Source organism: Lytechinus variegatus, chromosome 1, assembly GCF_018143015.1.
Source record: "Lytechinus variegatus isolate NC3 chromosome 1, Lvar_3.0, whole genome shotgun sequence".
NCBI lineage: Eukaryota > Metazoa > Echinodermata > Echinoidea > Temnopleuroida > Toxopneustidae > Lytechinus > Lytechinus variegatus.
Genome location: NC_054740.1, coordinates 58,758,194 through 58,876,856, shown reverse-complemented (window position 1 = coordinate 58,876,856; position 118,663 = coordinate 58,758,194). Strand labels below are relative to the sequence as shown.

Sequence of the window (118,663 nt, the reverse complement as noted above, 5' to 3'; positions counted from 1 at the left end):
CACAAAACAGTTGTATGCACACCCTGGTCGGTGTGCAAACTGGCAGACTGATGACGTCACCCACTCACTATTTCTTTTGTATTTTATTAAATGAAATATGAAATATTCTAATTTTCTCCTTGTCAAGTGAAACAAAGTTTTATTTCTCCCTGAACATGTCGAATTACCATTTTATGGTTTAATTAAATTGATCCTCATTGTCAAATCTGTAAAAATTGAAATATTGTATTACTCAAACAATAAAAAACAAAAGAAATAGTGAGTGATGGACATCATCGAATCTCTCATTTGCATATCGCTGAGTTGTGCATTGAACTGTTTTGTGAAAAATAAGCGAAACTTAAAAATGTCATTACTTTCTAATTTTACATCCAATTTCGATGAAATTTGCATCGTTAGTTTTGTTTGTTTTTCCGCTATCGATTCAAATCAACAATTTTGGGGGGTGGACTTGGCCTTTAAAAAGCGGGCCCCCATGTTCTATACAGTAGAAATATACTTTTCTTTCCTTGGGACATGGCAAACTTTTTCATAGACAATGACATCCAGTTTGCTTTACGTCCACAAGGTGTCACAGGCCTAATTCATTCCCCATAGACTCATGTGTTAAATTGGCACTTTAAAAAATTCATAAAAAATAAGGATGAAATTCGGGGGTCGAATGTTTACTACCAGTGGATAGGATTTATATCTGGCAATCCATATCTGACCAGAAAAGGGTCCCTCGACCGGCTCATTTCAAAAATAAATTGGCGTGTTTGAAGACACCGTCGGGGGGAGCAGATTCATCAACTCAAACAGCAAAATGGCCCTAATCCTTCCGCCAGTCAAAATATAGTCCAAAATTGGTGATATTTCTTCCCAATTAGGGAAAAGGAAGTTCAGTAATTACCAAAAATAGAATCAGTGTTAGATGTACAATCATCTGCATACATTTTGTCAATCAGCCATATCAAAATAAAAAAAAATAGCAATGGGTTGGCTCGAATGAATATCTATGGCCTACCACTAGTAATTAGGCCCGTGAGACCACAATATCCGCGTGTCCGTGGATTCTGTGTGTGGGGGGGGGGGGGTTAGGGTAGGTATGTTCGCGTGTGTGTTTTTGTGTGTGAGAGAAAGCGTGAAAAGGAAAGAGATGGATGGAAAAGAGCGATTCGTTTAGAGTAGGATGGAAGGGGAGGAAAGGTAGTAAAATAAATCAGTTGAAGTGATTAGATGAAAAGATCAGCAGGATGCAACGAACGTTTACATTGTTCATATTTCACTATTTGGATCGGAAAACAGGACATGATTAGAATAGGGCGAAAAACTCATATCGCTATACTCTCGGCTGATTTTTGAGAAAATATAGAATAAACTGACAAACAAAACCATAAAAATTTCCATCGAAATTGGACAAGGAATAACCAAGTTATGGCATTTAAATGTTTCAAATTATTTCAGTGAAACAGTTGGATGCATGTCTCAAAGAAGATATGGCTCATCCATGTTGGGCTCATCCGACCGTTATCATAGTAACGAAGATTCTATCTATAAATCACTTAAAGTCAGGCAAAGTTGTCAGATTTGACAACTTGTCGTACCAAATATATTGATGAAACGCTCCCCGGATTTAATAAGATAATAATTGCTGCAACTTATTTTGTTACAAGGGAGACATATCATACACAAATATATGAAAATATGATAGAAATATGATTTTACATGTATGTAATAACATGGAAGCGGAGACATGACATCAACAGGCAACAGCCCACCTATGTTCGAGATGGCATGCATACATGTAATGTAATTGTTTATTAAAAAAAAATATTGCCAAACTTTGAAATCAATTAACTTTGTTATTCGTTGTCAGATTTTGATATTTTCAGCTTCTTGTTTGATGAATGTTAGCCTTTTAGCCTAATTAGTTGTCATCATTAGTACCCCTTTAATGTGAAAACGAAGGTCTGGTTCCTAAATATATAATGTATAGTGTACACAAACACACACCCTCACACACACATATATAGTTATATACATACATATATATATATATATATATATATATATATATATGTGTGTGTGTGTGTGTGTGTGAGGGTGTGTGTGTGTGTGAGGGTGTGTGTGCAGTACTGAAAATGCAAACCTGACAGTTGACCTCGTGTCAGGACACTTCAAGTCACCTGGGGACCGTTTCATCAACATGTATTACAAGTTGTCAGGTCTGACATCTTTCCTTGATTATGATTGGCTGGGAAACACTTTTACTATGGTAACTGTCGGATAAAACGTCCGACAATAGGCACCTTTCGCAAACCTCTACAACGCGAGATTAGAGTCGGGTAACTCAAAAGTTAACGATTAATCATAGAGTCGATTTTCTAGATTGATTGTACATTACAGTCAATACAATCAAACGTAGAAAACTGTTCTACAATCATTACTAAGCTTTGTGTTACAGGCCCTATAGATCTTGCTTTTCGTGTGCAAAGCTCTTTCATACGATACGAGCATGCCATGCCATGCCATGCAAGTTTCCTGCCTGAGCTAGCGCTTGCGGCGGGACTGTACCTGTACCATGGCTATAACTCCAGCTGGCTGGAGACATGCGAAATGTAGGTTATGACATGGATAAGAAAGTGGTTTTTTTAAACAAATCGAGTACATATTGAGTAAGGAAAAACTTACCGAATTAGAGCTTAGATATAGATCATTACAGCCCATCGAATCGATATTGCATTTAATGTGCATTATTGGTGGATCACTGGCGATTGATTTCATGGGTCAGATCACCTCTCAGGCCGAACCATTTCGCATGCATTGACATGTACACAGCATGCAACAGGCCATAAACCGTCTTGCGTTTTTTCCCCCTTCTAGACAAACGATTTGCCTCTAGCACACAATGTATTGGGCAGTATGTTTTACTTTCCGCAGAAATGGGGGATTTCCCGGGGGGTACACTTCCATTGATGAGTGGATACCAGGCGCGAACATGGGGTTTCGAAAAGCACCCTAAACAAGGGAGGTAAGTCTTTTCCAGATTTTTAAAATGCATCTCTTTACAAGTACTAGGGTTGTGACACCCTACAAGTATTGGAAATGTATCCCTTTTTCAGTATTTTAATCATTGTTTCTTCAGAGCCTTATAACGCTACGTAGGCCTATACGTAACGTACTTACCCACTCTTTCCCTTTTTACGTGTGGTTGCGCCTGGTATCCACCATTCAATGGAAGTGCCCCCCCCCCCCCCGGGCAGCCTTTCGAGCTCTGGGAGGAAGCAAATTTGGATTTGGAAAGTCGTCCTAAATCGGATATATCGCTGCTAGCCTGCTACCATAGTAGCAACCAGAATTTTGCACACGAAACGCATATTGAATGTTTCTGCTCCAGATGCGAAACGAAAAAAAAATCTCATGTCACACAATCTGCATTGCAGGACAGAGTTTTACGACCATGACGACGGGCCCAAAAGTCTCTTCCAAAATCAACTACCGTCGCAAATAAGCGTGCGCGTCCTCAAACGAAAGGTCGGGATTTCCTTTCATGAAACGCACCCCAGATCTGGAGTCATGTTCGTAAACTTTTTTTTTTCGATCTCGGAGAGTACTATATACCTTTTTCAAGCCTTTGTGCTTATGACTGTCCCCTCCCATGCAATTATTGTTTGTTATTTTACCGTGAAATATTGTCAATATATTTCATGCTGTATAATTATTTTTTGCATGGAAATAAAGAATCAATAAATTATCGTCCAAAGCGATAAATCGCGTATTAAAAAATTCCACATCGTACTTTCTATACGAATTGTCAATGCAGGCAGTAGCAGAGCTTTTAATACTGTGGTCTTATGCAAGGTCCAAATAAATAATTAAAATAATGATATAAAAGTTTTTTGTGTTGTTTTTGCTATTGTTGCATGTTCAAATTTTCATGAATGTGATAATGGTTCCAGGCCCTTTCCCCTAAGATTTGTCAATTCAGACATCCAATTAAATGAGAGAGTAAAAAGTGGCCTAAGCTTTCGATCCTAGCAGAATCTTCGTCGGAGGCAAAATCTAATTAAATGCCCAGACAGACCTACTACTGGTGGTCCTTGGGAGTGACGTCCCTCTCCTCCAGGCGCGAATCCATGATTACGTAGGGAGGGCCGGGCCCAAATTTGACCTGATTTTGGCGCCCCTGTGTACTTTTCGATAAATGGCTCCCCCTCCCTCCCCGCCAGGCAAACCTAAGTGGCTTTAAATGCATGTTGAATGATATCATTTTATAGTCGTATGAAAAAAGGCATGAAGACCATTTTTTAATGATGCGTTCATAAAGAAAAAAATCATGAATACATGTAATATCATATTTTTTTTAAATAAGTGCAAGCAATTTTCTGCTTTCTATTTGTTTAAGAATTTGGGGGATTCAGTTTCGTTAAACTTGTTATCAGAGAGTAGACCCAATAAGAATTGTGTGAGCGGGAAATTACTTTACTAGCCGTTTTAGAATGACTCTCAATAATATCATTAATGTAACTTCTTGGAAATAATGCAATCTCGAAGGCAATCGAATCAATCTTCTCATCAGTGGCGTAGCTGGAATTTATTTAGCAGGGGCGCACGGGGGGAGGGGGTGCTTGATAGGGGGCACCAAGATAGTTTTTTGGGGGGTACAGACAGAAGTTAAAGAAAATCATAGATTTATTATTTTTAAAAATGAGGTATCTCAGAAGGCCTAAATAAATAATGCTAACGCGATGTTCGATCTGATTTCTTATACATGTATTTCGCTTTTTATCCTGAAAGTTTAAGTAGTGGCTTTGAAGAACACGATGCAAATTTTATTAGTCCAGTCAATATAGGGTTAGAACCACCACTAATTGCAACAGGATATTCCACTGCAATTTTTTTACAGGAAGGTCCCCTAACCAACATTCTAAAAGTCCCCCAAAATCCAAGCAATGGAAATTTATGAAAAATTAATGTTCATATTATGCAAATTAGCCATAAAAGTTAAAGTAACAAGGGTCGGACATAACTTCAGCTCCTGGGTCAATTCGGCCCCCGGTTCGAACATCAATTTGAAGATCGATTCGGTGCTCCAATGTCAAACTTCAATTCACCCCCCCCCCCGGGTCGAACATAAAGTCGGCAACCCAATGTCGAACATCAATTCGTCGCTCCCCTCGTTCTAACATCAATCCGGCGCCACCCTGGTTCGAACATCAATTTTACGCTCCCCTAGTTCTAACATCAATTCGGCGCCCCCTAGTTTCTCACGAAAAAAATTACATTATGATTACACATACAGATTATCAATGAGAACAATTTTACAGAGGAATAAAAGAACACATAATGAAGTGAAGCTTCAGAGGAAAAGACAATATAGAAAGTTATTATATCAAAATGAACAAATGGGGATAATTAGTCGAGATTTGTTCAATGAAAATTTATTTTTTCACTGGTTACAGTTGACATGAGAACTGACAAAGAGGGGATCATGATCATCGGGAATACAATAAGGGTGTCCAATGAAATGTATTATATGAATTAAAATACATCAAAGGCCACAATATAAACTTCCAAAAACGAGGAAGGTTGTGTTATACACACAACCTTGTGCTGTACCACTTAAAACGCTTGATTCTTTACTTGAGATGTATATAGATCTAAATCTTTCTTAATGATGATTTTCTCTCTTGCGTATAGATGAGTGGGTGGGCGGCATGGGGGCCATGTCTCCCCCCCCAAAAAAAAAAAATAATAATAATAATCCATGACCATGAAAAAAAACCCACTTTATTTTGTGAAATCAATGTAGACATAAATCACAAATGTAGCTCTTCATATCAAAAGAAAAAGATATGACATTTTAAAATTATACTCAATTTTATGAAAAATACAAACATTCACATTGCTGTCAAAATGCGAAAGTGCGAATCGATTATGTTTATCGATTATTATTGTATAAAAGAAAGTTTGATTCCTCCCTGAATATGCTAAAATGCCTTTCTTGTAATATTGCGATTTAATGAATTTTAAAATCTGGAAAAAGTGAAAATTTAGTAATTCATTCAACAAAACACGAACGAAAAGATTAGATAGTGGCATTATCGACTTTCATTTTTCATTTTTTGGATATCACTCTTTTCTTAAACTTTTTATTTAACTTTTTTATCGGGTCGACTTTACATTTAGCCAGCCAATTAATTATGATAAACCGAGTTAATCTACTTCACCGTCGCGTGATGATCACACTCTGTGAAGCACTCTTGGTGATTTATGCTGGATGTTTTTGCTTTCTAATTGGCGATCATTGTTCTCTCGAAACATCTCTTAGAACACCAAAGTAAGCCAACAAGGTATACCATTACCTGTGACGTTGGGTCAGATGCAAAAAGTTTGCTAGTCCACGCGCATGCGTGCTCTTATTTCGAAGACGAAAGTCATTAGTATTCATATAGGGATCTGGAACTACTGTGGGAAAAACCATTTCGCTTCCGGGTTGGGTTTTTTAAAGCTGTATACATGTATTGACCCGCCCAACAGAGGTGTAGGCGAGACTTAGGATCCAAATGTCGTCAGTCGTCCGTCCGGTCACAAATCTAATGACACAACTCCACAACCGTAAGTCGCTTTTCAACCAAACTTGGCTGGTAGATGGACTTGGGGGACCTGCATCTTATGCTGCAGTCGGAGGTCACATGGTAAGGTCAAAGGTCATTTTCAGGTCAACGTTAAAGTTTACATGCAAGACGCTCTCATGACACCTAACTCCGCAACCGTAAGTCACTTCAACCAAACTTGGATGGTAGATGGACTTGGGGGACGTGCATCTTATGCTGCAGTCGGAGGTCACATGGTAAGGTCCAAGGTCATCTTCAGGTCAAATTAAAGTTTACGTGCAAGGCTTTTATAATAAGTGTTATTTCATCCCAGTCATTTCACAATGAAGTTTCGATACAATTCTGTTGCATGCCCTCGCAAATCACGATACTTCTGGTTATTTTTATAAATGGGCGAGACAATAGACAGCTTCTAAACCACAGGAGTTATCATGCATTGAATTGACATTGTCAGTGCTGGATAAATGGTCCTAGTACATGGGTACTTAAATAACAATTTCGTAGTCAAATCATGTGCACTTTTGACCTATTTTGGCCTATTCCATTTTTACACCGAAACGATATAAAGAGGGGGGGGGGTAGACTTGCATTTAGCTAGCCAATTAATTATGGTTAATCTAGTCCACAATCGCGTGATCACCTCAAACTTGCTTCCGATATGTCTGTGAAACACTCTTGGCGATTTTTGCTGGAGGTATTCGCTTCCTAAAGGAGGATCGATATCCTCTCGAAAGCGTCTTTATGAATATCAAAGCAGGTCGACAAGGTTGCCACTACCAGTGACATTACCATAGTTAAGCAAAGACAGCCGAAAGAAAATCATCTTAGTTTTATCTATCCTAAACAGATTTATTTTTTTGGAAAAGGTCAACAATTTTGGTCGCTTGCTTCAATCTCTCGCAAGTGTAAAGAAAAGTTTGTTCCATACATGTATGTCTGATTTTCGTTATTGTATGCATCATAATATGATTGATTGATTGGCCGATATGGCTTTTTATTTGCATCCAAGATAAAATCATACATTTAACATGATAAAACAATATTTAAAAATATGATATGCATGCATTATACAATGAAATCAAGTCAGATAAGCTTGCAAACTGATGTTTAAAGAAAATTGTGTCCCCATGCCTTGTGCTGTACCACTTAAAACGCTTGGTTCTTTGCTTGAGATGTATATAGATCTAAATCTTTCTTAATGATGATTTTTCTCTCTTGCGTATAGATGAGGGGGTGGGCGGCATGGGGGTCATGTCTCCCCCCCCAAAAAAAAAAAAATGTTCCACGACCATGAAAACAAACCCACTTTATTTTCTGAAATCAATATCACATCACAGATGTGACATCATATTCAATTTTATGAAAAATACAAACATTCACATCCCTGTCAGAATGCAAAGTGGGATTTGATTATGTTTTATCATATGAAATTAAGATTGTATCCTCATTATAGATAGAATGAAACAAAATTTTGATTCCTCCCTGAATATGCTAAAATGCCATTGTTATTATCTGGAAAAAGTGAAACATTGAATAACGAACGAAAAGGTTAGGTAGTATTATTGACTTTCATTTTTGGATATCACTCTTAAAACAAAGGGAAAATAGTTTTGTTTGACTTTTCACTATTTATTCAACTTTTTAAAAACTTTTTTTATCGGGTCGACTTACATTCAGCCTGCCAATTAATTATGATAAACCTAGTTAATCTACTTGACCATACGTGATGATCACACTCTGTGAAGCACTCTTGGTGATTTTTGCTGGATGTTTTTGCTTTCTAAATGGTGATCATTGTTCTCTCGAAACATCTCTTAGAACACCAAAGTAAGCCAACAAGGTATACCATTACCAGTGACGTTTGATCAGATGCAAAATTGTTGCTAGTCCACCCGCATGCGTACTCTTATTCCGAAGACGAATGTCATTAAATGTCATTATTGGGGTCAGGAACTACTGTGGGGAAAATAATTTCGCTTCCGGGTTGTTGTTTTTTTAAAGCTGTATATTAACCCTTCTACACTGGAAATGGAACCAGTCACTGGCGTAAATCCGTGTTGATGGGTGGGGGATGACTTAATTGCAATCATGTTCTTAGATATGCAAGGAATTTTCATTGATTTGTCCACAATGGCGTACCGTGGGCCACGACATGGGGGGGGGCACCAGCAATTTTTTTTTTAATCACTGAGTGAGCGCTCAGTTGCCAGTTATACTGACCTATTTTAGAGACATTTAAGGACAATGTCACCAAACGGATATGTATCTCACCGATCAAATAATGCGAGCGGGAAGCGCGAGCTGAAATTCTTTTATATTAACACCTAAAAAGGGAAATTATAATCAAATTTGTGTAATCACGATAGGTACCTGTCTCGGTAAACAATGCGAGCGCGAAGCGCGAGCTCAATTTTTCGCATATTTTGATCCCAAACAACGAGATTTTAATATATTTTAGGAATCCTTTAAGGGTATGCATATCTCACCATAGTCATCTAATGCGATCTGAAAACATGAAACACTTTTTTTAGTCATTGCAATCATTATTATCATACGCATCTCACTAATCAAATATTGCGAGCGCGAAGCGCGAGCTGAAAATTTAGATAATTCATATCGACCTGAAGTGGCGGCCGGGGCATTCTAAGGTTTCTTTGTAGGAATTAACTAGAACCATATGTATTTCATTAACCAAATGATACGAGCGCGAAGCGCGATCTGAAATTTTTTGATATTCAGATCAGAAGCCAAGGGATATGTCAAGGACTGATTTTAGGAATTTATGAAGAGCAGACATATCTCACCAATCCACTAATGCGAACGTAATCACGGACAGGAAATGCTTCATATATGCGAAGACCTCAACATGGGGCGATCACTTTTTGAGTCATGTAAAAGAAGCATATGTCACTACATAAAACAATGATAACTCAAGTGCTAGGAAATATATTTGGTTTATTTTGACTTGAAAACGGGATGTTTTAGTACAACGGGATTATATATCTCGTTAAACAGACAATGCGAGCACCAGGAACAATGAAGACGTAGGCCCTGGGCAAATTATGTTTCATAAAGTTATGATAAAAATGTTTCTTATGTAATGTAACATAACATAATTATAATATAACATTATAATGAATAATATTTTCTTCTTTCCAACTACGTTTCTCTTCCTTTCTCCCTCTTTTCTCCTTTTCCCCTTTTGCCCGTTTTTTGGGGTCAGCCGATGGGGGGATGTGCCCCCATGCCCTCCCCCGTAGTTACGCCACTGTGTGTCCATATGGCAAATACCCTCCAATATTATTATCTTTTTCACCCCATGATGGTTTAATGAGAGATTAGATTTTAAAAAATTTGACATTCCATCTTAAACCATTCCCAAAGACCCCAACAATGATGAATTGGAAAAAACTGGGGTTTCTCTTCAATGTTATAATAAGGACATAAGTATTTCGTTCGGAAATGGTGAACTTGCTCTTTATTTGCATTTTATGATTCAATAATATTGTTTTATTTGTTAAGCGGTATTTTAGGAAGAATTTTTACCAATAAAACAATTATCTCTTGTGATTTTTTTTCATTTCTTTCGTAAAAAGTGGGGGGATGTTTGCACAGGCCATCCCTCCTCCTCGAAAAGTGGGGTGGGGAGATAAATCTTATATCCCCCATCCCCCTGGATTTACGCCAGTGGAACCAGTAGCCTTCTTTTATTTATTAATGTTGATATCATCTAAACCGCTAGACCGTGGACTTATCATGCATTGAATTGACATTGTCAGTGCTGGATAAATGGTCCTGATACATGGGTAGTTAAATAACCATTTCGTAGTCAAATCATGTGAGTAAAAAAGTTAAATTTTCTTAAAAAAGAACGACGCTGCAGGCCCTGGCTTACCTTGAAGATAATCAATTCAAGTGCTTTACAACTCCTAGAGACGCACTGTCGTCCTCGAAACATGATTTTGTTTCACTTCTGCCATTTCCGCACGCGACAGCACAAGCATGCTGGTAGCTCTTGATCTTGATCGCAAAAGGCAAATGTTTTGACAGTGCCTGGATTTTACGATTTTCTGAAAGACCCGCCAAGAAGATAAAATGACGCGTTCGGCTCATGAGGTTGTCATTGTTGGCATCCATCGAGAGAGGTTCGGCGGAGCACTACTGGGCCTACGAATAAGCTACTGTCAACTTATTCTCTTCTCTTTAGTCTCTACATGTGGTGTCATCTCAACATCAAAATGAAGTTTGCAGCTTATCTAGTCCTGTGCTTTTTGGCAACATCAGCCAGAGCCCAGACTGAAGGTGCAAATGGTAAGTAAATTAATGTTTCATCAATGTGTATTTGATGACGAGGCCTCCATCATCATCAAGCCTAACCGCTCACGATGGCGGTCTTCTGCATTCATTTGAATAATCTTGTTTTGAAAAAAATGTATAACACATCTTGTTGATATTTATGTACAATATTTATACTATACGACTATTATTATTTTGCTATATGTATTTCCTTTTTATATTGTATTTATGTATTTTGTAATTCTGATACTGATGTGAATGCAGAAATAAATCAAATCAAATGAACACTCGATCTCCATCTGGATCGAGGCACGCGATGGGAGGGAGGGTAGATTCATCTTTGGAAACTGATAATTGAAGGGGAAGCTCCTGGCGCAGAAGTTGGTTTTATCATTGCAAAATAATAATAATGTTGGTTAAATTTATAGCAATAAGTCCATCAAACATTAGAACAGTCCCCACTTAAAATACATTTCTTTTTGTTTACAGACGTTTGATGATGGTTTTAATTTGAGAGTTCATCGTTTCATCTGACACATCGTTCATGACCGTTTGTGTAAGAGATAATATTACAAAACATTACAATGATGGGTCCCTTTTTATTGAAACTACTGCTCTGATATGACATCACAAATTCGAATCTTCAAGATTCAAGCTCTCTTAAATTTGAATTATGTTAATCCTTCACCAATATCCCACTTTTTTATTCTTTAATCAAATATGGTTATGGCTGAACTTTGACATACAGGATCTCAATTTTGTAATCTTCAATGCTCATCACCACTGTTACTGTCAATTAGCTCAGAACTCTGAGTTTGATTTATTTACTAATAAAAATTATTTGCCTTTTGAATTTCGTTAAGTTTTTTTGTGTGAACTCAACAATACACAATAAAAAAGAATGCAAGTTGCTTGAGCTTGTCAAGATGTTAAAAATTTTGAACAAGTTGTTTAACAACTCATTTGATATATTTCAATCAATATTTAATTGAGTAACGGGCTTAAATGACGTGCTTGAACATTTAAACAGCATTTTTACAGTGTAAGAGCCGTCACTATACGGGGATAGGAGAATGAAAAGGTTTTTTCATCACGTGTGGCCGAGTCGAATTCCTTGAACTGTGAACTGATTAAAAAATGAAATTGAAAACGAGTACCAACGATCCAATTTTAAAAGCTTTCAAATGATGGTTACATATTCCTATTCAGCTTCGTTCCAATTTGTTCAATAACATTTTGTCCAATTGCCAGTTAGTCTAAGAGCCACGTCGTCCAAAAGCCACTTCGTCTGAGAGCCATTTCATCCACTAGCCACTTCGTCTAAGAGTCACTATGTTATAATGCCACTTCGTCCAAAAGCCACTTTGTCTTTTGAATCAAATTAGATATTTAAGTAGCATTACTTTGCCCAATTTCTTTGGTTTTCAATTCAATATCAGTCATAAAATACATCCCTAGCAAAAGATACCAAATGAGGCAAAATAAATAATAAAATTTCTATATTTTGATTACATTCAGCGGATAACTCTAAAAAGCATAAAACGTAAAATAGGGGGAGAAATCAAAGACTGTTTTGTTGTTGTTCTCAAAACTAACAACTGTTAATCCACGGGTAAACAGATATCACTTGAATTTAAGTGTCAAATTTGCAAAAGCATGAGGCTTGCATGGTTTCATATTACATGACGGCAGTAGCGTACGCAGTATGTTTAAGAGGGGGGGGGGGTCAGTTGAAAGAAATGTTGATAACCAATAAAAAAAACCTTCAAAAATTTAGGTTGGGGCTGGATTTGAATTCTTAGGAGGTGGGTATCAAATTCAAGGGGGTTTTAACCACTGTAGACAAATTGAACATGATTTAAACTGCATCACTAAAAGTGATTGAGTTTGAGAAAACTGGCAATAAACTGAATAGTCACAGAGACGGTTATAAATAATTGCTGTTCATCCTGTATGGTTTATATTTAAACCACCGTTATTTTACCAGGGGTGTGCCATCCTATTCGCTATTCACCCCTTGGTCCGCGCCTGCCCTCAGTAACGGTTATTAGACCAAGTGGGAATCGGACGAACCCTCAATTTGACCACGTGGGTGTTGGACTTACTATCAATTGGACCAATTTGTATGTATTGGATCAAAATGTCAATTGAGCCATTTCGCAATGACGAATTGACTACTAGTATTGGACGAAATGGCTATTGAAAGAAGGTATATTAAACGAAGGTGCATTTAGACGAATTGTATCTTAGAGGAAGTGGATATTGGACGAAATTGCTCTTTGTGGCTTTGCGCTGAGAGGCTCTTAGACGAAGTGGCTATTAGACGAGACGGAGTGGCTTTTAGACTAACTTAGCTATTGGACGAAATGATGTTGGACCGAACGGCATTAGATGGCATGGTCATTGGACGAAATGGCATTTGACGGAGAGGCAAATCGCCCACACACACACGAACCCTGACCTTTTTCTTACCCGATACCACAACTATCAATCTTTACTCTATCATAGCCGTCAAATCTGCTTTTTAAGCTGTTGCCAAAAATGTGCATATTGTCCAAAATGTGAAGGAGCAACATAACTGCACATTTTGGTAACTTGACATCCTGTCAAGTGTAGGTGCTACCAGCAAATTTTGGTAACAAATTACTTTTACCAAAATGTGCAGTTACCAAAATGTCTAATTAAAGGCGTGGTCACACCGCCCCACAGTGGGCCGGGGCGAAACAAAAGTGCGCCAAAAGTCATTTTGGGCAATTTCAGATTTTTAATTTTTGTCATGCCCAGCTGAAAGACAATACTTTGAAGAATATTTCAGCAAAATATTTCATTCCGGAATTTGCATAAAGGTTGTTAATTTCCTACCTCAAATCGTAAAATGTGACATTTTGCGAAATGTGGCGTATATGACATCCTAGTTGAAAAACAGGCCATTTCACAGGAAGTTTTTCATGTAGGAATCTGAAATCGCTCCCACATAATCCTGATATATTTTCTTTTCGTGTGAAAGGGTTCAAAGTAGATAAAAGACAAATTTTAAGAGGTTTATAGGATGATTTTTCCTCGAAATAGGCTGAAAAATCCATGTTTTTTGCATTTACAATAGAATAGTTTAGATTTCCGTGGATTTCCGTCTAAAATCTATAAACATCATTTTTCCCAATGTCTAAGCTTTAAGTCGATACCAAATTTAGCTGCCCGTATTTGCCCGTTTTTATATTAGAGCCGATTTAACTTGACACAACACCCCCCAAAAACCTGATCAAAAACGGTCATTTTTATGCCGCGCAGTCATCTTTAGCGCACCGCATGGGGGTACATTGCCGTTCGTTTTTTGAGGACGATTCCCCTTCCATTCCATGAAAGTGACATGAATTCCGGGCTTAATTTAAACAAAATAAATGTTGCTAAAGCAAATAAGGCCTATATCCGCAACTCTTCCAGGGAAAAAACTTACTTGTAGAATAATTTCATCCCAGAACTCTCGTAATAGTGATACATTCGTAGTGTTATATACTCTGCGTTTTACACATAGCTTGATAAAGCACGGTTAATATCTTTCAGATTTTAAAGGTTTTTTTGTTTATAAATGTAATTAATAATCATTTTGATGCAGTAAAATTTTTTTCGGCATCTCTTAAAACACTTTTTAGGCATAAACTAACATTCACTCTGGCCAACTTAAAAGTAGCAGTGCACATAACACAAAGTTTATATACTACACTATGTAATTTGTGTTTTCACAGATATTTCAAGTAGCCAATCAAAATTTGGTATCAAGGTGACGTCATATCGGCTTTAAATTATGTTCAGTCGATTCTACGCCCAAAATTACCCATAATCAACATGTTAAAGTAAAAATCTAACACGGAATATAATTTTGACGCACTTTCAACCCATTCTGGCCCACTGTGCGCCCGAGCGTTGTTGGAGCGGTCGTGGATCGGTAGGGAGGGAGGGTCGAATTTCGCTCACAAAATTGGGGAAAAAATCGAAAAAAAAAATCGAAATCGAAAATGGTGAACGGTAGCGAGCGGTGATGATTTTTTTTCTCTCTCCGCTCCACGACCGCTCCAACAACGCTCGGGCGGTGTGACCAGGCCTTTACCAAAATGTGCCGTGACAGATGTTTCCATAAATACCCCTTTACTTACTTAATCACGAATGTGTGTTATCGAAACTTTTGGTGGGGTAGTTAAATAGATAATGAATAATAATAAGGAAAATAAAACCCCTACTAGATATCGCAAATTTCACACAACCCCCAAATAAAAATTATGACTTTTTATTTTAAATGGTCATTAATAAAACTACAAATAAATAAACAAAATAATAAAATTTATTTTGATCTCCGATCACGAATGCATGCCACAACCGACTAATCTCGTTTTTTTTTCAATAACGCCCAAAGTGAAATTAGAGATTTTTTTATCACTTACCTTATGACAATTGACCGACGAAACCTTTTGAAAGTTAAACACTTACATTCAGTGATCCTCAGAAAATATGGCGAAAACAATGTTTGAGGCTCACTCAAACTTTAAATGTGCACTTGGTTCAGTCTCTATGGAACTCCCTAGCCGTCCTAAAAAAACAGTGTAAAAATATCTTAAATTCTAAATAATCACGCGATTTCAAATTTTGACAGTATCCCCCTCCGTACCCACTCCCCTCCCCTGGTGACGGCCACGATAATGCAAAGCGCGACAAAAAAGAAAGTCCGGATGTATTTGTCAGTCAATAGATCAAACTAAATACAAGGCATCTATTGTTATGGCCTATTAGTTTGAGTCACGTACGTGTCCCCTTGCCCCCAGTGTGACGCATTGTTAAAAATCTATCACTAATTTAATCAATAGACGAAAAAGACGTTTTTATCAAAAGAGAAAGTGGCATTGTATTCGCACCACTAAAGGAAGAAAAAAATAATAATTAGAGGAATACTTCCAAGGTGGATGATAACTGAGCCCCTAATATGGTATCTATTTCATCTAGTATGGAGCGTCCTGGCCCAGTGGATTATTCTCCCGACTATGAAACAGAGGGTCGTGGGTTCAAATCCCAGCCATGCCGTAGTTTCCTTCAGCAAGAAATTAATCCATATTGTGCTGCACTCATCCCAGGTGAGATGAATGGGTACCTGGCAGGAATTTATTCCTTGAAATGCCGATCGCGTAAAAGCTGCTTGAGCTACAGCCCTGGGTAATAGTATGCAAGTCCTTTGGAAGCGCATAGAGACGTTATTCATAATGTGTTATGCGCTATACAAGAACTGACTATTATTTTTATCATTATTATTAGTGCGACTGGTTGATGGAAGTGCTTCAAACGAAGGAAGGGTTGAGGTTTACGCCAACGAAAGATGGGGTACTGTGTGTGATGATTCGTGGGATGATACAGATGCTACAGTTGTTTGTCAAAGTCTCGGCTTTGAGTCTGGAACAGCAAACACAAACGCTCACTTCGGAGAAGGTTCAGGTGATATCCTGCTAGATGATGTATCATGTACAGGAGCTGAATCTTCTCTTCTGGAATGTTCTAACTCTGGAATCGGCTCTCATAACTGTGGACACTATGAGGATGCGGGAGTCACATGTTTAGCAGGTATTTCCAGAATTGTTTCCCCATACTTTGATAAGAATAAGCTGATGATTTAATTGACTAGGTATTATGATGTATCTAAAATCATTCCCCATTTTATGTTTTGATTTTTCGGTACTAAAGGAAAGCATAATATTTAGTACTGTTTACGCAATCATTAATTTCAATAAAAATGGAAAGATATTTCATAACTGTGGACACCATGAGGATGCGGGAGTCACATGTACACGAGCAGGTATTTCTAGAATTGTTAACCATTGCGTCAGTATGAAGATGAGCTTATTTCCATCCAAATATAACCCCCCCCAAAAAAAAAATATAGATACATGTACTTTGGTATCAATGAAAATATATATTAAGTATGGTCAGTTCCCCCATGTCTGCGCGGTCTCCCAAGTCTGCGCACCCGCCTATCTGCGCGATTCTCACTCAAGCGGAAATATTTTTTTTTACAGTTTTATCGTCATTTATACCTGTACCAATGTGGAAAAATCTTCAGGATATTACAAATCTATAATTTTATCGGATTTTTTCTAAGTGTAAACTTTTCTTTGACACGCACTGCCATAAGCCTCACCCCCTCTCTCTCCTCTTACAGTTACGTTCTTTCACGCTATTTAGTTTTATTGACGACCGTTTTATTTATTTTATTAACATTGCAAGCATCATTAATTTATCAATGATTTTTTTATAAAGTCTGGGATATTTGGTAGCCGCTTAGATTTTTTTTTCATTTCTATTACAACAAATGAAGTTGGTATTTTTTATCCAAATTTATCAAAGATAAATTTTTTGTGTTTTATTTCATATATAACATAAAGAGTATAAATGAAAATACATCTGAAATCTGATAATCTGACCGCGAAAAGCTGGTAATTCTTATAAATGGAAAATGTCGAAAACTGTTTCTTGTAATCAATCGTGAGGATACGTATCTCACTAGTCACATTGGGCGAGTGCGAAGCGCGTACTGATTTTTGTTGTTATTCAGAGCGAAAAATGAAACACTTTCACCAATTTGGGGTATCATAAACAGGTTGTACATGTCGCTAAAATAATAGATAATTCAAGCGAGAAGTGCGAACTGTCATTTCTCGTACTGCATGACCCGAAAAGGCGATTTGTAAGTAAAAAAATATCACGCGGATGTGTTTGCCAGTAAATATATCTACATCTATTTTAAGGCGACGTGTCCCCTTGCCCCTTCACCGTCTTCCGTGTGACGCCCTAATTATCAAAAAGATATCACTAATTTCATCAATAAATGAAAATGACGTTCATGTTGAAAGAGAAAATGGCAGATGTATTCGCACAAAAAAATGGATACTTATACGTTGGATGATAGCTGAGTCCCAGACTAGTGTTGATGCACTCTGCGTGCTTTATTTGGTGTCTATGCCATTTAGTGCGACTTGTTGATGGAAGTGCCCCAAACGAAGGAAGGGTTGAGGTCTACGCCGACGGAGGATGGGGTACTGTGTGTGATGATTCGTGGGATGATACAGATGCTACAGTTGTTTGTCAAAGTCTCGGCTTTGAGTCTGGAACAGCAAACACCAACGCTCACTTCGGAGAAGGTTCAGGTGATATCCTGCTCGATGATGTATCTTGTGATGGAGGTGAAACTTCTCTTCTGGAATGTTCTAATCCTGGAATCGGCACTCATAACTGTGGACACCATGAGGATGCGGGAGTCACTTGTTTACCAACAGGTATTTCCAGAATTGTTTCACATACTTTGAAGTTGAAAAAAAATGACCTGCTGATAGTTCATGACATTGATTCACTAGCTATTATGATGTATCCAAAATAATCCCCAATGTTCTATGATATAAATTAGTTTGCATTTTCATAGAATGTATATATATATATATATATATATATAGATATATGTTTATATTAAACGCCATTGGCGTCACTTGATCCGAACTTGAGCTTTGTGAAACACAATACATTGTTGTGATACCTCAGTATTGCTTTGAAGAAAAAATATCACTAATTCATGAATAGATGAAAATTACTTTTTTATTTAAAGAAAAAGTGGCAATGTATTCTTAAAAAAACACTTTGGGGATACTTAGAAGATGGAGTATAAATGTGCTCCCGAATCCTCGATGCAATACCGTTCTGTATTTGGTGCCTCTTTCATTTAGAATTAGTGCGACTGGTTGATGGAAGTGCTTCAAACGAAGGAAGGGTTGAGGTTTACGCCAACGGAGGATGGGGTACTGTGTGTGATGATTTCTGGGATGATACAGATGCTACAGTTGTTTGTCAAAGTCTCGGCTTTGGGTCTGGAACAGCAAACACCAACGCTCACTTCGGAGAAGGTTCAGGTGAAATTCTGCTCGATGATGTATCTTGTGATGGAGGTGAAACTTCTCTTCTGGAATGTTCTAATCCTGGAATCGGCACTCACAACTGTGTACACCAAGAGGATGCGGGAGTCACTTGTTTACCAACAGGTATTTCCAGAATTGTTTCACATACTTTGAAGTTGAAAAAAAATGACCTGCTGATAGTTCATGACATTGATTCACTAGCTATTATGATGTATCCAAAATAATCCCCAATGTTCTATGATATAAATTAGTTTGCATTTTCATAGAATGTATATATATATATATATATATATATATATATATGTTTATATTAAACGCCATTGGCGTCACTTGATCCGAACTTGAGCTTTGTGAAACACAATACATTGTTGTGATACCTCAGTATTGCTTTGAAAAAAAATATCACTAATTCATAAATAGATGGAAATGACGTTTGTATTAAAAGAGATAGGTGGAATGTATTAGCATAAAAAAAAAACATTGGGGGAATAATTCGAAGGTGGATGGATGCTGAGCAACTGACTTTTTGATGCACTCCGCGTGCTTTTTGGGGGGTGTCTTTTTCATTTAGTGCGACGAAGGCAGTCATATTTGGTAAGAATTTCCAAAGAGGATATCTCACAAATCAAACAATGCAAGTGCAGCGCGAGCTGAACATTTTGATACACATTAACAATTTGTGTAATCAAACAAAATAATGAAAGCCAGATGTGCGAGCTAAAACATTGTGTGCAAATTGATATCAGAACTGGATATATTGTACCTATATTGTAAATTACACATCATAGGTAAAATATCTCTGTTTTACTTTTCTTTCTGTTTTTCGTAGTTTCTATCAAGGTAAAGAGTACACTTTTTTCTGCAAGTTGTCAAAAAATAGGGGGGCCGGCTCGGCCCCCTCCTGGATCCGCGCCTGGATATAACTGAATGAATAACAATCTTTGAGAGGGAATTCATGAATACGTTTTATCAGCTTTGGTGAGGCCTCTGGCTTGATAACATACGCGCATTGTACGTGCGCATGAGTTTTGGTTAAGGACCGCCCACCCGTAAATAGCTTTTGAACTATTTACGTCTGACGTCACGGCTCGGGTAATATTCCCGGGTAGTACGTGACGTCAGCGGGATTCATGGCATTTTTGCCAATTTCGTGACATTGGTTTAGGACGGGCACCATGCGCTAGGGACGTTCCACAGTTATGTTTGTGCGCATCATGATCTGCGCATATTTTACACTCTGCAAGGAAATGGTAAAAATATAACAATTTGGCACCCCGGATTATCACGGACTGAGATCATTGATGATCCGTTTTGCACCCTTGAAGGTGTAAAGGGGGCTTTAAAGGCATTGACCAACAGTGGAGTAGCTAGGATTTTTTCCCGGGGGGCACTGGGGGGGGGGTACTTGTTTTTCAGGGGGGGGGGGCACTGGCCATTTTTTGTCTCACCTGCGAAGCAGAGTGAGACTATAGGCGCCGCTTTTCCGACGGCGGCGGCGGCGTCAACATCAAATCTTAACCTGAGGTTAAGTTTTTGAAATGACATCATAACTTAGAAAGTATATGAACCTAGTTCATGAAACTTGGCCATAAGGTTAATCAAGTATTACTGAACATCCTATTAGAGTTTCATGTCACATGACCAAGGTCAAAGGTCATTTAGGGTCAATGAACTTAGACCATGTTGGAGGAATCAACATCGAAATCTTAACCTGAGGTTAAGTTTTTGAAATGTCATCATAACTTAGAAAATATATAGACCTAGTTCATGAAACTTGGTCATAAGGTTAATCAAGTATCACTGAACATCCTGCATGAGTTTCACGTCACATGACCAAGGTCAAAGGTCATTTAGGGTCAATGAACTTTGGCCGAATTGGGGATATCTGTTGAATTCCCATCATAACTTTGAAAGTTTATGGATCTGATTCATGAAACTTGGACATAATAGTAATCAAGCATCACTGAATATTTTGTGCAAATTTCAGGTCACATGACCAAGGTCAAAGGTCAATGAACTTTGGCCGAATTGGGTGTATCTGTTGAATTACCATCATAACTTTGAAAGTTTATGGATCTGATTCATGAAACTTGTACATAAGAGTAATCAAGTATCACTGAACATCCTGTGCGAGTTTCAGGTCACATGATCAAGGTCAAAGGTCATGTAAGGTCAATGAACTTTGGCTATGTTGGGTTTTTTTGTTGAATAACCATCATATCTCTGTAAGTTTATTGGTCTCGTTCATAAAAAGTGGACATAAGAGTAACCATGTATCACTGAACATCTTGTGTGAGTTAGAGTAGTATTCAAAGTCAGCACCGCTGCTATATTGAACCGCGTGATGCAGGTGAGACGGCCAGAGGCATTCCACTTGTTTCCGATGTGTGTGTATGTGTCACAAGGGCGGATCCGACTTTCGCCAATAGGGGACGGGGCCCGAAATTATCTTCACCTATATTTTCCCCGATCAGTCACTTCTTAGTTTTATTCTTATAAAACAACATAAACATGAAATAATCTCATAAGCCTTATAAAATTATAAAAAAATTGCGAGCGCGAAGCGCGAGCGTTTATTTTTTTATATTTTTTTTTACTTTCATGTACTTTGTCCCGAAAATTTTATATTCTGGGCAATATGCGTGATCCTGAACAAGATTCGTATGTAACTAGATTGTTACTGCGAACAGCTAGAGCAGAAATTTTTATTAACTGTTCTAGCATTATCTAAAAGGGACCTGTGCTTACAGTTACCCATGAAGACGGTATATATTTCAATAATGCGAGCGCGAAGCGCGAGCAAATTTTTTTTGACATTCCGACTTAAAAAATTGTCATTCTAAGCCCAATTTGTATTAATAAATCGGATAGGTATGTAACTAAACAATTGATGTGAGCACGAAGCGCGAGAGGAAGAAAATTTAGATTTTAGACCTAAAAGCAGGACACTCTATTCATATTTTGTAAATCATTAATAGGATATGAGTATCATTAATAATGCGATCGTGAAGCGTGAGCGGACAATTATTGATATTTTGATGTGAAACTTGATAATTTAAGTACATTTTGAATCAACAACATGCAGGCTATCACGCATTTTTTAGATTTAGACCTAGAATCTGGGCTTTCTGGATACATTTGTTTAATAGAACATTATGGAATACTCGTAGACAACATGAACTTGGCAAATCAAACAATGTGACAACGCAGCGTGAACTTAAAATGCTGATATGTAGACCATAAAACAGACATTTTACAGAGCGCTTAAATTTGTAAATGAAAAAAAAATTGAAAGCTCGATATCCGTGCTAAAATGTGTTTAATATATTGACTTCAAAACTTGCTCCATTTTAGCCTATTGAGCAAGATGTGAATCTCATCGAACAGGCAATTCTGGCGCGAAGCGCAAGCAAAAATTTTATATAGTAACATGAAAGATTTTTTTTGCGAGTCTTCCCCTCACATTATTTCATTCACTCGTCTTCCTCCTCTTATTTTTCTCTTCTTTTTTTTTCTCTACTGTCTTTCTTCTTCTTTTCCTTTTTTCTTTTCTTCTTTCTCCCTTTTTTTCTCTGCCAATTTTTTTCTGGGGGGCACACCAATTCTCAGGGGAGGGGGCACGTGCCCCCCGCCCCCCCCCCCGTAGCTACGCCACTGTTGACCAAGATTGAAGTTTCTTTCCTTGCTGCAATGTCTGAAGAGCGTACACACACACATGGCCATGAACACGGAATATTGTTCATGTACGCCGAGTTTGGAGTTTCGTTTTAAGCCGGCAAGTGCCTTAAATAAAATGTACTGGACAACTGTTTTAACAATAACAAACAAGGAAATCAGCCATGGCACTCAACTAACTTAGAATAAATAAGAACTTCTACTGTGTCTTATACGAGGACTCCGAGTCGGAACTTGCCACATCGATATTACATGTATTACATCGATATGTATCATATCCATCGACATGCCTGCACGCCTGGCCCCATAAACCCGGCCGTGCTCAGGCACGATCGACATGCATCGGTATAGCATGGAGCAAGCTAAAGTTAGTCGAGCCGAGGTAGATCCGGGGTAGATCCAACGTTACCGTGCTGGCTGCTTCACCCATGAATCAATTCGACAGCGAGAGCATAAACAATGCAATGTAAAACATGAATAACAAATAATATCAAGGAATTTTTATTCCCCTTCACTCTCTGAAACCACGTCTTCTGTTTGCTGTACGTTACCAATCCGAGTTTAATCTAGACTAGTTTTCAGTACAGTATGATAATTTTCATTTTCGACGCGCAAATTTTTTATTTCTCTGGAGGAAGAGTGAGGACGATAATAAGACCTGTATTAAGACTGCAAACGAAAGGGATTCATATATAATATACGACTTATGATATACTGGAATATTGGTTTGACAATTCTGTCTGATTCGTATTTTTTTCGCATGCGAATCATACCCCGTAGAATACTGTAGACCTTAAAAGTTCATGTGTTTGTGAGCAATATCTTCATTTCAGTACCTCACGAGAGAGAAGTACATGTTGGAGTAAGTGGGACATAACGATATGGGATGTAAAAATAATAATTGGCATTTTATATAGCGCTTTATCAATCTACGACTGTTCCAAGCGCTTCACAATCATTATTACCCGGTCACAGGATTCAAAGCATTCCAAGCAGCCTGTTAGGCGCAAACTTGCTAAACCAACCACAATGACGATTGTTTCCTACCGGTACCCAATAAGCACCCGGGTGAGAGTGGCAAAGTGTGGATTGACGCCTTGCCAAAGGGCGCTAGACCATGGTGGGAGTCGAACACAAGGCCCTCTGATTACAATGCGAGACTCAGAACCGCTCCACCACGGCTCTTCCATACAAAATTAAACAGAAATCAGGTCAAATATGTGGAATTTGATTATGTTAAAATAGTAGTCGAAATTCGCTCTTGTTTGTTATGTTAAACAGTAGTCCAGTACATTTTATATAAGGCACGCCAGCTTAAAACGAAACTCGAATTTCAATTTCATTTTATTTTCCCAGCGTGTTTGTCCCATTGAAGACACTGTTAGAAAAAAAATCGCATCGAAATCCAAAAAATCCCCAAAATCCAAAACCCGAGTGATTTCGCACGCGCACGCGGCCCGACTGATTAGTATAAGTCGTATTTACACAGTATTTCGGACTGTGCACGGATGATCCCGGATTGACAATCTGGGACGATCCATGTTGCATTCGTGAAGGTGAAAAGAGGGTTTTAGCAGTAAAAATGCACAAAACTCTCATTGCTTTTTATATATTTTGACTTTCGATTGGTATATGATTTAAATTTCATGTTTGGGTGTGACCTAAAGACGCTACGATGCTTTCTACTCTAAATTGCACGGAGCCTTAAAAGGGGAAGTCGTGACCCTGACAAAAAGTTTATTGTAAAAATAGCAGAAAAAATAATAAAAAAGATTGCCGAAGGTTTGAGAAAAATTCATCAAATAATCAATAAGTTATTAGAATTTCAATGATTTGATTTGTGACGTCATATGCGAGCAGCATTCCTACATTGCGAATGGTAAAAAATCAAAGAAATGTCATTTTCTCAGAAAATTGAAAATAGTTTTCACTGTACCTTTTGTATATCAATAGACAAATCATTTCACACCCGATCATGAATAGAAAACAAAATTAAGTTATCAGGAACCATACAAAATTTGAAATTCATGCATTTTATATTACATAACACATGAGGCAGCTGCTCGTTTATGACGTCACAAATCCAAAACTTTGAACTCAAATAACTTTCTTACTCTTTAACGGATTTTCCTGCTATTTTTAAAACAAAGTTTTCTTCAGGGTGAACTTACCCTTTAAAGTGCCATCGATTTGACGACTTGGCGAGATACTTAGGTTTGACGATGTGTTTTTCTTTCAATGTAATATAAAGTCTGTTGATTTGCATATCAACTTTGACAATGTAATTTTGGAAAGACGTTCTTGACGCTCTTGATGCATGGACTTTTTATAAATACTACAACCCTGTAAAATTTAAAGAAATTATCTCTCAAACTCTTTGGCTTAACTCACATATCAAAGTTGATAAAAAAATAATTTTATACAGAAAATGGTTCCAAGCTTATATGCGATATGTCAAAGATGTTGTAGACGGTTCATTTTTGTCCTATGAAGATATATGTTATAAATTTGGAAATGAATCGTTTTATGCTTTTTTTCTCTTTTACATGCGATACCATTAGAATGGAAAAAGTTAATAAAAATGTCCATGACATCAATCACGATGATCACATGGTAGATGAAAGATTAGGTCATTTTATGAAAAGTAAAAGGGTTACAAAATTGTGTTATGATACTTTTTTAGAAAGGAACATGTCCCTTTCGATGACGAACCAAGAAATCAAATGGCAAGATGATTTGAGTGATAATTTGTCAGACTCTCATATTTGGAACTCTCGCTTCCCTCTTTTATATCAGTCATCAATTGATAATAAACTTCGAAACTTCCAATTTAAATTCATTTACAGAAGAATTTCAACACAAGATTTTTTATTTAAAATTGGAGTAAAAGATTCTCCTTTATGTAATTTCTGTGAAAACCACGTTCAAACAATTGCCCATCTATTTCTAAGATGTGAACATGTAATTTCATTTTGGAACGAAGTTCACGAGTGGTTGAAGGCCGAGCATATTAGAAGTACACAATTCAGTGACATTGAGATTTGTTTTGGAGTTATAACCCTCAATAATTTTCATCTTAGCAATATTATTGTGTTGTTTGCAAAATATTTCATTTATTCATGTTGATACAGAAATATCAAACCCACTCTTGCTCATTTTATGCTTGGTTTGGAAAAAAAATGAAACAACGGAGAGAATTATTGCTTTTAAACGTAATTTGATGAACGTGCATCGAAAAAAATGGAATATTTTCTATACAAAATGAACCATTTATTTGAATTGTTTGAAATGTATGCCTATTTTTTTAATTATGATGTATCTGTGCATGTGATACTTATGTATGGAATGAGTTGAGAAAAAAAAAATCTTGACAAAGAAACGAAATTTGATGGCACTTTAAAGGCTCCGTAAAATTGTTATTTACGCATCAAGTTCTTTAATTACTCATGCATTATTACTTCCTTTTATCTACATCTCCCCACTCTATCCGCCTCCTTTCATTTCGATTGGGCACTCAACAGAGTGGATTTTGCGCATTATAAATCATATCTATGATGATAATTATCATTATTTATATAATTATCTTTATTATTATTATTGTCATCGTCATTTTAGTTGTCATTTCGTCATCAACACCATCGCCATCATTATCGTTTAATTTATTTTGTTAATGCATAATTTCATAATCCTCGCAGTACGTCTGGTTGACGGTTCCTGTGCCGGCGAGGGTAGAGTCGAGGTTTACTATGACGGGGCCTGGGGGACTGTTTGTGACGACCTGTGGGATGATACTGATGCGACCGTTGTCTGTCAAAGTCTTGGGTACACATCCGGAATAGCGGTAGGAAATGCAGGATTCGGAGAAGGGACTGGGGAGATACTTCTTGATAATGTAGAATGTGCATCCACTGATACCGACATCTTTGACTGCCAAAGCAATGCTATCGGAGATGATAATTGTTTCCATTCTGAAGATGCGGGAGTGACGTGTTCTTAAAGAAGGTAAATTCCAGTGACGTGGCAGTGGCTCATTCTATTACAATGAGCCAGAAAAATTGAAGGGTACAAACAAGGCATGTGCATGATACTCTATTTCTAAAAAAAAAAAACCACAATCACAAAATTGACCGTTATGACCTAAATGAGCCAGAAAAATTGAAGGGTACAAACATGGCATGTGCATGATACTCTATTTCTAAAAAAAAAAAACCACAATCACAAAATTGACCGTTGTGACCTAAAAATCTTATTTTGGCATAATACTCGAAGAATAATATATATGTATATATATATAATCTTTCACACCTCCTTCCCCTTTGCTTTTTATTTCTCCTCTTTTGTTCGTGAAAACATTGGGGTCCACGCCCCCAATACCCCCCTTTGTATATACGCCAGTGGCGAATGATACATAATTTTTGTACTAGGGATTACTAAAAACTTAACAATAAAATGTTTGAAAGAAATGCTGGCGTTTCGAGAGTTTGAAATGTATATACATGTGCATCAATAAGGATTTTTTTCTTTAAAATGTTTTGGATTATCATGATTTTAATGAACACGGATAAAAGCTGTTTTCTTTGTTTCGTTGGCATATGTTTCACATTGTACGCGATTTTATTCATAGGCGGTGGAAGCGGGGGAGGGGGTCCTGCCCCCTACATTTGAGAGGGGGGACGACCCCCCCACTATTTTTTTTTGGTGGTCCCCTTGCAATTTCGGTTGATACCTGTGTCCATCCCAAAATTTCAGGTGGCCCCCTTATTTTTTTTTTCGCTTCCGCCGCCAATGATTTTATTATTTGATATAATATCCGGGGGGCATTTCCATTGACGATTGAATACCAGCGCGACCAAAGATACGCGTAAAAGGGATCTCTATTTTCAAGATTGGTCACGTTACGTTACGTACTACCGGCGTACGTAACTTATAGGTTGTCAAAAACACAAGAATATTGAAAAGGGGTCATATATACATGTATTTCACTGGGAAAGCTACGTGTTTACGATTAAATTTGCGTAGGTATAAGGAAGACTAAAGTGCTTTGTAAAGGATGAACTTTTTGCCCCAACACTACGACAAAATCAGTTTTTTTGTTGTTTTAGAAATGGTTAGTCCTAACTAAATTTAAATTCTTTGAACCAATATAAAGTGTTTCATTCGGTCTAAATATAAATTACCAGCATGCGAGCGCGAAGCTTAATTTTTGTATACTGTATACATAGTTAGATCTAAAAAAAAATCGCAGCTTTTCATGAACTAGCTGCGTATCTAAATAATAATATACTGGCCTACAAAGAATACCTGTTGAAGAGTGTTCGTAGTGACCCATGAATAGAAAACATATCTCACCAATCCAAAAAAGGCGAGCGCGACCTGATAACTCGATTGTACCTATGAAGAGCGTGGACATATTACCTAAACAATAGTAATGTGAGCGCGAAGCGCTAGCTGATTTTTTTTCCAACCAGAAAACTGGACTCTAAGCACTTTTTGTATGAATAATATGCGAATATCTATAAGCAATCCATGCAAGTGCGAGCTGGAACTTTAAACTAATCTGAAAAGGATGTTTTTGACTCATGAATAGAATACATTATCACTAATCAAATAGAGCGAGCGCGAAGCGCTATCTGAAAACTTTGAGATTTTCGACCTGTAAACTGGGCCGAATAAGCACGTCATAAGTACAGAACAGAGTAAACAAGCGCGACTACCGAGCTAAACTTTTCTTCAGAATTTTAACTAAAGACAACACATTCGAATTTCAAGCTATATAGCCAGAAGATGGTGGGAATAGAACTAATGTTTTGTTGCTAGCGCGAAGCGTGAGCAGATTTTTTAATTATACAACCTGAAAATTGGAAATTCTAAACACTTATTGCAATCTTGATCACGATGGGAATATGATTTAACAAGTAATACGAGCGCGAATCTAAAGCTTTTTTGATAGATTTAGAATTAACAATTGACATTCTATGCAGTTTTTGTATCCATGAAAACAGAAGGTTTCAATAACTGATATGAGCGCGAAGCGCGAGCATATTTTTTCTTATTCGCAACCTAAAAATGGACATTCTAAACACTTTTTGGGAATCATTACCACGATGGGTATCTAATCAAACAAGCTGTGTATCTAAATGAACATAGAGCAGAGCGCGAGCTTAAAATTTTAATTTACTCACCCGAAAGGTTTTACTTTAAACACTATTCATAATAATTGAGAATTGTTGAGATGATATGGATTTCACTAAACACGTGATGCAAGCGAAGCTCGAGATGAAATTTTATTTCGGAGATTTAGACCTTAAACCAGAACATACTTTCACTGTCGGTACAGAAATGCGAGCTGACTACATTGGATATTTTACTTGAAAATTTACCTTTTTGACACGTTTTTATATCAAGAACAATCTCAGAATCCGCATATGTAATAAACAAACTCTGTGTTTCAATAAAAACAAAATGAGAGCACGAAAAGCGAGTTTAAATGCTTGACCCGAAAGGAAACATTTTAAGCTCTGGTTAACATGAAGGAAAATTTTGGAGAGGGCATGGATGCGAGCGCTAAGCGCGAGCTGAGATTTTTTGACATTTTCGGGGGACATTCTAACCACTTGATACAGAGAGCTCCCCACATTTGCATTGCAAACAAATCACAAGTTCATGACAAAAGCATGCAATTCGACGGCCCTGGCGGTATGTTTCCAACACTTGTCGAGGGTAGCGTTATGTTTCCAACACTTGTCAAGGGTAGGGTTTCACTCGCCAGTACTTGCTAAGGGGTGCATTTTCAGAATGTGGAAAATACTTGTTTAATATACTTTTCGAAATCCCATGGTCGCGCCTGGTATCCACTCGTCAATGGGAGTGGCCCCCTGGGCTAATATTCTTCGTATAATTACTCAAAGTGTCTGAAACGTCAACGTTCTTGATTTTTTTTCTTTCTTGATATTGCAGATGATTGATTCTGGAAGATCTTATGTCCACTGAGCTCCAACCAAAATTGTTCGGACTCTTCCAATTTGGTGCTTCGATTATCAATTTCAAAATTTTCTCTCCTTTTCCTTTCTCTTCCGCATGTACTGGGGTATACAGTAAAAGATTATCTTGATATTTACATTTGGTTTTAATTGTTGGTACAAGGTTTGCTTTAGATTTATAGTTATGCTTACTTGAATTTATTGCATCTTGTATAGGCCTCTACTACCAAACCCTAAGCTGGCAATGTATACATTTTGATCCATGAACATTTTACCTTATCATTTTACCTTTTACCTTACCTTACCTTACCTTTACCGAATTTCATGGAATAATAATCAAGCACGGTAAATCCTCGTGATGTAAAACTATGGAAGATCCAGGATTCTCCAGGGGGGCACATTTTCCCGAGAAAAAATGTGACGAGCAAAAAAGTATGTAAACAAAAAAGTAAAATTTTCAACCAAAATTAAAAACAATTTGCTTAAGAAAACAATTGACAATTAAAGAAAAAAAATGCCTTCACTTTTGACCTGGATCCGCCAGGGGGAGGATGTCATTGTATGACACCCAAAGTAAGTAAGACAATGATTTGATAACACTCACGATGAATTAGATTTACATTTATGAACGAGTACTTTACTTTTCCATAATCGTCACAGTGACCCAAATGATAAAATAAAAAAATTCTGCTTTATTAGGTGTAAAGATTTATCCATTACATAATCTCTATCGTTCCGTATACAAATAAACAAAATCATTAATGTAATATCCAAGGAGCTATATTGACGGTAAACGTGTATAAAAACAATTAATCACGGAGCAAAATATTACTTAAATGAAATAACTAACGAATTAAAAAATCAACAAAATAATGTTGAATCTTTTGAAGTCAAGGTCGACCTGGTCCTCGTAACAAAAGGTTAGTAATTAATCGCTAATTTGAAAGAAAATGTTTGATTTATAGTCGTCATTCAGTCATGCAACGGTAATCTTGATGGGCCATTTAATTTAAATAGCTATAAAAGTAATTTCTTATTCAGTTCGGATGGTTAGAAACAACATTCATTGCCATTAATGGAGATGTCCAATTATGACGCCCAAATTGTAGGCATGTCTCTTCTTTTTTTTTGGGGGGGGGGGTTCTGATTTCGATTCATTGATCAGTTAATGTCATCGTAAAATCCTGAGTTCTTGACTAAATAATTCGCAAAAATGATTGTTCAATTATTAAGATTTATATCTTTTTCTTCTGTAAATTCCATTAAACTCTTTCTTTTCCGCGAGTGTTTGTGTGGTAACTTATAGTTGCATAATAAAATATTTGCTAAGTGTAGTATATCTTATGAACGAGAACAAATTTTTATATGATCTTTTGGTAACTTTGGGAATAAAGTCTGTCTGCATTACATATTTTGTTGTTTATATATTTTGTTTATTTATAATCGTTTATGTCGTCATTGTCTCATCTCTTTTTTGTCTGATGGATATTAAAAGAAATTGTGCTCGTTGAAGTCTGTCAAAAAATCAACTAAACCAAGTAACCCCCCCCCCCGGCCCCCCACTATCAACAATGGCGTGTGTGTGTGTTTGAGTTTTGCCAGACGTGTATCAATCAGAAATGATTATTTAGCTCTGGGACCGAGCTTTAACGTCACCATCCGAAGGACGTGACCAGGGCTCCAACCTCTGCATCAATTTGTAACTTCCCCAAAGCTTGCTATTACAGGCGCACGCCACAACGTTCCAAGTTCCTGTCACCCCCGGGTCCTGTCATAAGCTGGTGAAATCCTGTCATTTGATTAGCTGAAAGGAAATTGATCATTATAAACATGTAAAACAAAAACAAATCTGCTATTAAAAAGCGGGGCCCCGTTTTCTATACTAGAAATATTCCTTTCTTTTCTTGCATGTGAGTTGGCAAACCTTACATAGACGATTAATGGCATCCAGAAGCGTGTCCATGCCTATTTTGTGTAGTGTGTGTGTGCGTGGGGAAGGTTTGTGTGTGGTGTTTGTTATGGTGTGTGTAAGAGAGAGGAGGGAGATGTGAATCTGGTATGTGGTTTGTGTGGGGGGGGGGGGAGGGAAAGATTATGAAAGGGGAAAAAGGGATTCGTTCAGAGGAGGATGGATGGGGTGGTGAGGTCCGGGGGCGTTTCATAAAGTTGTTCATAAGTTAAGAGCGACTTACTGGTGATCCTTTCTTGTGGTAAATTATATATTCATTGGCGATTGTTAAGCGCGTAACAAAGGATCACCAGTCGTTCTTTAAGTCGCTCTTCTTTACGAACAGCTTTATGAAACGGCCCCGGGGTAGTAAAATAAATCTGTTAGCAATGATTAGATGAAAAGTTCTGCTGGATTCGACTGTTGATTCGACTGTTGATTTGTTTATATATCTATAAACAGGACATGATTAAGAATTGGGCGAAAATATCACACGTAATATGAGTACTCCCGGCTCAAAAATTGCACAATAGGGAATAATTATTGTGGCATTTAACAGTTTTATTTCAGTGAAACAGCTATTATGGATGTCTTCATGAATATGAAGCCCAATCAAAATCAAGGATAATTAATTGTCCCGATCTACAACTTCTCGTACAAAAATGTTGATCAAAGTCTCCCTAGATAATTATAATCATAGCTATATAGGGGTACATATAATATCATACCAAAGTATTGTGGGAATATAATGTGAAACGAAACTGGACTAACATGTAAGGAAAAGTGGGGATAAGCATTAGCCAATCACAGAAGTCGAAATTACACGTAAATCGCGCTCTGTTGGACCTACGGTAAATCATCAATATTCATGAGCTGTGTGACAGTCCGGGGTTAACGTGGTTAAGGCGTATACCCTGGCTCAGCAAATAGTATGGGGTTAAGAAAGACAGTGTGAATCCAAAAAAGAAGATAATATAGTATGGGGTTAAGGAAATGGTACCGGTAATTGGGTATAATCTTACAATGCGAGTGAATATTTTTTCAATATTCTGACCTGAAAAGGAATAATTTAACCACGTTTCAAATAAAGAATATAATATAATATATAATGTTTTATTGTCCAACTTAATGGAAATTCATTTTGTTTACATGCAAACATACAAATTACAAATATACATAATCAAGGAGAGACAAAAACCAATACAAAATACTGGCATGCACGTAATACATTCGTTCTTATACATAAGACGATTAAAAGAGTATAACGAGATCATTGCTGAAATACGAACAACAAGAAGGCATATTCGGTGTAATTATCATTACCATCATTCTAAAACTGTTAGATAAGTAAAAGTATCGGGTCATTTTATTTTATTTATTTATTTATTACTTGAAGCATAATTCACATATAAAAAATCCACAACTCTACATTGACCATGATGTCGATACTATTATTGTAATCATTATAGTTGCAGTTATTATTATTATTATTATTATTATCATTACTATTATTACTATTAGTACTACTATCATTACTCTTTACATTTGTGGCAGTTTTGTATTGTATTAAAGATGAGACATAGATGGCAATATTGAAGGGTAAGAGTAATTCTGCAATAAGGTGACTTGTTTTCTATTTAATGGTTGAGAAGACGAATTGAGAAAGGAATAAGAATTTCCGTAACGGCTCGTTCTGGCCTTAACTGATTCCCACCTTCTTCCACTACGAAGTAGTTTGTATTTCTTATTTAATGGATGGGAGTGATCACTGACTATTGCTTGGGCTTTGTCAACTACCTTTCCTTGACATATCCTATCCAAATCTACAACACACTTCGTAATCCTACTAGCCCGTTTCACGACTCTATACAATTTATCCTTATCCTTCTGTCTGGCACTGTGATACCAGGCAACACAGTCATGGGTGATGATACTCTGAATAACTGATGTATAAAACAAATACAATATTTTCTCGTTTACATGAAATTGTTTCATCTTCCGAAGAAAAAACAATCTGTGGTTGCACTTGAGTGTGGTAGCTTTAGTCTGCTCGGACCAATCAAGTTCGTCATCAACAATAGTGCCTGCATAACTCAATAAACATGTGTGCGAATGTTATTAATTTAGACCTATAGAACCTGGGCATTCTATAAATATTTTTATCTTGAAAAACATAATGCAAGCGCGAGCGTAAACCTTTTTACATTCCGATCTGAAAAAGGGTCATTGTTTCATGTGTAGGAGAATTATGATTTGAATATGGATCGCTCTTTGTATAGTTTGTGATGCGAGCGCGAGCTGATATTATATTATCATTATTCTGACCCAATTTAGACCAGGACATTCTAAGGACATTTGTCATAATATCAAAATGACGGATACCTTCATATTCCTCTCGCTATTAAGCGAGAAGAGAAATTTGTTGATATTCTATCAGAAAAAGGGACAATTTGATTATTAGGAATTCATGAAAATGTTATTCGTTTATTTATTAATTTGATAATGAGCCTAATGAGAGTGCGAAATTTGCTGATATTGATAAAGGGATGGTCCGGGCTAAAATATTTATATTTAAATAAATAGAAAAAAGTTCACAAAGCAAATTACTGAAAAGTTCATCAAAATTGGATAACAAATAACGAAGTTATTGAATTTTAAAGTCTATCAATATTTTGTGAAAACAGTTATAAGCACATCGTGATGATTATTGATTAGGTGGACTTTTGATGTCACATCCGCACTTTCTTTTTCTTATGTTATTACATGAAATAATGAATTTTCATTTTTTCATACACGTGTAAATGATGTGTCTCAATTATGATGAAATAGGTTGCGGCAATAAATAACTAATCCACTTGATTTTGATCAAATTTTCAGCATTCTGCTCTGTGAATTTTACTTATTGAGATATATCTTCACCCTTGACCATTATTTTAATGCCTGAAGACTGGAAATTTTATTTTAAGCACCTTAATAGGATGCATAATTTTCGCTATAAATGCGAATGCAAATCGCGAGCCGATTTTTTTTTTCGTTTTATAATTGTCATGAAAAGTGGATTTCAAGTGTATAGAGGTATATCTAACTCACCAATCAAAATTCGAGCGCGCAGCGCTTGCTGATACATTTTGACAATCAGAGCTGGGCTCCGTAACACAAAAAATAGCGATCAATCGCTAAAATGAACTGACCAATCAAGATCAATGTTACACGCGCAGTTGGTTTAAAATACTGACCAGGGACAAATCAGTGCGGTTCTTTCATATTTGCAATCAATCGCAAACCTTTGTGTTACGGAGCCCTGAAAGGGATATTTCGAGGAATTTATGGAATAGGCCTACACGTAGCGATCAGTGAGGGCTACTTCGATCGAATAATCGAAAAATCTGAAATCTGCCATGAATCTGTCTGAATTGAAAAGCGCAAAACGAGCAAAAAAGTTTGCAAATCTGAGTTTAGCCATTGATTTCTCTCAACTTCAAATTTTACACAATGGATGTTTGATATCATTCAGAAGATCACTTAATTCTCTTTAAGAAATGACACCATGCTTGTTATGATCATGCCATCACGGAAATAGCAGGATTCAAAGGTGTTGGATGAGATCTGAATTGAGACATCTGCAAAACGAGCAGAAATAGTCATTAAGGGTCTATAGAGAACATGATTCTTTTATCTGTGTCAACAGAGATGAAAATCCATTCAAATCAAGCTTCTGCTTCTGTAGTGATGGTTCTGTGAGATAACATGGTTTGAAATACCAATGCATGTTTATTTGTTATGTGATTTTTTTAAAAATCTGATTGCTAAGAAAGCATAAATGCTTGTAAGTAAGCAACCAGAGGACCGACGTCTTATACCCTTTTTAGACAGGCTAAAATTTCCTTAACCCCGTACTATTGGTGGGGCTAAATGGCAATTTAGCCCCACCTATAGTACGGGGTTAAGCTTAGCCCACTTTCGTTTTACACAGCGTTTTTGCAAAGTGGGCTAACCTCACCTATAGTACGGGATTATTTGGCCCTGCAAAAAAGCAGGGTTATCCCACCAATTGCGGTACTAAGAGCAATAGTACGGGGTTAAGATCGCATGTGTAAAACGAAAGTGGGCTAAGCTTAACCCCCTACTATTTGGCCCCACCTATAGTACGGGGTTAAGGAAATTGTAGCGTGTGTAAAAAGTGTACAAGTGAAGTACTTGTACTACGAATGATCGACAAAAACCACTTGTCCGGGGTTAGCGAGTTTCGTGTGTGAAAAGCAAGCATTCCTTATCCGGGGTTAGCAATAACAATTTGGCATGTGTGAAAAGGAAAAAAAAATAGTACGGGGTTAAGGATAGTACGGGGTTAGCGATAGTCCGGGGTTAAGAAAATCCTGTGTAAAAAGGGCATTAAAGTCCTCTCCGAGGGACCTGGTACAGAGGATTAATGCCTTAAAGGGCACTAGCGCACCAAGTGGGAATCGAACCCGGGTTCACCGGAATATGAATCCTCCGCTCTACTGACTGAGCTATCGGCGCCTCCTCGTGTGTTTGATTGTGCAGAGGTCTGTTTTATTCCATGTTAATGCTGATGTTAAGGTGCAAATAAATAATTTAAAGAAACAGCTGAGAATCTCACCCATCACTACTGAAAAAGGAACAATGACTTGCAGTGGCGTAACTACGGGGGGCATGGGGGGGCACGTGCCCCCCCCCATCGGCTGGCCCCCCCAAAAAAAAACGCGGAAAAGGAGAAAAAGAGGGAAAAAGGAAAAGAAACGCAGTGGGGGAAAGAAGAAATTGTTGTTTATCATAGTGTTATATTATGTTATATAACATAAGAAGCATTTTCACAACTTTATGAAACATTATTTGCTTAATTGTGTCTTCATTGTTCCTGGTGCTCGCATAGACTTTTTAACGAGACATATAAAACTGCTGTACTAAAGCCTCCCGTTTTCAAATCAATATACAACAAAATAATATATTTCCTCGCAATTAGAGTTATTATTGTTTTAAGTAGTGATATATTCTTTTTCATGACTACTGAAAGTTATTGCCCTATTTTAAGGTCTTATGTTATATATAAGAATAATTGTAAAAGAATTTTAAAAGCAATTACATTCATCTATTAGTTATTTCCCTTTAAGGATAGCCAAGAATTGTAAAGAACATTCAGGAATGTCTTTTTATTATGCAGGCCTTGCCTATTTAAAAGGCCAAGGAGTTGTATTGTTATTTCTGAATAGAGATTAGGAACAATAGGCTTAGCTATGTTATTGACACACTGTTGATTTCAATGAGGTCATTCAAGAGTCTTCTGGATTTTGACTGCTCCTGAAAGAAGAAAGTTTTTTTAAAGAAAATGCTAGAACCTTCCTTAATAGTGAGTTCTAGAAGAATAGCTGCAAACTATATAAAGCTGGTGGATTCTTCAAGATTATCATCACATCATATTAGATCACACCATCACATCATATGAGACCAGGATATCACATCACATCATATGAGATCACTTCACCAGATCAGATCAGAGCAGTTTATGTATCAATGAACTGTTTGCAGTTATTTTGAGAAATTATCAGTTCTCATCGAGATCATCAACATCATCAACCTGTTCAATGAACACGCTTCAACCCATGGATTGCTGAAATTGACTGTTAATTCATCAACATCGTCTTCACGGACATTTCAACTCGTTGCAGTGACTCTTATTATTCATCGGACTTCAACATCAGTTTCATCATCGCCATCATTGTGAATTTTCGCCAGTCAACTGGGATTTTTATCATTTGGAATTATTACTTGGATATAGTATCATCACTTCGGGATTTTACATCGGACACTTCAAGAGATTTATGTAAGATCATTATTTGTTTTATTTATGTATAATTAGGTAGGTCAGTGGTGATCCTTAGGGATACAGGGGCTGCACAGTCCCTGATGGTGCCAGGTGATTCGGCTCTTCCTCTGGAGAGTTCAGAGAATGCCAACGTCTTAGTTCAAGGTATTGGCCCAAATTTCATGTCGGTTCCTTTGCATAAGGTCGACTTAAAGTGTGACCTAGTTAGTGGTCCTGTGACTGTTGGTGTCGTTCCAGAATTACCCATGAAAGGTGTTGATTTCTTGTTAGGTAACGACTTGGCTGGAGATAAAGTTGTTGCATCTCCAGTGGTTTCGGAAAAGCCCGTTGAGGTAGCTGAAACTGAATTGTTGCAGGAAGATTTTCCTGGGATTTTCCCGGATTGTGTTGTTACTAGGTCTCAGACTCGTAGAGCTGAAAAGGATGATGCGGAATCTGCTGATGTAGAGGAGAGTACTGATGTCTGGTTAGCTGAAACCTTTTTCAAGGATTTGAATGGGGATAGTGTTGAAGGCTCTGTTGCTAACAATGGTAGTTTGTTTAGTAAATCCTCCCTTGTACAGGCACAACAGGCAGACCCAGAATTAAAAAGCTTGTCACAAAAAGCATGTTCTGAGGCTGAGGCTGATAAGGTTCCTGAGTGCTTTTATGTCAAAGATGACATTTTGATGAGGAAATGGAGACCTCCCCGGAGACCAGCTGATGCAGATTGGTGTATAATTCACCAGGTTGTAGTTCCTCCTTGTTACCGCACAGATATTCTGAAAATGGCTCATGAGTTACCTATGGCAGGTCATGTCGGTATTCGGAAGACAGAAGATAGAATTATGAGGCATTTCTATTGGCCTAAGATGCACAAAGATGTTGTGCATTTCTGTAAGACATGTCACACATGTCAGATTATTGGTAAGGCACAGCCTTCTATCAAGCCTGCTCCATTGATACCCATTCCTGCATTTGATGAACCTTTTACTAGGGTTCTTGTTGATTGTGTCGGACCCTTACCCCGAACGAGGTCGGGTCACAGATTTCTCCTGACGATTATGGACTTGTCTACACGGTTTCCAGAGGCGATACCTTTGAGGGGTATCACTGCGAAGACAGTGGTGCAGGCGTTAGTGCAGTTTTTCACTAGGTACGGGCTGCCGAAGGAAATTCAATCTGATCAAGGGTCCAATTTCATGTCAGGAATATTTCAGCAAGTTATGAAGGAGTTGGGAATAAAGCAGATCAAGTCCTCTGCTTATCACCCACAGTCCCAAGGAGCGTTAGAACGCTATCATCAGACTTTGAAGACCATGATTAGGGCTTATTGTGAAGACTATCCCGATGACTGGGATAAAGGGATCTCATTCCTACTGTTTACAACTAGGGATTCCCCGAATGAGTCCACGGGTTTCAGTCCATTTGAATTGGTCTATGGTCATGAGGTTAGGGGTCCTCTAAAGCTTATCAAAGAGAGGTTTATGGTTCAGGATGATGATGTAAACCTTCTAGACTATGTGTCAAAGTTTAGAGAAAGGCTCTCAAAAGCTTGTGATGTGGCCAAGGAACACTTGAAAGAGTCGCAGGGAAAAATGAAAGCTCATGCTGACAAAAATGCAAAAGAGCGAAGTTTCAAGCCTGGAGACAAAGTATTAGTGTTGTTGCCTTTGCAAGGTGAGCCCTTGAAAGCTAGGTTTAGTGGTCCCTACATAGTCAAAAAGAAATTGACTGATGTCAACTATGTGATCAGTACCCCTGATCGAAGAAAGTCTCAAAGAGTTTGTCATGTAAACATGTTAAAAGAATACTTTGAGCGAGAGGCTAGTCAGCCAATAGGTACAACACAGGTCAAAGAAGAAGAAAAACATGTAAATGTAAATGAAGAAGAATGTTATGGAAAGACAGATAATGAATTGTCTTATACAGATGTATCTAAGAACGAACCCTGTGGTGTAAAGTTGTCTAACTCAGAGATGTTAGGAAACATGGATGAGGCATTAAAACACCTGCCTGAAGATCAGAGAAATGATATATCTGGCCTGTTAAGAAAATATGAAAATGTGTGTAAAGACAAACCAGGTCGTACACCTTTAACTGTACATGATGTAGACGTAGGTGATGTAAGACCTATCAAACAGAATCCTTATAGGCTCAATCCAAGCAAGTTGGAAATGGTGAATAAGGAATTACAGTTTATGTTAGATAATGACATAATCGAACCGAGTCAGAGTAGTTGGAGTTCTCCCATTGTAATGGTTCCAAAGCCAGACGGCTCTCAGAGATTTTGCATTGATTACCGGAAGGTAAATGCAGTAACTAAGACTGACTCGTATCCAATTCCTAGGTTAGAAGATTGTATTGATAGGGTTGGAAATTCTGCCTATATCACAAAGATAGACTTGCTTAAAGGATATTGGCAAGTGCCACTGACTGACCGAGCCAAAGAGATATCAGCCTTTGTCACACCTGAAGGCTTGTTTCAATGCAAAGTCATGCCTTTTGGAATGAAAAATGCACCAGCAACCTTCCAAAGGTTGACAAATCAAGTGATTGCCGGACTTGACAATTGTGTCGTATACATTGACGACATCCTAGTATACAGTGATACTTGGAATGATCATCTGAATCATTTGAGAGCACTGTTTGACAGGCTGGACAAAGCCAATCTAGTAGTGAATCTGATGAAGAGTGAATTTGCCAAGGCAAAGGTCACATATCTTGGTCATGTGGTTTGTCAAGGGCAAGTGCTACCAAGAGAAGCCAAGATACAAGCTATCTTAGACTTCCCAATTCCTACAACTAAGAAAGAATTGCTCAGATTCTTAGGTATGAGTGGCTTCTACAGGAAATTTGTTCCAAATTTCAGTACAGTGGTTAGTCCTCTGACGAACCTGCTGAAGGCAAAAGTGAAGTATGTTTGGTCTGACGAATGTCAAAGATCATTTGAGAAATTAAAGGCCATTTTGGTGAATGAGCCTATTTTGGCAGCTCCAAACTTCACAAAGCCATTCAAAGTAGCAATTGATGCATGTGATGTTGGAGTAGGAGCAGTATTGCTCCAAGAAGATGAAAAAGGCATCGAAAAACCAGTGTGCTACTTCTCTAAGAAACTCAATCGATTTCAAAAGAAGTATTCAACTATTGAAAAAGAGGCCCTAAGTCTCGTACTAGCCCTTCAGCAGTTTGAGGTGTATCTAACCAATGGAGAGATTACAGTCTATACAGATCACAATCCTCTTGTGTTTTTGGAGAAATTCAAAACAAAGAATCAAAGACTGTACAGATGGAGCCTAATGCTCCAACCATTCCCTTTGAAAATTGTACACATAAAGGGAAAGAATATTGTAATTGCTGATGCTCTATCAAGAGTATAAAAAGTGAAATTATTCATGATTTTGACCAAGTGTGTCATTTGAAGAAAACATCTTTGATGTTCATTTATTTTAACATGTTCGTTAAGTACTATATCTTTGTACACGATAAATGTAAATGATTTATCAAGATGACTTTGAACAGTTAAAAGAAAAATTAATCTTAAAGAAACCTTTACTACGGTAAAGCTTTCTTTTCCCCGGTGGGGGAGGTGTTACATATAAGAATAATTGTAAAAGAATTTTAAAAGCAATTACATTCATCTATTAGTTATTTCCCTTTAAGGATAGCCAAGAATTGTAAAGAACATTCAAGAATGTCTTTTTATTATGCAGGCCTTGCCTATTTAAAAGGCCAAGGAGTTGTATTGTTATTTCTGAATAGAGATTAGGAACAATAGGCTTAACTATGTTATTGACACACTGTTGATTTCAATGAGGTCATTCAAGAGTCTTCTGGATTTTGACTGCTCCTGAAAGGAGAAAGTTCTTTTGGAAGAAGGTGCTAGAACCTTCTATGGTGGTGACATTTTTTAGAAGCTTCTAGATTAGTTGAAATTTAATATATAAAGCTGCAGTTTCTTTAAGGATATCATCACACCATCACATCATATGAGAGCAGGAGATCACATCACATCATATGAGATCACTTCACCAGATCAGATCAGAGCAGTTTATGCATCAATGAACTGTTTGCAGTTTTTTTGAGAGAGAAATTATCAGTTCTCATCGAGATCATCAACATCATCAACCTGTTCAATGAACATGCTTCAACCCATGGATTACTGAAATTGACTGTTAATCATCATCAACATCGTCTTCACGGACATTTCAACTCGTTACAGTGACTTTTATTATTCATCGGACTTCAACATCAGTTTCATCATCGCCAGTCAACTAGGATTTTATCATTTGGATTATTACTTGGATATAGTATCATCACTTCGGGATTTTACATCGGACACTTCAAGAGATTTATGTAAGATCATTATTTGTTTTATTTATGTATAATTATTTCCTGTAATAAAAAAAAGAGGAAATTAAAAATCAATTTACTTGTTATTTGTTGCAGTATCGTAACAAATAATTTATAATTATGATAATTATAATAATTATTATAATTATTATTATAATTAAAATTATAATTTAATAAATATAAAACATTTCCTGTCCGTGCTAACGTTCGCATTAGTGGATTGGTGAGATTTCTGCTCTTCATGAAATCCTAAAATCAGTCCTTAAAATGTCAATTTTTCTGGTCTGAATATCAAAAATTTTTAGCTCGCGCTTCGCGCTCGCATCATTTGGTTAGTGAAATACGTGGGGTCTTAGTGAATTCCTACAAACAAGCCTTGGAATGCCCCTCTTCATGTCTGAATTTCCTAGATTTTCAGCTCCCGCTTCGCGCTCGCAGTATTTCATTAGTGAGATGCGTATGATAATCATGATGACAATGACTTCAAAAAGTGCTCCACGTGTTTAGATGTAATTCTAACAAAATCAGCAAGCACTTGGCACTCGCATTAGATGACTATGGTGAGATATGTATACACTGACTTAATGGATTCGTATAACTATAGTCCTTAAAATATCCATGTTTTGGGGTCAATATATACAAAAATTTCAGCTCGAGCTTCGCGCTCGCATCATTTGGTTAGTCAAATACGTAGGGTCTTATAGAGAATTCCTACAAACAACTCTTAGAATGCTCCTCTTCATGTCTATATTTCCTAAATGTTCAGCTCGCGCTTTTGCGCTTGTATTATTTGATTAGTTAGATACGTATGATAATCATGATTACATTACTACAAATGGTGCTTCATGACTGTGTTTAGATGTAATTCTAACAAAATCAGCAAAGGATGGCACTAGCATTAGATGACTATGGTGAGATATTTATACTCTTAATGGATTCTAAAATATAATCCTTAAAATGTCCTTGTTTAAGGTCAGTATATACAAAAATTTTAGCTCGCGCTTCGCGCTCGCATTGTTTGTTTAACGAGACAGTTAAGTATCATGATTACAAAACAATTTGCTTATAATGTCAATTTTTAGCCCTCAATATCAAAAATTTTCAGCTCGCGCTTCGCGCTCGCATTATTTAATCAGTGAGATACATATTCGTTTGATGGCACTGCATGTCCCTAAAATATCTTTATTAGGTCAGTATACCTGACAACTGAGCGCGCTTCGCGCGCTCCCTAAGTGACCCGAAATTTTTGCTGGTGCCCCCCCAATGCCGTGACCCACGGTACGCCACTGGTGACTTGTGTCATTTTGCAACTTTTGAATGTTGACCTTATCCCACCGTTCTAGGCACTGCACCTCCATTTGAACAATAATCACATCATGCACAGCAAAAACTGTTTCGTTAACCGGTGTACATAGAGGACCATACCAGTTATTTTACACCGATGTTAAATTGGTGGTGTAAGTTTTGCACCTATAGGTTTTATTACAACACCTTTTGTTGTTACATTTACACTCTTCGGTGTTATGTTTAATCTCTAGGGTGTAATTTTAACACCTCAGGGTGTGGTCCTCTATCAACACCAATGGTGCCAGTTTTAACACCGCAGTTTTTACAGTGTGTAGGGTATCATTTTAAAGAAAATTAAATGATCTATTCATTGATATTATTTACACATTGATATTTTCTTTGAAAAAACAATTAGGAATTATTGATCAAAATCAAAAGAAACCGCTGAGAAACTCACTCATCACCACAGAAAAAATAAGTGACTTTCAATATATTGTGGCAAAGTTTGAATATTGACCTTGCCCCACATTTCAAGGCACTGCATGCACCTCCGTGTGAACCATACCATGTATGGTAAAGTGAATTCAATGTTATATTCATTAATATTAAAAACACATTGATATTTATTAAAACCGAGGAGGGAGTATAGATCAAAGTCAGATTTCCAAACTTTTTTTGAGGAGTATACATGTACTGTATATATATATTATAGTGTGAAAGAAATGGATGAAGAGAACAAAGGTAGGCGTAGCTTAAATCAAGGTTCCCCAGAGCTATCTACCCATTTACCTTTGTTCTCTTCATCCATTTCTTTCACACAATATTTAAATAAGAGTTGCTAAATTTCTCCTTCATCTTCTTCTCGACCCTCCGCGTCCCTCCTCCGCGGCGATCGATCTGCTCGGCGCGCGCGGCGGATAGGATGGATAGGAGCTTCCCGTCGAGTCCCAGGCGGCGATTGCGTAATCAACATGTGTTGATTGGTGGTGAAAGCAAAATCGCCTTTTGGAATTCTATTCAGCGTCACTCACTGAGGAAAAGATGTTACGAGGAGCCATCTCTGCGTATGGGTCACGCACAATACGAAACAGGCATCTGAGGTCAAGATTGTCCAACTACAAGTTAGTCATATTTTAATGTAGCGTACTTTTTGCTTAGTTTACCCTCTAAAACCTTTTCACTATTTCAATGCAATGGCCAATGCGATTATTTACTTAGCTCAGCTCAGTCCCACTCACGTCAATTTCTGCTGGTTATTTACAAACGTGACAAACGGGGGCCTTTTTTTTGGAAACGGCAGCGTCAATACTAGGGTCTATTTTTATAGTCGTATGGGGCGCTACACATGATGTAGTTCATGAGGCCTTATCCTGAAATAAGTCACCTCTCTTCTCGTGTGTGTGCGTAGGCCGTAGCCTGGAGTGGAGGCGTCTGGGGAGTAAAAAACATTGGCATTATCGTGCTTTCTGACTCCGGACAAAAAAAGATCTGGAGTAAAATTTCTTACAACGCCTATAGTCTCGACAAAGGGTCTGAAGTTCCATCCGCGCTCGAGTTGGCTCACGATCAAAATCTGTGCGTCCGCATGATGGAGGCTATACTTTCTTATCCTCTCTCTCCCCCTCAAATATCTCATTTTCTTTTTCGCTTTTCGAGTGTTGGCTTGCACTAAAAATTTAAATAAAGAAAAACATTGGAAAGTGGTTTGTTTGATTCTGCTCTTTTTTCCAGAATGTTGTTTTCACTGACGGGATAATACTGACTAACAATAAAATTCGTGTTTATTGAGGAAAATGCCTCACACTTTGTAAAATCATTCTTTGAGTTTCAACAAACTAAATGAATATCAATCCCTGCAGCTCGATACACAGCTTTCACAAAATAATTACTTCCCCCAAAATGATATTTAGATGATATGTATATTACAAGTGTGCAGGAATGCCTGATTCAATAGACGTGTAAATTTCACGGCTCGTTATGTGCGCGTGCCACATGCATGCTCGTTAATTTCTCATGTACACCTGTTGATTGAGCAGAATTTACAGTTGTCTACTGAAAGTTGATAGAATCAAAATCGTCCTAAATTTATTTAATCAGTGGTCGACAATCAGATTGATGATCTTCCCAATTCAAAGTTCTGTTTGTCAGCCAAGTCAGGCCTCAAGACTGACCGACTTAATTGACGAAATCTGAATAAAATGATTGGCCTATTTATTTAGTTAGTGCCACAAATTTTATTAACCTACTAACAATCTATCTTAAATGTAAGAAAGGAAAAAATCGAATTATAAAATAACCCTACATATATCAATCTTACATTTTATTTTGTCAGCAATTTTTTTTACTCCAGCTGTTTTCTATATTTCACTGTCATTTAAGTAACCCATCGTTTATTCCTCTTCACTCTTCAACTTTTTATAAGTCACAGTATCAACTGTCTATATATTTATTGCTCTATTTGACTCCACTTTTCCAACTAAATGTGCATGGTAATTAACCTGTACATTCCATCAACCCCTCTTTTCCCTTCTCTTCAAAACCACTGCCACTTTTAGACAGTATAGTATCCACTAAATAAATCAATTTAAACTGTCTATCTTTATCCTCCTTTTTGACTCCACTTTTTTTAACGATACGCACGGTAATTAACCTGTTTATTCCATCAACCCCTCTTTTCCCTTCTCTTCAAAACCACTCTGCCACTTTTAGACAGTAGGCTATCCACTAAATAAATCAATTCAAACTGTCTATATCTTTATCCTCCTTTTTGATTCCACTTTTTTAACTCTTTGCCCGCCACGGACGACTTGCGGGACATACAGCGGACTGCCAACGACGACTCAAGTCACAGTTCGCACACAATGCATACGGCACCCCAAAATTAATATAGCGCAGGGGGGATAGTGTACGTGGTGGGCAAAGAGTTAATGAAAATATGCACTGTAATTAACATGTTGATTCCATCAAACCCTCTTTTCCCTTCTCTTCAAAACCACTCTGCCACTTTTAGACAGTAGGCTATCCACTAAATAAATCAATTCAAACTGTCTATATCTTTATCCTCCTTTTTGACTCCACTTTTTTTAATGATACGCACGGTAATTAACCTGTTTATTTCATCAACCCCTCTTTTCCATTCTCTTCAAAACCACTCTGCCACTTTTAGACAGTAGGCTATCCACTAAATAAATCAATTCAAACTGTCTATAACTTTATCCTCCTTTTTGACTCCACTTTTTTAAACTATACACACGGTAATTAACCTGTTTATTTCATCAACCCCTCTTTTCCGTTCTCTTCAAAACCACTCTGCCACTTTTAGACAGTTAGCTATCCATCCAATACAATTTCAACAAGCTTATTATTTATCTTCCTTTTTTACTCAAGCGCGTGTTATTGCGTGGCAAAAACCCATAGACGGAGCAAAAAAAAAACGATAAAGTTAGAGGTCAAGTCCACCTCAGAAAAATATTGATTGGAATCAATAGAGAAAAATCAGACGAGCACAATGCTGAAAAATTCATCAAAATCAGATGTAAAATAAGAAAGTTATGATTTTTCAAAGTTTCGCTTATTTTTAACGAAATAGTTACATGAACGAGCCAGTTACATCCAAATGAGAGAGTCAATGATGTCACCCACTCACTATTTTATTGTTTGAATTATACAATATTTCATTTTTTTACGAATTTTATGATTAGGGCCTCCTTGCCCGAGGCACAAAATGATAAAATAATGAAATTCCACGTGTTCAGGGAGGAATGAAACTTCATTTCACATGACAATGACGAGGAAATCAAAATATTTCATATAATAAAATACAAAAGAAATAGTGAGTGAGTGATGTCATCAGTTCCCTCATTTGCATACCGACAGAGATGTGCATATCACTGTTTTGTGAAATGAAGCGAAACTTTAAAATGTCATAACTTTCTTATTTCACATCCAATTTTGATGAAATTTTCAGTGTTATGCTTGTTGAATTTTTCTCTTTTTATTTAAATCAAGTTTTTGTTGGGGTGGACTTGTCCTTTAAGGTTCTAGGTTTTATCCTCCTTTTTGGCTCCGTCAATGGGTTTTGGCAACACAATAATACGTGCTGGAGTAAAAAAAGGAAGATAAAGTAATACATGTAGTACCCTGAAAATTGTGTGACCCTGTATCTCTATGGTATGATATCATATTATCTGGGATGATCCATTATGATTTGGGGGTGTGATGATGCGAGAGTTATGCATTGTCGTGTCAATGGAGATTTTGTCCCACGTGCGAGAGTCTTGTCCGTGAGAGAGCTAGCCAAGTGAGCTTGCATTGAACGAAATAAATCTATTGAAAATCAACGAGGCGTAGTCGTGCTTAGTGAAATTCAGGTACTGTATACTGTATGGCTCCGGAGTCAGCATTCACGATATGGCCAAAACATTTACTTCGTGGGCTTACTCCCCAATGACCCCTGGTATTGGATCCCATTTATCTCTGTATAGGGATGAGATTCCCACGGTCAGTCAGGCTAAATCAACACTTGTCCGTTACGTTTGGACCCCAAATTAACGTGAATGGGCCCAAACCATATTAACCCCCCGGTACTAATAAATTTCATTATATTTATTAAATAAATAGTACTAAATTTGAATAAACATAAGAGCACGAGCGTTAGCTTACGCAGTCTTACGTCGCCATTATAGAATTTTTTGTTATCTATACCAAGATACCACACGCGTGTAGAGCTGCCAACAGATTTTTAAAAATACTTGAATCGGCCGATAAATGTCATGAATCGTAAAATACCTTTTTAGGTCAAAAATATCATAACACATGTTAAATTATATTTTTTGACTGAAACAAATATTTTACGATTCGTAATATTTATTAGCCGATGCAAGTATTTTTAAAATCTTAAACTGCATCCTCAAACGACTCTGCACTTGACAGTTCAAGGCTTGACAATTTCATTCTTTTTGTTATGTGGCCCAGAGCGAATGCTAGTTTTTTCAGCAAAATAGTTTCCCAAAACCAACTACATACTACCACATTGACTTTGCTACTTTTAATAAAGGCAGTGTATACAGCCACACGCGTGTGTCTTTACCATCCAGCCACACGCGTGTGGTTATATCCAGAACACCTATCTGTGGATACCGCCACATGCCGCCAGTAATAACAGTAAAACACGCATGTAGGTCTGACCGTCTATATCACGATCAAAATAACCTCATTTCTTCAATAAATTCTTACATTCTAAACCCCTTTGATTTCTTTAAATCGTTTCAATTTCATTCTCACCGTCTTCTTTCCTTGCTTTTCTTGTCTTGTTACAAAAGGCCGCCTGTTAAATAGCAAATTTCCACACTTTTTCTACTTGTGTCGATTCTCTACTGACTCTAGGCTATGTGCGCGTACGAAACCCAGACCATGCAGACTGTGTATCGGAGCTACTGCGCTGCGCTAACGCTGTATGGGTCTGCCACCGCGAAGGAAGCCAGAATCGACACAAGTAGAAAAAGAGAATTTGCTGTTATTTAAACAGACGACCGTTTGTAACAAGACAAGAAAAGCAAGGAGAGAAGACGGTGAGAATGAAATTGAAACGATCTAAGGATATCAAAGGGGTTTAGAATGTAAGAATTTAATGAAGAAATGAGGTTATTTTGATCGTGATATAGACGGTCAGACCTACATGCGTGTTTTACTGTTATTACTGGCGGCATGTGGCGGTATCCACAGATAGGTGTTCTGGATATAACCACACGCGTGTGGCTGGATGGTAAAGACACACGCGTGTGGCTGTATACACTGCCTTAATAAAGGGGTCATTCCACCTGGATTCACCCAGTGGTTGCACCCGACCCTCTCAGTTTTTGTTGTAATTTGGTACACATAAAATTCCCCATGGCCCAAGCACAAAACAAAAAAATTAGTCCAATCGGTCTGTCGGTTCTATGGCCTGCCTTTTTCTCCATGTTTTTACAAAAATAGGCGTGACCTTCGAATTTCCATGGCCATTGTGCTGTAGCGTGTTGACAAATTTTCACGAAACTGGTACTATTCAATAGGAAATTCAGAGAGGAATCCAAAACATGCATCAAATAACGTATTAGAGCGATTTATAAGGTCATGACCTTTGACCTTTACTTTGACCTAGAGTTTGACCCCCGGACAAATCATTTTTTCCCTTGATTTTCGTGTATGCTAATTATTAGTAAGCCTGAGTCGAATCGATTTTAAAATCGGTGTTCGATCGATGTCATCGAACACCGGTGCAGATTTTGCAAAATCGGTGCATCGAAAAAAAAAAAAAAAATACGTCGGCCGGCCGATTCGTTTGGTTTACACAATCAATCCTCAAAATATCAGTAATGTCCAACTTTACTACTACTTACTTGATTTCTATTGCCCTCAAAATGAAACCGAATGAGTAATTATGATGCTATTCACCATTAATTTGAAGTTTATTTCGATCATAGTTCGAGTCTTACTCGTCTGCTCGTGCCGAGATAATTTATGCACGATGAATTCATGAATGGAAGTCATGGCCATCGATCGTGCATGCGCCGTACTGTTCTTTAATCAAACCAGAAAATGGCCGGAAATTGACGCGATCAACGTAAAATAAATCTTGCTTTCATGAACAATATTAAAATCATGACCATAGAACATTATTTAATCGTAATATTTAACAATAATTTGCATATGATAATCATTAATATGAATTTAGAGCTTGATGTGAAACGTTTGTATTTCGTTTCAATTTTCAATGGCGGACATCTCATGACGATCGACTTTACTTCTTGAGTCGAGCTAGTGCACTTGTCTAAAAAAATAATCATCACGTCAGGATTGATTCTCGAACATTGTCTACATGCAAAAACTCTGTTCAAGTTCGTAATATCACCATATAATATCATTTTACATGACAAAACAGAGAAAATTGCGTTTGATATTTTTTCCCATCAATTTGAAGCTAGTTTGTGCCCAACTTTGGGCTCTGATTTCATGAATGGGAAAATATGTCATACGTCATCAAACACGCATGCGCATTGTGCTTATTTTCTCGGAGCTTGGAGGAGACGTCCAGAGATGGAACAATAGAAATAATCCCAGTATTATTTCTTCCATATGAACATAACATACTTTGCTGACATCGTCAATATTCTTAGTATGACCATAAAATCTTGTTAAATCATAATAATTTAGATGAATTTAGGGCTCGATTCGAAACATTCGTATTTATTTTGATCGCATGCTCAATTGCGTCTAAAAAACTGGATTGTCATTATCAGGATTAATTTTAATTCTCGAACATCGTCATAACTCATATTCCACAATCTTTCCTCACAATCGTTATATCAGCATTGAATAGCAATTCAAATGACCATCCAGAGAAAATTACGTATTTATTCCCATAAATTTATTTGGAGCTCATTTTGGATCCAACTACACAATCTCAGGCAAGTTACAGCGCTCTCCGTTGATTGCAATTGTTTGCTGGCGCTGACGTCAAGCACGCCTGTCGTTTCGGGAGAGTGAGTGTACGGAGCTAGTGCGGACGGGGCTGGTGAATGGACTGCGAATGCTAGTTGACCGAAAATCATTCGGATCGACTCTGCGTGATTCATGTCTTTATTATTGTTTCATTTTAAACTTATATGTTGTCATCTGCAAATATCATTGTTGAAGATATTTTGGGAAGAATTCTGCTTTGGTCCCCGGCCTTTTTTGTGTGTTTTGTGATCATGGAAAATACAAACGAACTTTGCTCTGTCATCTGCTTGTGCAACGCTCACCCGGCCAACGCCAGCGCATACCGTCAGTACAGTGCGTAGTGCATAATGCAAAGCGCATCGCATCGACGCAAAAACAAAAGACTAAATTTTCCCCGCCTTCAATATTCGATGCATCGATGTTCGATCGAATTAGAGCTGTCGAACACCGGTTTTCAAAATAATCGATATGACTCAGGCTTAATTATTAGTATGTCACTGACAAAATATGTTAAAACCAATGATGATATTTTATTTCTTCACCTTTTAAAACTCTTCCAAAGATACCAATTATCTGATCTTAAATGTCACTCTAGTCCCACATACTGATATTCATGTTAGTAAAGTGTTTACCAGTTCATGATTATGATTTCTCTAGGTCAAAGTAAAGGTCAAAGGTCATATAAAGGCCTTATAAATCGCTCCAATACGTTATTTGATGCATGTTTTGGATTCTTCTCTGAATTTCCTATTGAATAGTACCAGTTTCGTGAAAATTTGTCAACACGCTACGACACAATGGCCATTGAAAGTTGAAGGTCACGCCCATTTTTGTCAAAACATGGAGAAAAGGGCGGGCCGTAGCACGAGAACCGACGGATCGATTGGACTAATTTTTTTAATTTTGTGCTTGGGCCATGGGGAAGTACAACGAAGGGTCGGGTGCAAAATATGCACATTCATTGGGTGAATTGTTATGGAATGACCCAAACTTTTTATCAAGACTAATGATATATCTATTTCAGAAGTGATTGCAGGAGATGCTCTTCTGCTGTAAGTAAAGCCCAGGAAAGAGTGAAGATATACCAACCAGGAGACAGGGTCCACGGTTTTTCAGTTGAAAAGGTTTGTTAAATTTTACACATTTTTTAGTATGTTTTATTTTAAACGTTTGTTTTTAATGAACTGCCCTTCAGGTGACCTTGGCTTGAATTTAGTCAACCTTGAAAAGGTCCAATATTTGCCTAAGTTTTTTTTGTATTTAAACGATGTTTTATTGGTCACTTCAAGGTACATTCATCCAATACAATTGAACAAATACAAATGATACATTATAAGAAATTACATAACAGTTACATAACATAAGTGGATAACCACTGTACCATGTCTTGCCACCTGCGTTCGTGGACACTCCTTTTGTTATTTCGAATTGCTATATTCTTTTCCATTTATATGATCGAGTTAACAAATCAACACAATCAGAAACTGTTGGTTTACATGATTTACATCTACTTAGATAAATTGATTTCTTTGCAATAACTAAAACATGATTAAAAAGAAGACATTTTATTGATAAAATACCGAGTATTACACTTTTTTCCGTTAATAATGAAAAATCAAACATGGTGAGTTCTTTTCCTTGCTGATTCCAAAATAACTGTGTAAATGGGCAATTCCAAAATAAATTTGCCTAAGTTGAAGCAAATTTTATACGAGATTTTATGGGGGTATGCAAATTCTGCATGCAGAGTCTTAAGACACTAGGTAAGAGTGTACAGTACCAGTCACCAATCTTTGAATCACTATATCCTGTTTCAACCAGAGAACAATAGGTTTGGTCCACTGATTCTATTGTTCTCTGGCTGAAACAGGTATCAGTGAGTCAAAGAATTGTGACTGGTGTACCCGATTCGATTTCAATATTTGTCAAAACTATTCCGTGTAAATTTATTTTTTGACTAGGTAGTTCCAGTTCCTGAATTGTACCTGACGGCTGTCCAGTTACGGCATGACAAGACTAATGCTCAGTATCTACATGTGGCTAGAGAAGATACAAACAATGTTTTCAGGTAAACATGCCCGTAGGTTTTCTTCTTTTGTAATGTTATAAATAGTGATTTAAAAATAAAACATGGGGGGGGGAGTGCTTGAATATCAAGTGTGTTTTCTCAATGTATTATGATTGTGATTCATAATAACTGTTTTTTGCTTATTGATTAAATGTATTCAAATTTTAGTGAGTTATGAATGAACGAGGGTTAGAATGTGAAAGTAACTTTTTTTTCAAAAGTCACTGCTGCTTTAGGACAGGTTTGTTTGTTTTGCAATGTGGGGATATTGTTGCATGTTTAATGTGCATGATATTAAAGTTTTATCTTATCAGTCTTGGTTTATGACCCCTTTAATGTATTGGTTTAAATATAACCTCACAATAAAGGGAAATGCAGGGAGCTCATTTTAAAAAAAAGTTATTTTAATCAACTTCTATAACCTCTTAATAAAAACAAATATATCACTTAGAAATGAATGTTTTATTTATTTCATTCCATTTTCTCTTTCTACATGTTATCAGCGAGATCTAACAGATCTTTGAAATAGTGCATACTTTTAGGGACACAAGGAGAGAGGGGAGGGTTTTTTGGGGGGGTTGCAATTATTTTATTGATATTTTCTTTAGAAGTAATGGGTAACATCTTGACACATTTTTGCTTATTAAGAGGAAGTTCATCCTGATGATAAATTAGTTTAAATAAAAACAGAAAAATTATTATTGTTATTATTTATTTGACCAATATAAAAAGTACATACACATTACATTAGAAAATTTACAGTACATTAACATGCAAAGAATGCGGGAACGGCATGTGGGTCAGGGGGCACAAAAGCGAAATTCATCACTGTTGCCCGAAGGCATGAGCCCCCACACATGCCGCTCCCAAGACATAAATAAAAATATATAAATACTATTACACAAAATATTGCACGTTTAAAAAGGGAATACTGAAAAGGGTGCCAAAATAATTAATTAGATAGTATTGAGATGCATAAAAAAAATACCACTGCAAAATTGGAAAAAAATAACACCTCGGTGCTGAACAGTAATGTAAGGGGTATATTTAAATAAACTTGCAATAGAAATTGGAAATTCAAATATATCAGATCTGGTGTAACTGGAGATCTGAAAAAATAAGGGGGGTAAAAGTCCAAAGTAAAATGTAATTAATATCGAAAACTTTTTCAGGATATAATCACTTGATTTATCATAACGATACATGTACAGTGAAAAAACATGATAACATGATAAAACTTATCAGGGTAGGAAATTGGGATAAGAAAGCATTGGATTAACGAATCGAGGAGATAAAGAGAAAGGATAGGAATATCACTGTACTAGCCTTAAAATAATTAAGATAATTTACAAGATAAAATACAAGATAAAATCTGGAGAAAAGCATGCAATTAAGTGCATAATGTATAATTGCATAATTTTGATAGGAGAGAAAGATATAATTTATACAAAGTAAAGAGGAGAAAAGAGAGAGAGAGGCAGAGATAATGAAAAGAAAATGTCTCCAAGGCAGAACCAGAATCATTGTATTAAGCAGGAAAAGTAGAAAAGCATAAAAGTCTTAATCAGGAAATAGAATTGCTTGCTTTACAGAACTGAGGAAAGTAGGAGAAAGAACAGCAACATCCTTGATGTTGTTGGGTAGTGTGTCCCACAGTCGAGGTAGTCTTCTGGAGGGGGTGCAGAAGAGGGATTGTGTCCTAGAAGAAAGATGTCGAAAGGAAAGAACTTCCATATGACGGGGGTTAATGAGTATGTTTTCAAGAAGAGATTCACAGTCACATAAACCCGACAGGCACTTGTATGCTAATGAGCATAACAAGTAGTCCCTACGAGATGTGAGTGATGACCAGTTAAGTGCCAGAAGTCTTTCATCATACGGCATTTCGCCTCGCCTCTGCTTGAGAGCTAAGCGGGTTGCCGCACGCTGAATCTTTTCAATTTTCCTAGATTGAGTTAAGGTCGTCGGGTGCCAGGCAGGAATGCCATATTCGAGGATTGGCAAGATGAGAGCTTTATATAATGCAAATATGGCATTGGTAGAGGCACCACGTGCAACAACTCGGATAAAACCAAGCAGACGGTTCAACCTAGAGACAATTGAATCAATGTGTGGGTTCCATGATAGGTCTGAACTAATTGTAATACCCAAGTACAAGAATGAAGATATGGATGATATGCATGCGTTTCCTAAATAGTACTGAGGAGTTTGGATTCTTTTCTTCCTGGTTACATGCATAACTTTAGTCTTGTGTGCATTAAAGGACATACCATTGCTGGCAGTCCACTGTATCAAGCTATCTAAGTCATTTTGGACTATGGTTTCGTCAGCATCAGAAGAAATAACACGGAATAAGAGAAGATCATCTGCAAAGAGAACAGCTTCAGAAGAAAGGGAGGTGGAGATGTCGTTAATGAAGAGATTGAATAGCTTGGGTCCCAGAACACTCCCTTGCGGAATTCCGGAAGGAACATGAATCCAAGGAGAGGTTGAACCCTGAAAGAGAACAGACTGATAGCGGTTAGAAAGGAAAGAACAAATCCATCTCCACAGGTTACCCTGAATGTTGAATTGAGAGGATAGCTTGGCAAGAAGAGCATTGTGAGGCATTTTGTCGAAAGCTATCGACATGTCTGGAAAAACTGCGTCGATTCGTGGTGGGGATCTCTTATCCAAGACAGTCGCCCATCTATGGAGCACATTCACCAGCTGAGTAACACAACTCTTCCCTCTCGTAAAACCATGCTGGTTTCTATTAAGGAGACCAAACGATTCGACATGATTATCAATAGCCTTCACGATCATCTTCTCAAGCATTCTGCACAACACAGATGTTAGGGCAACAGGCCAGTAATTAGTAATGTCGGATGTTTCACCTTTCTTAAAAACGGGTAATATGGGCTCGTTTCCAAGAAGAAGGCACAGTTCCACTGTGGAGAGAAGCATTAAACAAAATAGATAGAGGATGTGAAATTTCAAGGGCAATGTTACTGAGTACACTGGGTAACAAGTCGACAGGTCCCGGTGGTTTGTTCTTGGTTAGGCGAAGAAGAGCAGAATGAATATCAGAGGTGGAGACGGACAGGTCAGAGAGAGAAGGGATAGGCAAAGTACATAAAGAAGGAGCCTTAGGAAGAGGTAAAGAAGGACCAAAAACGGAGGAAAAATAAGTGCTGAAAGCATTAGCAATGTTGCAAGGTTTACACATGTTAATATCATTTAACGTGAATTTAGGAGGTGGTACAGCATGCTTTTTATTACGTATAAATGACCAGAATTTACAAGTAAAGAGAGAGTTCACATAAGTCCAGTAAGATTTCCTAGTTTCTTTCTTTACCTTATTTCTAAGAGCTTTGTAAGCAGTCCAATCGTCAGGTCTTTTAGACCGTCTAGCGTTTCTAAACAAAGAATGTTTCTGCAAGACAAGTTTCTTTAGTTCTGTTGAGATCCAAGGTGAACATTTAGACTTCTTCTTCAAGGTACGTGGGATAGCATCATTGACGGCAGCATGAAAGAGGTCAAGAAATAGTTCTTAGCTTTCCTCAATGTCAGCCGGATCCAGTAGAGAATTCCATGGTAATAGGTGTAGAGAATGCCGAAGATGACCAAAGTCTGCCTGTTTCAAATGAAGAAACGATCGGAGAACTGAAGGCGTCGGAGCAGGCTTCGGTGATCGCAGGCGAACACTTACTGCTAGGTGGTCAGACTCCACAGGATTAGCCATGGTATTAACATCCAGAAGAGCGTATTGACGGTTGGTGAAGACAAGATCGATGATCGATCCCTCAGTGGAAGATCCATTCGACAATCTAGTTGGAGAGGATACCATCTGAATCAGATCAAGCTCATTCATCATTGATGACAAGTGAATCTGATTTGAAGAATGAACATTTGGCGACATATCAACATTGAAGTCACCTAGAAGGAGACATCCATCATAATCATCAGGTTTGATCAAATCTTATTCAGCTTGCAACCTATCCCAATAAGATGTGTTGCTATTAGGAGATCTATATAATACACCAATCAGCCATGAGTCAGAACCATTCTTGAAGGAGGCCCAGATGATTTCAAGACAGCTGTTGTTTACCTTCCGTTCCGGTATCAGGTACTGCTTTATAGCAATCAAGACGCCACCTCCACGCCGATTATCAGGGCGATCACGACGAAATATAAGGTAATCTTGTGGAATACCCACGGAGGCATCGTAAACATCATCATTCAACCATGTTTCATTAATACATATGATGTCTGGTCGGGAAGTGCAAATATATGATTCGAACTCGGGTACTTTCTGACGTAGACTTCTGGCATTTAGCAGAATGCAACTCAATTGCTTACTAGTTGATCGAGTTTGGGTTTTATCAGAGAGACGTGATCTAACACTGGCCTGGATTAGGATTCACATCACCACAGCAGATGATCCTAATGTTGAGACTAGCGATAGCGTTACTATAATATGGGATACGAGATTTCAAGTATCCTTTCTGGATGTAGAGATTGGAGTATCGAGCTTTAGGTTTTGGAGCAAGAAATCCATCTGAATTATTGCAAAAAGTTATTGACAAGCCAATGTAGAGCATGAAACATGCAATATGTAAGCTCCACGGCCATGGACGCTTCCAAGACACCATCATCATACTTGTTCGAAATGTTTACCATTCATATGCAAATGCACTCATGTTGCTATAACGGGCATGAACTGTACTAAGCCGTGAATGCAACGTACCGTACAACGTGTTGCATATGGGCTTACGTATATCGTAGTACAGATAACACAAATTCACTTCATAAATCTCATTGAAAATCACAATTTTAGCTTTTCTGCAGATATTTCGTGACCAGTCTTTACTATGAAGTGTTAATCAGCAGATTATAACAGAAATAGTGCACCAGGTTGAAGATAAAGTCCCGTAATCTATCCAGTGACCAGTACGCATCAAATGAATACACAAATTATTGATGAAGGTTTTATTTTAAATGCATTAGAGAATAAGAGTTATGATTTTTTAATTTATGACGTCATATGCGAGCTTACCATATATCATGTGATACAAATTCTGTAAATTCCAATTTTCTAAAGGAACATGATGATTAGAAATATTTTTTTTATAGAATGGAGTGTGAAATGATGTGTCTGATTATATATTCAACACACAATTAGAATCATTTTCTTTTTTTTTGAGGAAAGCATTTTTTTTTAATTCTTATTACACAACAAATGGAGGAGCTGCCTGTCTGTGACATGACAAATTTAAAACGTTGAAAACTCAAAACTCCATTATCCTTCGACGGATTCTTATTAAACCTCCCCCATTATTGTCCCATAATTTTTACCCTGTATTACAACCAACTTATCGTCATGGTGAACTGACCCTTTCATTCCTGGACGTAACCCTAGTCATTATTTATTTGTTTTTCTTTGGCAGTGTTGGGTTTCGGACCACACCAATGGATAGCACGGGCGTATCTCACATCCTAGAGCATACAGTCCTGTGTGGCTCACAGGACTACCCAGTGAGAGACCCGTTCTTTAAGATGCTCAATAGATCACTATCTACGTTTATGAATGCATGGACAGGTAAGAAAGATGAAGCTCTAGCAAAGTCGATCAAAGCTTGATTGGCTCCGTTATTTTCCCTCTCTGGCTCTCTTCCTATTCTCTTTCACTATCTTCCCATTCTTTTTTTCCCATTATCACTTTCACTCTGAGATCCCTCTTTTCTCATTATGTGGGCGTCCTGGTCTAGTGTTTACGATTTTCGTCTTTTAATCAGAGGGACGTGGGTTCCAATCCCAGCCATGGCGTGTTTTCCTTCAGCTAGAAATTTACCCACATTGTGCTGCACTCAACCCAAGTGAGGTGAATGGGTACCCGATAGGATTTATTCCTTGAATGCTTTTAAAATCGCCTATATGCCGGCTCAGCTACAGCTGGGGTATAGTATCCAGCTCAGTAGAGTGTATGCAATTATCGTAGCTGCGCTATATAAATGGACCATATTAATATTATTTCAGTCTCCATTTCCATCTTTTTCCCAAGTCTATTTTGCCCTCTCCCTCTTTTCCCATTCTCGCTGCGTATCCCACTTTTCCACCGTAGTAAACAAATATATCAGGCTTTGAGAAAGTATAGTGGAATTATTTATCTGAGGTTGGTCTGGTAATTACTATTTACTATAGTAGTTTTGCCAGTCCAACCGAGGATTAATAATTCCCACTATGCTTTCGAATGAAACGCCTGATACAATGTATATTTGTTTTATATCCTACTTTTAATAATCTATAACCAAAATCTATGCGCTGAGCTGGCAAAGTCCGGTTACTTACCTTGAATGACCTACTTTCTGCGAGCCACCGCGCTCAGCGGAACGCAGATGAGTGCCTTCGCCGACGCATCGCAGGACTTGACCGGGAGAGAGAGCTCGCTGGACGATGTGCCCTAGAGTTTAGCTAAATATCCAGTTTTCTGAAATAGTGACGTCACAATATTGGTGTAGCGAAAAATATATCAAGGTCTGACGTCACACAACAGCATAGTTGAATTATATTCGGTCACATGATGCTATTTGAACCAATCACTATACAGGATTCAATCTATGTAGGATATAATATGGTCTATTTTTGTTAGATTACCAATGTTAGAATAATTTGTGTGATGAACTGCCCAGGTGAATACAATTAAAAAGAATCATGCCAGTATTGGAAATTTAAGAAGAAAGACTTTCAAAATAAGTGATCTTCAATGTGTTATTTCATTAGTAATGCAATAAATAATCATACATGACACGAAAGCCCATCAATCACTACAAGTTTGCTTAACACTGTTTCCTTTTTAAATGTTCAGATAAAGGTTATAGCTGTATAAATAACAGTAAATACCACATAGAAGGGTTCACTGCTAAAATAATGCAACATACAGAGGGTTTACAGGTCAACGCAAGAAGAGTTAAGAGATGTCTTTTTCATATTTGTCAGTACCCCTAGCATCTGATATTTTGCCCAAAGATTCAAACCATGGTTCCAATTTATTTTTGTCTTGTGAATATATTTCTGTATGTTCACCCTAAAAGTCCCCGGGTGACTGACTTGTGATTTGGGCCGCAGATTGCACTATCACAAATCAGAACTTTCATTGGAATTATGAATAAATGCAGATGCAAATAATTTGTGACATATGTAGTGCGAGAGACTTGAAAGAAAGTAGATATGAAACAAGGCAGCCCTAATCTATTACATTTCAGAGTTATGGTGAAAAGTCAAGGGGAGGGGGGGAGCCAAAAAGGTAAATTAGTTATAGGTCTATGAATACTCTGTTTAATAAAGAAGGGGTTTTGTTTGGCTGAATCCAGAGGCCAGGAGAAAAAAAAATTTCTTTGAGAGTACATTTTTAAATCAGCCAAACTTTGCTACATGAGAATTTCAGAATTTCCAAAGAAATGTTTCAAAAAATTTGAGTGTGACTTTGAGTTGCGTGCGGTATAAAACGCATCACTGTTTGGACAAATCTTGCTGAGAGGGCGCATGCTACTGCATATTAATCAATGAGATTGGGCGCATGCTACTGCATATTAATCAACGAGATCATGTGCGCATTGACTCTAAGTCACACTTAACTATTTATGAAGACCCCACTCCCCCCCCGGGTTTCATTTGCCCTATGTCAATTTTGTCATTGGAAGGTTGTACATGAATGAAGTGTTTATGTCATAACCATTCTGAAAGGTAGTAAATAGGAGGCTGTTTCATAAAACTTGATATTTTAAAAGAATTAGTTATAACAGGTAAAAGCTACTGAAATCCTTCAATCTGATTGGCTGATAGTAAATTTGCTGTAGAAATTGTGCATTTGTTATATTAACAAGTCCATATGTAACAGGACCCCGATGTTGCTACCATTATATCTTCTATTCCATCAAAATACTTCTTGCAGCTAGTGACTATACGATGTACCCCTTCTCGACTCAGAATGCCAAAGATTTTGAGAATCTTCTTTCTGTCTACCTTGATGCTGCATTCTTCCCAAGATTGAGGCAACTTGACTTCATGTAAGACTTTGTGGCAATTTTATTTCAACTCTTTCAGTGCCCATGACTGGTGCATGTACAGACCAAAAATGTACGCCATTTTTTCACTTAGAAAAATGACAAACTGTAAAGGTTTAAATTTAGAATACCTACAGTATCACTCATTGCCTGCTACATGTACCTTTGGGAATCTTTAAAGGTCTAGTCCACCCCGGAAAAATGTTGATTTGAATGTAAACTCCTAAAAAAAAGGTTTGGAAATCTGACTTTGATTGATAATCCCTCCTCGGTTTTAGTAAATATCAATTTGTAATTAATATCAATGAATAGAGAATTTAATTTTTATCAAAATGATACCCTACATGATATGATTATGGTTCACATGGAGGTGCAGTGCCTTTAAAATTTAAAATTTGCAAAATGACACAATACAGGAAGTCACTGTTCTTTTTTCCGTGGTGATGAGTGACTTTCTCAGCGGTTTCTTTTAATTGTATTCATGCACCTTAACATCAACATTAATATGGAATCAAACACACCTCTGCACAACCAAACACATAACAAACAAAATAAACAAACAAACATGCATGGGTATTTCAAACCACGACTCAAACCATGCTACAGGTATCTCACAGAGCCATCACAACAGAAGCAGGGGCTTGATTTGAATGGATTTTCATCTCAATTGGCACACAAAAAGAGTCGTGCTCTGTATTGACCCTTCATGACTATTTCTGCTCGTTTTGCAGCTTTTCAATTCAGACCTCATTCAAAACTTTTAAATCCTGCTCTTTTCGTGATGACATGATCATAACAAGCATGGTATCAATTTAAAGAGAATTAAATGTATTGTGTAAAATTGGGAGTTGGGAGAAATTAATGGCCAAACTCATATTTCCAAACTTTTTTGCTCGTTTTACAGCTTTCCAATTCAGACCTCATCCGACACTTTTGAATCCTGCTCTTTTTGTGATGACATGATCATAACAAGCATGGTATCATTTTACAGAGAATGAAATGATCTTTTGAATGATGTAAAATATGCATTGTTTAAAATTGGGAGTAGGGAGAAATTAATGGCCAAACACAGATTTCCAAGTTTTTTATAAAGGGTTAATATAGAAATATCACACCAGCTTAGCGCTGAAAATTTCATCAAAATTTGATGTAAAATAAGAAAGTTACGAAATTTCAAAGCTTTGCTTATTTTGCACAAAACACTTATGTGCACAACTCAGTGACTTGCAAATAAGACAGTCGATGATGCCTATCACTCATATTTCTTTTGTGTTTTACTGTTTGAATTATGAAATATTTCATATTTTACAGATCTGACAATAAGGACAAACTTGATTGAATCAAAGAGTAGTAAACAATGATGATTTCACATATTCAGGGAGGAACTAATTGTTTCACTTGACAATGAGAAAATTACAATATTTCATATTTCATATAATAAACTACAAAAGAAATAGCACGATGGATGACATCATCAGTCTCCTCATTTGCTACTGACCAGGATGTGCATATAACTTTAAAATCTCATAAAATCCTTATTGTACATCCAATATTGATGAAATTTGAAGTGTTATGCTTGTTGGACTTTTCTCTTTTTATGCAAATCAACTTTTTGTTGGGGTGGACTTTTCCTTTGAAGAAAATTGCAGATTTGGTGAAACAATCCATTCTTGTGTCTGCATGAAACAATAGCAAACAAGACTAAATATAACAACGGGAAATTCATTGAGGGAAGCTTGTTTCTAATCCAAAATAGTTTCAATTTTTTTTTCAAATTCAGGCAGGAAGGTTGGCGATTGGAACATGAGGTGACAGAGGACCAATCTTCACCTATTGTGTTTAAGGGAGTTGTCTTTAACGAAATGAAAGGTGCCATGGTATGTATAAAGCCGTGATCTTTGTATTTGATTGTTTAATTGAAACAAGGAAAAAGAAATGAAACAGTTGTATTCGTAATAATGATGATAGTAATAATAATGAAAATAATAATTATAATGATAATGACAAGGATTATAATAATAATGATAATGTTAATAACAATGATACCTATAATAATACTACTACTCCTACTACTATTAATAATAATGAAAATACGAATGATGATAATAAGAATAATATACGGCTTTAGGACGGCTACCCCATTCGGACGCTCAAGCATGTAAGGAATTTCTTCCTAATGGGTACCCACATACTGCACCTGGGTGGAGAGTGGCAAATGTAGATAAACGCCTTGCAAAAGTATGTGATGATAATAACAATTACAGAAATTATAACGGCAATAATAAAAATAGACTAATTTGGTCTTTTGCTGCCTATTGAGACCATATCTTGTGTACATTTCTAAATGTGTTTCATTTCTAGTCAAGTCCTGATCAGCTGTTTGCCCACAGTCTACAGAGTAGGCTCCTCCCATCTCATACATATTCACACAATAGTGGAGGTGAACCAATCAGGATCCCCGATCTAACCTGGGATCAACTCAAACATTTTCATGCTACCCACTACCATCCAAGCAACTCCAGGTGAGAGAAAGCAGACCTGGGTCCCGTAACACAAAGGCTAGCGATTGATCGTACGCATAATTTTCACGATTGATTGTACATGTAGTCAATGGAATCAGTCGTAGAAAAATGTTTTATGATCATTGCTAAGTTTTGTGTTACGGGCCCCAGGTGGGTGTTTCATAAAGCTGTTTGTAAGTTAAGAGCAACTTAAACTGGTGATCCTTTCTTATGCGCTTAACCATCGCCAATGAAAATTTTGTAATATACTATTTACCACAAGAAATGATCACAAATCGCTCTCAAAGTCTCTCTTAACTTACGAACAGCTGTATGAAACACCCACCTGCTCTTAATTTTTTGCTGAAATGATTACTGGCATTTATTTTCTGCTGCTGGTGAGAAGAACTCTTTCGAGTTTGCTGAATATCTTGTCTCATATCAGTCATTTAATGTGCAATTGATTAATATTTACAGACCGCCATACTCAGAATCTCATCCTGTAACAGTTTCATCATTCATATCTGAGTTTAATGATTACATCCAATGTCATTTGTTGTCTAATCTCCCATTGTTAATTGTTGGAGATTTTAATATCCATGTGGATACTGTCAAGGCAGAGGCAAGAGCTTTTTCGGATCTGCTCGAGTCTCTTTTTTGTACACAATTGGTCAATTTTAGTACACATATTCATGGTCATACCCTTGACTTGATGATTCATCGACAGTCAGATGAAATTATAGTTGGCAAACCCTGGCCACATAGTTCTCTTCTGTGTGATCATATTCCTGTTATGTGCACTCTTAACTCATACAAACCTCCACTGCCTTCTAAAGTAATTTCATTCCGTAGGCTTGGAGTAATTGACATTGATGCGATGAAGTTTGATATAGCCGGTAGTGATCTTTGCAAACATACACCTTGTGATCTTGAGGAAGTGGTCTCATTATATGATGTAACACTAAATAGTATCTTAGATAAACATGCACCTGTTGTAACTAAAAAAGTTGTTCTGCGAACTCAAGTACCTTGGTTCACTGATAATGTAAGGATTGCAAAAATACAGAAAAGGAAAGCTGAAAAGCGTTGGTTAAAATCTAGGACGATGAGCGATTGGAATAGGTATAAGTCACTACGCAATCACATGTTGCATGTGTTAAATGAAGCTCGCAGAATCCATCACAATGATTTGATTATGGAAAACAAAGGTGATCAAAAGCAGTTATTTCGTGTGGTGAAGTCTCTGTTGAATATTGCGAATAAACAACCTGTAATACCATGCATTATTGACAAACAGGGCTTTGTGGATGATTTAGGCAAGTTTTTTCAGAACAAAGTAATACAGATCCATGAAGATATTGAGTCAAGATTGAATGCAAGCAGCAATCCAAAGACAAATTATCTTCAGGTCTCCTCCCATGACGTACCTGACTTTATTAACTTTACTCTTCTGTCAGAACATGATGTTAAGAAACTTATAACTAAGTTCAGCAAAAAGTCTTGTGCATCTGACCCAATGCCCACAAAGATTCTTTTACAGTGTATGGACACACTGATTCCCACCATCACATCTCTAATTAATCTCTCATTGTCATCTGGTAATTTTCCTTTGCTGTGGAAAACCGCTATAGTTAAACCATTATTGAAAAAACCTGGCTTGGAAACAAAATTCTGTAATCTTCGGCCTGTAAGTAATCTGAAGTATGTATCAAAGCTAGTGGAAGGTGCTGCTTATACGCAAATAATGAATCACCTCGACTGCAACTCTCTTCTTCCAATTAATCAGTCAGCCTATAGACAGTATCACAGTACTGAAACCACACTGTTAAGAATTAAGAGTGATATTCTCATGGCTATGGATGATAAGAAAGTCACCTTATTACTTTTATTAGATCTTAGTAGCGCATTCGATACCATTGATCATACTAACCTATTGCATACACTAAACAGACACTTTGGTATTAAGGGTGTAGTACTTGACTGGATAGAATCATATCTAACTGACAGATGTCAGCGGATCCAAATTGATGAAACTGTGTCTGAAATTTTCTCAGTACCTTTCGGAGTCCCGCAAGGGTCCCGTCTCGGCCCTCTATTGTTCACTTTATACACAAGTCAACTCATTACAAATATACATAGTCTATTTCCTAAAGTATCTTGTTACTGCTACGCAGATGACACACAGGTCTATCTGTCTTTTACGCCAGACTTGCTTGCTCAGCAGCAGAGCATCTCTCTTCTAGAAGATTGTGTTGGTTACATACGTGAATGGATGCTGCATAACAAACTTATGCTAAATGACAGTAAAACAGAATTACTAGTTATCGGCACATCTAAACAACTGAATAAGCTAGATTTTGACGGGATATCAGTTGGCAGTTCAGTCATAGAATTAAACTCTAATGTAAGAAATCTTGGTGTATTTTTTGATTCGCAATTGAATATGGATGCACATATTACCAATGTGTGCAAATCTTCATTTCATATGATATACAACCTCAGACGTATACGAAAATACTTTGACAATGAAAGCATGAAAACAATTGTCCATGCATGCATTATTAGTAAGGTAGATTATTGTAACAGTTTGTTGTATGGGCTCCCCTCATCTCAAATTGGACGTCTTCAGAGAGTACAGAACGCATGTGCACGGCTGATTTGTAGTCAATCTAGATTTTCAAGGATTACCCCTGTATTAAAAGATCTGCACTGGCTTCCGGTTCGCCAACGAATATCTTTCAAGATTTTGTTAATTGTATACAAGGCACTAAGTGGTCAAGCCCCCAGTTACATTTCTGAGCTTCTACAAAGAAAAGTTCACAGACACTCTCACAACCTGCGTAGTTCTAATGATAATCTGCTCCTTCACATCCCCGCTCGTAATACAAAGATAACTTTGGGAGATCGCGCTTTTGCCTGTGCAGCCCCAAGGTTATGGAATGGTTTGCCATATGTTGTGAGATCATGTCCATCAATAGAAACGTTCAAACTTAAACTGAAAAGTTATCTGTTCAAATAACTACCATACATTTCTTTTGTAAACCCCTTTTTCTAATTTTATTTTTCAAGCATTTCACCAGCTCTAAATTGCAGCGCAGTAGAATATATGCACATAGTTTCTGCGCTATATAAATGAGTATATTATTATTATTATTCCATAAATTAAATCTTCTATTTAGTGATTGGTTTAAAAGGCATTATGTGACCAAACATGTTCTAGCTATGCCCTTGAAACAAAATGCCCACTCAAGAAAATTTGCTATTCCGTGACGTTTATGATTTATTTGTGCATTAATCCATCGTTGACGTCACAAATCATGCAATCTCTCTGACGCACCATTCAGCGAGGTGTCTCTACTGGGCAAGTCCTGTGGAGGGACGGTGTAGGCACAAATCTGCATCCCTCTGAGTGCGTGGCTTCAGGAAATGTAGATCAGTCAGCGCAGCGCTTTATCCATATTATGGTTAAGATTAAGAAAGGATGAACTAAGTGTACAAGGACTAGATTATAAAGATCTATTGTTCTAACTTTAAATGTAGGATATAAAACAAATATACCAGGCCTTTATTTTGAAAGAATAGAGGGAATTATTCTTCCTCATTTGTACTGGCAAAATTACTCATTTTCCCTTCTTCTCCCCTCGGGGAAAACTAGTATTGCAAGTCCAACCATGGACAAAATCATTCCTGCTATACTAAAAGCCAGGTATATTTGTAGAATATTTGCCTATTCTAAATAAGACATAGTTTTTCAGTTCGTGTACTTAACAAAGATAGCCCCAACCCGATAGAATGACCAAAATTGAACTAAATGAGTATTGTCATAGCAATAGACATATACATGCATTACCAGGTTTTGAAATATATCTACAGGTAGTAGCAAATAAGATTGAAATGATGCTGTTCATGTGTGTCATGCTTTCTGATTTGCGTGATCTGGTATACGTGTACATGTCAGCAGGCTAGATTACCCAGCATTCATAGCAAAGTATGGTCTAACCAATATCCTGTTAAGCATTTATGGAGTAGTTTTTTCCACAATGAAGTGCAAGTATGAGATTTCATACTGATTGCCACTATTCATTGATAAGTATTCGGGGGGAATAAGATAAATGCAGGAAAGATGATGACTAAGTCTAGATAGATGAACCCTTGGGTCAACACGGCCATGCAGTTATGAGATGATGCAGTCAGGGTTTTGACATTTTACACTTTAACATGTGGGGATACTTTTAATAGCATCAACAGTGTTGATCACTTTTTACATAGCAGGCTGCCCGAGTTGTTGGAGTACGTTTAAACCTGGTTTGCCCCTCATCGCTAGTTTAACACAACGAATGTTTCATCTCAATTATCATCTTGAAGTATTTCTTTTGCAGGTTCTATACTTACGGTGATCTTCCCCTTGAGCGCCATCTAGAGCTGATTGAACAGAAGGCACTGTCCCGCTTTGAACGTCTGCAGCCACATACGGAAGTACCGAATGAAACGAGATGGACTAGTCCAGTATGTCATTGCTTTGAAGCCAATTACAGCTATTTTTAGATCTGGATCCCACTTTCATGACGACTTGTCATAATAACAAATGGACAAGTTCACTATCACCTAATATCAGATTGAAGGATTTCAGTGGCTTTTAACTGTTATTGCAAAATTGGTATCCTAACAAGTTTACTGAATAGAGCCCATGTTGTAACGAAGCTTAGTGACGTTTTTCCATAGTTTACAGAGATGATAATGGCAAATTGATTTCCTGTAGCAGCAACAATGATTATATATATATATATATATATATATATATTGGCTTTTATTGTAATAAAAACTGTAAATGCAATAACTTCAGTGCATGATACTAGCATGGATCCCATTAAGCCTAATGATTTTGAGGTCAAAAGGGCAAAGTCCAAGATCACAGTGACATGTTTTCATCCTTCCCTTTTGAAGTCCTTGTAAACGTGAGAACTTTAGTTCAACTTAACCTTGGCTCATATAATTTGGTGTGTATGATACTAGCATAGATCCCAGAAACTCTATTGATTTTGAGGTCAGAAGATCAAAGGTGAAGTTCCCACCTTCCACTTTTGCTTGACCAATTACTCCATTTTCCGCGTTGCAGACGGGCATATTATATGCTCTTCTTAGCGACACTCTTGTTAAACTTGCTCTCATTTATTTATATTTGCATGACTTATGTACACACTTGGTATAAATGGTCCTTGGATAATACATGTGTGTTCATGAAGATGATGGGTTCAAAGGTCATGAAGGGGGTCAAAACATCAAATGATATGAGACCATGTGCACCAATAAAGATTGTATTCAAGTTACTCTCATTTCTTGATTTCTGCATCAATTGTGTTCACACTTGATACAAATGATATTTGGGTAATAATACCACATGTGGATGATAGAGTCAGAGGTCATCTAAGGGTCAAAAGATTGCAGGTTATTTTGATCGCAAAACTTGGGTTTGTGAACCACTTTATTAAAGATTTTGTTTAACTTGCCTTCATTTATTTATATCTGCAGCAGTTGTGTTCACACTTTGTACAAATGATTGTTGGGTATTATCATTTGTGTGTTCACATGGGTCAAATGTCATCAAGGGGTCAAAAGAAGAGTCACCACCTTGTTAACTACTATGCCTGTACAAGATTTAAATATATTTGTTTTGTTACTCAATAAAAACCATCTATCTGTCTTTCTATCAATCTTTCTATCTATCTATCAACCAATCAATCTGTTAATCTCCATTTATCCTTTAGCGTGAACATACTGTTTACTGCCCTTCAGATCCTATGGCACCTGATCAAAATAAACAGACCACTTTGACAGCAAGCTTCGTCATCAAAGAGTAAGTAAGAACTTTCCTAGATTTCTCTTGTATTTACTGTCATGTCTGCATGTTGAAGTGATTTCAGTGGAATGGACAGGGCAAATCTGTTGTTTTGTTTCACTTATTTCCAACAAAGGCTGCTTTGTCTTGAAGTTTAGATCACTATATTTGTAATAGGTGTGGAATCAAAGCGATAAGTCTTTTCTTTTTTCATTATCCTCCACTCTATACATTGTAGCAGTCACCTTTCTACATAGTAAATACATGTAGTAACAATGCTAAACCCCATGGTTGTGTGTCTTGAACCTGTCTGTAGCAGCTACCTACATATGTATCTATGAAGGCCATGTTTTGTGTCCCACTTTGGTGTGTACTAGACTACAGAGAGATTTCACTGTAGTTGAGAAAAGATGATGATGAAAAAAAACACAGTTATCAAAAGAAACTAGTATACATGTATGTATAAAAGCACCTTGTTCATCTGTTATTTGTTATTTACACAACACTTGAGAAGCAAGATACAGTCAAACCTGTCTATAGCGGCCACCGAAGGGAAACGGCAAAAGTGGCCACTATAACATTGCCTAAACATGTACTTGTACCATTTCAAACCATCAATTAATGTTGTTAATTAAGTGTGCTTTGTAAGCCAATAAAAGCAAACTGATTTGAAGATCTAAAAGAATTTAGTGTATGTGAGATTCAGCTACGCAGGCCCGGGCCAACGCATTACCGACACCACAACGGGGACGTATGACACGTATCTCACTTGGTGTCATGTGGGCTCTGAAAAGAGCCATTTGGGTAATGGTTGGCCCTGAAATGGGCCGTTTGGGTAATGATTGGCCCTGAAAAGGGCCGTTCGGGTAATGGTTGGCCCTGAAAAGGGCCATTTGGTTTGCAACTAAAGAGCTTCAAGTCTTCTTAAAAAAGTCGAACATTGTAGTCTGCCTAGCAACTTGCTTCTGACGAAGATGTTCGGATTCAACCGAGTCCTGAAGGTCAGAGCATTTCTGCAGATGCCTGCTCAGGATCTGTAGTAAGAAGTCCTACATCTATCTCAGCCAACTCTTCCAAAGACACCTGAAACTCCCTCTGGCACACAGCGTCTAGTCCATCCCCTGACACTTCAGATGACTCCACCTCTTTCTCAGCTTCGAGGTTCTGAGTGCCAATACCACAGTTACGAAAACACTTCTGGATGGTCTCATCAGTGGTGTCCCTCCATGATCAGTGGTGTCCCTCCAAGATTTGTCAATCCACTGGATAGCCTGAAGCACATCAGTTTTCTTCATGGTCTAGGTTAAACCAGTCTTCAGAATGAGGGGCCACTTTGACTGTACCTTTTTTCAGCTTGTATGGAAACCTTAAACACCTGAAGTTGAATCAAAATGTACATACAGTATGTATGTACTTTGAAAAATTACCAAAGCTGAAGTAGTTCTACATTTCTGGTTGCTTGGCTCCTTTTGGGGCATTATGGATAGTACTTCTACAATACAACATCACCTTTGTTCGATGCAGTGTGACATTTTTTTTTCTGCTTCCCATTGCCAGTCTGAGCGATCAGCGAGCTGAGTGTCTCTACTGATTTGGGTACCTCTCCTTCCTTGCTAAACACTCTCTCACAATCAGCATTGCTATTACCATTATACATGTAGCTGTCATGACTCTAGAATGCAGTATTGCAGTTGATACTTCTTTTGTCCAGATGTTGGATCTATTATCTGACTAATGTGATGCCATTCCTGGTTGATGCTAACGTCATCTTTGTGCTGTATCTCTCTGTCAATTTGAGAGAGATTGAACTCTGATTGCAGCTCATCCGTTGCTTCTTTCTCTACCACATTGAAGCGTTTGGCAAAAAATCTACTTGCTGAAATCTGGTATTGATCCTGTCTTTGATGTTCAAGACCTTTGCATGAATTAGAGAACATCATTTTTCATAGGGTAGTGTTTCATCATGTAAGCTGTAGAACTGTGGGTATTTTACACTCTTGAAAAACTCATCTGTATTGATCCCTTTCTTGTGATCATTCAGGAATGTGGGACATTCATAGCCAATTTGAATGTCCTGATCATCTTCTGTTTCATGTTCGGACAAATTTCCTCAGATCTCATCAAAAGACTTGACATGTACCGGATACAGCTTAATGTTGTCCATGTCCCATCTGTTGCCAGACTGTAAAATTAATCCTTCGTGTTGTTTGCTATAAGTCCTGCATCTTCATTATCATGAGAGTCTATAATATGCTTGGTCTTTGTTCTTGTACAAGAATACTCCTTGGCAATGGCACTGTGAAGGAACATTTTCTCGAACAGTTTTCCACTGTGATCCGCTGCATTTATCACAATGTTGTGCTCATATATAAAAAAATAGAAAATGAATAAAAGAAATTGAAGAAAATATAAGTGCGACATACAATCAACTTGAAGTTGATGTAGAGTTTGAAGTTTGTCACAAAAAAAGGAGGAGCAACTGGAACCATGTAATATTTTGAAAAAAAAACTGTTGCTTACACTATCAAACACTAAAGCTTGCCTCCATCATGTCATCAATACTCTTGGCTCAGTCTATTTGGCAGGTAGGCCTATAGTCAATTTTTCTTTCTCCAGGGTTCAAGATATTCTTCATGAAGATTATTTACAAAGTCTGAGGATTAAAAAAATAAAGGAAACTTGGATGAGAGTATGTTAATTTGAACTCTTATTGAGATTCTCATCTGAAGTTTATTCCATACTTTGTTCTGTTAAGGTTAGGCCTACAGTTATAATATATTCTAAGCAATTGTAGTCCAGTTGTTTTTATTTCATTTTCAACAGAACAAATTAAAATGGTGAAATATAATCACGATCACATTTGCAAAAAAGTTGTATACAAACAATATAAATTGAGACAGGTATATATGAAATTGAATGATATATCTAACCTATTGTACGCATGTATGCCTTCTGTCAGTTCTGACACTGTCAGGTCATATCTGTACATTGGAAAATTGATCAAAGTGTGATGATAATGGAGCTTGGATTCAAATTAAAAGTGCAATGCAATGTCAAAACCAGCATCTGTCTACTGAATGGAAAACAAACATGAACAAAAAAAAACTTACCTTAATAAAACTTTGTCAATGATCCCTGCTTGATGATGTACGGGGTCTCGTACAATGGCAGTAGGCCTACAAATTAAATTGGCAAGTCACACGGTCTCTCAAATCAGTCCATTTAAAGATAATCTAGAATCCAACTAGATTTATTCCTATCAAGAATCCACAGGTTCACAATCAAACACAAAAAAAACGGCAGATGAACATGGAATCTGCTTCGATATATGTTTAAACCTCACAGCAGAAAGTTTGCGGTATCTTTTCAAAACCGTTCTGTTCATCATGACCAATGTTGTAACACACTCCAAACCAGTGGCGCACTAGCCCAGTCCTTATAATACACCCGCTAGCCAATAGACCCCATCAAGATACAATTTTCAAGATGTATGACACGTATATGCGCACTGTGTCCTGAATACATACATAGCTGTTTGGTAAAACTAAATGTGTTTGAGTACTAAAATATGATTTCCACTCTCCAATGTTAAAAATTGTATTGCTATGATTTATTCCACTTTTTAATTCATAAATCATAAAAAATTCCCTAAATTACAAATATTTTTAATTGGTTTGCAGGTATGTGGTGATAACGAGGACCATGATGATGATGTGAAGTATAATGATGATGTTATATCCTTTATTTTTTCTTGAGTAATTTGTAATAACCAGAATCACATCTTTGCGCCTTTTATATGGTTGTTTGTAATCATAATGATGATATATACATGTAGATCTGATTATGGTGTGTTGATAGTGGTTTATGCTTGAACATATTTCTCATCTGCGGACTGTTTCATTATTCCCTTCCAGTGTTACTGATGCAGAGGAATTAGTGTTTGGTCAGATTCTTGGCTCCCTCCTGGTAGATGGTCCAACGGCACCCTTCTATCACTCTCTCATAGGATCTAGTATTGGGTCTGATTATGCTCCATGTATTGGGTAAGTTAGCTTGGTCAGCAGTCTAACACTTCCAAGAAAAGAATAATAATAATAACAATAATAATATAGGTATATTTATACCCAGGGAAGCCACTTCAGTTCTGAAAACTGTTCTCCCGGCGTGCCCTGCTATTATTATTACCCCAGTTTTAGCAGGGCTGCCTAGGTGCTCAAAGCATTCAAGGAATTTCTTCCTACCGGGTACCCATTCACCTCACCTGGGTTGAGTGCAGCACAGTGTGGACAATTTCTTGCTGAAGGAAATTACGCCATGGCTGGGATTCGAACCCACAACCCTCTGTTTCAAAGTCAGAAGACTAATCCATTGGGATTAGAAGAGATAAAAGCTTATTATACATGTAAAGTCATCTTGAAAATTATATTTTCAGTCTGTTTTGCTGAAGTCAATATTAATTTTGTCAAAGTAAATTGGACAGTTGGAATCAAAATGAAAAAAAGCATAACAAAACATAACCACCTCCACCAAAGACAGTCAAGAGTAATTGGTAGTTGGTGTTATTGCCATATTCGTGAAGTTTGAACTGAACAAACTGTGACTCAGGAATAATCATCGCAGACTAATTGTTTTGAAGGAAACCCAGTAAAGATTCATAATGTGCAATATGAATTTATCCCGCTCTCATCTTCATTCCTAAACTGCTTTGAGTGTTCTAATTACATGCGAAACTGGTTTCCTGAACTCCTGAAATCTGCATAAATCAACTAAATCATAATCGGGCCCCTCAAGTCAGCTATAATATTTAAAGTATGTTTAGTTTAAACTTTGCATACTTCTGTGTGTAATCTCCAGGTACAGCAGTCAAACTAGAGACTCAACATTCAGTATTGGCCTTCGAGGATTAGCTGAAGAAGATGTGGACAAAGTAAAAAAGATCATTGAAGACACCATAGCAAAAGTTATCAGGTATGAACTTGACAATTTGTCAGTGTGTCATTAAGGTGTCGGTACCTATAGACCAAAAGAGATTGATTGGTAGAAATAAACCATATTTTGCATCCTTCCAACTAAATTCATGATTGCCTTTTTGTTTTGTGAACATGAGATTTTGTGAGACTTACTCTTCCATTTGTGTCGCAAAATATACGCCAATTGATTGTATAATATTTGTTTGATTTGCAAATAATTAATTTACAGAAAGACCAATATCCAATCCCATTAGAGTTGCCGATCTTGGTGGTCTCCCACCTTTTGGGTTTTCAGTAGAAATGATGTGAAATATTTAAGTGTGCTTGAATGATGTGCATCACATTTTGTGTATAATGTCATCTTTTTGCTTTCAATTCTTGTTCAAAATTTATCTGTTATAAGAATCCAAAAATGAAAGCAGTTGATATTCTTTCAGCATCAAGTTTACTTTCTTCAAAATTCTAGTGATAGTGGTGGTAGTAGAAGTAGTATACAAATAGCGAATAGGCATGAATGCGATGGTGCGAGATTTCACATGAGGTGAAAGAAAAGATCCTCATTATGCTATGTATAGAGTGTCTCTTTCACCTAATGCGTCATCTCGCACCATTGCACGAATAAGAATGTTCCCTTTTTGTGTTGTACAACAGTAATCTTTGAATTTGGTTAAGTCCCTGACTATGTGGATTGCTGGGTTCAGCTCGGACTCACAGGGATCTCCCTCACCCCCTTCCTCCTTTTTAACTCTTTGCACGCCACTTACACTATCCCCCCTGCGCCACATTAATTTTGGGGTGCTGTATGCATTGTGTGCAAACTGTGACTTGAGTCGTCATTGGCAGTCCGCTGTATGTGCTGCGAGTCGTCCGTGGCAGGCAAAGAGTTAACATATTCAGAGCATGCTCCTCCCTCAACCCAACCCCCCTACTCCACCACTTGCTCCGACCATGTTTTCTTTGTTTACCCACTTTCCCTCCGACCAGCCTCCTCGAACCCAAGCACCCTCCTCAACAAATGTCCATATGGAACCTTTGATATAAAAAATTGGTGGTGTTTATATTATGAAGTGCATTAATTTATGATACACTTTAATTAAACATTCAAGCTTTATATGTATATCCATTTTAATCATCTACAAACATAATGGTAACCAAGCATTTGTATTTTTAGCACCAGCACTTTGTAATTCAAATAAAAATATTTGCCATTCTCAGTTTAATAGAACTCTAAAATGCACACCTTTTTAATTCCTAATATTATATGTATGCTGTTTTGTTATTAAGATGTATAAATGCATTCAAGCTATTATTAAGTTATTGTAGCTCTTGTAGATGTTTAAGTTTAAGAGTGCATAGAGAATTAACTATTATACATGATGTGTTTTATTATTATTCTTACTATAATCTCTCACCATTCTTCTTGTAACTAGGAAGGGGTTTGAAGCTGAAAGAATTGAGGCCATCCTTCATAAGATAGAGCTCTCTAACAAACATCAATCCACTCATTTTGGCCTTGGTGTAGCTGCTGTAAGTACTGTACTCCTTTATCTCTCTCCTTGTGAAATGGATGTTGATGGCAACAGCATCTATTTCACAAGGTATACATGTACTACATTGTACCTTGGCTCAAAGTCTGTCTGAAGTTTTGATGAAGGGTCAACAGTGTCCTGTACAGTCATGCACAATAGTATTTGCAAAGTGTGAGAGTGCTATGTCTATTAGTTCAGTGCGCTGGTATGAACTCATTCCTGTGTGGGGATTGGTCTATCTGATTATTTTCTTTTTAATTCAAACTTTTTTGGATGTTGACAGGATATTTGGACAAACTTTTTTGTACATGAATCAGGAGGGTATACTTTTAAACCACAGCAAACATGATGATCTCTATGCAAAACGAGGTTTTTATGATTTTGGAATATTAATATCTTAAATTGAAACAAATGTGTAATACTTGTACCATGCAAACATGATGAATAGTTCTATAAAGTAAACAAACCACTAACTATAAATTAAAGAGCCTTTCAAACAAAATTGATGAAATTTAGGCTGTCATGCCGAGTTGGAACCATGGCAATGACCCATCAACCAACCTGAAGGTCAATCAGCTTGTTGATAGCTTCAAAGCCAAGATGGCCGCTGACCCCAACTACCTGCAGTCAAAGGTCAAGGAATACTTCCAGGACAACCAGCATAAACTGTGGCTTACCATGAAACCCAAGGAGGATTATGTGGAGGAACAGGAGAGGGAGGAGAAAGAAAAACTGGATGGGATGGTTGCAAGATTAACAGAGGCTGACAAGAAGGATATATACGACAGAGGTAAGATGGTGATGATGATAAGATGATGATAAGATGATGATGGTGGTGGTGGTGACAGTGTAGATGTTGATGATGATGGTGATATTGATGGTGATGATGATGATGTAGATGATGATGAAGATTGTGGTGGTGACAGTGTAGATGTCATTGATGATGGTGATATTGTTGTTGATAATAATGATGATTATAATGGTATTGATGGTCATTTTTATTTTATTTTATTTTTTTATTGTAACATATTTAATCAGGATAAAGATAAAACATGATCAGCCAAGGCTGTTTTACATCATGGTCCTGACAACACACACAAAATATATATACAGTGTGTAATGCATAAAAATTATTTCTAAAAAGTAGTAAACTACAATGGCTCACAATATAAAAAGATTTATAAGTGGTATGACCTAGACGGAGAACAGGATAAAAGAAAGAAGAGAGACGAGAGAGGAAGGTAAGAGAAAGGGGGGAGGTGGGAGAAGGAAATAAAAGAAGGTCGGTCAATTAGAAAACAATACATATCATTTCATTAAACGACAGCTTTAAAATATTGGCATTTTATACATACGTTTAAAAACTTCAAGAGAATTTGCATTTTGAATATTAGATGGGAGGCTATTCCAAATGATGATGATGATAATGATCATGATGATTGTAATACTGATGGTGATGATGATGATGGGTATGATGATGATGAAGATGATGACGATGATGATGGTGATGATGACAATGATGATGATGGTGGTGATGATGAAGATCATGGTGGTGATGATGACTAAGATAATGGTAATTATTATGAATGATATTGACCATGTTCATAATAATTATAATGAGGTTAATGAAAATGATGAAACTTTAATGGAGATAACAATCATAACAATGACAATGGTGATGATGATGAATATGATGATGATGAATATGATGATGCTGCTGCTGATGTTAAAAGCATGTATTAATAGCAAGCAACATGCCATTATCCTCGTCATATGATTCTAGTCTGCTCAGTTCTTAAACTGTTGTCAACATTACACTGATTGCTCTCTAAAAAAGCGGGCAGGGGGACTAATCAGCACAATGCCTTCTCCAGGACCAAGATAAAAAACCGTGTCTCATTCTGATCTTATTATCCTGTCAAAATACGGGTATATTGGAATAGATAAATAAGTCGCCCTCTCCTTAAATGTATGTTTCCCCCTCTGCATAACATTTAATGGGGCATCTTTATAACTCTCGTTAATAGGCTTAGAATTGGCTGAAGAACAGAAGAGAGAAGAAGACATAACCTGCCTACCAAGCTTGAAGATCAGTGACATCGATGCAAAGGTCAAAAGAACTGCTGTTGAATTGAGGAATATAGGTACGAAAACTGAATCAAACAAGTATGGAAGTGTATCCTATTACCAAATGCTTTCATGTATGCAATCAAAATATTTTCTGTAAGCACATCATTTTTCGATGATTAGATTATCACCATGATGAATACAAAATTAGCTTTAGAAAATACAAATGAAACAATCATGTTCATCACCTTCTAATTGCATCCCATCTTTGTATATGCAAGTCATTTTAGTGATTTGAGAATCTTACTGTGTGGAAAAAAGGTTTGATTTCTATTGAAAATAATTGACAATTTATTACATTAATGATGAGCCATTAAAAAAATCTTTCTTTATTTTGAGAAACAAAGACATCACAAATTTAATTTTGACTCTTTCTTTTAGAATTCCCTGTGTTAATAGAATGTTGCATATTTCCAACCTGTCCATATTAATATTGTCTAGGAAATTCTTAGTGTTATGATTGTTTGATTTTTCTCTTTTTTATTTAACTAAACTTTTTTTGGGTGGCAGGTCACACATATGAACAGTTTTGGTTTTTGTATTTGCATCTTTCCCATGCAGGTGGTGTTCACACGCAGTTCTGTGAGCAGCCAATCAATGGGATTACGTACTTTCGGGCCCTGTTCACACCCGACAACATTCCTGATAACCTCCAAATCTACCTGCCTCTCTTCTGCAATGTCATCACAAAGTGAGTATTATCAAGCTATTCATAATCAAGGCATCTTTAAGTTGTGAACAAGTGTCCTTCCATCCCCGGCCAGTACTAAAGCCCTAGATTGTTTTTCAATTTTTTTCAGAATGTGTTTTTTTTTTTGGCAGCTTTCCTAGATGCTTTTATTAATTGAATTTAGAGTGGTTTTAACATATCTAACTATCATTCTACTGTAAATCCATACTGGGATCCATTTTCTTTTACAACAAATAATGCACAGGTTTTTATTTTGTGATCAATTAACAATGATGGAACTTACCTGTAGATCCACGATGTGCGAAAGCAGTCTGATAAATCCTCATACTTGTTGCCCCATGGTACCCCTGTGTGCTACAAACTGTGCATACATATAAGTGTTTTGCAAACAATTGAGACGTGTGGGAATTACGCGTAACATATTCATGAGCTAGTCATGAACCATTTGTAAATAGTCATGAACTATAAAGTTCTGAACTTGTCGTAAACTGTGTGCCGTTCGTGTCAAAGTATGACTTGTCCATGAAAACAGTTCACAAGAATTCTCCCCAAAATTTTTCTTGCCAAACTTTTTAAATATTTTAACTTTTGGCTTGACCCTTCAAGCAATGCCTTCCCCTGTCCCTTATACTTCACAAGATGGCGCAATAGGGCATGATGTGCAAACTAGTCGGTCTCTGAAATCGTGCAAGTGTCATAGTTCTAGTATCATTAGGTTTTACAGTTTGCTCAGAAAGAAGACATTTTTGTTTTTGTGGACTTACCTTTAAAATCATCTGTGTGCTTCTAAATGATATAGCTAATTTATGTGTTTGAATGATGTACATGTAGGATGCATGCAGGAGAAATTTTGAGTAACGGCATCCTCAGCTTTTTGAGGTTCTCTGGTCCATATGTCCAGGAGAGCTAGATGTCATTGAGTTTGCTCAGAAGAAATGTTATAGTATAATCGGATGACATTACTTGTTAACATCCTTCCATGTCGCAGGATGGGTGCAGGAGAGCTAGATTTTATTGAGTTTGCTCAGAAGGAAGAATTGAAGACTGGCGGAATCACAACATCAAGACACATAGCTCAATATCACAGTGATATCATGCAGTATGAACAGGTAATTAATGTAAAGGGGGATGGGTCTGATTAACAATGGGTGTATTCAGACCACCTCTAAGTTCACGAATACAGGTATTATCTTATCGAGAGATTTAACTCTGATCTACCACTATCAGAAAATACCAGTTATTTTTGGCTGTGTAAAAGCAAATTTCTTGTCATATTCCCAAATGAATATACCCGCTAACAGTTGGTACTTGTCAGAATTTTGAGAATTTTCACTGGATTCTTGCAGAGTGAGAGCAAATAGCAAATTACAGGAACTTTCTCAACCCAGTGTGCAGTTGTATGTGGGCATCATGGGTGGCTGCTGACCTATCATTTTGAAATCATGTAATCATGGACAGATTTTTTTTTTGTGCTAACTTGTTTTTTTTTTATAATAAATTGTATCTATTAATTTGATATTGAAGAAAAAAAATTGGGTTGGAAGTTAGTGGGATATCATTGAGCTGTGCATCCAGATTTACTGAAATGTAATTTTGGATTATCAAGCTTTGATTGCATTTGTTGCGAGAGAAAAACTCGTTTTCTAAAAGAATCTCTGTTACATCACTACTTACAAATGTATCTTCTATATTTGAAGAGCTTGTTGAAAATTGGGGTATGTTTTCAGACTGCCTGTCTTTCCACAAAATTTTGATGGGGTGTTTATACTTGTATCTCAAAAATTCAAAAGTTTGAGGGCAGCTCAGAAAATGCTATACTTTGAAAATATGACAGTGGTGGCAACCGCATCTTATGTAGACTGTGCCTATTTCATCTCGAAGGCTCGGTCTAATCCAAAGAAAAGAATATCATTTTAATAAATTATACATTTTGAGAAACAATGAAAAGTCTAATTCTAAATTAGGAAACTAACCATGAGAAAGCACACTTCTCTATATATACATGTAAAGCATTGTGGTCTGGTGGTTCGAACCACAGCCTTTGAAACAGAGGTTTGCAGGTTTGAAATTCCGGCCATGGGGTAATTTCCTTTTGCAAGAAATTTATCCACAAGGTGTTGCACTCGACCTATGTGAAGTAAATGGGTGAGAGTAGGAACTATTTCCGCAAGAATCTGTAAACACCGGAATCTGTAGACTAGGGAAGCCAGGGTTATATACATGAGCATCTAACGAGATGGATATCTGCTTATTACATGCAAAGATACTCTACGTAAATATTTACTGGTATTATTATTGTTGTTGTTGTTGTTGTTATTGATAGATGTCAGTATGATATATTGTAAATAACGTTTTTTTTTTAGAACAAAGATGGATGTAATTATTACATTTGGAATTGAGGTCTAGACTTCTGTGTTTACATTTTTGCAGGGGATCAGCCTATTCTCTTTCTGTTTGGACAGGAATTTGCCAGATATGTTCGATCTTCTTCTCAAAGTATTCACAAGGTTAGTGTAGTCCCTATAATATTCACTTCATCTACATGTACATGTAGTTGGTCTCGTTCTCTTACAGTCTAATACCATATGGGGTAAACCAATTTTTTCTGTATCAATTTCGTAAACTTTCAGTTTGGATTTCACTACAACTGGTGTTGTCCAATTCTCAATTATTCTAACACCCAGTTTGACCAATTTTCACTCTGCCTATGTATTTTGGGTGATTTTGTCAAAAGGAAATTAGGGTCATAAAGAGTTCATATAGCGATATAGACTATTTGTTGGAGGGAGCGAGTTGGATCAGTCAGTTAAGCGTCTGCCTGTCGAATTAAAGCTCGTGGGTTCGAGTCCACCCCGGGCAGATGACTGAAGCCTGCATAGTGTACCTGACCCTCCCCTGTTACATAGATGCAGGCTATGTTACAGTGGAAAACACAACCATTTGCATGTTAAGAACTTGCTGCTTTATTTATTAAATCAACTATATTGGGATGAGAGACCTGTGGGTCACAGTGATTCAGTTCGCTTTTTGCCTCCCAGGCACAGGTGACATCAAAACAAATGATAATAACAATAGACCAAGCGGATGTTGAAGGAAACGGAAATAGCCGAACTGAAATTTGAACAAAATCGTAAATGGGCTAAATGGCAATTAGTTCTCATGGTAGTAGACAGACTTGATAAAAAGGATCTAGGATTATGAGACCAAACAGAAAATAGACAAAAATCAGCCCATACTCTGAAGTCAGGTTTAATCTAACTTTGGTCTAAAATTGTGGATAAATTATGGATAGCCCATTGTGATATGAATAGCTAACAGAAGAGGTTTGATTTATAAACTCATTTGACACTCTCAGAAAGATAATTGTCACCATTATAGAACTAGGAAAGAGAGCGGAAACCGTAAGAAATATGCTATGTAAAGAAATCATTTGACATTTTCAGCTTTCCATGATTTTAGCACAGAGTTGGACCATGGTCAAGTTAAAACGGACTTCAGAATATGGGCCAGAGGGCTTTACACAAAGTGGAAATTCACCTTCCGTATTAATAGAGGTGTACCTATTTCCTAAAGAGTCTTGGTTCATAAAAGATATATCTATTCATTTTAAATTTTTTTAGCCCAAGGCTGAATGACCTGGATCGTTTGGCTACTTTGGTACGGATGGAAGCAGCGGAAATAGCCAACTCTATCACACACATGGGACATGCCTTTGCCATGAAACGAGCTGGTAGTAGTCTGTCGCCCTCTGGCAGGCTCCATGAGATAGCAGGAGGAATGACCCAGGTACTTAAGGTGTCCTACAGATTTTGTCAACTGTTGAGCTGTTGAATTGTATGTGTATATACAGCATTGTTTCTCACAAACCTATCACGTGTAACATGTTTGCTCTTTTCTTGTAGAATATTTAGGTCAAACTTGTTCAGCCCAACCTAGAATTTACTCTGAATAATTTTGATTAAATACTAATGATGATGATAAAAAACCATCTTGTATAGCACATATGAAGATAAATAAATATCATAAATGCACCTTAGTAAAGTTAAAGTACATTTCAATTCATATTTTGAAGTCTAAAATCAAGACTAATACCTGTAGCTTTGCAAATGTATATAATCTTGTCATTATGCATGAAGTACTCAAACTAGCAATTCTCTTTATATCTGTACAAATTGTAGGTGTCATTTTTAAAAGGACTCGCTGAGTCCGAGAACCTGGATCCAGTATTAGCCAACCTTCGCACTATCGCATCTTTAGTACTCAACAAGACCAACATGAGGTAACTGCTTTGGAACTTAGGCATTATTTCAAATCTACAGTGTATTCTGAAATTATAGAATTCAAAATGTTAATACTCTTTAGTGCACGCTATATATCTCAGGGGCCATGGATGCTATGTGCAAAAAAAAAATCACAATTTAGGATTGTGATGGTCAGCCCCCCCCCCCCCTGTGTAAACTGTTCCACGGCCTCTGTATCTTATGATTGTTTGTTGAAATTTCACATCAGATTTCATGAAATTTTCAGCATTATGATTGATTGAAATTGAATTTTCATTTTCATCCTTGCATTTTATATTTTTGTCTGTATGGACTTGCCTATTTAATGCTCAAGAAAGATTTTATCCCCAACAAGCTCTCAGAGTGTAAAATGTTCTGTTGCATTGAGCACTGACTAAAATGTTTGGGTTGTATTAAGCTGTTCACCATCAAGCCCCAAATTTGGATCAGAATTCATCAAGAGTTAAGTATCTGATCATGTCCTTTACCCATTGTGGGGAAACTCTGCAATCTTTTCAGACACCAAACTATACATACCTTAATGAGACTGAAGTTATGAAAGTGACCTGATACTGTCACATATGGACAAGCAGTCATAGCTCTCAGGAGCTAGTCTGCAGGCACAGACCCTGATTAAAACTTTGATCAACAAGTTGGACCCTAGGCAAAGACTAGCACATATAAAACTTGGTGTTTCAGCGAGAGGGCCTTCAGCACAAAAGCCATTGTAGGCTTCACATTCAGACCCTAACCTCGAATGAAGGGCTTGAACAGCAGACTGCTCAGGAGCCACAACTCTGTTAACCATTCATGTCTATTTGTTTTTTATACGCCTTCTATTGTATAAGTTAGACATATAGTATAAATCAACTTTCTAACAGAATGTAAGCGGAGGGTGAAATTAATTTTTATTTTCACAAACTGATGGATTAATGACTTAATTTTTCTTCTATGTATTGATGCTGCCTGTAGGTGTGCATTGAACTCTAGCCCTGAAGGTATGGATGAAGCAACCAATCAGCTGATGAGATTCCTAGATAGCCTACCAGGATCACCTATAGGGGATAACTTACATTTAACCGAGGTATGCTTTTTAGGAATTGTATCAGGCAAAAAAATTTTTTTGTATTTTTCTGGGGTGCTTTTCACAATTTGCTACCTGAATCTTCAACATGTGATAAGCTTTAAAATTGTGATGAACATATTATGGTAACACGCTCGGTGTCTGTCTGCTAACTTTTCCTTGTAAACGCGATAACTTCAGTTTGACGTAACCTTGGCTCATATACATTGGTGTTTATGATACTAGCATGCATCCCAGGAAGCCTATCGATTTTGAGGTCAAAGGTCAAGGTCACAGTGACATAGTTTCATCTTGCCCTTCTGCAGTCCTTGTTAAACTTCAGTTTAACTTAACCTAGGCTCATATAATTTGGTGTGTGTGATACTAGCATGGATCCCAGTAATTCTATTGATTTTGAGGTCAGAAGGTCAAAGGTGAAGTCGCCACAATCCATTTTTCTTGCTTGACCAATGATTCCATTTTCAGCGTTACAGGCGGGCGTATTATGTGCTCGCCTTAGCAACACTCTTGTTTTATTATTGTTTGCTGTTCTCCCTTAGGTATCTGACTTCAGTCCTTTAGAAGAAAGAACACATTATGAACTCCCTTTCCCTGTTAATTACATGAGCCATGCAGTATGTGGAGTGCCTTATACACACCAAGATTTCCCAAAGTAAGTCATTACAACTACTTTAGGAACAGTGATTTTCTGTTTACCAGTCGATCAAAACAGAAAGTCTGTTCTGGTTCTTTACTTTTTGTGTATAAATTTATTGAATTTATGTTTTGTCAAAGTAAATTGTTGTTTTTGCTAGAATTGCAGTTCTAAATTTTATTTGAATCAGAATTAGAGGAAAAGGAAAAAAGTTTTTTTTTTTAACGGAAAATCACTGTCCCTACTTCTTGCATTGCAATCTGAGTCCAGTTTCATGAAATCTGATGCCGATAGCAAGTGCTGAAATTCTATGAAAAATTACTGTTGGCGAATCAATGCTTTCATCTTTGTAGAGTATAATAATTTTTTCTTTTTCATTTGACAGTAGCGTTATGGTGATGATAATGATGATTGGATAGTGCATTGCATGTATATAAATTTTATGTATAAAAATGATGATGGTGATGATGATGATTGTGATGATTGTGATGATGATCATGATTGTTATGATAATGATTGTGATGATGATGATGATGATTGTGATGATGATTGTGATGATGATGGTGATGATAATGATGGTGATGATGATTGTGATGATGATGATGATTGTGATGATGATGATGATGATGATGATGGTGATTGTGTTGATCATGATTGTGATGATGATGATGATGGTGGTGATGATGATAATGATGAAGATGACAGTGAATATGATGGTGATGATAATCATGATGATAATGAAGATGATGTTCTAACGTCTCCAAATGATAATGGTGAAGTTGATGATGATGATAATAAACATGATGATTATGATTTTGTTCCTTCTACCACATATGGTATATAGGGGTTCAGCTTTATTAAAGCACATTGCAGCTGTTTATGTTTGTCTTCTGCTAAAAAGTATCACAGCTCTTGCAATACCACCTGTTTTAGCTATTTTTATGTGGTCGCTCGCTGTCTTATACATTGACTTACAGGTGTGAACAATTTGCACAGTCCTGAATATTACATGTATCTGCATCTTCCAATCAGCTTCTCTGAAGCAAACCAAAGTTAATTAACCCTTTCTTTTGCAGGTTGAGGGTTCTTGCCCGTTTGATGTCTGCCAAATACCTCCATAGAGAAATCAGGTGAGAATTGATCCCCATAGAGAAGAGAAACACCTTCATCTTCTAGTCCAAAAGCAGTATGTCTGATCTCATTGATTCCATTTTCCCATATTTCCCATAGCTGCATGGATTATTTTTTATCTTAGAAAGTTAATTTATGTTCAAATATTTTATTTGTCTAGTCGTGGTGGCTCAGTGGTAGAGCACCCGCCTCATGGCCGTAAGGTCGTGGGTTCAATCCCCAGTCAAGTCATACCAAAGACTTTAAAAATGGGACCTGCTGCCTTCTTGTCAGGTGCTAACAGTAACTATGTTATGTAAGGCCTGCTGGGAGAACAGTTCATAAGAGCTGAAGTGGCTTTGCGAGTAAACAAGAATTATGATTTGTTTTCATGTAATTGTAAGAGGATATGTAAAATCTTTAGATCACACCATGTTTGCATACATTTTTATACTTTAATGCACTTTATATAAGCTGTACATTTCTTCATTGTTTATATTTATCAACCTAAATGTGACTTTCGTTGTGACATAGGGAGAAGGGAGGAGCATATGGAGGCGGAGCATCGATGGGTACGGAAGGAGCTTTCAAATTTTACTCATACAGGTTTGTACCATTTCCTATTTGTACACGCTTCTTTGGATCTATTACATTTGGGTTTTCATTAATACTTTTGATGGAAAATTTCATGAAATGATCAATCTTTTTAGTGCAGCCGATCCCTATTTCTAAAGATTTTTACTTGTATTTATACTTTGTCAAAAGTCTTTTGCCATGTGTTTCAGCAGGAATCTTGCTATAAATGCACTATGCATCTTTTCATATTGGCTTTCCGAAATACATGTAGGCCATAACATCATAATTTATGGCGATTGATTGGCTGACGTTTTTAAAAATTGTAAAAGAATTGCATAAACATTCCTTGCATATCAAATGTCGGAGATTTGGTGTGCGATTCTCCTGGAACAAATCAATTGGCAGTTGTAGCGTGTGGCAGGTGAGCATGCACATTGTTTTTTTTGCTGCAATTGCATATTGTGTGCTGGGCTTTATCAACTGCTCAAGCCTTGATAATCTGGGAGATCGGGGTCCCGTCTTACAAAGAGTTGTGATTGATCCGATGGATCGCAACTATGGAAAGCCAGCAACATCTAAAATACATGTTTGTTCAAAATATTATCTAGAAATGACATGTATTCATACATTCACTGTATTCATACATGTATTCATACATGTATTCATACATTCACTGACATACATTCTTGACAAATGAGTATGCTTCTCTTTGTTTTCAAAGGACATTGAGCAAATTTCCTAAATAGAAAATTATGTCAATGATGGATTTCTGTATTTCTGTATATTTAAAATTGATCGGATCAGTGGTATTTCTATGGAAATCCAACAGTGTCATAATTTTTTCTGCAGGATATTTGCACAATGTCCTTTGTAAACAAAGAGAAGCACAGTGAATTTTCATGAAAACAATGAATGAATATGAACCATAGTTAGATTTATTTTGAACAAACATGCATGATACAATTCACATGTCTGCTGTAGATTCATTTCTTTTTGGCTGCTACCCTTTCAGTAATAATAATACATTTGTATAGCGCAGCTACTATAATTGCATATACTCTACTGCGCTTGATACATGTACTTATATTACTTCCCTGACTGTAACTGAGCCATTGTATAGGTGCTTATTAAGCATTTAAGGAATAAATCCTACCGGGTACCCATTCACCTCACCTGTGTAGAGTGCAGCACAATGTGGGTAAATTTCTTGCTAGAGGAAACACGCCAATGGCTGGGATTCGAATCTACATCCCTTCTGATTTGAAAGACGAGAATCGTAACCACTAGACCACTATGCCCCCACTATAATATTTGATTGATGTTCCTGTTTATTACATGTCATGTTCTCATTAAATTGTTTATGCTGAGAAAAGTAAATTGAGTTGAATTAAACCTAGATTTGGTTTCTTGTCTGATATATTTCCAGGGACCCCAACACAGTGGATACAATGTCAGCCTTTGAATCATCCGTCCAATGGGCCATAGATGGCAAGTTTACCCAACAAGACATCGATGAAGCTAAGCTTTCAGTCTTCTCAGTGGTAAGTCTATTGACATAAGTTTTTGCAGACCTCTTAAAGGTCAAGTCAACCCCAGGAAAATGTTGACTTGAATAAACAGAAAAATCAAACTAGCATAGTGCTGAAGATTTCGTCAGAATCGGATGTAAAATAAAGTTATGACATTTTAAAGTTTCGCTTATTTTTCACAAAACAGTGATTTTTTAAATAGATTTAACAATAAGGACCATCTTGACTGAACCATATAGAATTCCTTCAGGGAGGAATTAATCGTTGTATCACTTAACAATTAGGAGAAAATTAGAATATTTCATATAATAAAATACAAAAGAAATAGTGAGTGGATGACCTCATAGTCTCCTCATTTGCATACCAGCCAGGATGTGCATATCACTGTTTTGTGAAATTAAGTGAAACTTTAAAAATGTCATTGCTTTCTTATTTTACATCCGATTTTGTTGAAATTTTAAGCTGATGCTTGTTGGATTCTTCTCTTTTTATTCAAATCAACTTTTTGTTGGGGTGGACTTGTCCTTTAACTATTCTGAATTGGAGGTAGGGGCAGAATATTAATTTTTACCATTTTGAGGTCTTGTTTTGATATGACTTTACTATTTTTCATGATATTTACTGTACAGTTCTAAGGGAAAAGCTATAAGATTTCTTTCCTATTTATTGAGCAAAATCATCCCTTTTTCCAGTTTGATTTTGATTCAGTTTGATGATGCAAATGTATGTTTATGTACAAAATTTGTCAATGTTATCATTCCTGAATGGCTACTTTTTGCCCTCCCCCCTCAACTGGTTAGCGACTAATTGTTAATCTAACTTGTTGACCTGAATCTCATTTCATCTACAAGATATAGTAAATAAAATAGGAATAGTTGTTTCTTTCTATCCATATTTTTTTTCTTTGGTTTCGCTAAAACTGATTGATGGTATTCAAACTAAATGTCATCTGAGGAAAAATAAGAAAGAAAGACCTTGACTTTTCATAAAATCCATTGATTTACATGAAAATGAAACATAGATTGTAATAGAAAACAGCTAGTTTAAGACATTAGGCACAAATATGTGCCTTATGTCTGTGACACCACCCTTGATTTTTGTAGGAAGAGCCATAAAATGGTTCAAGATATGAAAAAGCATTCCTCAGAATGTGAACATGATGTAAGATGGAAAGCAAGTCTGTTGTATTCATTTATTTGTTTTACACATGGTGATCTATCCCTCCCCCTCCCTTGCTATTCATTGTTCTTTAATCTAGTGTCAGTCACAGTAATGTTAATATACCATGCATTTCTTATGTACGTCTATTTCATGTCAGGTGGATGGTCCACTGTCGCCATCAGAAAAGGGTGTAACTCTCTTCACCACAGGCATCAATGATGTTATCAAGCAGGCCCATAGGGATGCACTCTTTGCTGTCACCAAAGATGATCTCAAAGATGTTGCAGAAAGGTAATTACAAAAACTTGGAGGGTACCTTTAGAACAATCTTATTTCTCATGAAGTGCTATTTTGAAGTTAAAGGGAGTCAGGCCTGGTTAAGGGTTTTTGTGAAGGCAGAAAACTATGAAAACAGAATGATGTATATTTGAAAGTTTTTTGGTCTTGGAAGCAGAAGTTTGAAAGCTGAAAGTGTCACTAGATGAAGAGCAAAAAATCTGCAATGACTGAACTACAATAATTATATTTTATAAAGCACTTTGAAATGAAGGAGTAATTGTGATATAAATGTGACTATTATCGTTTTGGGATTCCATCCAGGTATTTGTTGGCCGGTAAGAGGTCCAATGCCTCTGCTCTGCTAGGACCAACTACCTCCATGACAAGTCAGGGATGGAGTATACTTAAAGAGTGAGTTATCATTCCTTGGAGTGGAAGCTTTCACATCCAAGGCAAAGAGCGAGTTATCAATTCTCAGACTGATAGCTTTCCTATCTGAGGAAATATGAAATTAATGCGGATTTCCGGAGCCCAAGGATGCCATATTGATTGACCCTGTTACCATAATGATGAGACAGTAATGTATTATACCCAGAGTAAGTTATCATCTCTCAGAAAGAAAGCTTTCGTATCTGAGGAAATATGAAATTCAGGAGGATTTCTGGACATCCAGAATGCCATCTTGATTTACCCTGTTATCATGATATGAAATGGATTTTACTCTAGAGTGAGTTAACATTTGGAGTGGAAGCTTTCATATCTGAGCAAATCTTAAATTGATTAAGAATCTGATAAGGATTTCTGGACCTTCAAGACACCATATTGTTTGACCCTGTTACCATAATGATAAGAAAATCATGGATTATACCCAAAGTGAGTTATCAATTCTTGGAGAGGAAGCCTTTGTATCTAAGGAAATCTTAAATTGATGAAGGTTTTTGGAGCTCAAGGACGCCATATTGATTGACCCTGTTACCATAATGACAAGACAGTCATGGATTATTCCCAATGAGTGAATTATCACTCCTTGGGGTGGAGGCTTTCATATCTAAGCAAATCTGTAATTGATGACGATTTTCGAAGCTTCAGGATGCCAATTTGATTAAACCTCTTACCATTATGATAAGTCAGGGATGAAATGTACTGAAGCAGTGAGTTATTGATTAGGAGCGGAGGCTACTATTCCTGAGGGAATATCATATTAATTGGCATTCCACATGCTGTAATCATCAAAATGTGAAGGAAACAAGATCAAAAACACTTTTTCAAGAGAGAGGAATGAACATCTTGATAGGTATTTCTGAGAATATTAGCTCCATTCCATTCTCTATGGAAAAATTAGCTGACAAGTATCTGTCTAAAATAGAATGTCACAATCCTCTCTCTTTTTGTAGGGATATGATGTCATCTTATTTAGATTCCATTCTTTATAATAAAATTGCATATTTCATATCAATCTTCATAATCAAATCATATTTATTTTTCAATCAAATTGATATTCAATTTTTTCATACATATGAAATCCAATCTTTCAATGCCAAGTAGAATTTGATCAGTTGAATTTCTATCTTTCCAACCAAATTGGATTCCAGTTAGTTGGATTTCAATCTTTTTTCAAAAATTATGATGCCCAACAGTGTGGTTTCTATCTTCTCAGTTAAAATCAATCCTAAGCAATTGATTTACGTATCATTTAATTTCATCTTTATTTCACAAGCGAATTAAGAAGGCTCTTTAAAGAAACATAAATACAGTATAAACAGTTATGAAAGACAGACAATATCCAAGATTTGCTTTATATGTCTTCATTCAGGATATTTTATCGATCAGTGGCTCAGCAGCCAATCACAATCCAGGACTCCCTGGTAGTTACGATGATGATATGACAAACTAAAAATAACAAACTCTGTAAGGAATGTGAGCTCCGATATCTTGCCTATCATTTTGAATACATGCATGTCATCTTTCATTTTCGACATTTCACATAAAGTGAAAAAGAATAAAGCTACTTTTTGGTGTCAATAATAGCAATGACAGAGAGTTGAAGACTGGTAATATTACATGTAGTTCAATAAGAGTGGTAGGAAATGTATGTGTAGAATTAATGACTATGCATCTTTATCAGGACATGAATTTGGTACTGAAACCTGGGGAGATTTCCTTCAACATTTTTGTCCGACAAGTTGTCAGATCTTCTCTTGATTTGGCTGAGAGGCATTGCTACTATCATGGTATTACTGTCAGATAAAACAGGACTTTCATGAAATGCTCACCAGAACCTCTCACTCTCCCATGCATTGTCAATTAGGAGAAGAGGATCAGGAGCCCGATTTATAGCGTCGCACAACTATGGTAACTATTGTTACTACCGTGGAATCCTTCATTGTGATTGACTGATGGGTCCTGTTACCAAGGTTGTTGCCATAAAGGCACAGTTACCATGACTAGCTGTCAATGAAGCAGGTCCCCAAAACTGTAACCTTTCCAAGCTATTGGTTAGTGGTTACATAACTTTGCCCCTCTCTGTACTGAGTACATGTACACACAGATGAAATATGAATAGCAGCCATTGTGTGGTCATTTTTCTGCTGAAATGTGGTATCTTCGTAAGCTATGAAATATAAAATTATTGTATGAATTCACAGTTCTTTCAAGTACACAAATATATATTATCATATAAGATATGATACATTCATAAATCATTCATAAATTTTTGTGGAATTTCATTTGTTCTAAATGTTCAAATCATATGGAGCATAAAGGTGTATGTTGTTTTTTTACACATGTCATGAGCGTGCTCAGTGAAAAAGGACAGCAATATTTCTGTGTAAAATAAAATAGAATTCAATGAATATTGAACAGGCAAGAGACATTTCTTTTTTTTTACTGCAAAACTCTGGAAAATGTTATTTGTTAAAACTTTTTGTATTTTTCTTTGTCCAAACTCGTGAAAAAAATATTTATGGCATAAAAAAAATGATGTCATGAGTTTTTTTCCTAGCATGAAGCAAACAAAGGTGTAGTTTTCAATCACTTAGTATCTTATTACACAGTATGTAAAATATAAGTGCAATAGATTATCTCTGACTACGGTTTGTTTTGAAATTATACTCATATTTTATACTCAAATGTACAGCTGATTTCAGCTAATTTTGATTTTGATTTTCAGCTCATTTTTTCATCTGTAAAAAAGAATGGGAGATCTTTCAATTTCAGCTTTATCAAACACTTATTTGAGCTCTTGTCACTCACAGTCTTGTGTATAACATAAAATCCTTGATAAAAACAATGTGAAAATAGCATATTTCATTGCCTCCATTAATTAAATTGCGGAGAGTTTGTCCATATAATGAAATAATGCAGGCCATAAACCAAGGTGATGTTTCATAAAACTGCAAGTAAAGACTGAACTATGACACACCAAGTGGTTTTCTCACTTTCAAATGCATTATTTACATGTGCTCAAATTGCATTGGTTTAGTAAATCCTAGATGTACTTGTACTGGTCAAGTTCAGGTTAAGTTAACTCAAGGTTAACTTGCATTGGTTGAGTTACCCCTAGGTAAACTTGCATTGATAAGTTTACCCAAGGTTAACTTTGACCAAACGTTTATAGACCTTAAAAGTGACCTCTTTAATAGTAAGGACCACTTATCCACAGAGATGATATTTACTATTCTCCTTGAATATGTGATACATGTATATTTTGAGCAAGTTTTCAAAAACCTGTCTCTAATTACCACCTGCCATAACGTAAAGGCAAATTGAAATCTTTGGCGTTCTTAATAGACAGTTTCAACGGCACCTACATAGTTAGAAAACCAAATGATTTCTATGATTACAAAGACATATTGCCTATGTACTTGTATCGGCGCCATCCATCTGAATAATAGTAGAAAATGCTACGAGGAATTGAGTCAGGGTGAAACCGATGATGCCACCTGCTACAGCATCCGGGAGATAGTCTTCAAGGAACTTGAGCTGTGGGTATAAGGCTGTAACCTGTCCTGGATCTCCCTTAATGAGAAAAAATATGAGGCATGGTACCAGATCATCTCCACCTACTTGGTAATCATCGACACGCATTATACCTGTTGATCATAAAGAAAGTATCAGGAATAATGGTTACCAAAACCAGACACCAAATCGTCTTGACTGGTGCATGAATTAGAGTGTGCTTAGTAATATATAGAAGGCAGAGTCTTGAACTAGAAAGAAAAGCGAGCAATGAAAAGAGGACTTCTTCAATAATCAGAGAACAGCTAGATTGCTTGAAGAAATTTTGTTACTGTTTGAATTACCGACTGTACATCAAGTTGGTGAAAGTGGAAAATAATCATAATACAATATAGTTATAATTTTAGTGAATAACTTGAGGCACTTACGTGAGACCTGTTCTTTGACCGACTCAGTCAGAGCCTGAAGACACCTGACCAACCAGCGAAGCTTTGCCAAAGGAAACCTTTCTTCTAACACCATCCTTAGACAACAGTACGGCTGGCTGAACATCTCTTCAAAACTAAAGGGTCCTTCCAGCAAACTGTTTGTGCTATACCTCTCTTGTCCAGGACGAGGAAGGGTGCCCTGTCCTTCAGAACGAACGTTTTGAGAGTTTGTCATGATGGCAGAGAGATTGTCGAGATGTGCCGATAAATGTGTCACATCACGCAAGAAAGGGTACAAGTCTTCCATCTCCTCGACCAGATTGGATGTCACAGATATATGTGATACAGTATCTACACATTTAATTTGATGTTGCGCTACACTATCTGCACTTATACCCCACTTTGACAGATCTTTCCCTGACTTTATCTCTCTGTAGAAATCCTGCCTATTGAATCCATGCCTTGATATCGATGCCAAGTCTTTGCTTGACACACCGGAATCGTCTTCATCAGAAGATGTTGGATCGGTTTGCGTACGCTTTTCTATCACAGACACATGTGCAATACTGCATGCTTTTTTGCTGTGTTCCCCTACATCTTCACTGCTGGCATCCTCTTTTACCTTCTGGCTCCTGACCCAACCAAGATCTTCCAATGTTGTTGATTCTCTGTTAAACATGTGTATAGATGCTGGGACAGACAGTGGCCTGATGGAATCTTCACCAGCAGCCTTCTCTGTGAATTGTGGTGTAGAGATTACAAGAGAAGACTGGCCTGTGACAATGACTTGTACACTTCTTCGCTTCCTTTTTCTGGGATCATCTCGTGAGTGGCGCAGCTTTACCCCACCTTCATATTCGAGCTGTATGAATGTGGAATTTGACATTCATAATTAAATAATGCATTTAATGTTTTCATAGAAATATGCCTTAATTCTCTCTGTCCGTTTTCTCCTATTTATCATTCTTTCACTTTCGTTTCCAAAACACACCTAATTTTGTGATTAGTCATCACAATAGAGTGGTAAAATGTGAATTTCAGTGGCGGCACCTAGAGGAAGGGGGGGGTCAGAACCTTTGCTGCCTAGCAAAGAAAAATGTATAGTAACAAGCATGTAGTCTAACCTATCACAAGCAGCTGTCAAGTAATTAAAAAAATTCACTACTGTTTAAATCTACAAATTTTCTCATTCGATTGCAAAACTCTCTTGGATAAAAAAAGGGTTTCAATATTAAATAGGGGCATTAGGAGAGCTCCCCAGTTTAAATCTCTGTCATTTATTTGTCCACCCTACTATAGAAATCGTACCTCCACTGATGAAGTTGTGCTAGGATACCTGACCCCCGACTACGGATAAAGAATTTAATGGTTTTAAGTGAGTAACAAAATAACTGACAACTATGGGTCCTCTCAAAGGGACATGGTGGGATTGGTGAATGCCTTGTTGTTAATGTCGATGCTGCCACATCAACCTTGGTTTGGAACTTGTGTTGTCGACATACAAAAAAAAAATTTCATTAATAATTTTTACACCTACATATGATTACGATGTTCATATATTTGATCATTTTAAATGACTAGACACCTTCTGAAGCTTGGGACTAGAAGGGATGCACTGTTTTCCAGATTGAGACTCTTTTACAGGTTGATCATCAGGGATATAGCCCTGACCCGTTGCTTCAAGATCCACATCATGCAGGAATGGGTAGAGGTTTTCCATCTCCTGAAACAGATTTGAAGACATGGATCGATAGGATGCACTATTCTGCTCTAAATCTTCACCACAGATAACCTCACTTTGGTCATGATCTTTATGCGTATCAGCTGCAGCTCCTTCTGCTTGGTTGGAGCCTTGCGTTGATATTGAGCTGGTACCTCCGGTAGATGTTCCATAATGTTCTTCTACAAATGATATTGGATCAACTTCTTGAATTCCAGACTGAAGGATATCAATGACCCTTTCACCACTCAAATTCATGTTTCTTGGATCGGCCGTAGGGAGGAGCATCTGAAGTAGCTTCGCTTCAGCATCATATGCAAGCTGCAGAGAATTAGAATGTTTTGACATCGTGATCTGAGTCATTGAATAATGTCTTGGTTTGTTCGTGGAATAACATCAACAAATGTTATTAAAAAAAGATGGTTCATGAACCACATTCTCGCCTGATTTCGCAATAAAAATATGTGATATGATCTTTTTACGAACAAATAGCCTCTGACTTAATACTGATCCTCATGAATACACTTGTATTACCAATAATTATCTGTACTAACTGAGATCAAAATTAGAGTAGAGATAAAGAAATGAGAGCAAGTTTCTTGGCTTAATCTTCTAGAAATGGATAGGATAGGTCTAACTCTCATGTCACAGCGAGCATCATCTGAGAGCATTTCCAAACAGCAGAGGGATGATGATGAAGGTGAAATGAAGGCCATCAGAGCTGCAGCTTCTATCATACATGTAGTAAATGGCATGTATATCAACTCCAACAAAGATGAATTCCCGTATTATTATTATTAATTACATTTCATTGCAAGCTGCCAGAATCTCTTGAGATGCTAATGCTGCAGAACAAAACTTCATATCTGTTCTGTGCCGAACGTCACCCATGATGCTATTTCTACTAGGTTTCAGTTTGTACAAGGATCATGAATGAGGGCGCTGCACTGTAGCGACCAATACTTACTAATTCTTGCTCCTGAGTTTTTGGCCCAAAATTTGGATTTTTGGTGATGTGTTGAATTGTATATTTGCCAGGATGTTATCAGGAAAAGTCTCCTTCACCTGGCTATGTTTTATTGTGCTTGTTATATGTGCTGTTTGTGAGATAAACTGTCAAAATGGACTGCCGGCTGCCAATATACAATATGATAGAGAATTCTTGCTCTATCTCGCCGATAGGCCCTCGCCATTGACTCGACCCCCGAACCTACCCGAATGGGTACCAACAAGAGATGATCCCCCACCAGAAACCCGCCGAAGAGGGAAGCGCGGAGGGATCAGACAGCGGGTCCGGAGAAGAGGTCATCGCACCGCATTACCCACTATCACCCTTAGCAACGTAAGATCAATCACAAATAAAATAGACGAACTACGAGCAAATGTGAGTTATAATTATGAATACAGAACATCGAGTCTAATATGTATTACAGAAACTTGGCTGAGTTCAGACATTCAATCTAATAACATTGAAATAGATGGTTTTTACTCCACGAGACTAGATCGCTGCCTACAAGAGACAAATAAAACGAAAGGAGGTGGGCTCTGTGTATATGTTAATAAACGATGGTGCAGCAATATTACGAACATATCGAATATTTCTTCCAAAGATATTGAACTCATGAGTGTTTCATTTCGTCCATTTTATCTGCCAAGAGAATTTCCCCAGGTATATCTTCTCTTAGTTTATATACCTCCTAGCTCAGATAAGGAAAACGCTAAGCAAATTATACAGGAAAAAGTGAATGAACTCGGAATAAGGTCAGCTGACGCCCCTGTTATAATATTAGGCGATTTTAATCATTGTGACTTGGAAACTGTTTTACCCCACTATCACCAATATGTTGGCACAGCAACAAGGGGAGAGAACATTTTGGACAAATGCTATTGTTCAGTCGGAGATGCATATAAGTCTCTTATTAGGCCTGGAATTGGTACATCAGACCATCATACTGTTTTTCTCATGCCAAGGTACAAACAAAAGATTAAACGCGAAAAGCCAATTAAAAGGGTAATGAAAGTGTGGGACAGTGAATCGAGTGAAATGCTTCAAACTGCATTTGATATCACTGATTGGGACATGTTTCATGAAATGTGTGATGACATACATCAGTTAACCGATACAATAAACAGTTATGTTACATTTTGTGAAGACCTACATATCCAATCTAAAGAAATTAAAGTCTATCCGAATGGCAAGCCTTGGTTTAATAGAAGAATAAAAGCAACCATGAAGGAAAAGAAAAAAGAATTCAAGAATGGAAATCATGATCGAGTGAAAGAACTGTCCAGAGAAATAAAAAGACAAGTTAACGAAGCAAAACGAGAATACGGAGAAAAGCTAGAGCAGTGTTTCATGACTAATGATCCTAGGAACGCATGGAGATGTTTAGAAGTAATGACGGACTATTCAAGTAAAACGCATAATTGTTTTGAGCACGAAGAAAATGCAAAAGAAAAAGCGAATGAATTGAACTCTTTCTTTTGCCGGTTTGAAAACCAAGAACACCAGGAAGAACTCAACAATCAATTAACATTGTTACTTAATCGAATTGATGACGGCGAACACTTTGTGATCAACGAATCGGACGTTCGTAAGCAGTTTAAGTTCATTAACCCACGAAAATCATCGGGGCCTGACGGCGTAAATGGACGAGTTGTAAAGAAATGCTCATCCCAACTCGCCGTCCCATACTCTAAGATATTTCAGATGTCGATTACAGAAAGAAGAATACCTCGCTGTTGGAAAGCGTCCATAGTTACACCAGTACCCAAGAACAATCGCCCCAACACGAAAAGCGATTTTCGCCCCATCGCACTGACTTCAGTTGTTACGAAGAGCTTAGAAAGACTGGTACTTGCAAAGCTGACACGTTCAGTTCTCCCGCTTCTTGATGCAAACCAGTTTGCTTATAAGGCAAAACGCTCCGTTACTGATGCAGTTCTAACCTTGACAAATTTGTTGTATGAACACTTAGATAAGGCACGATGTTATGCTAGAGCAACCTTTATAGATTTCTCATCAGCATTTAATACTATAGAACCCCATATACTCCTGGAAAAATTAGAAAATCTAGATGTTCAGCCATCTCTTATATTGTGGCTTCATGATTTCCTCCATGAAAGGACACAGAAAGTTAGGGTCAACGGCATTCTCTCTGATGAAATTACGACAACCATTGGTACTCCACAAGGGTGTGTTCTCTCTGCGACCCTTTTCACCCTATACACCAACGACTGTAAATCATATAACCCATCTACTCACATACTTAAATATGCAGATGATACGGTGATAGTCGGATTAATTGAAAATGAAAATGAATTGGATTATATGGATACTATCTATACGTTCGAAAATTGGTGTAAAGCAAACTGTTTACTCGTTAACTCTAAGAAGACAAAAGAAATTGTCTTCGACTTCAGGCAAAAGAAATCATTTGAACCAACTGATAGACCAGTACATATAAATGGTGATGTTATTGACAATGTTGAATGCTATAGATACTTAGGAACGGAAATCGACAGTAAACTGTCGTGGGATGCAAAGTCAAAATGCACTTTGACCAAATGCAATCAACGGTTATATTTCCTCAGAAAGTTAAAGTACTTCCACGTAAATGATAGGATCTTGTATCTATTTTACCAGTCGATCATCCAGAGTATTATTACTTTTGATTCAATCATCTGGTTTAATAATGCAAAACAGAGAGATAAAATAAAGCTTAGAAGACTTGTTAAGCAAGCCAGCAAAATAATGAATAACACTGTTGATCTAGATGAAATCTGTAAAGAAAGAGTACTTTCGAAAGCTCTCTCCATTATGTCTGATCAAACCCACCCCCTGAATAGCCAGTATGTTCAATTAAGAAGCGGACGAAGACTGATATCTGTAAAAGCAAGAACCAGTCGCCGCATTAATTCGTTTGTCCCTTTCTCCATAAGAGTTGTCAATGAAATACAGTAGAATAAGGAGTATGGTTTATTTGTAGAAACAATTAAAGAGAAAATGCAGCAGACAACTCCGCAACTTACATGTCGATAATAATTGTAGAGTTTTAGGGATGAGAAAGTTGGGAAGGTATGTCCCCTTTATGTCTCTCTACCCCCCCCCCCCCCGCCCGCATGTCTTAACTTGAAAGAAGGAAGATGTAAAACCAAGATTTAGCTACAGCTTTAATTATATCACTTTCAGAATGAAGAAAATAAATAATGTTTAATACATAATATATATTCACAACGTTTATACCATAAAAACTTTAAGAATATAATCAACCAATAAATGGATGAATAAATAGCTGAATAAATAAATAAATGCTCAATAGCTTTGCCGGCAAAGTCATCTATTTTAATTTATGTACACATTCCATGTATTTTATAACTCAGTACAATCACGATGATTATGTTCATGTTATTATGTTACTGGTATGTTCATTGTTATGTTATTCTGTGAATTTTATGTTTGTTGCAAGAATTGTCAAGTTATACAATTATCCGTTTAGCGGACAAATAAATGAAATGAAATGAAATGAAATGTATTTTGTCCTGAACAGCTGATTGTCAAAAGGAGATACATGTAATAGCTTACAAGTACACATCCATCGACCTAGCAAAACTCCTACAGCACCACTTTCAGTTCTTGAGAATCAAGCTGTGCAACATATCAGTAATTATATCGTGGCGCACCGATATTTTTGCTGAATATAGTGACGCACCGATTGGTGAAACGCCTGACTGATCACACAACGGATCAGTGTCCACCTATTCTTGCGTTCGTGCGGACGGTCCTGGGGATTTGTATAAATACACTACGTTATCAGATAATTTTTGTCACTTGATAAAAGAGTTGCAGCGGCACTCGAAAGCTCGTGAACTTGTAAGCTAGTGAACACTTTTTTTGCGAGAGTGATCACAAATTTCCTTGTTGACCCAAGTAGATTGCGAGACAGAGGCGTCGATCCTGGGGGCAGGGGGCAATCGCCCCACCAATGAAATATGGGGGGGGGGGCAAACATTGTTTTGCCCCCCCCCCATAATTCCGCATGTGTAAAAAATTAAACAAGTTTGTAATGTTACACAGAAATCAGCAAGCGAGATTGAGATACACAACTCGTTCTTTATTCAAAATTGTGCGCAAAATGTCCGCTTTTCAGATTGGAATATAAAAAAATTTCAGCTCGTGCTTCACGCTCGCATCATTTCTGTAGCAAAAACCCATACTTTTCATGATTAATTAGGTGAATAGAATGTCCCGTTTTCAGTTCTTAACCTCAAAAGAACTCCCGCTTCGATTTGCAATAATCCCCTGTTGCGAGACAAATGAATACCCTCTAGCGATTATTTCAATACGCAATAATGAACCTATTTAGTAATATATATCCTGGTCTGATATCCCTTGACGGAATGTTAGGCTTTCATTGAATGGGCCAGATCAAAGTCCTGAAAATGTTAGAATATTTTCAAGAGTTTTATCACTTTTTGCTGAAGTTGAGACACTTAACTTCATCATTATCCCTGGCTATGAAAATGTTCTCGGATGATGCTTGCCATAAGAGTTAGGCCTATTATTTCCATTTACAGTTGAATTTATAGTTTTATAGTATTGATTGTAGCATTTGAGGTTAGTGACCTATTGCTACAGAGAAATTAGTACCTCGATTTAGATTTATAAAATGCATATCTAAATGCTGCTACTTTAGACAACTTCACCAATTCAAATTATATCAATCATTACGTTTTTTTTACACTTTTGGCAATGCATTACTACAATAATATATTAAAAAGTGCTATTTGATCTCGATTTCACCCCGAACTTGTATTTTGACATCATTGGTCAAGGATCCAACTACGCAGGTCAGTCTTTTTACCATCAGAATCACTATACCTATATGCCACAATCACGTTATATCTACCTCTTTACTTCAATTCCCTGACGTTATTGACAGTTGATTGACCTCTAACCCATAAATATACTTTTCATGGCCATTTTTTATCCTTATTTCAGTATGAAATCATGAAACAGTTTTCATTACAAATAGCTATCTTACTTTATATTCGCAAATAAAATGTGAATATAATGAGATACCAGGATACAGTATATTTAAGAATGGCATTGACCTTTCACCTTGAAAAAAAAACATTCCCCAACCCGTATTCCTCCTAACTTTTTTTGAAATGCTGACACCCATACCTATTCAAATCAGTCAAAAAAACATTTCCAATAATTTTATTCCAGATGGTTACTAATTAAAGAATATGAGAGACTGGTCCGGATCAGCGAGTTACTGAATAAAGGGGGTATAGGGATCCACATGTCGATCCTTCCGCCATAAACATTATGACGAATAAATTTGTATCTGTAAGTCACTTTTCAAACAAACTTCAGTTGTAGATGTCCTCAGGGTACCCGAAGGCTATGTGTGCAGTCGGAGCTAGGTCACATGGTAAAGTCATAGGTCATTTTAGGTCTAAAGGTTAAATTCTACCTGCAAGATCGACTCTCGTGACACATAATTCTGCAACCGTGTCTCACTTTTCAACCAAACTGTGGTTGGAGTTGAACTAGAGGACCTGTAGGTTTGTTATAGTGCATTCCGAGGTCACAAGGTAACGTCAAAGGTCATTTCTGGTCAAACGTTGAATTCCCCTGCAAGACTCTCTTATGACACATAACTTTTACAACCAGGCTCTGCTATGTCTTTTCAACCGACATACGTTATGGTGCAGTTGGATGTCACATAAAGTCAAAGGTAATTTCAGGTCGAATTTTAAAGTTTGCAACCATGTCTCACTTTTCAACCAAACTTGGGTTGTAGGTGCACTAGTACGTGACCTACATGTATGGTACACAGCCAGAGGTCACATGGTAAGGTGAAAGGTCGTTTCAGGTCAAACTTTAAAGTTTACCTGCTAAGCTCTCGTATGACAAATAACTTTACAACCGTCACTCTTCAACTGAACAAGGGTATGCACTAAAGGGATTTGCATACATGGTGCCGTTAGAATTCATGTAACATAATCTTATGTTAAAGTTGTTTTGAAATGTTAAATTTTCCTTTTCTCTAAATTACACTTTAGTAGGTATGAATATCCAACTCCTCCCCTTTTATGTTATTTATCTATCCACGTCACAACGACATTCACAACGACACAATTATATTTCCTAAGAAATTTTATGTAAAGGTGACTCACCACATAAACCTTTAAAATATCTGATAGCGTTGAGGAGAAGAATAAGGCTTCATACGATGCCCAAATTTCTGTTTCAATTTGGTTATCCCATTGGCCCAGGAGTTCAACCATCTTTTCAACCACCTGATATCCAATAAAGAAAATCATGAAATCATATGGCAGTTATTCAACTGGATCAGGTACAATCGGCAGTTGGGTACGAGTCAGAAAAAAATGTCCAATAACTTGAAGTCGTATGGAGTATGAACATTTAATCATTGATTGATTGATATGTCCTGGTATAGAGTTATCCTCTGTATATTTAGTACCATTCTCATAGGGATCTTTGCAGGCATGACTGACTACGAGATAATGTCCTAAAGGTCGTAAATTTAATTTGCGCCAAGTTGCCGGTGAAGATGAAACAAAGTGTGAAAAACAAGTAATTGCATGCAGAAAGACACCCACGCACCTTCACACGCACACCCGCTCACACACACACACAAATATCTATATATATTTTTTTCCGGGGGAAATGAATTAGTTCAAATTATTCACCATATTTGTTAGTACAATGTACCACTGGTGTAGGCTCATTCATAGATGAGAATGTCATTGACATGCTTTGGCCCATAGTTGATTCATTTGAATAAGGTCGTAAATTGTAATATTAGTTTTGATACATTTTGTTGTGCAAAGTATTTTTATTTCCTTTATACTTCATTTTCCTCTCTCTTAACTGCTTAGAGGCAATTTCTGCGGTATATAAAATTGTTATTATTGTTATTATTATAAACTTATGGTGGACAACACCTTTAATAATAACCACCTCACATCTTCCACGTGATCTGATGGACTCGGCGACTATTTAGTGGTAAGTCAAGTAATATGAAATGAGACTCATATATTTGCTCACCTCTGAGAAGTGATCCCTTATTTTCTCGGTAAGGGTTCGGGAGCAAGATCGATAATCCGTTAATGTTGAAAACTCGTCCTTAGCTCCAGATGAGCGACTTCGCTTTGATTTCTAGTATAAGCATATATAATAAGGAAACGTCATTCTCATTTACTGTAAGAATTTAAAGGAATAATCTGAAAAAGTCTGAAAGTTGGAAAATGGTATCATTAAAAGATTATCAAGTTGCGCTTTCAAGTGAAAGTTTTGATTGTTGCAGGTGCTACATGTTCTTTAAAAATGTCCCTTTCATCTAGTTACTTTTACCAGGGACGTGAGAGGGATCATGTCCCTGCTTTTACCTACATTGTTTTGAATAATAATAGTAATAATAATACTCTGCAGGTATATAGTGCTTAACACATCGGAACGACGTCTCTAATCGCTGTACATAAATATTATTATCACCCCGGTCATCGGGTCCTTGCATGCCCTCATAACATGTATGTACCTTCTCCACTCCCAGGGGAGCATTCCAACAAGAGTTCTGAGACCAATTGCTAAGCCTACTATAAAGGCTTTCGCATCCTACCGGGTACCCATTTAACACCTGGGTGGAGAGTGGCAAATTGTAGATTGACGCCTTGCCAAAGGACGCCGTGGTGGGATTCGAACATCTGACCCTCTGATTACAAGGCAAGAGTCAAAGCCGCTAAACCACCGCGCTTCCAGAAAGTGCATTATCATGAAAGCTGTTGTAAATTTTAGAATTAAATTGCATTTCTTCCATTTTCCCTCAAAGGAAAAGGAAGGAAGTGGGGAAGGAATTGGGAGAAAGGGGATAAAAAAAGGAAAAGGGAGAGACAATGATAAGGGAAGAAAGGAGGGGGAAAGAAGAAAAAGCACGAGAGGAAAGGGCAAAGAAAAGGAGCGAAAGGGAAGGGAGGAAAAAGAGAAGAATATAAAAGGAAAGGAAGGGGAATGAGAGACAAAAACAGAAGAAAAAGAAGGGACATTGAAAAGAAAAGGAAGGGGTAAAAGGAGAAAGAAAAAGGGGGAGAGAGAACAGAAGAAGGATAGAGCGAAAAGAGAAGAGAGAAAAAAATTCAAGTCGAGAGAAAAGAGAAGGAAAAAGTAGAGGAGAGAGAACAGGAAGGGAAAAAAGAAAAGAAAGGGGACGTATAAATGGAAAGTGAAGGAAAAGATAGGAATGGGATAGGAAGAAGTTGAAGGGAAAGGCGAAAAGGACAAATAAAGATAGGAAGAAAGAGGCCCAAAACAGGAGTGGACCCCCCCAAAAAAAAAAAAAAAAATGTTTTAGTGATGAGCTCGTTGTTTCTGCTTTTCAAATCTGTTGGACCTCGGACGGACACTCGAAATTTAGACTTGAAAATCGAACTGTTGATTTGAAACTCGAAATGCAGACTCGAAACATGACAAAATATTACACTTTCAGAACTGAATCACGTACCCAACTTACCAGCCTTGGTTTCGATGTAGTATGTTCGGAGAGAAAGTTTATTGAGGTTTGATTGCATGTATCCAGCACTTCAAGAATCAGAGAATGATGTCCCATCTTCATGGTGATATCGCTCTGCAATTTCTTCACCAAAGTATAACACTTAAAAGTTAGCTTTGGTTTTCAGCTTGCTGTTTCTAAAGACCATAATTTACGTGTTTGGAAATTAAAACAAATTAATGTCCGAAATGATCTGGGTCTTAGTTGTTATTTAGAAGTCCGATTTAAACCACGTTTTTGCGATGCCTGTCTATCTGTGTTAAAATTGATAAATCATTTGTATTGGGTTGCTTCATCCTAATGAAACTATCGAATCAGCTTTTGTAACAACATTTTGCACCTATTAATAATAGCAACATAATGTATGTAGTAATTTCCAAAATGATTTGAGAGCTGGTACGATATGAAATGAACTTCGCCTATTTGCATGACCGATTTCATGAGCCTATATTGTAAGTGTATTATGTAGGCATTGAGGGGGATGGGAGGGAGAGCATAAATTACTATAGCCTACTGTCGAAATCTGTGGGGGAGATGCCCTATCTGTTATCAAAATAGGCAACCGCTGTGTATTTCCTTGTATAAACATGAGTTTTGGAGAAAAAAACAAATGAAATATATATATATATATATATATATATATATATATATATATATATATATATATATATCCATATTTCTTTGAAATAAAGAAATGATGACAATATATATATATATTTCTTTGAAATAAAGAAATGATTACATATATATATATACATATACAGCAAAAAATAGTAAGTCCCCCTTAATCAAATTGCTGTTACTTTTGAACGGAATATCTTTGAATTATGATATTTTGTACGTCGTTTTCTACAGTCATTAAGCAACTCCTGCTGAAAAAAATAGATTGATCGGTTGAGTCATGCATGAGTAATCACAGATTGAATTATAAATGACCATTTTTGAAAGTCACAAGGATCGTTTTTCAGATTGTGTAAATACAGAGTTGGGCAAAGGTTGTTTTAAGGTTTATTTTAAGGTGTTAATGCTGTTTTACAACAATCATTTAGCAACTCAACACACAATTTGATAACCTATGTTTATGGTTGAATGCATGAGCCCTATTATTTGTGACGTATCATCATAGGGGTTTATGGTAGTATCTTCTACAACTTGTTAAAACATGTTTTAAAATTTGAAAATGTTGGTGTCTCCACCAATTACTCGGCCCCTCCCTGTTTATAAATTCTGGATCCACCACTGATTTTCAACTGATTCTGAGAAATTGTTAGGAAAAGAATACATTTATGCAGTATAAAGAGTATTCTTTCCCAAGTTTTCGAATATGCTCGCTCAACCATGAAAATGTAAAAAGCTCGGAAACTGTGTGGTGATAAAAAAATGATGGATGATGAAAACAACAGCATTTGAGTCACATTTGAAACTGAACTTTGCCTCCAATATTCACTTTAGTACCCCTCAAAATGAGTCTGTGACATTGAAAATGCCCCTTTTCCCACTTTGATGCGTGCTTACTCATCCATAAATAAACAAATCGATTTGCCCATAGGTTGACAAACATTGCAGCCAAATGAAATTGCTAAAGACAGCCTTGAAAAAAGTTCTACCATATTGAATAAGGGGTTACTTATTCGTAAACATTATACACGTATATTTTACACAATGTCCATGAGAGAGGAAGTCAAAATTTTAACAAAAGTGAAATGAGGGTTTGTTTCATGAAAGGTTTTTGTTACTTCTGACAACAGTTTTTTTTTATGGAACTTCGCACATGGGTTGTAACACTATCCAAAGGTGCTCACACCAAAATAATCATTAGACACGGCACAGAGTGGGGACAAGGCCTTGAACTTTCTTCTTATTTACATAATTTTCGAATATTGTGTGCTCACTGAAGCATTAGACATTGTGATTTTCATAAAAATCAAATTTATTGAACTAGCAAGGAGGTTTGTGACAGATATCAATAGTTAACAATTGCATTTTTCCAATAACGTAAAAAAGGGCTAATCACATTCCACATGTTTTTTCAAGCGTAAATGTTTAAGTACACACCTCTGAATCATGGAAGCGTGATAATTGGTCATAAACAATACCAAAAGAGTTGAGAAAAGATCATTTCAGTTCCCAAAATGAAGCATTACGTGCCTGTGATATTTGAAAATCGTATTTTTGTTCTCAAAAAATGTTCATTGAACCGTGAAACGATAGGTATTGTTGAAGATACTCTTCCAAAATAACTGTCATCATTGATCATTTTATCGATAGAAATGTGTTTAAAAAAATTTCAAATATAGGAAGTTTTGACTTGTATTTATTCAACCGTGAAATTTATCCCAAAAAAGTTGTATCGTCCTTTAGAAAGTGCTTTTTACAAGCCTTTTGACTATTTTTCATGATGAGAAAGTGGAATCAGTTCCAATAAAATGGAATCAAAGGCATGATATTTGGCTAGTGACTTTAGAAAAGTGACATTTTTACCTTCTTGCGGTGCTCACTGAAGCATGACAAGAAATACGTCCATAGCACTTAATCAAAGGGTAGCTTTTAAGATTACGGTCATGTAAAATATATATTGAAAACTCCCATTGGTTCGGAAATATTGATGTTTGTTTAAGGGGGTGCTTACTTTTTTGTTGTGTATATATAGGCCTATACATATAAAAACAAATAATGCTGATGATAATGCTTTGATTGCCAATAAAGGTTGTATTATTCACTCGAATTTTCGACGGTCTTCCGTCTTCTCCAGGGGTTTGCAATGTGTGGTATCAGATCAATCAGAGTCGCACATTGTAAACTCTTGAAAATTCGAGTGAACAATAAAAACTTTATTGGCAATCAAAGTATTATCATCAGCATTATTTTGTTACCTTACTGATTTATATATTGTATGGCTGTTTGAGAGCATTTGCTATTTTCTCGATCTGCAGCAAAAAATGAATTTGATTACCTCGTTAACCTTCTGAAGAAGTGGCCGAGAAGCATCCGAATTTGTATCTATGTACAGAGATTATACAGGAAATCTAATGAGAACGGATTGAAGTAATTAGAGGGGTAAATTAATGGGAATTGTTGAAAATATATAGCTATTCCTCATAATCTGGGTCGACAGCGAGCTTTGACACGTTAAACATGCTAATCGATACCGGAGGTACCCCACCCTCAATGACACAGAATAGTCGGCCATGAACCTAACGTTTTGGTGTATTAAGCCACTCCCATAATATATGGAAGGCCAAGACGCTCATTAAAGCCAACTGCCTTACGTATGCTCTAGCAACCGCACGTAAGCTTTTTCTTAACCTTGCGTGAGCTATAATGGACACATGGGCGAACTTGATTTTGGGTGTTAAACATGAAAAGCATTCGACTTGTTTCAGTAAAAAGGACTCTTTATGGTAAATGGGGGGGGGGGCTTCACTACGCGTTGATCCATGAAACCCCTTCTTTATATTTTGCTGGAAATATTTTGAATTACTTGGAAATTATCGAGAAAATGAGGAATATTCGCATCTTCATTCAACTATGAAAGATCGGTTTCAAAAATGTATGTTGATGTCAAACCATCACGTTAAACTGGTATGATATTGTATGACCTTGATAAGACTCTTGTGAATCCACTTAATTTGGCATACAAATAGGCCTACATACATAAAAGTGCTAAGAATGTTTACCCTATACACAAAAAAACTTACATTTCATTTTAACTAGTTTCTGAATGTTAATTCTCTTCAATTTAAATTATTTTCATTCCATCCAAGCAGAAGTCAAAGTTTAGTGCTTATTTAGAGCGAATATAGCGCATAAATGGATATTTTGCAGGTGCATTAATACAAATTGAATCAAATTTTTTTCAAATCATTTTTTAACTGAATATCTATTATTTCCTAAGCTTCAAGACTTTTTTTAAATCAATATTTTACCCTATTTTTTTAAACCCAAGTCTCTTCATTCAATATTCCAAAAGAGTGCTTTCTAAAACAAGGAAAAAGCAATTTTGTGTCTCGCCCACTTATGAAAATAACCAGAAATATCATGATTTGTGAGGGCACGAAAGAGGTTTATATCGAAACTTCTTGTGAAATGACTGGGATGGAATAACACTTGTCATAAGAGCCTTGCATGTAAACTTTAACATTGACCTGAAAATGACCTTTGACCTTATCATGTGACCTCCGACTGCAGCATAACATGCAGGTCCCCCAAGTCCATCTACCATCCAAGTTTGGTTGAAAAGCGACTTACGGTTGCGGAGTTAAGAGTCTTGCATGTAAACTTTAACGTTGACCTGAAAATGACCTTTGACCTTACCATGTGACCTCCGACTGCAGCATAACATGCAGGTCCCCCAAGTCCATCTACCATCCAAGTTTGGTTGAAAAGCGACATACGGTTGCGGAGTTAGGTGTCATAAGAGAGTCTTGCATGTAAACTTTAACATTGACCCCGGAAATGACCTTTGACCTTACCATGTGACCTCAGACTGCAGCATAACATGCAGGTCCCCCAAGTCCATCTACCATCCAAGTTAGGTTGAAAAGCGACTTACAGTTGTGGAGTTAGGTGTCATAAGAGAGTCTTGCATGTAAACTTTAACGTTGACCTGAAAATGACCTTTGACCTTACCATGTGACCTCAGACTGCAGCATAACATGCAGGTCCCCCAAGTCCATCTACCATCCAAGTTTGGTTGAAAAGCGACTTATGGTTGTGGAGTTATGTGTCATTCCCGACCTTTCGTTTGAGGACGCGTACGCTTATTTAGAACGGTAGTTCATTTTGGGAGAGACTTTTGGGCCCGTCGTCATGGTCGTAAAACTCCGTCCTGTAATGCAAATTGTGTGACATGAGATTTTTTTTCGTTTCGCATCTGGAACGGAAACATTCAATTTGCGTTTCGTGTGCAAAATTCTGGTTGCTACTATGGTAACAGCGATATATCTGATTTAGGACGACTTTCCAAATCCAAATTTGGTTCCTCCCAGAGCTCGAGAGGCCGCCCGGGGGACCCACTTCCATTGAATGGTGGATACCAGGCGCGACCACACGTAAAAAGGGAAAGAGTGGGTATACGTATAGGCCTATGTAGCGTTATGAGGGTGTGAGAAACAATTATTAAAGTACTGAAAAGGGATATATTTCCACTACTTGTAGGGTGTCACAACCCAAATACTTGTTGAGAGATGCATTTTCATAATCTGGAAAAGACCTTCCCTTGTTTAGGGTGCTTTTCGAAACCCCATGGTCTCGCCTGGTATCCACTCATCAATGGAAGTGTACCCCCGGCAAACCCCCCATTTCTGCGGAAAAGTAAACATACTGCCCATTACATTGTGTGCTAGAGGCATATTGTTTATGTAGAAGGTGCTGGCAAAAGAAAAAAACTCCGCAAATTTAGACGGTTTATGGCCTGTTGCATGCTTTGTACATGTCAACGCATGGGAAATGATTCGGCTTGAAAGGTGATCTGACCCATGGAATCAATTGCCAGTGATCCACAAATAATGCACATTAAATGCAATATCGATTCGATGGACTGTAATGATCTATATCTAAGCCTTAATTCGGTAAGTTTTTCCTTACTCAATATGTACTCGATTTGTTTGAAAAACCACTTTCTTATCCATGTCATAATCTACATTTCGCATGTCTCCAGCCAGCTGGAGTCATAGCCATGATACAGGTACAGTCCCGCCGCGAGCTTAGGCAGGCAAATGGCATGGCATGGCATGCTGGTATCGTATGAAAGAGCTTTGCACACGAAAAGCAAGATCTATAGGGCCTGTAACAAGAAGCTTGGCAATGATTGAAAACAGTTTTCTACGTTCGATTGTATTGACTGTAATGTAGAAATTCGAGTCTATGATTAATCGTTAACTTTTGAGTTACCCGACTCTAATCTCGCGTTGTAGAGATTTGCGAAAGGTGCCTATGACAGGTTTGTGACGGACGGACGACATTTGGATCTCGCCTTCACCCCTCACCTCTGGTGGGCGAGACAAAAATTGGCCGAAAGTATTCAACAAAATAGCTGGTAACGGGGCATCACTGATTAGTCTGCTATGCAGACTCTGAATGGCTCGTGAAGTGGGATCTGCAGCTGGTTTGCAAAGCAAACCAGCCTGAAAGGGCGAGCGAAGCGAGCCATCTGCAGCTCCAGTAGACCTAGTCTGCTATGCAGACTCCTTGAATCAGCTGTGATACACACACTGCATATGGTGGGTCTACAGTTGTAGACTAATCACTGACTTGTACCAGCTCCAACAGTCCCTTATTCTAATATTCTTGAACCCAATTATCCCAGAGTCTGATGAACAAGCAACTTAAATGCAATATATTATCATCTAGTCTACAAATGAGTGGTCATGTGAAGCTGAATCCATGCCTCTTTCCATTACAAAGAATGATTCATTTGATTTTTACAGATATTTTATATTCAAATATGATTTTATTGATTTAAATTTATCCGGGATATTTATATAACCTTACCATATAGTTCCTTTTTTTAACAAGTGCACACCTAGTAACCAATAATAATAATTTGTAATCTATCTACTTTGTATGTTTTTAATATCTGGACCCCTCAGAAGAACAGCCGCTAGGCTGAAGAGGGCTATCCAGCCCATGTGTTGGAAAATGAATAAATAAAAAAAATAAAATAAAAATAAAAAATAATGCATATAGCATTTCCATTTATTTGAAAGCAGGATAAAAGAGCATTGTAGATTAAATGCCTTGCTCACGGGCATAAGTGCCGCGGTCGGGGATCAAACTCAGGACTTTCAATGAATAGCCAGGCGCCTGAGAACCACTCGGCCACGGTACCTCCACAGTACCGGAACAACGATAAGATTTACTGCAAATAATTTTCTTAAAGAGTATATTATTAATCACAAAACCTTATTCAAAATATCAAATAATAATATAATAATTGAGGATATCAGAGACAGTTTTGAGACGAAACGTAAGGCCTTACTCGGGGGGAAAGAGCAAAAATTTGCACAGACTTTGAAGTTTGCAATAAGACGATAAGGAAGTGATCCAGTCAATTTTTTGTCATTCATTTCCTGTATAAATTTATATTTCCAAATATTCAAATTCACACCTGTAAGCAGTGCATCCAAGATGAAAGTAGTGATGTTTGATGATCTCACTTCATCATAGCTGTAATTGTTAATATATATTAAAAAAAAACATGGAAACTATTTTTTAAAAAAATTGAACGCTCTAATGAAAATCTACTCACCCGTCAGTCACATTTTACCACGTTCTTTCTTTCAACAACACATATTTAGAAGCGTCACTTGAATAATACACAACTGAACATGAGCATAAGTATATACAATTTTAGACGGCGATCTTTATTAGGATGCCTTATACAGCAATTATTAGAAGAAGAAACCTCTTACCATCTGACGGGAGATCTGGGAGAGTTGAGCCACTTTGGGGGCTATTGTCCATGTTTCCACATCCGATATTGACGATTTCGCAAAGTGAGTGAGAACATTTTGATCTAGCTATGGACTCCGTTATCATGTAGTGCGCGGGTTGAAGTGCACTATTCAATTTTATTATCATGTAACCGTGTGAAAACAAAACAAAGTTCAATTATCGTAATAGAATGCGAAGAGTTGAGCATATCGTCTGCAGACATTGACCCTGACCTGATTAATAATATTGATCAACAGATACGTCTTGAACATCCACATCGCAGACGCTTTATTCAACGTTTGCAAATGATTGAAAATGTCCGTCAAATCCCGATGGACATATTAGAGTTCATAAGGTTCTAACGTATTATTTATTGTCCAAATAGATATATATATATGAAAATTTGCACTTTTACATGGTATTGAACATACATAACATAACATGGAAAATGAACATATTTCCAGAAAATGAAACAATCACAAACAGATAATTATGATAATTATACGAATATACACGTGCATAGCAAACAATTAGTGTTATTGACATTAAAATTAGGATTAGAATGGAAATAGGAACTGAAAGTTAGATATATCGGATATTGAAATGAAATTGAAACCCTAAAATCAGTAGTATAAATCGTAACAGCATGGTCCACTTGTAATTGTTAATGTTATCAGTATTTACATATTATTATTTATATTTTCAATATTGTTGTTTTTAAGAATTAACATATCTAGTCGTATAATTATCTAAAATTTCTCATTCAAGAAATTAATATTGACTATTCGAGCCGTTAATTATGGAAAAAAATTGTACTTTATCGTTCAGTGTACAGTGCGTATCAAAAAAGTTTACACTTTAGAAAAGCCCTGGGAATTAAAAAAAATATACATTTGGGAAATTTTTCACATACAATCTTGGGTTTGGATCTCATCTATCCAATGAAAGTAAAAGTTTTGACAAAATGTAACACTTCAGTGAGCACTTTCCGTTTTTGTAAAGCTCGCAGAAATCTGTTTGCGCAGAAATGCTCATATTCACGCTGTGTCAAGGGGGAAAGGGCAAAACATTTCCCTTGCAATTTTAGTCAACTGAAATAAAACGGATACATTCAAGCATTTTATTAGCAATTTCGCCACCCAAATTGAAAATTCAACACTTAGTAATCACAACCTTACCCTTTTTTGTGCCAGCTGGATGTGAGGACATAACTGAATCTGAACGAAAGTTTATATGAGACATCTCCAGCATTTTTTCACTGTTTTTATCATTTAAAGTTGGTTTACATTTCATTTTTAATTCAATACTTGTTTCTCCACACGTTTTCCAAGCTTGACAACAAATTGCGAATCAAACCTAAGCCATATCATGTAAATCACAGTTCAGTGTAAAGCAAATATCGTCACGATGGCCTCGGTGTGTGGAGGAGTGGGGGTGGGGCGCAATGCACTCTTCGAACGGTTTTTTTGGCAAGGAAAGATATCTTTAAGTCAATTTTACCAGCTAAATTCCATGTGTTCTTCATGATTATGGTCGACTTTTCGCGTAACTATTTCAAAGTTCTGCGCAAATCATTTTTCACAAACTATTCAAAAGTAAGTTGTGCACACTCAAGCGGAAATATTTTTCGACAGTTATATCGTCATTTGCTTAAATGGATCTGTACCAATGTTAAAATGTGGAAAAAAATCTTCAGGATATGACATATGTATGATTTTAGAGGATTTTTTTTCAAAATTTGACATTTGAGAGAAAGAGGACACCTTGAAAAGCAAGGCTTATCAAAAGGTCCCCAATAAGGATACGATGAATGTATACATATTTTATATACTTTGAATAAGACTACACCATCTAAATCTACCTGGAAAGAAAAGGAAAGAAGGAAATACAGAGAGAAATTAGCAAAAGAAGAAAAGAGTGAATTTATATATACATGTGTGTATATATATATATATGAATTTATATACGGAATGAAGAGGACATAAGGACAGATAAGAGAGGGATTATGAAATGAAGAGAAGGGGAAAAGTTGAGACGACGAAGAGAGAGAGAGTGAGAGTTATAAAGCTTATAAGATAAACGCCAAAAGAGGAGAGGAAAAAAGAGGTGTACAACTAAAAAAAAAGAAGAAAGGATTATAATAAGTAATCTATTTTATACTAAATGTTTTGTTGAGTTCCAGCATAACCTTTCAGCAAATGTAATTTTAGCTTATGTTTAAAGACCTACACACAGACAGAATGAGTTACCTCAATGGGAAGTGTGTTCCAAAACTTGGGAGCAGTAAGGAATATGTATATTCAGAGCAAAGGTAGTTCTTATTCGTGGTATGTCTTGTGTTATGATTATGAATTTGACAGTTTTTAATGAATAGTTGAGCCAATGCATTTGGGGAAGTACCATTTCAAAATCATACATGATTGAACCTAACTGCAAAATATAGATATCCTCTATCTTCAATAGTTTATTACTGTGAAACAAAACACTAGTATGAGCACGATAACTAGCATGAAAAACAATTCAAAGTGCCCTTTTCTGTGCGATAAGTATCTTTTCTAATTTTGTTCCTGAGACTTGCCCCATGCCAACACTCCGTAATTAAGATAAGGTAAAACTAGAGTAGAATATAGAATAAGTAAATTTTCTTTTGGTACAAAAGAAAAAATTATTTATATATTACACCAGTATTTTATATGACTTTACATACACTGTTGCAATGAGACACCTAGGTTAACTTGTCATCAATTTGTAATCCAAGAAACTTAGTTGATCTTACCCTCATAATGTCAACATTGTCAGATAATGAACCTTGTGGTAAAACTGACAGAGAATTACTAAACAATAATATAATTAGTTTTCTGAAGATTCAAAGACAACTTGTTTGCATGGATCCACTTAGTGTTAACCGTCGCTGACAAGGTATTGGGATCTTTATGAGAAAAAAATAAACTCGAGTCGTCAGCAAAAAAAAAAGAATGACAAAACATCAGATGACAGACTAAAATCATTTATATTCAGTATGAAGAGAAGGGGGCCAAGAAGAGATCCGTGAGGGACTCCACACGATATGGTTTGATAATTTGAGTAGGCAACATATAACGATAGATATTATTTTCTGTCAGTTAAGTAACTCTTGAACCAACAAAGAGCTATGCCTCTAACTCCATAATACTCTTGCTTACTTATTAGAATTTCATGATCAACCGTATCAAAAGCTTTTGAGAAGTCCGAGAAAGTGCCTGTTGTGATTGTTATCTAACGATCGATCAAGTCACTTTACTCAATGAAATGCAGTATATAATATGGGAAGTGTTTTTTTTTCACGAAACCCAAACTGGTATTTTGACAGTATTTCAGTCTTTTTGAAAAAGGTTACGGTTCTGTTGTTACAAGTTTTTTCCAGATTTTTTGAGAAAGATGTCAATAATGAAATAGGTCCATAATTACTGTTTGAGGATTACCCTTTTTAAAAATTGGCACCACTTTAGCAATTTTCATTCGTCTAGGCACAATGCCAGATGTGAAAGATAGATTGAAAACGTGCGCATACATTCACAATTCCAAAGCTTCGTTATTCCGAAGGTTCGGTTATTCCGAAGTTTCGTATTTCCGAAGGTTCGTAATTCCGAAGATTCGTTAATCCGAAAACGAAATAAGTTTCGTAATTCCGAAGGTTTGTTAGTCCGAAAACGAAATGAGGTTCATAATTCCGAAGGTTCGTCAAACCGAAAACGAAATGATTTATCTTTTATTTTTTTAAACGTTTTTATTTAGTATAACCATCTCATATACACAAAACAAGTTTAATAATAATATAAAATAACAGTGTACAGTATGGATAGGTTACATTTTTATTATAAAAAAATACATACAAAAACAACAGAGGAAAAAGAAAAGAAACATAGAGAAGCAATACAGGTCTGTTCGTCTACATTACCCAGAATCTAATAGATTCCATTTTTTTTAATCTATACATAGTAGAGTCCCTATAAGCAATACACTTTTCTGTTTGGTACACTTGTTTTAATTTACTGATAAACAAGCCAAAACAAGGAAGGATATTAATATATATATACAGATATAAAGTTTTCTTTGCTACAATAAGGCAATGATTCAATAACACATCTTGCTTGTTTTTATTTCGGAATAAAATCTCTTCATTCTTTACTTGGATAATTTCTTTTTTTGAATTTAGTATGCCACCATCTTAGAAATTCATTCCAAAAATCTCGAGCATGCGAGCATTCTACCAACAGGTGTTCAATTGTTTCCTGTTCTTGTTTGCAAAAAGAACACATCTCATTATCTACAACTTTCATTTTCTTTAACTTTGCATTTATTGTATTTATTTTATATTGAAATATTCTTGTTCTTGTATCTGGAATAACTTTAAAAGGCAACTCGTAAATAAAACTAGAATCATCTTCACTTACCTTGATCTCCAATATATTTCAGAAGTAGGGGTTAGGTATTTATCTTCTTTTAATATCATATCTATGATCTTGGTTGACAATTTTGATATAAATATTTTTTTATTACAAAAAAATATAAAAACTGTTTTAACAAATGTCGCCTCTCGAAACAACGAGCTTTAACTGTCTGTTGAATAGCAGAAACAATCGAACACCAAAGAAGATAGTTTTCAAAGCCAATTTGTTGCCACTTTATAAAAGGGATTAATTGACCAGTTTCATCAAATAAATCTTGTATAAACCAAATACCAATATTGAACAATTCCTTCACAAAACAACTCAAACCAGCTATTTTTTATTTGTCTATTATTCCAGATAATACTTTCATGAGAAAATGCATCATGGTTACTCACATCTCTTAACTCAAAATAGGCATATAAGACCTCTTTATAAAAAGAGGGTACAAATCTTAGTTTTGAACAATCTTTTTTATCAAACTTACAATAAAGTAAAAAGTGCCAACCATATTTTCTTATAAAATGATTAAAATACATTTTCCATGAAGAAAGTCCTTCATCAAAAAATCTTACTATCCATTTTATTTGAGTTCCTTAAACATTGAACGATTATTGATCATATTCAGTCCCCCTTTAGAATAAGGGGCAATCAGTGTTGACTTTTTATATAACTCTTTTTTCCATTCCATGAAAAGGCATGTAAAATTTTCTCAAGTTCTTCCACCACATGTTCAGGGACAGACAAAATTGAGGCACAAAATATGAACTTTGACAATGCAAAAGTTTTTAAGATTTGTATCTTTCCTATCAGAGTAAGATTAAGTTTTCGCCAAATATTTAGCAATACCTTTACATCCTTGACACATCTGTCAAAATTAAGCTTTAAAGCTAAATCTGTATCATAAGAAAAAATATTCCGAGACCCTTAATTGGGTTTTCTGGCCACTCAATATCAAAATATTTATCTTGAGATTCTCTAAACGAGCTCAACCACATGGCTTTACACTTATCTCTGTTTAGTTTCAAACCAGAAAAATAGGAAATTTTATCTATAACTGAAAAAGCTTTCTCTGCGGACTTTTTATTCGCTAAAATCAATGTCGTGTCATCGGCATATTGGGCCAGTTTAATCATATTTTCATTTATAAAAAATACCTTTAATATCATCCCTTTGCCTTGTTTCACATGCATAAGATTCAATACAAAGTATGAATAAATACGGGGACAAGGGATCGCCCTGTCTAACCCCTCTATTTAAATCAAAATATCCTGATGAATGTCCACTACTACATATGCAGCTACTGATATTTGTATAAAAAGACTGAATGTACTTTATAAGTGTCTGACTAAATCCAAATTTGCCAAAGGTAGATAAAATAAAATTCCATTCTAAAGAGTCAAAGGCTTTTTGATAATCTAAAAGTAAAAGCAAACCTGGGATATCATTTTCTTTTGTGTAGAACATACTATCTATTTTTGTTGTATTTAGAAGTTTTTATTTGTCAACAACTTCAATTCATACAAGTCATATACAAAATCAAATACATACGTCAAATACAATATATCTTTACAAATTAATATATGAATACATTGTAAACTCATAAAGTTAACCTTTACATTTTCTATTTTTTCCTTTAGTGTTACAATAAAACCTGATAAACTCAACATACTCATTTTTTTCTAGTGTCAAAATATTCACAACGTAATACATTTTCCAAATACACAAAACCAATCATTAATACAACCTAGTCGAATTGAAGCAATTAACAAGGATTTTCCATACCCCCCTCCCCACACCTTGGCCCCATTTCTCAAATATTTCATATCATATAACAACATCAGCCCCAGGTCCTGAACCCTACCTACCTACATGTACCTACCACCCCCCCCCCCCTCCCGACCCTTTGTTGTTTATATAAAGGTGTTTGAAAATAGCCAAGAAGCAATAAAAAAAGAAAAAAAAAACACGGAAGCAAAACAAAACAATACAAAGCCCCTTCCAACCCAAGGCATGTGTCCCCCTACCCTCTACCCCTCCCATGCACTTCGTCGTCACAACCTTCTTGTTCTTCTCGTGTGGGGGCGGAAAGAACGCTTTCTTTCCTTCTGTGAACGGTAGGAATGAAAAAAATATATGTATATATGTACATATATTTATTAATGAAAAATACTCTCATACCTAAAAATACTTTATTCGTTATCGTTATTATACACACATGTTATTTATTTCATTTATTCTTATTTTATTTTTCATTTATCTATCTTATTTTTCAATTTATTTTATTTATTCATTTTCATTTTATTTTTATT

General features: G+C 36.8%; 3 protein-coding genes and 1 long non-coding RNA gene across 6 annotated transcripts; 2 read left to right on the top strand and 2 right to left on the bottom strand.

Moving 5' to 3' along the window:
• Positions 1 to 10,715: 10,715 nt before the first annotated feature.
• LOC121431181 (deleted in malignant brain tumors 1 protein-like) lies at positions 10,716 to 26,507 on the top strand. The gene is made up of 5 exons (XM_041628693.1): positions 10,716 to 10,910; positions 16,194 to 16,496; positions 17,900 to 18,205; positions 18,647 to 18,958; positions 26,206 to 26,507. Exons 1-5 carry the CDS (start codon positions 10,814 to 10,816, stop codon positions 26,505 to 26,507), a joined length of 1,320 nt encoding a protein of 439 aa, XP_041484627.1. The 5' UTR covers positions 10,716 to 10,813.
• A 17,342-nt stretch (positions 26,508 to 43,849) lies between these two features.
• Positions 43,850 to 91,535, top strand: LOC121418315 (presequence protease, mitochondrial-like). Of its 2 annotated transcripts, none has more exons than XM_041612124.1 (26): positions 43,850 to 44,023; positions 51,412 to 51,508; positions 52,346 to 52,452; positions 57,882 to 58,033; positions 60,386 to 60,500; positions 62,278 to 62,374; positions 62,859 to 63,019; positions 67,378 to 67,504; positions 68,764 to 68,852; positions 72,749 to 72,877; positions 73,689 to 73,802; positions 75,235 to 75,331; positions 75,850 to 76,123; positions 77,361 to 77,477; positions 78,022 to 78,151; positions 79,140 to 79,260; positions 80,582 to 80,658; positions 81,772 to 81,937; positions 82,330 to 82,430; positions 83,404 to 83,515; positions 84,055 to 84,167; positions 85,226 to 85,279; positions 85,794 to 85,865; positions 87,262 to 87,376; positions 88,683 to 88,816; positions 89,126 to 91,535. In XM_041612124.1, the coding sequence occupies exons 1-26, from the start codon at positions 43,944 to 43,946 to the stop codon at positions 89,217 to 89,219; spliced, it is 3,045 nt and encodes a 1,014-aa protein (XP_041468058.1). In that variant the 5' UTR covers positions 43,850 to 43,943; the 3' UTR covers positions 89,220 to 91,535. The 2 variants fall into 2 exon arrangements, with proteins under 2 accessions (XP_041468058.1, XP_041468049.1); XM_041612115.1 differs by having other exon boundaries at positions 51,409 to 51,508.
• An 88-nt stretch (positions 91,536 to 91,623) lies between these two features.
• LOC121418324 lies at positions 91,624 to 103,775 on the bottom strand. Of its 2 annotated transcripts, XM_041612146.1 has the most exons (4): positions 102,993 to 103,775; positions 102,098 to 102,220; positions 94,775 to 95,230; positions 91,624 to 94,051 (listed from the first exon to the last, which is right to left on the bottom strand). In XM_041612146.1, exons 2-4 carry the CDS (start codon positions 102,206 to 102,208, stop codon positions 93,116 to 93,118), a joined length of 1,503 nt encoding a protein of 500 aa, XP_041468080.1. In that variant the 5' UTR covers positions 102,209 to 102,220; positions 102,993 to 103,775; the 3' UTR covers positions 91,624 to 93,115. The 2 variants fall into 2 exon arrangements, with proteins under 2 accessions (XP_041468080.1, XP_041468073.1); XM_041612139.1 differs by having other exon boundaries at positions 102,098 to 103,775.
• A 673-nt stretch (positions 103,776 to 104,448) lies between these two features.
• On the bottom strand, positions 104,449 to 111,978 carry LOC121418339. The gene is made up of 3 exons (XR_005970454.1): positions 111,903 to 111,978; positions 107,444 to 107,490; positions 104,449 to 104,574 (listed from the first exon to the last, which is right to left on the bottom strand). It is a non-coding gene; the product is annotated as an uncharacterized LOC121418339 (long non-coding RNA).
• Between the last annotated feature and the right edge of the window lie 6,685 nt (positions 111,979 to 118,663).

Excerpts from the sequence above, each read along its gene's own strand:
- LOC121418324 (XM_041612139.1), bottom strand. The coding sequence starts at position 102,244 with ATGATTTTCTTTATTGGATATCAGGTGGTTGAAAAGATGGTTGAACTC. Across the intron at positions 95,231-102,097 it reads ATATTTTAAAGGTTTATGTG|CTTGCATATGATGCTGAAGC; the intron begins GTGAGTCACCTT and ends AATTCTCTGCAG. Across the intron at positions 94,052-94,774 it reads CTAGTCCCAAGCTTCAGAAG|CTCGAATATGAAGGTGGGGT; the intron begins GTGTCTAGTCAT and ends ACATTCATACAG.
- LOC121431181 (XM_041628693.1), top strand. The coding sequence starts at position 10,814 with ATGTGGTGTCATCTCAACATCAAAATGAAGTTTGCAGCTTATCTAGTC. Across the intron at positions 16,497-17,899 it reads GGGAGTCACATGTTTAGCAG|TGCGACTTGTTGATGGAAGT; the intron begins GTATTTCCAGAA and ends TATGCCATTTAG. Across the intron at positions 18,959-26,205 it reads AGTCACTTGTTTACCAACAG|TACGTCTGGTTGACGGTTCC; the intron begins GTATTTCCAGAA and ends TAATCCTCGCAG.
- LOC121418315 (XM_041612115.1), top strand. The coding sequence starts at position 43,944 with ATGTTACGAGGAGCCATCTCTGCGTATGGGTCACGCACAATACGAAAC. Across the intron at positions 68,853-72,748 it reads GCAAGCTTCGTCATCAAAGA|TGTTACTGATGCAGAGGAAT; the intron begins GTAAGTAAGAAC and ends ATTCCCTTCCAG. Across the intron at positions 79,261-80,581 it reads ATATCATGCAGTATGAACAG|GGGATCAGCCTATTCTCTTT; the intron begins GTAATTAATGTA and ends ACATTTTTGCAG.